This window comes from Glycine soja, chromosome 19 (assembly GCF_004193775.1).
Source record: "Glycine soja cultivar W05 chromosome 19, ASM419377v2, whole genome shotgun sequence".
Classification (NCBI taxonomy): domain Eukaryota; kingdom Viridiplantae; phylum Streptophyta; class Magnoliopsida; order Fabales; family Fabaceae; genus Glycine; species Glycine soja.
In genome coordinates, this window is record NC_041020.1 from 36659524 (window position 1) to 36803702 (window position 144179).

Consider the following 144179-nt stretch of genomic DNA (forward strand, 5'->3'; position numbering starts at 1 on the left):
CTTTTCAAATTTGGAAAGTCATGGGTTTCCTCTAATTTCTCCACTTCTAATAGTCTAAGGATTGGATTTTTATCATACCTCTGGAAATGTGTTGTTTTGTTATCAACCATATGACCAGGAGCTCTCATGTTATTGCTAATCAATGATTCCAACACGTTCTAATATATTCAAAAGTATATATTGTCCAGTTCTAGAGAGTCTTTGGTTCTGCTGGATAAAAAACATTTAAAAAAAGGTAAAATACATTGAATTTTTCTCTAAATTAAAATTAACTCATTATTGTTTTTAGTTTTTGAAAAAATTAAATGAAAAGAAGTGCATGAATTGATTTTATCTTATGTAAGAACTTTTATAAATACTTTTTTATTTTAAAAAAAAAAGATTTATTCAAAGAAAACTTTGTCTTGTTGAATCCTGTGGATGTTAACAATAATGAGAACGGGAGATGGGTTGGTTATAATCATCTATGGCTAATAATTATATTTGTCTAATGTCAATATGGAAGCTGGCTTTGTTGGTCTAATGCGAGAATAGTGTTTGTGTGGGGGTCTTGTGATAACATAGTAATTTTAGATAGTATTAATATTCACGGTGAAATTCTAGCAATTCTAAATGGTTTGACTTTGGCTTTGAGTGAATATAGAAATATTCTGCGTGTTCTGATTGTTAAGAGGTGTTGAATTTTTGTAAGAAATGACACAATATATATATATATATATATATATATATATATATATATATATATATATATATATATATATATATATATACTTTCATAAATATGGGACAAATTATAAAGAACTTTCAGAACCTCACGAGATTACCACGTATCTTTGGAGCATAGAAATTTTTATGGTGATGTATTGACAAAGATGGGAGCATCACACCACAACTAGACAAGTTTTGTGTTCTGAGATCCCCTATTAATTTGCATCAATGATTGCTGGGTAATATTGTAGGAGTGGCTTTTTTTAAAGTGTAGTTTTTATTGCCTTTTCCTCACGTAACCAAAAGAAACATGTTTGTAAATGCTTTTATATTACTTAAATAAATAAAACAAATAAAAAAGAACACTTCTTGGGCACTGCATACAAAAATAGAAAAGTTAATATTTAAATTTTATTTTTTATTAGAAACAAAAGGAAAAAAGCCAATGATATTCTTACTAAGATTTTTTTTAAAATGAGAGAATACTTTGGAGGTAAAAAAAGAAGAAGAAGAAAGGGTAAAAATTTTATTTTTAAATTAAAATGGAAGATAATTTGCCTAATTAATCAAGATTTTGAGTCCGCTAGCAAATTAATGTCCTAACAAAATATTTAAAAATGTATATGCAATATAAAAAATTAAATTTAAAAAATATTGTTCAAAATATAGAATAAAAAAAAAATGTAAGTATTTGAAGTTTCATGGATAAGTTATATTATATTTTTCTTATAATTTCATACCTTTTCTAACTTATTTCCTATCCTTTTTATATCATTATACTCTCACGAAGTTTAAGTTAAAATGAAAATTTTATAATTACAATTAAAAACCAGATTAAAAAACAAAAAACAGAACTAAATTAAGCATGAATGAGAGAATTTAACAATTTTTTATTTTATGAATTTTTATTTATCAAAAAGTATATCAATATTATTTTTATGACCTCATTGAGGATAATAGTAGGAATTGGGTGTACGGATTAAGATTTAGTGGCAAAAATATGCTGGAGGCATCCTCCTTTTAATGCTTGTTGCCTTGCCATTGAATGAAACAGAGCTCTGAAGAAATAAAATCGTGTACAAGACTGACTCTATGGAAACCTATAGGTTAGCTTCTGGCAACCTTTCTATAAGCATGGAACTACTGTTAATGACTTTTATAGCTAAATAAGGGGTTGCCAGTTCTAAAAGTCTGACAATTCTTGATCCCCTGCTACTAGCATAGAAATTCTTATGCTTGATGACTGGTTTAGTTAGTAGTATGTTGTTTGAGAAATTATTTTTCTACAACATAATTTTATAACCTGTTTTTTCCATTACTATAGAAATGAAAATATAAAAGAGTAGTGATAACTGTTTATCAAGACTAGTAATGAAATGAAGAAAATAGGGAAAAAATATGTTATGGGAAATTATTATATGAGTAACATAACTCTTTTCAGTTTGTTTTCTTATTCTCTCTGTTTTTTATTAGTTAGTTATTAAATTTTTTAAAAATCATTTTAATCAATGTTTGATTTTTCCAACTAAACATCGTAAATGAATATTAATTGATTAATAGAATTTAAATATTAATTAAAATAATTTAAAGAAATTAAAAGTTTCTCCTAATTGAATAGTTGATTAAAAATAATTTAGTTTGATAAAAAATTATAAAGTATGTGTTAAAAATAAATCTACTCTATTATTATTACACAGTTGATTTTAATCATGCATATCAATATTATTTTATTTCCAACATGATGATAAAATACTTAAAATTTAATTAATAAAACTTAACGAACTTGCATGATAAAATGTGCAAGAATCAAAACTTTAAGTGGTAAAATTTAAGAGAAAAAAATTGAATAATAAAGTTCGTGAAATGATAATAATTGAATGGTAAAAGGTACAATTAAGCTAAGATAAAATTAAAATAACTGTGTTTCTGGCCGTAGCAAATGAAAACCGAGGGACACTCCCAAACAATCCGCAACAACAAGAATCTATGTTGGGCTTAAAATGTTTATATCATCACTGCGTTTTGGGACTCAAAATCTCTCATATTTCCAAAAATACTTAAACATACCATGTTCTGGATTTGTCTTACTTCATTTTTATTTCAATTTAGTTATATATGTCGACTCAAACTTAAAAAAAAAAGTACAAATTTTGACTTTACCTTCCAAAAACAATCTACTATTAAAAGAAATTCAAGATATAACATTTTTTTAAAGATTAAAGAGACTCCAAATTATTTTTTGATTTTTTATTGGTTCGTAAATTTAGAGAAGTTTCTTTTAGCATTACACAAAATTTGGATACTATTTTTGTTTTAAAAATTTCACAAAAAGAAAACAAGATTTCTATTCTCAAGATTTCTCTTGAGAGTATGTACCTTTTTTTATAATAAAACTTTCATAAAAATATTTTTTTCTTTCTATTTGATGATAGCAACTAAGGTTAAGAGAATATTTTTATGCCGTGAAGAGAATATTTTTATGCCAGTAAGAAAATCTTGTTTCATGTTAATTGATATTAATTCTTTGAAAATCACTACTCTCTAGTTGTTATATCTAAAAATTGTTCCAATTAAGTCTACGACTCATTTATCATTTGATTCATAATTATTAATTATTTATTTATTAGTCCTTAATAAGTCACATGTCTCTTAGATGAGACATTAAATCCTACGTTCTTCCACTTAGGCCATGTGAACTACCTAATATCATGGACGAATAAATAAATAAATTACGTAATGTGTATTGAAATGACTAAATCGTTCCAAACATTGAACACATCATAATTTCATAATTAAAAATAGAAACTAATCTAGATCATGACGGTTGTACATCACTTGATTGATATAGTACCTTCCATTCCCAAGGTCTTAAGCCTTGCTGACAATGTTTATCATCTTAATGTCATGTTCATGCATAATACGTGAACTATCAAACTTTATGAGGGTCAACATACTCATTAATGCCTCAGCAAGAGTATGATAAATTGTTTAGGAGAGCTCTCCCATTAATCCCATACATTCTTAGCACTTTCGATCTTGGAAAGAGTTGTCTTAATGTTGTCTATAGCAGTCATTCTCATGAACATTAGACTAAGTCCGTTGGATCTTTTCCAAGCTTTATAATAAGTTTTCTCTTCATTGCTATCAACATCAATAATAGCAACAAACTTCTCTTCCATATAGCAAGATCAAAATCCAAGACACCGAGGTGAAATTGGACTTGCTCATTTCAGTCAGAAAAATTAAACCCATTAAATTGACACAAACATACATGAAAATTTAGTAAATTGGGAACTATAAAATTTCACATAAGCGTTTTGAGACATAAAGCACATGCTACATATATAATATAAACAACATTTAATTGATATCGATGCTCTCTTTTGGGTGATACACCAACACACAACATACAACATAATGATGTTGATAAAATTTTAACATTATTTGGCAATTAAATATGCACCAATTAGAATACTTACTACCTTTGAATATATAAATAAAACTAATGACTAACAAATATATCATATATTTAATTATAAGAACAACTATATCATATACATAAGTTGTCTACAATTATATTCATTAATTATAAGAACAACTGATCAATCTTTGAGCGATTCATAAATGCTTTAAAGATTTAATCAGGTTAATGACTAACAAATATATCATATATTTAATTCCAAATAGATACATGACCTACACATACTTATTGCTACCAACATTTGTAGCATTCTTGCGAGTTAGGTTCCAAGCCAAAACCAATCGATCATATACATTTGCCTTAACAATTAAAAAATCTATCCCTTTAATCGCGTTCAATAATAATAAAAGGAATCATAAACAATTAAATCACCAATCATATTCCATATAAGTACTTTAGAATTCAATACTAAAATAATAAAATTTCATGAATAGAATTATGAATAAATTCTTGTATTGGGTGTTTCAAAACAATTTAAAAGTAAAGCTTTGGCTTAAAGCTTCTTCATTTGGAATACTTAAACCTTCACGTGCATGATCTATTCTCAAAAGGCAAAATCCTAATTGCCATATTTATTATTATAATAACATTATTCATGACAAAAAATGATTGATTATTTCTTCATCATCTTGTGCGAGATGAAATATGGGAAAACAATTTCAACAATCATAAATACTTCGGCATGCACAATCTATACTAATCAATAGCAGAAAGCATACTATCGATAATAAACAATGTAGAAAAATCCCTAAATTTCATAATTAGGATTTATAAAATTTAGGGAAAAAAACATCTTTAATCATATAATTTCACAACACATGTTCTAATATCACATGTAAGATTTATAGTGTTTTAAGATCACAATAATATAAAATCAAATAGGATTTTGAAATCAATAATTCTCACAATTAATAGCAGAGAGTATGAACCTTCCTTCACAACGAAACTTTCACGAAATCTCTATCATGCTTTGATTTCCATGAGAGAGGAAGAAAACAAGATTTCTCCCCCATAACTTTTCTTTCTATTTTCTCTCTTTCATGATGGTGACGGCTAGGGTTGAGAAAATACTCTTATGTTAGAAAGGGGAGCTTGTTTCACGTTAGTTGATATTAACCCTTTTAAAACTATTACTCCCATTAGATAGTAGTTATCTCTAGAAACTGCTTCACTTACGCCCACAACCCACTTACTATTTAGTCAATACTTATTAATAATTTTTTTGATAGTCCTAAATGAGTCACATGCCACTTACATGAAATATTAAATCTTACAACTTCATTTGCAACGTAAACTAGATGTGGTGCAATTGAGGACGTTGTTCCAAACAAGATGTGAGACTTCAAAAATTATATATGGAAATGTTACTCTCTTCGAGGGGATCAAACTTGCAACCTTATTCCTTTTCCCTTTTTCCTTAACCATCCAATCCACCTTATATCTCAAAGTGGTTAGATTGATTAACTTCTCATAAATTTTAGTTTTATTCCAAGACTACCCATGACATAAAATGGTTTAAGATGTGGTTTTTTTAAAGATAAATTTTCAAGCAATGAGTGTACCTTGTTTTATTAATAACTCAATAAATATACCCACTTTCATGGAGAAATGAGTGTATGTCATTAATAGACCTCATAATTAATTAGGGATAAAAATAAAATTTAATAATAAAGTAGTCATATGTTTCTTATAATTATAATTTGTGGAGTGACTTTGTGGGGGTCAAAACTCCTTACAAGATCTTGACGTAATTGCTTGACGCTATTATAATTATGAGTTTTATGCATCATGATAATGGAGCAACATGTATTTCATATGATTCACACACAATGAGATTTTATTAGAAGATTGCTATTAACGACATTAGAATTATGCATTAAACAACATTAAATCTTTCTTATGCAACACAATTACTAAGGATTCATCAGAAGATTGAAGTTGATAACATTCCAAGATGCATCTTAGTTTAAATTTGATATATGTACTTGAGAGAATCTGATGTGAAACATCATAATGAAGTAAAGAAGACTTTTTCAAAAGTCTGCACCAAGGACAATTTATACATAAGTAAGCTACTTCTAGAGGCAGAAGGAATTGTGTGTGTGTGTATGTGTAGGGCACCAGGGCCACACCACCCCAAGTTTCAAAAGCCCATCTATATTAGCATGTGAAAATATGATTTAGTCCTCCCCCCCCCCCTTCTCCCCATGTTTTTAGTGAAAATGTGATTTGGGCCTCCACATTTTTTTAGTCTACTTATTTAGTATTTTCTATTAAAAGATTTCTTTTAAAAATAAAAGTTTGTCTTTTGTGCCCTACCAAACTTGCTTCTCCATTATGCTTGTTTTTTTCTCTGTGACACTTCACTCCCCTTTTCACACTCTCTTTCATATTATCACCTAGACTTTTCTTATCTCTTTCTCCATACAGAGAGTTATTCTTACCATTGTTTTAATTTTGTTTATTCAGTATTTTTATTCTCATCAAATACTATATTGAGGTAAACAACTATCCTCCTAATTAAATGATTTTTTATTTATTTTTCTATTTATTATTTATGTGTGTAGGGAAGAATGAAGATTACATACTTTTTTTTAATTTATGAACATTGTTTTTTTTTCATTATTTTTAGATGAAGCCACAAGTAGGTACAAATGTAGAGTGAAGAAAACACCCACAACAACAACACATCTAATTTTTAATTGCGAGCACCTTTACTGAATTATTTTGATTTATCAGTAATTATTTATTAACTTGTTACATAGTTCCTTTACTGCCTTATATAACAATAATTTCTTAACTTATTATAATGGTAATTGGTAGTTTAAGATCCTGCATCACATTTATTATTAGTTATTATTTATTTGCATCTCACATCTTAATTTTTTTATATTGTCACATATTCAATTGTGGTAATATGTTTTGATTATAATGGAATTCAATTTTTACTATTCCCTCATTTAGGTTGAAAGATGTCTAAGAAGAATACCATTCTCTCATTTTTAAGAGAAAAGAAAGAGATAATGAAGAAGTACCACTCGAGTCTAAGTTTAATGTGCCTACTTCAAATTTGAATACTAATGTTCAAAGTATAGTTGAAGATGAACAACCAATAGTGTCAACCAAAGATCAACCACCTAGTTCTAAAGATTTCAAGATAGAACAAAAAAAAGAACTAATATTAATACTTCGATACATGATCTTGGAATACGCTCACCAATTTGAAATATTCTCTTAATCGACAAGATGAAATTCGTAGAGCATATATAAAATTTTGACCATATCAATTTTTATGGATGTATATCCACCTTTTGGTCAAGATGATCATCCTTGTCGATTTCAAGCTTGTCGGTTTAAACTTTTTCCTTGGCTAGAGTATTCACCAGAATATGCTTCCTTTTGTTTTACTTGTTATTTATTTTCCAAAAAAATCAAGTCCTTTTACTTCAAAATGATTCAAAAATTGGAAAAAGGTACATAGTGAAAAAGATTGTGCATTTTCATCTCATGTGGGAAAGAATCTGAATTCACCTCATAATATTGCTCTTAACTACTATGATGATTTTAAGAATCAATCTTTCCATATTGATAAAGTGTTATCTAAACAAAACGTCACAACAAATTTTGAACAATTGGTTGTGTCTTAAAGTCTCTATTGATGTTGTTAAATGGTTGAAATTTCAAGCTTGTGCTTTTAGGGGACATGATGAAAGTGTGGGATCTAAAAATCGAGGTAATTTTCTTGAAATGATAAAGCTTTTGGCTTCTTATAATGAGGAAATGGATGAATTTGTCTTGGAAAATGCCCCTCAAAATGCAAGATACACTTTATAGCACCCCGATTGAATCACACCAGAATGAGAGAGATCTAAAGGGTGGACATGCATGAGAATTTATAGTTGAGGATGAATTAAGGAAATTAATTGCTACTACCTATACCAATAAGATGTATCTACTTTTCGATAGCCTATCACATAAGAACTTCACAGTTAAATATGCTTGATTTGAAGTAGTTATAGGGTGAGTGACCTTTTGAAAATTTCCCAGAAAGCATGTGAGTGAGGATAAAGTATGTTGAAAAGTCTTGTGTTGGTTTGTGGGGATAATCAATGATCTTGAGAGCAGTCGAGTGATGTCAGAGCTGGTTGTCAAGGTCTCAGAAAGGGCTACCTATGGAGGATTCTAATTGATGAAGGTTCTGACCAACAAGGAAGTTGAGTGAAGTGTTATCATGTGAAGTGTCATTGAGTGTGAGCTATCGAGAATTCGACAATCAAGAATGTTACATATGGTAGCAGAACATACCTTTCTTCCAGTATGGTGTGGTTCAGGGATGAACTAGGCGGAAGCTGGTGGACATATAACTCCCCGATCAAATCACACTAGAATGAGAAGGATATAGAGGTTGTGCAAGTATGATAATGTATAATTGAAGATGAATTAAAGGAATTAATTGGTACTACCTATACCAACAAGATGCATCTACTTTTCGGTAGCTTATCATTTAAGAACTCCACAGTTAAGTGTGTTTGACTTGAAATAGTTATGGGATGAGTGATCTTTTGAGAAATTTCCTAGAAAGCGTGTGAGTGGGGAAAAAGTACGCTGAAAATTCTCGTGTTGATTTGTGGAGACAGTCAATGATCTTGAGAGCAATCGAGAGGTGTTAGAGATGGTTGTTGAGGTCTAAAAAAGGATTATCTATGGAGGATTCTAACTGGTGAAGGATTCTGATTAACAAGAAAGTTGAGTGAAGTATCATCGTGTGAAGTGTCGTAGAGTATAAGCTGCTGAGAAGTCGACAATTAGGGATATTACACACTTCACCACTATCCAAAAATAAATTCTACATGTCTTTGCTAGGAAGGTGCAAAATAAAATTCAAGAGATTGATAATGAAATTTTTTTCTTAATTGTTGATAAAGCTCATGATGAATCTGGAACAGAACAAATGGCTCTTGTTATCAAATTTGTTGATAAGAGTGGATATGTTAGAGTGTTTTTTAGATGTCTTACATGTGAGAGATACTACATCTTCTACTTTTCATTATGAAATTTGTTCAATATTATCTCATCATAATCTCAACATTCAAAATGTTAGGGACCAAGGATATGATGGAGCTAGCAATATCCATGGAGAGTGGAATGGTTTGCAAACTTTGATTCTTCATGAATGCCCTTATGCATATTATGTGCATTGTTTAGTTCATCAGTTACTATTAGCTTTTGTTGCTTCGACTAATGAAGTAGTTGATGTTCATGATTTTTTTTTCAAAATTTGAGTATGATTTTTAATGTCGTGTGTTCTTCTTGTAAACATAATGATGAGTTGCAAGTTGCTTATACAACTGAAATTGCATAATTGGTTGTAAATGATGAAGTTCAGATTGGAAGAGAGGTTAACCAAATTGGCACATTACAAAGACCTGGAGACACTAGATGGAGTTTTCATTTCAGTTCAATATGTAGTCTTTTACGCATGCATAATGCTACTTCTTCCGTTCTTGAGGATCTAGTTGTTAAAGGGTCTACTTATTCTTAACGACGAGATGCTACTCATGCTCTTAAAGCATTGATTTCATTTCATTTTGTTTTATTTTACATGTGATGAAGGAGATCATGGAAATTACTGACAAACTTTGTCAAGCTTTGTAACAAAATCATTAATTCAAAAGTTAAGAGGTTTTGGTTGGGATGCTATTTTAGACAAAGTCATATCTTTTTGCAATAAGTCATGATATTCAAATTCCTGATATGAGTGTTTCTTTCTCTATATAAAGATCCTGGCTCTGTCGTTGACTACTTCATAATGATGTTTGTTGTAAACAGTTGTTTAAACATAATGAAGTTGAGCTATCTATCCAGCCATATCTTTAAGTCAGCACACCTACTTTTCTTTTAATAATCTTTTTTTTTACTTTGTAATTATTTAAATGATGTATCAATAAACATGATTAGATATTAATATAAGGATTAGCCCAAATAATCATATTTAAACTCAAAAAACAGAAAAAGGCATTTGCCAACGCCCAACTTACTAAAAAAACGCAGTTTAAAAATTTGGAACCGAGATATTTGACAATTCTCTTATAAAACATATTCTCATACAAGAAACTAGCTAGATGTTTTAGAAATGTACTAGTGGTAGCTCTATGATTTAACAACGAGATCCGAAGACATGTTGGCAAAAAACAAAGTTGGAAAGTTGCTAAGTTCGGAAGCAAGTTAGGGGACCATTCTTTTGAACTTTCCTTTCCCTGCCTCGCGGTCCACTCATGGAAAATATGTGACGGTACATATTGTTCTCTTTTGTTATTTGTTTGTTGCTATTATTGTCCCATTGAACTTGGTCACTTGAAATTTAAAGCCAAACAAATTTGTACCCATTTTGAAATAGAGCATAAGAGAATAATAACTTGCCACAATTTCAGTGGAAGTGGGGGTGGGGTCCCATTATACCATGTTAGGTGATCAACTCACGAAACAAAATCTCTTCATTCTCATTTTCTGAAATAAAGACTTATACCGTTATGAACGCTCCTTTATGAAAAATATAAAAGTTGGGTTAGGAAAAGAGAAAGCGCTATTAAGGTTTGAATTTGGTGTTGAGTAGCAGAGAGTTTTGCACCCCCTTTAAAAAAACATTAAGAAACTTAGTGATGAAAAATTTAGATAATTTGTATGAAATTCCTAATGTAAACCTCTTTGTCACTGTTGTAAAACAAAAGCAAAAAATACTTTTGCGAAAGAAATACGAAAAGGGATAACATATATAATTTTATGGAAATCATTATGTACTCTCCCTTCTCTTGTCTAATACATATGAGCCAGGTACAGCCTACAAGTGTGAAGTTTGCGACTATTCTTTGTTGATCATACCCACAAAAAGAAAATTCTTTGTTGATGATGATAAAGCATGAGTTAGCCAAATCTTCCTAGCTGGCTATAATTAAATGGCAGGGGAGCGAGTATAAACAGAGTGACTTTTCAAAGTTTGAAAGGGAAAGAAAGATAAGTAATTAAGAATAGCATTTGAAGCACCTAATAACACAAGTTGGTTTTTTGAAACTCTTTGCATTTCTTTTTTCTAACTTTTGCTTCAAGCTCCCCCCCTTTTCTCCTCCTCTCTTGGGTTTCACATTTTTTTGGCTTTGTTGTTTTGCTACCTCAGTTCAATCTTAGTTGAGTCAGACCTATTATATCTAAGATTTGTGCATCACACGGATAAATTCTTGAGGTTAGCATGCACATCTCAAGCTTAGTGTTGGCTTGTAACTTTTGGTTTGTTTTGGTTCAAGATTTCATTGTTGTTGGTCATATTACAACAACAATAACAACATGGATGCAGTGAAGTTAGGGTCAAAATCTCTATTCAAGACATCCAGATGTAGTGAAGGTATCTACTCTGTCCCCTATCCATAATTATCATTTGACTCGAGGATCTTCAAGGTGAATACGATCATCACCACCTTTGAATTGGGGGGAGCATTCCAACCTACATGTTCATTATTGTAACAATTAGGTTTGCCCTTGGCAGTGTATTCTCAATGCATTAATCTTCCATTCGGTTGGCACATTAGGTTGTCATATGAATCAAGACATCAATTCCCAAAATATATTCTTGAATTTAAATGTGAGTCAAATGGTTTATACAGTTAGGCCTAATAATGGTTGGTTCAGTCCTATAGGATATCAGGTAAACTAATTAAAAGATGGAAAAGAATAACATATAGCTTTAAATTTCATAATGTAGAAAGATTCTAGTAATTAATAATAAGAATCATCAGTATAAGCACATATACACGATATTTGATAGAGTAACTCAACTACTTTTCACAAAAGAAGAAAACTTCAACTATACAGAGTTCATTCCAAAATGTGAAAGTTCTATAGTAAAACTAAAAGCCACGCAAAACTGAAAATGCTTCCTAAACGGTTGCCTCTAAACAAAATGAGCAACATCTTGATTTTATGAGGTTCACGCAGAGAATTGTGATGGGTATTCATTCGCACATGGATATCTGAGTATTGTTGCTCGTGAATTCAAGGGTGAGGGAGTTATGAATGTGAGGTCCTTATGCAGCTCCCAATTAGAGGTGTAAAATGCAATGACCATTAATGATACATATAAAAAATATCTTTCAATATCAATTCCCGATTTGATTTATAATTCTCTTTATTAAAATTTAATAATTATGTAATTTCATATATTAAATTATTCTAGAACATTCTTCACATTTAATAGGAAAAATCTTCCACCAAAAGAAAATCTTAATTCTCCTAATTACTAAATGATAAATTATTAAATAACTTCTATATGACGATATAAAAAATATTTAATAAACAACTTACATGTTATCATACATCTAGAAATAGAAAAAAAAAAGAGGAAAAAAAATACATATAATAAAATTTGATATGACATGAAAAAAAAGATAAAGAGAAATAATAAATATTAGTAAGATGTTTAGAATGAAGAATGATTTATGTATTATTCCTCATTCATATATATATATATATATATATATATATATTACATTTTATTATAAGTATTATAATGATTTTTTAGAAAAGAGTTAATGAGATTTACAAAGGTATAAGAAGAATATTTATGATAACGACGAACCATGTGAGATAAGAGAATAAGTTAATTACTTTGTTGATATCATAGTAATCAATGTCTAAATCACATATATACACACAACAATCGGAAGAAACGATGACTATCTATCCATCCAGGTAACAGAAGTCTCAACCAGCTCAACAATACTCATAGTGTGTTTGGATAATCCGCAAAAATCAATAATTATTTTGTTGTTTTGTCTTCATCAGAAAAAATTAGTTAATAATTTTTCACCATGATTCTAATCCAAAGAAGTCTTCACACTCCCATGATTTTGTTAAAATTAATTTTCAAATCACTGAAATCAATTAAATTAAATGACTACAAATATTTAAGTAACACCTCCAAATTGTTATGAATGGTTGCCAACCACAAGGCACATATCACCCCAACTATACAAAAAAAGTAACAATTTTTTGTATTTGAAAAAAATAAAAAGGCAACTTTTAAAAGATATAAAAAAGGTTAACCCCACAAACAGTTGGCGACAGCTGTAAGGCACCAAGAAATCCAATGAAAACACTCTGTCCAACAAACCGGGCAGCCGCACCAGCCCAGCAAGAAAGTCCGGGCAGCCTGCCCGTCTTTTTTTCTCTGCCCGCATCTATATAAGATTACCTAATGCCTCAACATGTTTTCCAACAACTGCAACTATTACTCATTGTCTAAAAAACCTTCTCTCACCAAAACTTACAACAACAAAAAAAAAAGAAGAAAATTTTAGAACAATGGAGGCATCAAAGATGAAGTTTTTCTTGGTTTTGGTGGTTTCCGTGTTGGCGATGGCAGCAACTGGGGTTTCAGCTGCTGATGCACCTGCCCCAGGTCCTTCATCCGATGCCACCACCCTCTTTGTGCCCACTGCTTTTGCTTCTCTCTTTGTTCTTGCATTTGGCCTTCTCTTCTAATTTTCCAACAACCCTTTGGTTATTTGTTACATATATAATGTGCAGAGGTGGTGGTTGTGTTTTGTGTTTCGTTCTTCACTTTTTTTCCAACTCAACTTGAGAAGTGGTTGGTTGGTCACTACTCTCTTGTGAGTAGAAGGGTTTTTTTTTTTTTTTTGAGGATGCATTGAATTGGAGATTTGGAGTGAGGAAGGATGACAGTAGATAACACAATATAGGATCATTTTGTTGGGTTTTTCTTCTTCTTCGTTTTCTATATTATTATCATCATCATTCTTATTCTTATGTAACAAATTCATTATTAATTATTCCTCATTGTACTTTTTTTATGGGTTGTGACAATGTAATCTTATTGTGATTTGTTTGGTTCCCCTCGTTTGACTTGCTTTTATGGTTAAGCTTCTTTTTTATTAGTAGTACTTTTTTTGTGAGTAATAGTCAAGGGTGCACAGTTTAGCGTTGTTCTTTCAATATTATGTCGTGTTGATTATTGGACTGACATTAATTATTACGGTCAAAATTATTAATCCAATAAAGTTAATTCTTTACTTTTTTAATAAAGATAATTCTTTACTATAAATAGTTAAACTGTACCAAAATAACATTTTTTATGTACGAAAAGAAATGGTTATTTTTCAAAAACAACTATGCTTTGAAGCTTGGTTATTATTGTCACCCAGTGACTCAGTTTTCATTATTTTTCTTGAAATAATAATAGAAGAAGAGAATGTGCACCTCTGTGAGTTTCTTTGTGAGAGCGCTATGATCTGATTATTATGTTTTTGAAGTTAATCTATCTCTTGTGTACATTTTAATATAGAATTTATGGTTAGAATTAATTTAAACTTATATTTGAATTAAATCAAAGATTTCGAATCATTTTGAGTTTTAAGAACCTTTTACTTTTGAAATGTGTCGCCAAGTTTATTACAGGAAGGAAAAAACTAAAAAAGGATGGTTGGCGGTTAGCTAATAACGGAACAAAAGTTCATTTTTTGTATCCATAGTTGATATTTAATTTTCAGTCTTCATTCATAATGGACCAGATTCTTTGCTATAGTTCGAGGTTGGTCCTGAAATTTCACTAATCATATTGAATATCACAACATGTACTTACAATTATTTTTGTTTTTAGCTTTTAAAAATTATTTTTTATGTAACTTTTGGAGAATAAAACTATAAAAGTACTTGAAGAAGATGCCCTAGAATAAAAATTAACATAAATAATAAACAATTGAAAATTGGAAATTATAATGACTAATGCTTATTAGTACGAAACGGTTTTCGTAAAATATGTACGAAACGTGTATTTGTGCCACCTATTTATCTTTTATTTTAAGATTATTTTAATTTTAAAAAAAAAAACAACACAATTGTCCTTGTATAACTAATTCGTGCAATTCGTGCATGCACAACTTTCGTACGAAATAGCATTGTTGAATTAAAATTCATTTAGAGATATTTTTCATTTTAAAGACTAAGATAATATTATTTTTAGAAATAATTTTTAAAATTACTCACTAAAATAATTTTAAATAATTATTTTTTTACTTTTTGAATTTAAAAATTAAAAATTAAGTTTAAAATTATAAAACAAAACATTCTCTAATTATATATTAATCATTGAGGAAATTGATTTTGATATTAAACATGACTGCAAAATGTGTTTAAATATTTTATTATAAGAGGCATCACAGCATCAAAAATTGCTTTTACTTTCAAACTAAATGGATACTAAAGTTTAATCTGTAAACTAACTGCAATTTACTTGTCCATTAAAAAACTTTTAAAAATAATTGTCATTTTTAAAGTTACAAAAATAAAAAAATGCACCCAAATATCATATAGTTTATTTCTTTTATAATCAAGCTAGCACATTTACCTTTTATTTCATTTGAAAAATAAAATTAATTACTATATACGATTTTTTTTAAATTTTATTAAAAAAATATTTTTTTTCACCAAATTCAACCAAATAGTTATTATAATTTTTTTTTCACTATACTTAGTTTATATAATTAGTTATTAAAATAATTGTTTATTCATGATTAATCCAACAAAGGGTTTAGTAGCCATCTCGAATCCTTCTTATCATTGCCATGGATCAGTTCATCTAACCATCTGTGGAACTAGGCACTAGCTAGTGAGACCCCACCCATAACCAATGTTGTCCCATACACCTTCATCACCCAGCCACAATAAATTCGAACTAAGAGCAAATTGACATAAAAATTAATTGATGGCCCATCTCATACACGAATAGAAGAAAATGTCATTAATTGACATAACAAGCCAACTAACTCAATAACTAACAACTATCTTAAATTAGTTTTTAACAGGCATCTTTGGGGAATAGTACTAGTATATGTCTAAAGTTCCGGACTTGCTTGATAGATTGTGAAACTTCAAAGAGGCTTTTTCAAAGGGTCAGTTGATTGGTGTTGAGATTTTACATAAATCAATTTGAGAACATTAGAATGAGCTTTCTTACAAATAAAGTGACAATCTATATATGTCAATATGTTTGGCTTTTATGTAATGTGGACTTTGAACCCAAATGGATAGTCAACTAATTATCACCAAAGATCATAGTAGATTGAATTTGTATTCTAGAAAATCAAATGTATATAGTATTTAAGACGCATGAACCAACTTGCTTACCACACTTTTCATGGATTTGTTTTTCGAATTCTGCTGGGGACTTAAAAAATAAAAACTATTGTTTGTTTTATTGGTTTTACAAGGATATTGGCAAAAATCTCTTTAAAAAAAAATGCAAAAACCTATGGCGTATCTCTAGTTTTGAGGAAACTCTACCAATTTACATCTAAATGTGTATTAATTTGCAGGGAATTAATAAAAACATATATATGAAATATTAATCCTTAATCTAGAGCTTATTTGAGGTCATTGAAGGAATGATGCATAACTTGTAGATAAAGCATTGGAAGGTACATTAAGCTTCCTTTGAAATAACACCAAATGGCTAAAAGTTCTGCATCAAGAACACACCACAAAATTAGAGAAACGTCTCCCTCGAGCCATTCTCCGTCTTCATTTGTAATGAGATCACCAAAACCAGCCCTCTCTTATTGTACCTTGAACACTTCCAAAGTGTTCCAAGTCAAATTATGGAACCCTACAGCATCACTGGGGAGGTCATGTATACTACGGATAATATAATATAGGCAGATTAGTCCTGACATTTTATGGGTTCTAGAATAAATAATAAATAAGGAAGACATTTTATGGGTTCTAGAAAAAATAATAAATAAGGAATTCTTATATGTAAGTATTTGGAATTATAAATATATCTTGCATAAAAAATATAGCCTAATTTTATTAAAATTCACACAATTACTAAATTTTAGTTTAAATTATTTTACAATTTGAGTTGTTGTTTCTGTGTTTTTAATCTTATTAAAAAAAAACACTTTGAGTTATTAAAATAGGTTTATTATATGATGTTATAGTTAGTTAAAGGATGGGTTAGAAAATATATTTCTAGTATTTCTTTGCTTAAAAATTCATTTAAAATGAATTTATGAATATAACACTTTTGGAAAAAAATTAAACCTCTCATATTTTCTAATCACATATCATATTTAATTTGATTAAGTAGACATAAAAGAAGGTAACGATTTCAATCTATTTATAAAAATACTATATAATTATAAATATATTTTTAAAAAGGTTAAAATATGTTTTTCGTCTTTATAAATATTGAAAAGTTCATAATCCTGCAAAATTTTTGTTATGTTTTTCGTCCTTATGATATTGAAATGTGTTGTTTTTTGGTTTGGAGTTAGGCTTGGACGAATCTGAGCCTAGATAACATTTTTTTAAACTTAAATTATAGGTTAAAATATGTTTTTCATCCATATAAATATCGAAATGTTTAAAATTTATTCCTATAAAATTTTGAGTCTTTTTTTTCTTCCTCGAAAAATTAAAACCTATTACTTTTTGCCTCGGACATAGGTTCGGATATCCAAACCTACGTGTCACTCTTTCATTGGTTCCATTGATGGTTATGAGGGCGGATGATTTTTGGTATTAAAAACCGCTAACAAATGCAGAAAACCCCCACAAATTTGTAAATCCCTATTTCATAACCTCTTTCTTCCTTGACTTTCTTCATCTTCTTTGAATTTAAATAAATATTTTTTTCCTTTTCTTTTTTAAATGTTTTTTTCAACTACAATGATCAGCACCACCTTATTGACCTTGCCATTTTCTTTTCCTTTGAATTTTCCTTCCTTTCGAAAACCTAACACCTTCACTTTCAAACTCAACGATACAAATACCGATTCCAATGTTCTATCGGAATTAATTGTCGCCGACAAACTCAACAACCTGGCTTCCGAATTCAACTCTCTCTCGGGTTAGCTTGATGGGTGAAGAAGATGAAGAAGAAGGTTAGGGAAGAAGGATTTGCAAATTTGTCGATTTTTTTTTCTGCATTTTGTGGGGGGTTTTTAAACCATAAAAATCACTCACTCTCATAGCCATCAATTTTACCTACGTTCCTGCAAAAAATTAACATATTTCAATTTTTGAAGGATGAAAAAAGACTCAAAATTTTACATGAATATATTCTAAACATTTCAATATTTATAGAAGCGAAAAATATATTTTAGCCTATAATTTAAGATATAAAAAATGTGATGTAGTCTCGGATTTGTACAAGTTCAGTTCCGAGCCAAAAAATAACATATTTCAATTTTATGAAGATGAAAAACATACCAAAAATTTTACAAGAATGAATTTTAAACTTAATATTTATAAAAATCAAAAACATATATTAACTTTTAAAAAACTTTTGGTCCGGCTAAGCATGGACCCTTTCTAAGGGTCTGAATTATCTCTAGTCACCGAAAAAATTTCAGTGGGAGAGATAAATATACAATAGTGGGAAAAAGAAAGACAATAAATGTGTTTTTTCTGAAAAGTTTCATTAGGAGAGAGAAAGTTGTATCCCATCCCTAAACTATACTCAGGGACGGCATTAATATACGAGTCTCAAGACCAACTATTATTCTGATTTCTGACCAATAATTAGTATCACCAGAGGCTTGCTATGAACAAAGATTCTTGCCTGTCCTAGAGATATGCACTATTGAATTTCCTTATCAATGTGATAATCATCTGCCACAGGATCAGTAACGATGATTTGCTGAAGGTGATAGTGTAAAGATAAGAGAAATGCAGAGTATGATGATATTATGATAAGAGACGTCCTGCACAATGAGGTCAGGAGTCAGGAACATTAGTAGAGGGAACTTGATTACATAAGGGTCCATTCTTAGATCAATTAATTATGAAACCATAATGAAATAATACCATTAACCACACCATATCTCTCAAGTTTCAACACATCAGCAACTTCAGGGATAGATAGATTATCATGTGATAGAATCCCGTTAACTTGTAAAAGCTAAAGCTATCAACTAGCTAGAAAATTAAAAAAAAAAAAAGTGGTTATAGACAAATAGAAGGCTTAATATATGTTACTTTGACACACACGCTACATGAATTAGTCTTCTAATTATAACAAAGTAACCTATAATATAACCATTAAATAAATACTCGATTAAAATATTAAATAGGCATAATGTTCAAAACGTGCTTTACGCAGAGCCGTGTTAACCAACCCCAGACTGCCTTATTCTCTTCCATTAGCCTTTTCAATTAGCAGGATCAATAACTTTCCAAATATAATTACAAATGTTATATCACAAATCTCCTGAGGATTCAAATTTTGGCATGGACTAAGTAGGCACTGCAGTAAGAAAACTCCCCATATCCAACACGCTGATTAGTTTGCATTTTATCAATAACATAACCAAAGTCTCCTTCAGTTTGTATTATTATAGGAAATCCCAAGTATTTCCCTATACTGATGGTGCTTCGACGAGCAGCAATGCTAGAAAGTTTGTCACGTTTAGGTTAAGATTAAAAAAGTACAAGTTCATTACACTAAAAATGAAGCAAAAAAAAAAAAAAACAAAACTTTCGGAACTAAATTCATACATAAGCCTAAATTTAAAGACATTTCTTTCAACAGACCAAACGTCATCGTTCGTTTTTTTTTTTTTTTTTACAGCTAAAAGAAAATTCATTAAACTGTGGTTATGTCACAAGTCGTGAGCAATAGCAGACCCAGATAAAAGAGTTACATGATATGAATAAACCATAATACATTGCCCTGCATGAAAGTGTTTATCGCTGCTGGTTTAATCCAAATATTGGGTCTATACACCACGCATACAAATACACATCCTCTATTCCCTTCATCTTTTTTCTAATCCACATCCAGGATCTATATTTGATACCTTTCCACTGCACACTCATCATTCTTGAAGATATTCCCATTTCTTAATGTCCAAATAGACCATATAACAGATAACCATATCAACCATGCTCCTTGTGCAGCCATTTTTCCTTTAAAGCTTCCCCTATGCTGCCAAAAATGTGGTATACATTCCCCCGGTAAGACCCTCACATCACCAAACCAAATGTAACATCTCCTCCAAATGTCATCACCTTGCAGTTGCTAAATTACGTTTGAGACAAAAGTAATTTTGTCAATGGATCAAGACTCTTGTTTTTGCGTTCATTTTATTTTTATCTGTTAGGTTTGTATTGAAATGATGCCGCATTATTTTCAATTGTAAACCAAATATTCACATAATGTTTTGCAAAACAGAGGCATCAATCCGTCAAGCCCAGGCACTAATTTATAAGAATTCATAAATAGATGATCATAGGCTTGTGGCACGAACAAAGAGGGTCTTTACTCTTTAAACCTCTTCATACAATTCAATGATATCTTATTGGTAGGTGGACCAAAAAACCAGGACAAGAAGATTCAAGGGAAAAGTTAAAAATAAAATAGAAAACAAGTGAGGAGTCAAAACAAGTCGAATTATCTTATTTATGGTAAACTATAGTCTAGCAGTATTCAGTAAGCAATTTAATTAACAAAGACTTAAGATTCCCTCATATAATGTTCAAACTTGTTTTTTTATCCATATGTTTTGAATGTTGAATTATTGGAATCCATGGATATCCCACACGTCGTCACATGACAAACAACGTCCAACTTGGGTTGAATTAGTTGCTATGGTTCCCTCCTTTAATTTCCAAGTACGTGGTATTCAACAAATGATTCCAACAAAGCCATCACATCATTAATTCAATTTCTCTTATTCATGTAATATATTCACCCCCACACTGCAGCCAATGAACAACGTGTCCCATTTGTGCTCGCCCATGGTCTCATTTTCTCCAGAGGGGTCATGTCTCTACACATCTCATTTTGTCTAGATAGTTTGGTAGTTCAATATAGGTCACTTTCTCTCTTTGCAGCCTCATTTATTTGATTCACACCAAAAATATCTTGCTTAATTAACGGAAGAAATCTCATCAGTTTACCCTTTGGATCCATTTGGTCAAGTCCCAATTTAAATTTAGGTAAAAAAAATAGTACTTTGTTTTTTAGGTAAAAAATAATCCCAACTATGCAACGCATGCATGCCTTGAGTTTTTATTTTTACAAGACTAATTTAGGTAAATATAGTACTTTGTTTTTTAAATTTGTTTTTTTATTATTTCAATTTGATTCTCTATTAATCTTTTATATGTTTTTTTGCTAATTTTTTATTATCAATTTGTGATGGTTTTTGTTAACTGTGAAAGTTGGTTATTGCCGCTAAAATTTATAACTAGACACACAGGATCAAATTGGAATTACAATTTGTTATCATTAAAAATGAAGTAAACTGAAATAGCTTAGATGAAGAATATAAACTCAAAATGTGGGACATGAGCTCAGAAGGCTGAGAACAATAGCTTAGCAAGTTGGCCCCTGAAAAAAGAAAGTTGTTCCCTCAACCGGTAGTAAATGCAACAAAGGACCTTAATTATTTTGATTTAATAAATAAGTAATCACTTTTTTTTTGTAAGTTAATAGAAGTAACACTATAGGTCCTGTTTCCGTTTGGAACAGCTTATAAACAATTTATTTAAACATATTCTATTATAAGTACTTATAAGATGTTTTGAGCTTATTTTCATAAGCTATCCAATATGGTTTATGAGAAGCAGCTTGTGCAGGATTTTTCGAGTAGCATTGGTTCAAGTTCATGTCAAAGCATACTACTCATCTACTTTCTCTTCCATCTCCCTTTCATCTTGTTTTTCTCACAATCTTTCTCTTTCCTTTTTATTATTTCACTTATCACATTCATTATTTTATCTATATCTTTCTTTTATTTTCACCCCTATCCACCCCATTTTAAGGTGTAAGAATATTGGATCATCAAAATGGATTGAAACTCACAGGTCAACCTAGCCCACCATAAATTTGGGTTAGGCCATGTCAGGTTATAATTATTATTTTTTGCTTTTTTTGATTATGTATAAAATCATATTCGATTCACCTAATTAAATATGCTAGTTTAAATACAACGTAAACTTTAGTATGACTTTTTACCCTAAGTCTATTGTTGTTTTTAGGTACTCCTTTAAAAAACCAAATTATCTAAGTCATCAAATTTTTTTAAAAATTAATTAATTTAGTTGACAGCAATAAATTTGTATTGACTTTATGACTATTTCTAAAACTACCATTTGTAATTAATATGTTTCTTTTTTTTAATGGTTTGTCAATATATTTTCTCTCATTTAAATTAAAGATATTTCTAGTAGAAATAACTAAATATTATAGGTTAGATCTTATAAAAATGAATAATAATCATTTCAAAATTGAGACTTATAAATATAAATAGAGACGGTATAATTTTTTAAGACAAAACTAACCAATGCTTAATGGATGTTCTAAAAACTAGTTAACAAAACCCATTTTTTAAACTTGTTCTTAAGTTTACATTTTTGAAAATCAAATTTTATTCGGTGAATCAAACACTCTTAAGTCTTAACTTAAAAAAAATTACATAACAAATTATTTTAATCTTAATTTTTTTTCAAAATTATATGATTAAAAATCACTCATGTCTCACCCGTCATCTCGTCTCATATGTTTCCTCTATATAAACAACTTGTGATGTTATAGGTGTCTTTAGAACCGGAAATAAATAGGATACCCTGCCACATCTCCACGTACAATCGTTTTGAAACGTATAAGCAATATGCATTAATATTGGTAATTAAGCTTCATGAAAGTAAATAATGGATCATTAGTTGAACAATGCGCTTTTCTTTATGACTTGACTTCATTTCCAAAACATTAATAATTGCTGCCACACTTAATTCTGCCAACTTATGTTGGAGCATGCCTAACAAATAAAATCAAGTTTTTATATCCATTCAAATGTTCATTTGTTTTTTTGACCGGAAATCACTCCAAGTTTAGATTGATATTCGTGATTTGACTTTTTTCTGGAAGCGTTTTCATTTCTTTGTAGCGCATTACTGACTCTTTAATTAGGGGCAGATCTACATTAGGTGTTCAAGAAAAATTTCGTTGTCGGGCTATAACAATTATAATCTACTGCATCTGCCTGTCTAGGAACAAGCTGATTTTTAAAGATTATCAATTTTCTATAATAAAGGTTATTAGCAAGATTAAGTTTCTTATGTATAGACAAGCGCACCTGCATTTATTTTAACATCTTGATATAGACCTTGTTGTATTAGGGAGACTTCTGATTTTCTCTAACGGCAGTGTATGCCTCGTTTATTGTTGTATCATTTTGGGTTTAATATAATTTACATTTTTCCCAAAAAAAAAACCCATTTTCAAGCTACCTCACTCATTCATTTTGAAAACCTTTCTTCCAACAATTGCTGCAGAACTTGGGCCAACTTCCAGAAAAACTTTTTTATCCTCCAAAACCATATCGATAAAATAATAGTACTATAAATCTATAATTCTTAAAAGAGCCCCTAATCTGTAGCTTAATTAGTTTACAAGACACCATCCTCATTATTTTGTTTACAAGAAAAGAAAAGGAAAACTATATGATAGATCTAGAATAATATAGTTGACCGATTGCACTATCCCAAACTTCCTTAATCAATGCCTCAATCAAAGGCCATCATAGTAACCACCACAGGTTATGCGAGCTCTACTCAGAGGAACACCACTCGCTGCTGCCATTGCTTCATTCAATTTGGTTGCATGAACCACTTGCTTAATCCTCTGCAGTCACAATTAAGGGTAATAATTAAATATCCAAAGATCCATATCCAAGGAACTATTCAAGAACAGTAAAATTCCACAGTTGATGCAAAAGTAAGCAAAGACAGTCTTCCCCCAAACCCCACCTTTTTTTAATGACATTATTTCATCAAACCATAGAATTGGCCCTTCCATCACAATCCTATGCTAAAATATGCATAAAACCATGCCTAAAGTTTTTTTAATTGTTTAAGTAATCACAAACCAAAATAATAAAAACAAAAACAAAACTAAGACATTTGCTGACCTTGTCATCAGTATAGATCTGGAACCGAATCTTCTGATCCTGCTGGATTTTGTTGTTCCTTTGCTGGCTTCCAAGAATTAGGACACAGATTGTGGCAGCAGCAAATCCAAAAGAACATATAGCCCCAACACCATTCAAGCTCCACTTCCAAAAGTTGAAACCACCACTAGAGTCCCCCACTTCTTTGCCACAGTCCATAATAGTAGCAATTTCTTTCTCAATCTTCATTCTTGGAGAGGCCATGATGATCTCTTGTGCCTCACCACCTTTGTCCTCAAATTTCAAAGCACCTATATCAGGTGAAGGGAACAACAATCCTCTACCAATAGACCTTGGAGACTCAATTTCCTTGATCTTGGAGAAAAGGTGTGCAACAGTGTCATAATCAGCTTCCAAAATCCCTCCTTTGATTTTCTCAATGGTAGTTGGTGATGATGGGACAAGAGGGACCTCAACATGATGATCCTTAGTGTTTTGTTCCACTAGCCCTTCATCTGGGGCCTTCCCAATTCTTGGTTCCAATTGAATTGGAATATGGATAACCTGTTTTGGTTCCCTTGGATGAAAATTCCTTGATGCTTCTGAGGCTTTCTTGAATTTTGGTGAGGTGCACAAGTCATAGTCATCCAAATCAAGAACACTTTTTGAATCTAAGGACGCATCATAAAGGCTATCATAAGAAAGGAATTCCCAGTCATTGGTGTCCATCTTCACACCAGATCAAGGAGTATTAATTCAGAAGGAAATTAAAGCTTGGTTTATATAGGAAAAAAGAAAGGGAAAACAAAATGGAATTTTGAAAACTGGGTGTTGATTTGTCGAATAAAAGAAGTTGGCTTTTGTGGAGTTTTGCATGGAATTTCATTTCATGAGTGCTAGCAGTAGCACACAAATATAACACAAGAAAAAGTGCCACCATTTCAGTGTCTTGTTGCTCTTGAAATATAAAGGCTGAGATCACATGCCATTTGCACATGAATTGAGTGTGTGTTTATCCAACTTGAAAATAACAATTTGGGGAAGGGTGCAATGGCCCCCACAAAGCAGATTAGCCTCTACGCTAGGAATTAGGATTCTTTCTCTTGTTTGTTTCTTCAGTTTTCTATTGGGAAATTGGACTAATAAACAATTAATTATGACTGTTAGGCCGTTAATTTTGGATAAAGAAGAATTTTGAACAGTAAGAAGAAAAAATTGAGTAATGACCAAGTCTTGTCATCAGCAAAAAAGATAAGAGGGTATTAGCCAAGCCAACAAAAGATCTCCTTTTTATTTTCTTATTATTGATACGATAATTTTGTTGCGAAAGGGTGGATTTATTTTTCGCTATAATAAAGAAAAGAAGAGATTGATTCTTTCTTTACCTTCTTTATTGTAGAGGGAGATTGTCGGTTGCTTGTTGGAGTGAGATGATGTTGATGCATTCTGGAAGTGAGAAGAGAGAATAGAAGAGAAGAGACCTCTCCCAAATTTATTTCATGTTTCTATTTTAAATATACATGTCAAAGTATTTTTACTTTAAAACCATCGATCAATTTTGTTGCTTCTAATCCAAACTCAGATAAATATCATACCAAATTAAATTTGGAGTTCTCAAAAGTATGTTTAAGATACTCAAATGGATATCAAAACATGCCCTAATTCCTTCTATTAGATTCAAGTGATTCAACCACTGTTAGTACACGTTACTTATCTTCATATCATGTTTACACTGCTAGTTTTAGATTATTGATACTTGACAACTGTTAAATTACCTATATTCTTCATTTTCAATTCGTCTTCAGTTATTTTATCACTTTAATATAACTAGTATACTAGTTTTTGTATTTTGGGGAATAAATATTTATTTTATATAATTAAATTTTATAACTAATCATTAATAAAAAAATTATATAGTAATTAAAATTGGTAAGAGATAAATATTTTAGAATATATACATTATATTTAAAATTTATATTAAAACTTTAAATTTTAATTTTATTAATTATTATTTTCACAAAAAACTATTAAAGTTTTTTATACATAAAAAACTATTAATGTTAAATTCAGAGATAGAGTTAAAAAAGGTCATAAATTATAAGGGACAAACAATTACAAAAAATAAAAAAAGAGTAGTTTAATATGATTGAGATGGATTTTTTTTGGCTAATGGTGGAGATAATGCATGTATAACTTTTATTATTCATAAAAAAATTCATTTTTTATTCAACTGTGATTTGCTCTCAAACTTTTTTAAGAAATATTAAAGTTGTTCTATTTCTTATTTGATTATTCGTCATACACTATTTAATAATTTTGTGTAAGATATAATTTATGAAGTTGTTATATTATTTTTTGTACAATTTTAATATTATAATTTGATTTACCACTATTTAATACAAATATAATAATGTAGATTTTTTTGTAAATAAAGCCAAAATTTATAGTTATTGTTAAGTGAAAAACCTTTTTTATGTTATTAGTTTTAAATTAATGTAATTTCAGTTATTAGAATGCGATGAAATTTATTTATGAGTATTTAAAAATTTATGAAGCATTTATTGAATATGTTGACCTTTAATTATTTTAGGAACTAATCAACGTGCTATTGCTGTTAGCAATATCTTTTGTATCATAGTTTTGTTGTTATTTGTATTAATTTAATCCTATTTTAATTATTAATATATTTTTTATTCATTAAAAGAGGAATTTATATGACACGTATTATACGGTCAATTCGCTTTCATTTATGTATTTATGCATCATGTTTTTTTTCTTGATTATCTAATTAAATATATTTAATTATTATTACTCTAACTATTTTTTAGTTTAATTATATTTTTATGTTTTATATCAACGATTTTTAATTGTTTAAAAACTAATTTTTAATATTTACTTTTTTTTTACATATTAACACTAATTTATACAATTTAATAATTTTATACTTATTATTTAAATATAACACCAAATTAAATTAAAAAAATTAAAAATATATTTATTTATTCGTTTCTACTTGGTGAATTTGAATCACTTCCAACATTATTATGATTATATACTACAAAACTAAACACATATCTTTCTTTTTTTCGAGGAACTAAACTCGTATCTTTAATGATTATAGAGTTGGGTTAATATTTTATATTTTATTTTTTCTTACCACAAATATTTTTTAATATTAATAAATATGAGATATCTTTTTATATATAAAGGATGTGAATTTCACGTTTCTAAAGTAAAAGACACTTTAGAGGATAAAATAAATGTTTAATAAATCTAAAATTTATCATTATCTCAATAGTTGAATTTCTAATAATGATTTTATCCTCTTAGATGCATTCTCCCCAGAGGAGCCAAAAATTCAAATGAACTACTTTCTCTTTCACTTACATAACATAGAGAGTGATACTTTTACTTTTCTTACTCTTTCAATTAGACATATGGATGCTGTATGTCTTCTCTCCTTTGTATTTGTATTTTACTAGTTGTTTTACCAGTGCAATGCACAAGATATTTAAGTTGTGCAAATAAAAATAATAATTTAAATATTATATTTTATTTTAAAATTATATATGATTTATTTGTTAACATAATCACATCTCATGAAAAGAATAAAAAAATTGATGATTATTTCACATTCTTTTATCATTCTTTATAATTTGAATTATTATATTTTATAATATATAATGTTTATAAACAGGGGTGGAATCAGAAATTCAACTCGAAGGGGGCAAAGAAAAAGATAATTTAATAAATAAAATTTAATTTTTTGCATGCATAAAATATAAAATATAATATTATATTTATATATCTAATATTTTTTTTATAAATAAATAGAAATATAACTACATCGTGTATAAAAACAATATTATCTTTAATTTTTATATAAAAAACAATAGATGCATTTTCTAGCTCTAATTACAGAAATATATATTTATTTTCAAATATATTAATTGTATATTATCTTTTATATCTTTAATTTATTATGGAATTTAGTAACAAGACATTCAGCTATTTCACAATTAGATATTGACCTATTAACATTTTAAGTAACGCTCACAATAATAAAAAAACAAAAAAAACTATTCTTTTAATTACGAATAATGTTAATAATCTAAATATTATAATTTATATTGAAATTGCATATGATTTATTTGTTTACATGATCACATCTCACGAAAAGAATAAAAAAATTGATGATTATTTCACATTCTTTTATCGTTCTTTATAATTTGAATTATTATATTTATAATATATAATCTATATAAACAGAGGCGGAGCAAAAAAATCAACTTGGAAGGGGCAAAGAAAAATATTATTTAATTAGGGTAAAATATGTTTTGGTCCATGTAAAATTTAAAAATATTAATTTTGTCCTCATAAAAAATTTTGAATTAATTTGGTCTCTATGAAAAAAAATATTTTTGCTGGTCCTCAATGATAATTTTATTAGATGATTCCTTAATGTGGTTAGACTTAACTATTTTCTTTCTACCTTCCTAATTACACTTAGAAGACATTAGAATCTACTATTAATTCATCTTCCCCCTAATCTCATAAAAAGTTCAAAAAAAATTACCTAAGAAGTGACAAAAAATTGTAATTTTTGAGAAGTTTTAGTTGCTAGAAATTGTTTAATTCATTTTGAGAGTTTTAATCGTCACAAATTATTTAATTTATTTGTTATCAAATTACTCGTGTTGTTAATCATGTCAGATTTCTAACGAATTTAGCATTGAAAACCAATAAAAATATGTTTTATTTTTATAGGAATCAAATTAATGCAAAAAAATTTAAGAAGATAAAATTGATACTTTTAAAATTTTATAGAGACCTCATACATATTTTACCCTTTAATAAATAAAATTTAAATTTTTGCATGCATAAAATATAAACAAATTAATATTATATTTATATATCTCATAATTTTTTATAAATAAAAAGAAATATAACTACATCAAGTATAAAAATAATATATCTTTAATTATTTATATAAAAAAATAGATGCATTTTCTAGCTCTAATTACATAAATATAGATTTATTTTCAAATATATTAATTGAATATTTTCTTTTATAATTTATTATGGAGTTTATTAACGAGAGACACTCAACTAATAGATAAGTAGATGCGTTTATTAACCTATTAACATTTTAAGTAACACTCACATTAGTAAAAACAAATTAACTATTATTTGAATTACGAATAATGTTATTAAATATAACTATTGCTCAAACTATTTAACATTATGACATTATGAATTAAAAATTACTAACTAAATTATTTTTCTTATTTTTTATAAATTAGTTATTTGTTTCTTATATTTACAATAAAGGTAATATATGAGAAAAATATTAGCAAGATAGAATATATGTGGACATCTCAAATATTCTATTAAAATCTATCATTTTTTTTATCTCTTTTTAATATATCATGTTACTTATCATATTTACAATTTTTTTCTCTTCTCTCTTTTTCTCCCTATTGTCAACTAGCATTAAGTTCATGTATTATTTTTTTTAATAATTTTAGTTTATAAATTTTAAGGGGATCTAAAATTATTTTTTACAATAATATATACACAATTTAAAAAAGTGGGAGGGGGGGGGTCATGACCCTTGCTAGTCCCCCTCCCTCCGTTTAAAAAAATAATTTATAATGATGATATTTGATAGTATATGAAATACAGTTAAAAAATATGATTGAAATTTATATATAATGATGATAATAATAATATTGTTGATTAGGGACTAATCAATTGAATAAAAAGCAGTGTTGATTTTGTTGTAACTACACACAATCTTAATAACACAAAATCCTAATTAAAAAATCTCTTAAGTTAGCCTTGAGCCGAACGCTTCACTAGTTTTTCTTCGGTATGATTTGTGACTAATAGTTGCTCTCATTCTTACTTCTTTAAAAAATATTTGATGACTTAGATTAGTAAGTTTTATGTAGGCTTTTTTTTGTTTTTTTAAATTTCAATTTAAAATCTATAAATACGAATTTTTGGAATTTTTAAATATTTGTTTATTGTTGTGTTTTTTTGTTTTTTCAGTTTCTCTTTATATATGCTGTAAAAGATAATATTATTGATCTTGTCAAAGACGAGGTACTTGGTCCTCTAAATTTCTCTGAAAAATCATTATTTACTTTAAGATTTTGTCATAGGAATTATAATAACTTTATATAAAAAATTATAATAAGTTGTATTTTGTATGAAATTGTCTTAAATTTTTTTATTTTGTTACACTCTTGTAATTAATATTAAAATTTATTTATAAAATTAATATTTAAATGATAGATTAAATATAAATAATTTGTAAACCTCTTATTTTGATTTAATCTATCATTTAAATATTTATTTAATAAATAAATTTTACTATTAATATTAATTACAATGCTAACATAAATTATTTTTATTTTTTTATGGGATATCATTCAGGAAAAATATCAATAATTAAAAATAATATTTAATTCATAGACGATGCTTACATTAGTATCGTCTTAGAATCCTTACTTTGAAAGATGGTGCTTATATATCTTTGAAAGTTAATCCCTTTCTAAGACGGTGATTTTTGACCTGTCGTTGAAAGATTTAACTTTCCACGACATCGACCTCTACGACGGTCAATGACCATCTTTGTATCCTTTTTCGACTGTCTTATAAAAACTTTTTTTTAGTAATGTAAGGGCAGAGAACAGTGAGATCTAGGACATAATAATAATAATTAAGGGTATAATAATAATAAGAGTCTTACAAATAAATATTTTTGAAATATTGATTAAAAAACTAAAAAGAAAATATATTTATGATAAGGATCATAAGAGAGCATACAAAAATTCATGGAACACAATTTTGTGCATCCTAATGTTTTTTTTTTCTTTTAGTTTTTTAACTAATGTGTTAAGAATAGTTAGTTAACAACAACAATGATTGAAAGACACAAACATGAATAGAAGGGAAGGAGAAGAAAGATAGTAACCCTGACCCCAAGCTCTGAAGCAATGTTCTTGTACATGGCAAAGCAATAGAGCTCAAAATCCAAGTAAGGATATTTGATTCTTTTTCTATTAGGTTCCGCGAAGGGAAAGTTGGGAGTGAGAAAAAAAAAAAAAGGCTCAGTCGTTGCTGTTAGAATGCTGAGTGTTGATGGCTGTTCTTTGCTTTTCAACTCTGGACTGTAGCACCAAGTAGGTTATCCATATTTCATAGAAAGTAGGGGTGCAGTGACAAAGAGGTTTGCCTAGAAGTAGCCACCCTCAAAAGAGTGCCTAATAACTCACTCATCAAGCACTCTTGCGCCGCACAGACCAACGAAGCTAAGTGATCTGTCAGACGTTGTGGAATGTAAAAATAAATAGGTACGAGAGAGCCTTCCGCCTTAGATGGAAGGACCTGTCGAACAGAACGGAAGTGATCATGAAAATGTCATAACGCAAACATTGCTAAGATAATTATTAAAAAACAACTATATTATCTGAATGATACTAATATAAAAAAATATCAACATAACATACATACATATATATATATATATATATATATATATATATATATATATATATATGTTTGTACAAAGAGAAAAAAGAATGTCATTTATAAAGACATGATTGAAACTATAAATTATAATCTTAGAAGTCTTTTCTTGATATATTAATTTTTTTTCATAAAATACTGTATGTAATTTTTTTTATAAATATTGTATGTATTTAAATAATTAAGTATTGCATAACATTACGTGAAAAATATAATTTAAGTATTATTTATTTTATATTTATATTTTTTTTTCTTCATATGATTTATGGAAAGAATAATTAGATGCGTTGGTTAAGTATGAATAAAATGGACATGCTGATTAAATCTATAACTTGACAAAAAAGCAAATGTGAATTAAATGGACAATAGGAAAAACATATAGGGTCTGATGTGGGAAAAAACTTTGGGTTTGGTGAGACTTACTTCCTTTGGATTTCACTCATCTAGAGTGAGAAGAATACACTTTAGTGGATATTAGAAGAGTCAACTCTTATTTTTAATTAATGAGCAAATTTTAGTGCTAATGATTATGAACCTTTTAAGTTCACTTATTATACATTAACATTTTAAAAAAAAAACTATTTATACGAATTTAATTTAAATACATTTTTGTAAAACTTTTGCACAATGTCGTTTAATAAAAAAATAAGATTATTGATTTTTGTAATAATAATATAAAATTTTATTAAAAAATAATTTTTAATTAGTTGATAATATAAAAATTTGGCGGATGATGAAATTAATTTTTGTTATATTTTTTATTATATTGATTTTCTTCACTTTTTTTTAAAAATGTATATGCCTTGCTTGTTTAAAGTAAAAAATCTATAATATTTTTTATAATAATAATAAAATAAACAAGCTACACAAATTGTGACAAAAATACCACCAAATACATAAATTTAATCAATTTTTCAATTCTTGATCTAGCCATCACACCACGATGTACCTTTACCTAGAAGCTTATATTTTTCACAATAGCAAAAAAAAATCTCAATTATATTGACACCTCAAATACTATCATCTGTAGCAAGCCCTAGATAACCATTAAACAAAAGAAGGAGGAGAACATATACAACTATAATGGATTTCTCCAAATAATAACTTCAAGCTATTAAAAATGTAGTATCAAATTATAATATAACAAAAAAAGTAAACACAAATTAGGATTTCTCCAAAAGAGTTTATATAGAGGTGCATTTACGCGACAATCAAGCAGTTAAAAATTAGGGTTGCATTAGTCATCTCAGTCCACGCGCCCTCTAAATCAACACAACTAAACAAAGTGTTTAACATGATCCTTTAGTGACTTTTCCAGCTACAGAATTTGATGCCTCTATCAGGACACCACACACTGAAAATTTACTCTCCTCTTCTACACTAGCATTACAACCATGCCTAAACTTCTTATCTTTGTGCTATTGTGCGCAAGCACCCAGTGCGGCTCGATGACAGAGATGCAAGCCTTGATGTCGATCAAGCTTAATCTCTTGATAATTATTGTTCATACTTACAATTTCATTCTAAATTCAAAACAATTATGTCACTTTCTTCTTAATTATTGCTATGTTTGGCCCCATTTAGTTAGGATTTACTTATTATTAGGAGTAAGTTTCTATCTAGTTAGTTCTAAGAAAATTTTATTAGATTTTTATGTGTTTTTATACAGTTTTGGTACACCTAGAAGGGGAGTTGAAGTTTTGAATTGAAGACTGCTCACTCAATGAGTAGACCAGTTGCTCATCTCCTAGCTAAGCGGACATCTACTAGTTAAGCGAGCAAACCTCACTGTCAAAGGAAGAATTGAATTTAATTGTAATTCGATCAGCGAGCAAACTGAAGAAGACTTTGGAACATATTGTAATTGACTTAGTGTGCAGTTTCTTGCTGAGCGAGTTATGCTTGTGCAAAAATCACAGAATAGAGTTTCTCACTCTATTCAAGGAACTTATCATTTGGGACACAGAGGGGGACCTTGGGTTGCTTGTGTGTGAGACTATAGCTCTCCTCCACCATTCATCCTCATTCTTTCACCATTTCTTCCATTTTTTGTGCTTTTTCTTGTAATTCTTGGTTGCTTCTTATGACAATGAGGAGCTAGTCTCTTTGTTGTTGGGGATCATCCATTTACATTGTCTATATGTTTTTATTATCATTGGAAAGTGCTTTTGTGTGCAACCGAGTGGGTAAATATTGAAGAGATTTACACCAATAAGTCATCAGCAACCATATAAGTGAAGTTGATATCACACTTTAACCCAAAAATCTCAAGGCTCAAGTTTATGGGTCTTATGATCACTTATATAGTGCTCAACCTTTTCATTCCTACAGGATGTGAGACTTCACCTCACACTTGAGGGGGAGACTATCATGTGAATGAGACTCACACTTGAGGGGGAGACTGTTGGAGTACAAGTGTGTGGTGAAGTTTCACATCGTGTAGGAATGAGAAGGTTGAACTTCATATAAGTGATGGAAAGACTCATAAACCTGGACCTTAAGGTTTTTGGTTAAGGTGTAGTGTCAAATTCACTTATATGATTGCTCATGGTCCATTGGTGTAAATCTTTTCGGTGTTTACCTCTCTTGGTTTTTCAACAGCTTTGAAAACTAATATTTGAGAATAATGTTTAATGAATGTCTCATCTTGGAGATAAAGTGATGTTTGTTAGTCTTTTAACGTTCCTTGTTCTTACACAAACCATTTAACTTCATTTGCTTAGGAATTATGAGTAGAGTTAAGTGATTTAGCTTCTTTTACTTAGGGAATCAATGTTAGAAGACTTAAGTGGGTTGATATAGCACTAGGTTTTCATTAAATGGAGAAAAATCATTTACACTACTGAGACGTTGCCTAGTATCCCCAAATACCACCAACTAATTTGTTTAATTGTTGGTTTTAGTTGTTGCTAGCCAACTGTTCGATCTATTACTTAAGTGAAATTTGTTCTATTTTGACCCATTTAGCTTAGCATTTAGTTTTAATTCTTGAACTATTTACTTTAAGACAACATATTTCTTTGCCTAATTGTTGAATTTACAATAGTCTGGTACAAATAAGTCTCTTAGGAGATAACTTTGTATTCATTTTTGAAAATATTACACTGATTTGGTATGCTTGCCAATGATGTAACACCTTTGCGACCTTCTCAGTGTAGTCAACTCCATGTGACTAGCATGGCTTTCAGTGAAAAATGGTTTTCAATAAAAAAAAAGCAACTATTTAAACTTATAGTTAAGAAACCCTAGTGTATTTCTATGAAGTAAGTTTTGTGGAGACAAAGGAAGCAAAATGAAAAAAAAAAAAAAAATCCTTGCACTATTGTGGCATAAGGGGCAATTCTATTTGCGCAAGTATTGCTTTTTCTAGTAGGGATTTTTACTTTTGCATCTAGTTCATTTCATTTTGGATGTTAGTTTTTTCTCCCTTATATTAGTTTGAAGAGATATTATATTTTTGTTTTTAGAATGATATGATATTTTAGTGTTATTTTTTTTATCTATTATCTCATTTAATGTAAACTTAAAGATTATTGTATTTGTAGCACACAGTTATATCCAAGTCAAGAAAAAATGTTCAATACATGTGTTTTCTACAAAAGAAAATAATATCAATTTTTTAAACTCAAAGTGAGGATGTTATTCAGTCATTGATTAAAAATTTAATTGTTGAAAATTGTGATAAAATCAAAGTATATATAACAAAATCTAAACCTAATCGCAATCTCAACCCTTAATTTCCTAATAAATGGATATTATTGTATTTTATCCTCTTAAGTGTACCCTTCTCACTTTAAAGGAACCAAATCCAAAAGAATAACAATATATTACTATAAGCATCGATTTTAAGGAAAATTGGTAACATAAAGATCTCGTTTTCAAACTTATTTTAGAAAAAAGCATTAGGATTGACAATACATAAATATAACTCGTTATTCAAGCAACTAGGTAGAATTGCTAAAACACCAGTAAGGCTTGTTGTAAGCCCCTTGTCCAACTTGATTAGCCACTCTTTGTTGTTTAAAATAATTTGCTTCATTTTTTGTGTATATTTATCTAATTTTTCTAAAGTCATGTAGATTGAATTAATTAAATTCAATAACGCAACTATATATATTTTGCAAGGGAACAAAAAATATTAAAAAAAAATTGCAAGCAATCAGACATGGTCATATTTATAGGGACTTTAAAATATATTTAAATCCAACTTTATATATTTTGCAGGGGAAAAATATTACAAGGACCAAAATTATTTTTGAATCAAAATTATAATTTTGGTATTTAACTGCGAAAAAAATATTACTATTTTATGGTTAAAAATTTCACTTGAATGCATATTAATAAATATAGTTTTATAATTTCACACTATTTAACAACATTTACATATTTCAATTATTAATTACCCGATTATTATTAATAAGTTCCCATTAACATTATTTTTTTTACCAAAATTACCTTTTTAAATAAAGTTCCAAACACAAATCACTACTCATAATTTTGCTTCTGACAAATTTAGAAAAAATCAAGTTCAGGTAAAATTAAGTTTGTAACCTGTAAGATCCAGTATAAACACAACTTGAAAAGTCCAGCTAGGTACAACATGTCAATGTCAGTTGATTTCTTAGCACATTGGATGTTAGCTATAAGCCACACTGATTAGCAATGTTTTTGTAGATGCGTGATTGTTAAGATTGACTATGCTATGAAGGTGTATGTGATCTTCGTGTAAGCTACGTATTTTCACCGTATGAAACTATGACCTAGAATTTGGAAATGATACTATTATTTGGTTTACTTGTTTGTACGCATTGACAGTTGTCAAGCGATCTGTAAACGAGATAACCATGTTAAAAGAGACTGGAAATTTAAAAATAAAAAATCCCATACAAACATATACCCGTGTACATGACTCTTGTTGATGTTGAAAAGGACTTTTTGAATTGTAAGCTTCGTTTCTTATAAGATGATTGATTAAGGCTGTCTAATTTTTTTACGAGGTTGCAAGTATTATGTTTATGAAAAATAATCCCGTTTGATTAGGTAAAATTATAATAATTAGTAACAAAATTCTTCTTTTAAGCACGTAAATAGTTACATATTTAAGATTAAATTCTTGTATGGGATTTAAATCTAAAATCACTCGTTAATTTAAAACAATTTCATACTAATTAATTGACGTGTTTAGTAATATTAAGGCGGTGTTTCATTGCTCATTACACACTTTATAAGGAAAAAACATGAATGGAATGTTGGGTGTGCATGTGTTAGACCAAACCTTGGTTACCGATTAGAAAAGTTGTGGACTATACTTTTTCTAGTAATAAATCAAGTAAAATTAAATTCTCAAAGATATTTAATGTCTAACCTTTATTAATAAAAATTCTACATTAAGAAGAGAAATCTTGGACGAAATCCAATAAGTACTTGACACAACACGTAAATAAAGGAATATTGTAGATTCCTGTATTTTTGCTTTCATAATAGAACCTTTTCTGTCAAATAATAAATTAAAAAAGTAGAAATTCTTATTCAAGTTTTAATTGTCTAACCTGCCTCTGGCAACAAAAAATTGTGTCTAACCAAGGTTTTTAAAACCGGATCGACGAGACATTAAATTAGGATTGAATGCTTCAACTGTAATTGAACTGAAATGTAGTTGAACCGATTTTATATTTTTTAATATTATATAATATTGTAAGTGATAAATTAATATAAAATTATAAAAAATTAGGATAAAAAAATTATAAATTAATATATGACGAAATTATATGTTTCATGAGATAAAAATTAATAATAATTGATAAAACATTTTATATTTATGTGAAATATTTAAGTAGTACTTCTATTTATTTTAAAATATTTTAAATTAAATATTTTTTTTTTTTTTGAAAAGGACAGGTTCAACACTGGTTCTTTACCGGTTTTCATCAATTCTAAAATATGCCCTAGTATTTTAGAGTGTTTGAATCGACCACCACATCAATTCTAGGTTCAACTTGAATCAGTCAAAATTTCAAAATATTGGTATAATCAGCCTAAGGTTGGCCACAAAAAAAAATAAAGAATAAAGAAAGAAAGAAAATGCTCAAGAGTAGCAAGTCTTACTATTATTTATTATTAGCACACGGCCAGCATTTGATTTTGTTGAAGTGGAATAAAAATTCTTCACTCCTGATGTTTTTGTGTGGGCTGCTTAACGAAATTCTGGTATGTCCCTTTAAAATTCACTCTCCAGACAATTAGATGTCGTGAAAGTCTCAAATACTATTATTATTATGAAATTGTTGGAATAATTCACACCTAAATGCACACTTTTGAGGAGGCAGAAAATTTACACCCTTACTTGAAGGATCACACGTTTACCATGAATCCAATATAAGGTCAGACACAGTTGTACCTGTAGTTGTAGGGATATTAAACTTGCTCCAAATTCTACATAAGCACGAGCCAACGAAAACATAAAAGGGAATTTTTTTTTAATGGAAGGTAAAAAGGAAAAGAATCAATAGAGAAGAGTTGTCATAGACAAGAGGTCTAAGTCAGTTGATGGAATAGTTGGTGTGAATTATTATAAATCCTTTAGTACTTATCTTCGATTCTTAGGAATAAAAAAAAGATTTATCACAACAAACTTAAATCCCAAGTTTCATAATTTAGACTTACCTCTGTTTGCATGGATGGTATAAGAAGTTTACATAAAAACTTATTAGCACACATGTCAACTAAAGTTTATTTATTTTTTCATTTTTTAACTTCCAAAATTAATCCAACCATACCAAAGTCAATGATAACATTAATTATAATAGCATGATTAGGACTTTTCGAATTGTTCTTAACAGTTAGAATCAATTATAATAGAAGTGACATGCTAGTCACACGTGTCTTCTACTATTCACAACATTGATTTTAAAGTAACACCAAATTCTTTTCACATGCACACATTCAAATAATAGTATAAAAGTAACTACACCCTGTAGTTTCAACATCAATTATTCTACAGGCTGCACCCTAAAACATCAATTATTCTACAGGCTGCACCCTAAAACACCAAAAAAAAAGTGTGGTTTTAGTTGTCTTAAATGGCACACTACCCAGTTTTTGACAGAAGATACCAGTGTAACATGAGACAGCTGACAATGAAATGGACCTCTCTTGCTGCCAAGTCACTTTTGCCAAGTATTAGTTGAGTATGGAATAATATACCTGAATCAGTGTCAATAGTAATCTCCTCCAAAAAAGTAAAAAAAAATAAACAAATAAAAAGAAACATTTTATTAAACTTAGAAAACGTGTGTGTATACATTCAGAATTTACAAAGAAGGAAAGATGTGCTTGAGTTTACATGCCTATTCACTTTCTCCCAAAGTCCAACTCAGACATGAACACCTTTTTAACTACTAACAAAATTAGCAAGAGAACAAGAGTTTATGTGCAAAAGATTTATCTGATAAACTCTTCACTACCCTCAAAATGACTAGAACAACATGGTTAGTTCAAACATTGAGATTTGAGACCATCACCTAGCTGATGAGCCACCAAGAGAAACAGAAGCAAGTGATGATGCCCAAACCCGGGCGCTCCTCACCCTTTCATGAAAGTTCCTGGTCTTGCATAGTCTTAGCTTGGTCCAAATCCTCTTGACATCAATTACATTAAGAACACGTTCCATCACTTGGCCAAATATTTGCAAGTTCAAATGAGAAGCATAGGAAGTCCAGAATGCTTTGAGGCGTGGCATAATCGTGGGAAATACAAAGAGAATAATCCTTAAACAGAGAAACAATATAGATAATGCCAAGTAAGGTTCCCTGTTAAATATTTCTTTGAGGGAGAAGCCCTTCATAGTTGAATGTTCATCACTCAAAAAGTTGCTCGGTTGACCAACAACAGCATTGTCCTTGGCTTCTAATCCTGAGATGAGATATGATAAGGTCATATTATCATTTATCGCTCATTGGAGTTTGAAAAACTCTATGTAAATGGCTCTTGTTTTCAACAAATTACAAACACCAAACTATCAAATTACAATAAGGTGAAAAATGGTGGTCCAGGAAATTCTGCCTGAAATTACAAACAAGGTTCAGGATATGCTTACCTGTGTTTCTCTCATAAAATTCTACAAGGGAGTTGAGATTTTTTGGACCATGATATCTCACCCTAGATGTCTGGTTCACCAGTAAGATTGCAGGTAAGCTATGGATTCCATATTTTGAATATAAGCTGCAGGAAAAAACACATGAACATTAAGACATGTATGAAGTTTGCCAAATTGATTATGGCATATTCTACCAAATCCATCTACACATTACAAAGTAGCATAACATACCACCAAAGAATCTAGTTTAACATTGTTTCATGGAATAGCCTGCCAAATGCAAGCTGAGGCACTGCTGAACAAAGAATGGACCTGAATACTAAAACTAACATACGAACCCTAAAGTATGTATGTGGCATACAGAGAAGGAAATAAAATTCTTAGTTATCTAGATACTATAGAACAGAAGGATATATTTCTTCAAAACCTGGGCAAAGCAGAAGATTGCTCAAGTGCTACATGTTGTACTTGAGGAAACATGGAACTAAGAATCTCAAATTCAGGAAGCATTCTGCGTGAAAAACGACACCAGGAAGCATAGAAGAGTATAGAAATGTATCCAACCCTCTTTCTGCCAGACAAAACCCCTTCTATGAAATTCCCATCCACCTGAACAAATCAAAACAATAAATAAAATACAAGACACCAGAATAGGCATAGTTATACAAATTAACTAAATGAATAACCAAATCGGCAAAACAAATCAATTTTCAAATTAATGAACTATCAACTTCAAAGAAAAATAAGCATTTTCAGGAAACTCTAAAACACAATGACACATTAGAATCAAAGCCAAAAACCATTACTGGCCCAGGCACAATCTGTGCTTTATCTTGCATTAATGGGGGAAATTGAGTTCCAACATCCCTTCAAAAGGAGGCTGTTAAGCCATGTAATTCTTCTTAATATTTTGCATCAACTTAATTACCAACAAAATAAACTGCAATATTTTCAGAATTGGCACACATCAAGTAATGCTACACGGGCCATTTAAACTGGTTTTGTATCCAGTTCTACTTGCACATGAACAGACAGACAGAAAAGAAAAATCTTAGCAGAAACGTAAGCTGCTGAAAGAAAACACAAACATAATAATACTGTTTTCTGACCAGTTTTTGTCTATGAAAGGGATGCTCTTCCTACTGTTTTAATACACCAAAAGATATCTTCTCCTCTCTCTTCCTGGGTTTCTCTACTCTCTTTATACATTTCCACTTGCTGGTTCTGATACCTCAATTAATTCAGGACGGGCCTGTTAAATCCTAGAAAACTTGTGCATCATGCGCATAAGTCCTTGTGTACAGTGCAACTATATTTTCAGGGTAGGTGATTAAACTCTACGAGTCGGAGAACGGGTCAAGGTTCGTGATCATACAAGTTCATGTGATTCGTGAGATTGTGGTTCGTGATTTGGCCTACCTAGATCAATTTTTTTTTCTTCATTTGGGGGGAAGGGGGTATGAGACAGTGCAAGATTCAAAACGGATGAAAGTTAGTAAGAGATTAAAAATTAACAAATAAAGTAAATTGTTGCTTGTGATTGTTAGATGCATAAAATCAAATTAATAATATAAGTCTTAAGTTCACTTCAGTCTATGAAAAGAGCCCATCCATTTAAAATCGATTTGCTTTTAAAATTAAAATTGGAAAGTGATTACCATAGTCTAAATTCCTATCAATAGGATATAGCCCAATTACTCTGTCAGAAAAATCGAGGGCAATTGGCCAATAACAAAGTTAAATCTCAGCTACCATGTAAAATTTAGAGTCCGCTTGGTATCACCCTATCATAGGAGATTATGGATGAATTTTTCATACAATGTTTTATAAGGTGAGTTGGATGATTAAAGAAGGAAAGAGGGAAAAGGTTACGAGTTCGATTCCCTCTACTAACAAAAACTAACAATTAACATTTTCCAATAAAAAAAATGTTTCATATATATTTCATCCATAAATTTTTCACCCTTTTTTAAAACTAAGAACGACCCTTAAGGCAATCTTTTCTTATTCTTTTTAACCAGTTGCAAAGATGCATTATTCTTTACAAATATACAAGGTTATAAGGTCTTTTCCTCATTCTCAATATTTTAGTTTTCAAGACCAACAAAAATATCAGCAGAGCAGGATATAAAAGCAAAATATCTGGTTTCATACAATGAAAATCTCACACCAAGGAGAAAGATTGAATGTAATTGATAGCCATTAAATGAGCTATAATCCACTAAAACTTAAAAAGGGAAATAAATTTGAAAATTCAAAGTCCACAGTGATTAAGGATTTTAGCTGAAGCATTTATTCATAAGAACAAACAGAATCACCTGGGACAAATATGAAGACTTCTAACACTCAGTTTGGTAACCTGAGCTTCACCAGGTAAACTTAACAAATAATGAGCAATGAACAAACTATAGGTTATATATATGAATGGACTTTGAATTACATCTCAGTCTAACTACAAGCTTAGAAGTTATCACTTATCACATTTTTAAACATATAGCCTATGGTAATGAAAACTATATTAAGAGACATTGACTTTATCAATAATGTCAGTTTCTTTTTTCACCCTCAAATATTAGAATCAGGAAAAAAAATTAAAATATCATCTATTTTCTTAACTGTAAACGGCATACTGTTTTTGCTGATAGATTATGAAACAAAAGGCTCAGCAACAGCAGAAAATAAATTTGAGACATTATTTGGGCATGTCTGCAGTTGCAGTGTAAATGACTTGTTTGAAATCATCAAAATGTCATCTATTTCCATGAGGAAAGTAATTATTGTCATTCAAAAGATTTCACAGGGATTACATTTTTCCTACAAGAGATTTTGATGATAAGTGTCTCATCTTGCATTCAGAAGATCCTCTAGGAGATAATATAATAGTATTTGCCAAGTTTTTTTTTTGACAGCATAGTACTTGCCAAGTTAAATAATGCATTACATGACAAATCATCTGTAAAACACTAATGTTAAAACTGAGCATTTAATGCAACCTCCCCATCAACGCTATGGCCCTGTTTGGATAAACTTCATACTTATAGGAGAAGAAAAATAAGATGATAAATGTATTGAGTTTCTCCATAAGTTAAAATCAACTTATATATGTTTTTAGAGAAGTTTAATGAAAACAATTCTATAAAACTTTTTAATAGGTAAGTTAATTTTAACTTTTTTTTGTCCTATAAAAACTTATGGAGAGCTTCACTCAAGCAATTAAAACAAGTAAACTCTATTGATAGACAGAAAGGTGATCTCCCTAGATTGTTGTGGAGGGAATCAAATGGATGCCACATGGATGCATTTCAGTACAAGTAAAATCAATCAATTAGACCTCAGTTTTCAGTCTGCTAAAAACAATAGATTTTTTTTTTTGTTTATTTAGATTCCTAGGATTGGACCACGGAATAATACCTAGGAAGGAATCAATTAGATCCCCAATCTTAAACTCACAGCAACTACTTCTCTAACTAACCCTGATACTTATATAATATCCAAAAGCAAAAAAAATACAAGACTAAATTTTGTCCAGTTGGTAATTTTCCTTCTCTATAGAGCTAATGGAAGTTTTCTAGGACCATAACATCACAATGAATTCCATCATTTGATTTGACTTCGAAAAAGCAGTTCTAACAAACATATATCAACCAAATACAGAAGGAAATTATCCCAACACACTATCCTACAATACTATACCCTCAACTTTCCTCTATAATCACAAATTTCACAAAATGATTCCCACGTAGCTTGGCAGCAGATGATAGCCAACACAACACCTAATTAATATTCCGATTCCCCATTTTCAAATTATCAAACCAGAACCTTATTCTCCAAACGAGGACACCCATGAATTGAAACAACATCAATCACAAGCGAAGCATTGGCATAAATCAAGAAGCCACGACAAAATCAAATACATCAATCATATCAAGGAATAATAACAAAATCCAATAATCAAAATCACACAAAAGATCAAAAGAACACTTTAAAAAAAATTGAAGGGACAGTGATAGAGAAAGGTACCCGAAGAGGAGGGTCAGGGGAGACGGCAAGGGAGCACTGAGATTGAAGCTCATAGAGAAAGGAAGCAGAAGGTGGAAAAGGAGAGCAATAAGAGGATGGTAGAAGAGAGAGACAAGCGATGAAGAAAAGAAGAGAAGTGGCCATTGAAGGTTGTAGAAGCTAAAAAGGGTATGTTACTTGTTATATGTAGAAGTAGAAAGAACAAAAGACTGTTGCAACACAAACCAACGGGTTTAAAGGAAATGAGAAACGTGTGATGTTGTGTTTGTTTGTGCTATGTTGTTGTCTATTATGGTGTCTGTATCTTTAGATTGAATAGTATCTGGTACTGTTGATGGTGTGGAGTGGCATATACATTATTGGTGTGGGTTAAGGTTAGGGATGGTGATCGTGTAGTGGGTAAAGAAAATGGCTAAGTTTGGTTTGGTTTGGTTTGGTACGCTGATTCTAACACAAGGAGTCCTAAGGAAGTAGGAAGAAGGAACCTACTTTTGCAATCTACTACTACTTTTCCACCTCATTTCACTGAACAATATCGCACATAAAGGGTCTACTTTTCTTTCCTTGTTTTAAAAAACAAACGAAGTTTTAAGAATGTTCTGTCGACATTAAAAAAAAAACTCTATTTATTCGAATTTAGATCTTCTCCGGTTATATTTCTCTCGAGCCCTTCTTTATTTCTCTCTCTCTCTCTTTTTTTTCTTTTGGTTAAAATATATTTTTTCCTTATAAAATTAAGAATGTTTGAATTTTATCCATTAAATTTTTTTAGTATATTATATATTCTCATAAAATTGAAATATATCGAATTTTGACTTAGAAATAAATTTAGATTAATTTAAACTTATTATCATAAATTTTTTACATCGATTATAGATTTAATTGATGCAAATATAATATCTTTTATATTGATTATATACATATAATCAATAATGTAAAAATGTTATATATCTATGTTTAGATATTTAAATATTTTTGCACGGAAAATATACTAAAGTGTTTAGCGGAACAAGATCCGAATATTTCAAATTTTAGAAGGACAAAAATAATATTTTAAATTTTTTACTTTCAATACTCTATCCTCTCTTCTCTTGTTTTTTCTGTTGGAGAGACCGAAGAGGATCCAAATACTTATTATTCTTATGGTCAAATGAAATCTTTGCTACTTTTCTTTATACTCAAATCTAATGAAAGAAGAATGTAGAAACATATTCTCAGTGTGTCTAAGAGTAAAACAATTGAACCCATAAAAAAATATCTGTGTGCTATTAATTTTTATATAAAAAAAACCATGTTGACAAAAAGATGAAATATATAACTTTTTCATTTAAAGTAAAAAAATCACTTAAAATTCACTTTCTGATTTATTAAAATATAATAAAATTATTAAACTTTTGTGAAACCCACTTCATAGTTAATAAGTCTCACTCATAATTATGTCATTTCTATTAAATTATAAATAATTATTAAGAAAACACATCAATAGTATCCCTATTTATATTGATATTCACTTTGATAATAATTTTAAGAGATATAATACACATACAAAAATTCATATAACAATTTGTACAATATTATTTTGTGTTTATCTCTCTCCATTATTATCATATGTAATAAATGAGGTGTAAGAGAAAAATAGACACAAAAAAATATTTTGTAAATTGTTATATGTAACATTTTTTCTAATTTTAATACATATAGTTAATCTTGTTAGGTACCTAAGTATTTATTACAATCATTTTTACCATGTATTTTCACCTAATTATAAAAAATTAATGAATACAAAAATATTGATAAAAAGTATAAATTTCATAAATTTATATTTTTTAATTGGAAGATACATATAATAAAAGTCAAGTTTCATAAATTTTATTTTTTAAATTTATTTTATATGTATGTATGGTTATGGGACAAGTAGATATCATGGTAGTTGTACTTAGATGCATTTTCATCTAATTATCTGAATAATTACTCATATCTATACTCATTAAATAGATAATTAGATAAGTAATTTTTTGCAATCAATTGATAAATAAATGAATAAAAAAGTATTTATTGAAGTATTTATCAAATACATTGCCCATTATGACTCTGTTTGGATAATTTTTTGATAAAATTTGTAGGAGAAGAAAATGAAAATAAAAATGAAATAAAGATTAAATTACCTTATATATAAACTAATTTGTAAAAATATTCTCGTATCAATTTAATAATTTCTACAAAATTTAATGTATAAGTTATGCATAACTAATTTTATCTTGTAAAAGAATTTATTTCATTTTTTCTTATTTTTTTCGTATTCATTTCTTTTTTCATCCATCAATCAGTGGTAATGTTTGTTTTGCAATATCCTTTTAGCCTCTCATGAACTGGGGTTAAATGCCTCTTGCGATGCGTACCATTGCGTGTTTGTATTGAAAATAACTTTAGATAAAAGCTTTACATGAAACTTTTAAAACATTGAAAATAACTATAAATAATTGCAATTGAACGTATCTAACTGGTGTTATCCTAGATCTTCCCTTAAACTTTTATAAACAAAAACTAAACAATTAATACTCTAGAAATGCAAGTAAATATGGAACTAGATTCATCAAAACCACAAACTGTTAGCTCTAGACTGGGATATTGGGATTGATCATGTTTATAGATATAAGCAAATTAATCGTACGGTGAATACTTTTGCCAACCTTCGTTTCTACTCAGACAAAAAAAAAACTGTAAAAAAACAAACAAACTGAATAACACATTAAAGATGGTAAAAAAAAGTTTACTAAAGTTTAACTTTTTTTTTCTGTAGACTATTAAAAAATGCATTAAAAATATAAAAAGTAAACAAAGGTTCTATTTGTGGACTTTCTGATCTAAGGAATTATTATAATTGTAGTAGACGGGAGAAAGGAATTACTTTATTCTTATTCTTTATTACATCATTTATAACATTTAATTTTTTTCTATTTAAGAAAGGGAAAATAATGTGTCCTCTAAAAATATAATTTGTCATTTTTTACTTTCACATCTATTATAATCCATAGGTAGTCACAAACTTAAGTGGGGAATCTATATAAAAGTATTATAGTTCTAGTTACTAGACCTCTCATCAGTGTCCTCTCATATATATGCGCAAGATGATCAACGGCCCAGGATCCTTATCTCGTGGGATCCCAAAATTTATAAAAATTTGGAATTTTTTTTTATTAATTTCATTTTGGTGAACTTTTTAATATATAAGACTTTTGTGTATTATTTTTTTATGGTGGAATTTATAAATTCATGAAATTTTTTATCGATGAATTATCTGTGAAATATGTTTCCGTTATTTAGGGGTCTCTTTTTTAATTTTTGTATCGGGCCCCAAAAATGTCTAAGATGGCATTGCCTCTCATGTTTGTTTTCTTCTACTTGTGGATGATCCATTTAAGTTTTGACAAACTAATTTTTATTCGAGAACCTATCCCTATCTTGTCTCCTCTTTAGTCTTGATTTCTCTGTAATAAGTTGTCATTATAAATATATTTATAATTATAATATATTTTGTGGATATATTTGTCAATAAGTTATATAGTTGAAGGACAAAAATGTTAATAATTTGTTAAAATAGGAACGTATTTATCATTAACTTTAGTCTTTGTGTCCACATGAGCATAAATTTCGTGATATTTTTGTCCCTGCGTGTCATATAAGCGAGTTTCCTAACATTGAAAGTTAACGATGCGACATACTTATTTTCCTATTTATACTTTAGAAGACTAAATTTTATTTTTTCATATTTTAGGAATGAATTTGTGAGTGTATTACAATACTAAATGTTCATATTACCCTTAATTAGAAAGTCGATTTTGTCCATAGTCATTTTGGGTCGCCGGTATGACGATGCTCACTGTCGCCGGAAATATTGTCCCTTTCGTTCCTCAAATCGTAGCATGCACCCAATCTCGTTTCAGAGCGGCTTTGTGACTAAAGATGGTTCAAAAGAGTTGGTCGGAGGCCATGTTGAATCTGAGACTATTGCTTGAAAGAGTTCGTCGAGGAAGGTGGAGTGATTTTTTATTCGCATAGGTCAGTGGCTTAGCGAATAGTCGTTGCCATTTCCCGTCATAGATTCCGGCATTGATGGTGCACAATGACTCATAACGCTAAACACAAAGATGAGTAGATGACTACCACAAATATTCAGTGATTTTACCATTCAAACTACATAATTCCTCCGTGGACATTGTCCTGAATAAAAAAGTGACCATTTTTCTGTTTTCATAAACAAAACTGACACCTTCAATCGTTCACGAATCTTGAAAACGATGAGCCTCACGACAGCAATGTAGTTTGATTTAGTAGCAGGCTCAGAGGACGTGTATCAAACACTTGGTGTGCAATTTTGGATGTGAGACTAAAGGCTCATTGTAGTGATTAACATGGGAACAAGTGTCTTATAATTATTCCCATGTTTATCACTTGGACTGTTCAAAAAACTATTTTGAACTGAATTAAAGAGAGAACTAAATTGAACTTAACTATTTAAAACCGAACTACTTTTGTAGAAAATTGAACCGAACTATAAGTTTAGTTTTGTAAAACTAATCTATCAAAAAATAGTTCAGTTTAGTTGTTTTGTGAATTATTTTGATTGTTTTAAAAAATGAGGATTTGTTGGACTAAGGCACATGGTAAGCAGTTCAGTCTCTCTCTGTGTAATAAAAAAGAGAGTGAGGATTCAGATTTCAGAGATGGACACAGCAAAAATGGGAGAAAAAAATTGAAGGAAGCTTAAAGCAAAGAAACAAAGATGAACGATGAATACATTTTTTAAAAAAGAAAGCAAAAATCAAAATAGGAGGGCTAAGAAGAAGCACGAAGATGGATGAAAGTGTGGAAAAATGAAATAACACAGCGACAGGGATAGAGACAGAGTGTGTTGAAAGTAGAGAAGAGAGAGGCATGGTTATGGGGTCTTGTGGATTTGTGAAGTCAGATGTGTACTCTAGATAAACATGCATATTTAAGATTTGATCTATTATGTTATCAATTTTATTAAATAATTATTTTTTATTTTATTATTATATTTATTGTTTTATTAAATTGTTAATTTAAATTTTTGATTAAAATTAAATGTTTGTTATTATGATATAAATTATGATAATGAGAGATAAGTTGTTTATAATTTTAATATAAATTATTTTTTATCGTAAGATTATCGTGAATATGACATCAATAATTCAGATAGATCAACATATATGTAATGATTTTTATTGAATAAAAATTAATAAATCTCATTTATTAAATTACAAATATAAATGATGTATACGTGCATGTCAACATCATTGCTCTATTATATTATTCTTCTATTGGTTCTTAGTAAAAGATGTTACTTCATGGATGTTAATGAGTGTTGTTAGACACTTAGTTTAATTAACTATTAATATATTACCGACTTAGTATTAAACCTACATGAACACAATTATATTGTCTGTTTTAATATAATTTAGACCTAAAATAGATCCTTTTTTATTCCGTTGTGTGTGAAGCATCAGCTTGCAGAATGAAAGCATTCCAAACATAGATTCAGCTAAATTAGAACCAAGATTATTAGAAGAAGAGCTAACCAAAAGCATGAAGGGCAATCATGTTTTTCATATCAAAGTGCATATATAAAAAATTATGTATGATTAAAAGCATGGTTCAAAGAATATATTTAGTCAATGGATAGATATCGGAAACTACACATGACTAGAGTATCATTAGAAGATGCATTGTTGAACAAAATAATGAAGACAAAGGAGTCTATGTTGTTCATAAGCATAAACCAAAAACATTCGTGTTAGAAATCATGCTCCAGTGTTCAAAAGCACTAAACCTAAAGCAACAAGCTCGAGAAAAGACCTACAAGTATTCAGAAGCACAAACTTGAAGAAGACATAAGTCCTCATCTAATCAAAGCAACCACAAAGCACTTCAACAATCTTCATAAGACAAATATAAAAAGATGTCATACGGCAACCACTAAGACACAACAACTATCACCAACGACTTCAATTCAAATTTAAATTATGCAAGCTGTCAATGGTAGAAAAAAGAAGAAGAACGTTTTCGAATTATGCAACTGTCAACAATACAAAAAAAAAAAAACATGAAATCTAAATTAGATGTAACTCTGTTAAGGTGGACCAATATAACTTTTTTGTGTTGTATCCTTTTATATTGCTTCTCATTTGCTTATTCTTGCCCCATACATATTATAAGTTTTGGAAAATCTTATTCTATAAAAGTATAACTTCAATATTTTATCAAAATATTTTTACAAAGTCGTTTTAACTTTCAAAAGTGGCATTCACTTTACACTGACCAAATCTGGTATAACAATATGTTATTTTCTGAAGCAGAATTTCATATGTCTAAACTTGAAGTCTCTTCATTAGATTATTTGTTTTATCCAAGTATCTTAGAAGGAAAGTCTTGTTCCTAACCAAACTTCTTATCACCAAGCAATAGCTTGAGAAAAATAATAAAAAATAAGTTATTTTTGCTTGTGCAAAGAAGGCCATGTGAGTTCGTTTGTCATTATTCATCTCCTTTCTAGTGACTAGATGATCACTTAAGAAAGAACCTCATCCAAATTTAAAAGATAAATGATAAAAAATAAGATAAAGAACCAAAAATATAATTTAATCCTTTTTTATATAAACAATTGAACTATAGGAAGTTGATTTTTGTTTTTGTTTATTTTCAAATATTTCAGTTAGTTCATTTTCTCTTATCTCCTACATTTTTTTTAATCTTTTTTGTTTTCTAACAATTTCTCTTGACATGCAAATAAATTATCAGAGTTTTAAAATTGTTGTGAGGTTATGTTTTGCATAAATTCCTTCTCAATTCCCGTCCATTACATTTTATAATTCTACACCTTGCTTCATCAAGAGATGTGAATAGTGTGAAACGCTAAGGAAGTCTTGCAGGATTTTGAGATCAATGCAATAAGTCCTCCAGAAATGTGATCTTATCTTTGTTGCGTTTTGATTTATTTATTTTTTGTGTGAATGAGTGTGATGTTATCTTCAACAAGCATTATTGAGTGTTTAAATTATGCGATTCCTACCGTTTGATTTAAGTCAGGTTTAGAGCTACTCTCAGTAGCTTTCACCTTTTTTTTTTTTTCATTTTGATGTGAAAAAACAACTCATACTTATGTTATAACAACGTTGAACCAAATACTCTGTTTAACTGTTGTTCTAACTTAATATAATCATTATATATTTTTATGTACTTCCTTACTTTAAATTTTCGGATAATTTCGTCAGGCTCACTTACTTGCTCTCCTAAGGTCCTAGCCATAGTAGGTGAGAAGCAATACGACTTAATCAACTCTAACATTATTACTCGGATTTGTCACAGATACGTGATTAGAGTTTAATTTCATTGTTTTTTTAACTGGCGACTGGTGAGTTATGAGGGACACAAAAGTGCTCTCACCGTTATCCCAAAAATTTTAGATGCATAAGTATGATTCATGAAAATTATCAAACAAAAATTTACTCTTTCGAGACATCACTAGCAATTTTTTTTCTTAACCATTGACAACTTATCAAACATTATTAATTATTGATTTTGACAATAGACATTAAAAACTTATTACATAGGTTAATCAACATACAAATAGTACCTAACAACTTGTCAAAAGCTATCAATGCTAGGGAAGGAATTATCTTCAAAACCTTCAATGAAAAGATCAAATGCATTTAATAGAGTGGAGGCACATCCTATCCTCCTTCTTGTCCAAGTAATTTTGAAGCCAGGAATAATCTCCTAATGAGAAACATAAATTTGTTGAACTTATATAACAAAATTAAATTCAAACACTAAATTCCCATAACTCCTCCTCCACCTAGGGACATGGAGTTTGAAAGGTTGATTGATTCAGCCTTTCATGCTTCAAAGATCTATGGCAGTGAATAGTGATGGTTGAAGTCACAACTGACCTGGCCAAATGAACCAATCATAAAGAGGTCTAGTGTGCCCAATGTTCTACACCAAGTTAGCCCACATAAAAGTACAGAATTGCATGGATAGAACCATACTAGAAAGTTTCTTTATTAGCTTTGCTGTGTCTTCTGAACATTCTCAACAGCAGGTAACTCTTATGATTGTTATTTTGTTATCACTGATTTTGGTACAAAGGCAAACTGTACTATTGAACCATCTTGTCAGATACCAAATTTAATGGACGAACATGCTATATAGAAAAAGAAAAAAAAATCACCAGTGGCTAATTATCACTAAGCATATTAAAAAGCATAGTAATCAATCAATCATTACAAAAATAAGAAGTAAAAACAGACGTTATCATTGATTAGACCCTAGTCCGCACAAATAAAATGTCTATCTTTTTAAGTTCAATTTTTCTAATCCCTGTGGAGTAATTTTTAATCCTAATCTAAGCATTGTAACTGTCACTCAATTAAAACTAGACTCTTGTTTTTGTTTTTCGTTTGCTTTGGCTTTTTTTTTCCTGACTGAAAAAAATCTATCACTCAATTAATATCATCCTACAAGTGGTGTAATAAAAAATCTGATACATTTTAAGAAAAATATCCTACTTAACAGTCTTAATTGAAGAGAAACGTGGAAGAGTAACGTCAACAGTTGTATAGCTGGTACAGCGACTGGAAAAAGATGTGTCACGAATACAAGATAAATAATGCATAATATATATAGATATTCCCGGAATATATAATAATAATAATAATAATAATAATAATAATAGATATAGATATTCCCGGAATATATATATATATATATATATATATATATATATATATATATATATGTTAACTATGAAATATTAGGACAAAACTGTATACAGTTATAGAGATTTTTTCTGACATGCAAATCTTTATTAAGTGGATTACTAAGAAGAAATTTTAATTTTCATTGAAAAACAAATAAGAACTTGTGTTTAGGCTTTGTCTTAAATAATATATATATCGAAGCCAGTGTAAAATTTTGTTAATATTATCATTTAACATTAAATTATTCCTTCGGATCTTATTTATAAAATATAGTCAATCATTTTATTTTTCTTGTGCATTAATTATTTTAAACTAAAAATATCCTTATTTATTTATTTATAATTAAATGTTACTTTCAATTATTACTTTATATCTCTTATGAAGATTAAAAAAGATGAATAGGTTCTCATTATTGTTATGAAAAAATATTACAAGACAAATTTAATGTTAATATTTAAATTAACTAATTTTCTTAATAAATATAATTTAGTCAACTATGTCTTATAAATAAGAACCGAGGAAATATTACATGTAAGAAAATTATTAATTTTCATAATAATAACTTTAAAAATTATATCAATAATTTGTAATTGATTAAAATTTTGGTTAGGTTTTGTAGTTGTTGGTTGAACGTATAAAAACTTTTATACTCATCAGTGCATGTGCATGTCATGCCTGTTTTGTGCCGAGCCATGACATGAAATAACAGCAAAGGAGACAAGGACTCTTGCCCCCACAGATAAGTTGCAAAACCGACCCAAACAATGGACCCTTTCAACCCCACCGATCTGTTATCTTAGCTCCAAATGAGGGTCCCCCACTTCATTATTGCAAAACTCTCTTCAATAATTTAAGATATTTATCAACTGTAAAAGAAGTTTGTAACCATTTGACTTTTTAGCCATCCTTCATGTGCTAATGTTTATGTCAGGTTATAACTCCAAGGAAATAAAACAAATACCAAAGAATCTTCTTTGCTTTCTCTCCTTTGCACTTTCCTCCTCTTCCTTGTGATTTTTGTTTGCATCACAGGGAGAAACTGAGACACAGAAGATGAGAGAGATAATTAGTATTCATATTGGACAAGCTGGAATTCAGGTGGGGAATTCATGCTGGGAGTTGTATTGCCTTGAGCATGGAATTAACCCTGATGGCACCATGCCTAGGTACACTGCCTTATATGATCATTGCTGTTTTATGTGTTGTTTACATGAATTCTGTATTTGGTAGGTTGTATCTTCATGTAATTTGGCTTGATTCTTTAGGTCTTTTGAGTTTGGTGTATTTTCTTTACTCAATTTTTGGCATTGGATATAAGAAAGATTAATTTGATTGATTTTCAACTTGATTGTGTTACTTGCTCAGTTAGATGTAACCTTAAACTTGGTATATTTTCCAAATTGCTTCTAGGGTCCACTGTTTAGCACTCTGCCAAACTGGAAAACTAGGAATATCACTTCAATTTGGATCAACATATTACTACTCTGCTCTGTAGTTATATGTTTAAATGTAATTCTAGAATCTTATAATTTAACTTGTTCATGTTGTTTCTATCATTGTTTCCCATTAATTGGTTGAGTTATTGTGGAGTCTTGGTGGGGTGTTAAGAGTATAAAACCATTTGGAGTCCAAATTCATATCGAATGAATTTTATCACTTTCTAGTTTCTAAGCTTCTATTTTCTCATTACTCTAAAACCAGAACTTAATTTTTGTTTTGACGAATCCATTTTTATTATTTTTCCCTTTTCTTTTATACCAATAACTTTCATTTCTATCTGCTTGCAGTGATACCTCAGTTGGTGTAGCACATGATGCTTTCAACACCTTCTTCAGCGAGACGGGATCCGGCAAGCATGTGCCAAGGGCTTTATTTGTTGATCTGGAACCTAGTGTTATTGATGAAGTAAGAACTGGTCCTTACAGACAACTCTTTCACCCTGAGCAATTAATTTCTGGCAAGGAAGATGCTGCTAATAACTTCGCAAGGGGACACTACACTGGTAATTCAATTTCTGACGTAGATCAAAATTGGCGATTCTCTTCCTTGTTTTAGCTGGAAAATGCCATTTACTGTGTATTTATGATGCAGTTGGAAGAGAAATTGTTGAACTATGCCTTGATCGTATCAGAAAATTAGCAGACAATTGCACTGGTTTGCAAGGATTCTTGGTTTTCAATGCTGTTGGTGGTGGTACTGGTTCTGGTTTGGGATCATTACTGTTGGAGCGGTTATCTGTCGATTATGGGAAGAAGTCTAAACTTGGCTTTACCATCTATCCTTCTCCACAGGTATTTTATTTAAATCATTGGAAAATAACAAAGAAAGTAAAATGATCTGTTTGTGGTGCATCAAACACTTGTTAACATCATTCTGTCTTCGGATTTTCTAGTCTTTGATTCAGGACAGTATTCCTGTAGGAAATATATTTCTTGCCTGACTAATCAAATTCAAATGGAAACAAATCCAGTGAAATATTGTAGGATGTCCCCTATTTTATTTTTGAATATTCTAAGATGCAATGTAACATTGTCACAAAGTAAACTACCCACTAGGCTTAAATTACTATAGATACAGATAACTTTTTCTCATTTGTTGCTCTACATTCTCTAGGGATTTCTTGGTTTTGTTAACTTGTGTTTTATTGTTTACTTATTAATTGTTTGTATGTGTATTTTGTTATTGATTATCCATCTGGAATGCCTTTATGATAGTACTGTTTATCATGCAGGTATCTACTGCAGTTGTTGAACCTTACAACAGTGTCCTTTCCACTCATTCTCTTCTTGAGCACACTGATGTGGTTGTGCTTTTGGACAACGAAGCTATATATGATATCTGCAGAAGATCATTAGATATAGAAAGGCCAACTTACACTAACTTGAACCGTCTGATATCTCAAATTATCTCTTCCTTGACCACTTCCCTGAGATTTGATGGCGCGATTAATGTGGACATTACCGAGTTCCAGACTAATCTCGTGCCATATCCTCGTATTCACTTCATGCTTTCATCTTATGCCCCTGTAATATCTGCTGCAAAGGCCTACCATGAGCAGCTATCAGTTCCCGAGATCACCAGCGCTGTTTTTGAGCCATCAAGTATGATGGCTAAGTGTGATCCAAGACATGGCAAGTACATGGCATGCTGCCTGATGTATCGCGGAGACGTTGTTCCCAAAGATGTAAATGCAGCTGTTTCAAATATCAAGGCAAAGAGAACAGTTCAGTTTGTTGACTGGTAAGTAAACTTCCTTGTAATATCATATTATGAGTGATAGTTTAGAATGTGTTCCTTGCCTAACGGTTTTTTTCCTTCTATTGTAATTCTAATAACATAATACTTTGTCCAATAATAGCTAGTTTGGGGACATGTTCTTTGAAGTTTTCCATTTTTTCTTGACAAAAATCTTATAGGGTGATTTTGATGGCAAATTTCAGGTGCCCTACTGGTTTCAAGTGTGGTATCAACTACCAGCCTCCAACAGTGGTACCAGCAGGTGATCTGGCCAAGGTGCAGCGAGCGGTTTGTATGATAAGCAACAACACAGCTGTTGCTGAGGTGTTCTCACGCATTGATTACAAGTTTGACCTCATGTATGCTAAGAGGGCATTTGTCCACTGGTATGTGGGTGAAGGAATGGAAGAAGGTGAATTCTCTGAAGCCCGGGAGGATCTTGCTGCCCTTGAAAAGGACTACGAAGAGGTTGGAGCAGAAGGCGAAGAAGAAGAAGAAGAACCCGATGATTACTCAAAGTAGTCAATCATTCATCACCAGCTACCTTACCTACATCTACCTTCTTTCCTCTGTCTAATGTCTATCCTTGTCCATTGAATTTTAAGCATCTTTCTGTTGTGTGCTAGCTCTGTTAGTGTTGGGTGAGACAATTGCTTTCCTCATGAGAAGCAGTGGTTTATTTGTCAGTTTGAATCACTTTTAAGTTTCAGTGAAAGAGCAAAATAAAGGATAGCGTAGGAGTGCTGCAGTTTCCATTACTTAAAAGAAATCAGATGTTTATTTTATCTTTTGCAATAATATGTTAAAAATATAGCAAAACGATGAGGGACTAAAGGCATAAATTTTGCAGATAAACTATAATAATGTATATCCAAACTTTCAAATGGTGATTGTCATCTAAACTAGCCAATGTATTTCCAATATTAAACCACAGCTCGTGTGCTGCAAATCCAAAGAAGGCACTGTTAACATAATTATATGCAACTCTCTTCTGCTGAGCTTTTTATGACTGAAAATAGGCTGGTGGAAAATGAAGAGGTGAAAAATGGTAATGTATTTGGGCACAATATGTCATTTAATATCATTTCCTAGTTCCTACATTCATACTCACTTCAACCAATTACTCCCTCCAATACTAGTACATCCAGAAACAAACTATCTTGATCAGGAGAAATTCTGTATTGCAAAACCAAGTTTTTGAGGAAAGGAAACAAGTTGAAGGTCCGTGGTTCCACTTCTACACTTCTATGCTATACAACATTAAAGGAAAATCTAGTTACATTACATGGTCTTTTTGTACATAAAAGGTCAGGTATATAATATATTAATTTCAAATTCGAAGGCCTAAGCAGAATTGGAGGATGCAAGCTTTTACCATAAACCAATCGTAGAGCTTGCCTACTTCGTATTGGATTATAACCCTTTTATTTTTTCATTTTAAAGGTAGAAGACTGAAAAATTACTAATGTCGTCATGATAAAATAAATCCTACCATTTGTATTGAACATTAGTGGAAGACTAGAAGTCCACCATGCCATGAATATTAATCATAATAGTGGTGTTACATAGCATGAAGCAAGCCTCTTTTTGTTATTGAACAAGTTACTTGTTTGGTCAAATTTTTTTGACTCCTACGCCTTTGCAGGCTCCGCCCGAGCAATTCCTTTATACTTAATCTAAGACCATACCTAAGACCAGGTTCAGACGTGATTTGTCTCCACTCATGTTCTGGAGTGTCATGTATCTATCAAATTTGACTTTCTCAACAAAATAAATGTCATTAGCTTATCCTTCACTACAAACATTTATATTCCTTTTTTTTTCTTTCTAAAAGCAAGGTATCCCTATAGTTGGAAGTCATGAGACTAATCCTCGAAAGATAAAGATCATCAAAGTGGGTTTTGTCTCTTCCAACAAAGTTTTTTCTATATGTACGACCAGGGAATTGAACCCCTGTCAACATGCTTAAGGAATCCCACCATCTACCAACTTTGCTGGAGCCTAGACCTTGTTGGTAATATTATTTTTCATTCATATTTCCTTTTCTTTTGTAAATATGGTGCTGAATTATTCCTTGAAAGCATGTCTTTAAGAATGGTTCTTTATTCTTTGGTCTAGAATTTTTCACATCATTTTTTATACCTCCCATGGGGTTTGTCTCTTCTTCCAACTCTTAAGGCCAACTTCTTAGATTCAAACAACCACTGTCTAGTTTTTGCCCTTACTTCAGAGTTTTAGCAATTGGTAATATCTAGATGGTTGTTTTGGAGTGCTATTCTCGATAGCTAAGTCTCAATGCAGTCTTCACGAGCCAAATGGAAGAGAATAAAGGATAAGAATTAAGAAAAGTACAGTATTAAAAAGAGAGATTCTGGGTCCACAAGACTGAGCAAGATGTTACCTTATCCTTGGATGTGATGGGTAATTTAATCTTAGTCCTATCACTTAATCTCCAAAGTTATTAAATAAAGATTCCAAAGTCAATCATTTCTATGATGGTTCACCCGCTAAGGTTTGGGACAAGAGAATGAGACAAGTTTATGTATCCATAATTGATTGGGTAAATAACCATATAGCCAAATCTGATTACCAAAAGGCATGAGTTATGCAAAAGCATTGGACCAAAATCTGAGAAGATACGGAACCATATTTTTCATTAATTGTTACTAACAAAGCAAGCATAGTACTTGTCCCTTTCATGTAGGAAGGAAATTAATGTGCGTGATTTCTATTGTTTATTCATGTAAATCAAGGTGAATAGTCATTTTGATTTTTGCTCTAAGATCCAAGATTCCAATTTGCTTACTTTGCCTCCGAAGTCTAGATTTTCATATCACACAGACTTATTCCTAGAAAGGAGACTTTGATACAAAAAGATTTGAAGATTTACTTTTTGACATTTAGGATGTGAAAAAAGGAACATAAATGCTTAGACTTTTTACATAATAATGATTGAAAAAGAGCTTTCACAAAATGCAACTCATGGATCTTCCTGCTGACATTAAGCAGTTAGAAAAACAAAATTATATCTCACCAAAGCTATATTGTTATTGTAATATTTCAATCAATCCTTAGATCCCACACCCCTTCCTCAAATCTTCAATAATAGTAAAATAAATAGGACATTGAGAAGGAATAATTGCAGGATCATTTAGACCTTCAAGATTAACAGAACAATGAGCATAAGGGTGGAAGATCCCAGAGAGTTTCATTGGAGTCCTGAACAGTTTCCATGTACTCTTGCACCCCATTAATTGCATAGAGTGAAGCTGATATTTGTCTTTCAACTTTCATTCTTTCAAATTCTGAAAGATCCAAATCAGCTGCATTAGTGAGGCCATCATCAATCTTTGGTATATCGAATATTTGAGCCATAGGGAAACGATCAAAGACAGGTCCAAAACACCATGAAGTATTGGACTGATGACCTGACTCAAACTCCTCCCTGCAATTGCTCAAATCTGGTTTATAGGCATCATCAAACAGATTTGAACTTTGAGTTGTTACGGTAGAAAGAGACTGGTCATTGTTGTCATTTCCATTGCTTGAATTACTACTAGTACCAGTGCTAGTAGCACTGCTAGTAGTGCTAACTCTTGGGGCAGGTGCATTATTAGCATTAGCATTAGCATCTTCCTCTTTTTTGATACCTTTTCTGTTGTTAAGAAGATTTCGAATTCGAGAAGCAAGAGGGGAATCCAAGGAGACATGAGTGATGAAGTTGGTGCGAGTGTTGGATCCGCGAAGAAGGCACGCGGCTTCATCATAGGCTCTTGCTGCTTCCTCAGCTGTCTCAAATGTGCCAAGCCACATTCTTATCTTCTGAGTTGTGTCTTTGATCTCAGCTACCCATCTCCCTGAGGGCCTTTGTCTCACCCCAACAAATTTGTTGGTGTTGTTGTTTCTGCTTCTCCCTTTGAACTTGCCACCTTTGGTGATTGCAATGCCTGATTTCTGATGCTGCAGGTTTGGTTGTTGGAATTGAATTTCCATCACAAGTTTTATTAAACAAAATGGTGTGAGTTGGAGAAATTATGATGAAGATATATCAAAAAGAGACAAGAGGAGCAGAAAGTGTTTCAGCTCTCACAATGTTGATGGAAAGCTGGATATTACTTAATTTTCATGTTGTTTGCAAGCTGTGTGAGAATATATATATATGTGTGTGTATGAAAAAGGTGCCTAACTTTTCAGCAAGCAAGTGGGATTAATATATTACATATTTACATGCACATCTTTAAATTAGTTAATTGTTTAATTTTTTGAAAGTGTATTTTAAATTTTACATGATGCAGACAGGGTGTCCTTCAAATTCAATACCCCCTTTACTTTTTCAACTGAATGACCGCGCCTATCTCTACGTGCGTCTTTTGTGGGCATTGCATTACTGAAAGAGTCAAGCCTCAGTTTGAATGTATGTGCCAAAAACATAATCAATTTTTTATTTATTTATAAGAATTGATATATAATCATTCAAATAATTAAACTGGACTCCATAGATAATCAATTTAATGTAGTTTTAGTCGTACTTCTAATCTTTTTTTTCTTATTTAATGTAGTTTTAGTCATATTCCTATTCTTCTTTTTCTCTTCTCAAAAGTATTGATTCTAAACAACCAGGAAAAATAAATAAAATTAACTAAAGACCTGCATTCTAAGTTCCAACAATGCCTCTCCCTGGCCCTAAAATGGCTCAGATTTTTTCTTTTGTTCTAGAATTTTCTCATAAGGTACGATATGGTCCATGTCTATCTATTTATTTAAATATATACCGAGTATTGTTTAAGATAAATTGTATTAAAGATCCATACATATAAAAAAAATATTTTTTAAAAAAGGTCAATCTCTTAAATGGATATTAATACTTAAAGAAATTAATCTTTAACTCCTAATCAAGAGATACTAAGTAATAAGTATTGTATCAACAAGTCATTGCTATGAAAAAAGATTGAAATTCCACAATAAGTTTCTCAGCAGGAGGATTAATTATCATGAAAGTTGGTGAATATATTTTACCAATGTCATATTTAAAAAAATAATAATAATTATTGTTTTATTACTTTCCTACATCTTGAAAAGGTCATAAAATCACGCCTTAGGTCAACATCCAATTTGGTGAAGAATCCTAAGGGCTACCTAGATAAAAACCAACAGTGTAAAAAAAGGAAATACTAAGAAAGTATGCTTTAGAGAGATAGAGAATACCAAGTCCTTGCCCTCATTCTTCCCCACATTTTTGCTAGGTCAAACAGTTGAAAGTATGGTAGTGAAGGCATGAATAGCTGCCACTTGGAGGCTCCAAAATGATCCTTCAGATGCACCCATGAACTAAGAGATCATTGAAGCCATGCTTGGCACTAAGGTGGTCACCTCACCTATGTGGCTACACATAACAATAATAATATATTAAAGATTCATGCATATATATTATATCTTATAATATCGTGCGTGCTGCGTTTGTTGTAAGTTGTACCCCTCTTCTCACGCCACCAAAGACATTTTGTTCCCCTCTATTATGTTTTATTCATAGATTCTTCTTCATCATGTTTCAACCGATTCCAAGTTTTTGATTTGTGTGACATTGTCCTTGTCTACTTTGTTGATTAAGACAATTAGCTAACATCAGCTAACCTAAAACAACTATTCTGTCTAAGTTAACCCTCGAAATGTTTTCCTTTTTTCTGCTTATTTTTTAATTATAAAATGAAATTTGAAAATAACTAGATATTGTATGCCACTAGAAGTTTTACAATGGATCTCACGTTAGACAAGAATGAAGATATGGGGAAAATGACACAAGTTTATTGTGCTACTATTAAAAGTAGCAATCCAATATGGTAATGTTATCTTGGAAAATCTTTCCGAGATTAAGTTTATGATAGCATTTATCATAATGACCATAATAATTCATTAATCATGTTAGCAATAATTGTGTCCTTTAACGTAGCTTGAAAAATTATTATTATAAAGCAAAAGGTACGTAAAGAGATTAAGCTTCGTCAATTTGAATAGTATGGTAACTTTTGGTACTAATTTGAATAGTGTGGTATGAATAATAGCTCTACAAGTTTAAATGATATGGCAAAAAAGATAAATTAAATAAATAATATCAAATAATTAATAGAAACTTAAACTGCCATGCATAATAAAATAAAATAAAAATTGCAATAGTACTAGAAAAATGTAACTTCCCTATTATATGTGAAGAATTGTTAAAGAGAGGAAAAAAGGGAGAGTCCAAGTGCCCTGTGTTCCTTTTAATGAACAATATTTTTCAATTGTTAATAAAGAGGATAACATTGAGGAACGTCTGCAAGGAGATGCCTGATGTTAGATGCTTCAACTACTGATGAGATAAAGGGGACCTTCGGATTTTGAATGAGAATCTTTCCCATAGAAAAACAAACCCAAACAAATCATTTTCTCTAATTTTCTATGCATCATTATCCTTTAGTTTCCTTGGTTGTTTATCAAATGTAGCCTTTAGATGTGTTTTAAAGTTATTAGCTCATTCAAAATAATCTAACTCTAATGTCATTTCAAAATTTTTTAAGGACAAAAATGAATTGAAATATAAGCACATACTTAAAGTCAATGATGCATGCTCAGGCTGTTTTTAATATTTCCCACCCATATACTTCCATATTTGATACCTACTACAACTACTACTAGTTCCTCTGATTGAAAATTGAAATGAGTAGTACTTGAGCGTAGTTAATTATGTACACAATGGAGAGACAAATACATGAACGTTAATTGATATAATATAACCCCTCTAATATGATAGGAGTCGAATTTTTTATCATTTTTGTCAACACATACGAGTATTCCGACAAAATAATATATGATTTGATCCATTGACAATTCTAAAATGCTAAACTGCTATCTAATCATAAATTAACATATACAATAATTGACATCCGATTTTTCTTATTGAATTAGATCTTTTAGTTTGGATCAAATTTACATAGAACAAACTTTTATACACGGAGAGGATCAATTTTCAGTTTTACTTTTGAAAAATGATGCAATTCAGACTAAATTTATTAATGAATTCTCCATCTTACTCAAACTATCTACTTTCCTATATTTTTATGAAATTAACATCCATACTTTAGTTATGTAAAAGTACATTTGAGAGCAGGAAGACGATTGTAAAAACTGATGAATCATTCTTCACTAAAATGAAGTGAGATAAACATGACATTTTATATATATATATATATATATATATATACTAAGTTTACCCTTCCCTTCTTTCACTTTGCTGCATATGAATTATCTCATGCAAGAATAAAAATGCCTCTGTACTAAAACATTTTTATTCTTCTCACACTTTATCGAACCAAACAAATGAAAAAAAGAATAAAAGATAACTTTCAAAGTAACTTTTTTTTTTCAATCCAAACAAGATGGTATCTAGCATGTTCACACTATGGATGAGTGCGTTTTTTTCTTTCCAAGTTTGTCCCTTCACGGTTTTCCAACAACGACAGCTAAGATTTTTTTTCTCCTCTCCGACCAACATTACTGTTTCAGTTCTTGGTTATAACCAAAATCGACCTTTGTTGTTGCTTTAAAACAGATCGCATCGCTTTGGTTTAAGACGTATGTGTTGGACATTTTAGTGTAATTGATCTCTTTATTATGTTAAAATAAGAGTGCACGCTTGTTTTAATGTAATAACGAGATGTTCGGTTTAGGCAAATTTTGGAAGTTACATGGAAGTTACTAAAACTTCCATCAACGGTTGGAAGTTACATGGAAGTTACTAAAACTTCCATCAACGGCAGTTTTTAAAAAGAAATAACTTCCATCAACCGCCAAAAACCACCTGTTCTTTGATCATAAACAATCATTCTGGTTCAGAAAACACAACGGGTGACAAAACATACAAGACCAAAACAAAACTCTTGAATTATAATCTTTTGATTTTATCCGATTGAACAATTTTGGTTGAACCCCGAAATTTGATTCAATCTGAAAGTGTTATACACGACTTCAGATTTATCCAGTATCATCTCGATTTTTCAAATTAACCAACAAAAGATTGAATCAAATTTTTCGAGATGACGAACGATAGTTCGAAGATAACAAGTAAGTTTGCGAAGTTGGACAAGTTTGAAGGGCAGGATTTCAGAAGATGGCAGAAGAAGATGCACTTTCTCTTGACAACATTGAAGGTGGTGTATGTGCTGAGTACACCGATGTCGGTGTTTATGGAAGACGAAACTCTGGATCAAACAAGGAAGCGTTCGAAATAGGAGAACGACGATTACATTTGTCGTGGACACATTCTGAACGGTATGTTTGACTCTCTCTTTGATATTTATCAAAATGTTGAGTCTGCTAAGGAATTATGGGACTCTCCAGAAGATGCCTCAAGTAACAAATTCTTAGTTAGTAATTTCTTTAATTACAAAATGATTGATTCGAGGCCTGTTATGGAACAATATAATGAACTGCTGCGGATTTTGGGTCAGTTTACTCAACATGATTTGAAAATGGATGAATCCATTGCAGTTTCATCTATAATTGATAAACTGCCTTCTTCTTGAAAAGACTTCAAGTATACCTTGAAACATAAGAAGGAAAAGTTGACTCTGGTTCAACTCGGTAGTCATTTCATGATTGAGGAGTCGTTGAGGGCTCAGGAAATTGACAAAGTCAATGATAAAAATGTAGCAGGTTCCTCTTCCGTTAATATGGTAGAGGAAAGTGGAACAGTTAAGCAAAATTACAATGCTAAAGGTAACAAACGAAAATTTCAAGGAAATAAGAACAAAGGTCCAAACAAACAGACAAAATTGTCATATTGAAAGTGTGGGAAACCTGGTCATTTAAAGAGGGATTGTCGGGTGTTCAAAGGAAAGAACAAGGCTGGTCCAAGTGGGTCTAATGATCCTGAAAAGCAACAAGGTCAGACTGTAGTGAATAATTTTAATTCGAATACGAATTCAAATTATGTATCACTAATATCTGATGCATTCTATATGCAGGATGATGACGTTGCTTGGTGGTTTGATTCGGGAGCAACAAGCCATGTGTGCAAAGATCGTCATTGGTTCAAGGAATTTAGACCAATCGATGATGGCTCTATTGTGAAGATGGGCAATGTTGCAACTGAACCAATCCTAGGATTAGGTTGTGTGAATTTAGTTTTTACTTCCGGAAAAAGTTTGTATTTGGATAATGTCTTATTTGTACCTGGTATTCATAAGAACTTATTGTCTGGTATGGTTTTAAATAATTGTGGTTTCAAGCAAGTACTTGAAAGTGACAAGTACATCTTGTCAAGACATGGTTCGTTTGTTGGATTTGGTTATCGTTGTAATGGAATGTTTAAATTAAACATTGATGTTCCTTTTGTTCATGAATCTGTTTGTATGGCCTCATGTAGTTCTATAACTAATATGACAAAATCAGAAATTTGGCATGCTAAATTAGGACATGTTCATTACAAAAGATTAAAAGATATGTCAAAAACAAGTATGATTCCTCCTTTTGATATGAACATTGAAAAATGCAAAACTTGCATGTTGACCAAGATCACTAGGAAACCTTTTAAGGATGTTAAAAGTGAGACTAAAGTCTTAGACCTTATTCATAGTGATTTGTGTGATTTGCATGCTACTCCATCATTAGGTCATAAAAAATATTTTGTTACTTTTATTGATGATGCATCAAGGTATTGTTATGTATATTTATTAAATACAAAAGATGAAGCTCTTGAGAAATTTAAAATTTATAAGAAAGAGGTAGAACTTTATAAAAATGGGCTAATCAAAACTCTTCGTACGGATAGGGGAGGTGAGTATTATGATCCGGTTTATTTTCAATCTACAGGAATAATACATCAAACTACAGCTCCCTATACACCACAACAGAATGGTGTAGCCGAAAGGAAGAATAGAACCTTGAAAGAAATGGTGAATTCCATGTTATCCTATTCGGGTTTAAGTGAAGGATTTTGGGGTGAGGCTATGTTGACAGCCTGTTACTTGTTGAACCGAATTCCTAACAAAAGGAATAAGGTTACCCCATATGAACTTTGGCACAAAAAGACACCAAATTTGAGTTATCTCAAAATTTGGGGATGTAGGGCTGTGAGAACTCAGCATAATTTGGCCAATCATTTAACCAAAGGGTTAAGTAGAGATCTCGTGAAAAGGTCGGCTGTGGGATTAGGATTAAAGTCCATCTGAAATCTCTTATGTTAAGATACCCAATTCCCATCTAATATGACATTAGGTGCTGAATTCAATGTGGAAAGCTTAACATGTAGAGATTGGAACACATCATCGAAAGTATCCCAAAAGGTATGTGTTCGGTTCTGCAAGTTAAGGAGGTTGAAGTATAACTTCTCAATGGTTCTTTTGAAAAATTGCATTTGCAGGTGCAAGAAAGAAAAGAACTACCTATATAAGCATGAAGTTTAGCCGCTTCAAGAAGCTGGGACTTGGCTTTGATATGCTTATGAAGGATAGGGACACAGGCTAGTAAATTAGTGTCGAGCAAGAGTAATGTTATAAGCTATTGTGCAAATTATCTTCATGTATTCATTATGAATAGAAAGGGTTCAATCCTTAGTGACACCCTGATATTCGAATATTTGAAACGTGTAATTTGCTAAGATGAAATTCAATCGTCACAATATTTCATCTATGCAGTAGTTTGTTGTATGTTATGACTTTGGTGATTTGATCGGTAATTACACTAAAATGGGGGAGGTTTGTTGGACATTTTAGTGTAATTGATCTCTTTATTATGTTAAAATAAGAGTGCACGCTTGTTTTAATGTAATAACGAGATGTTCGGTTTGGGAAAATTTTGAAAGTTACATGGAAGTTACTAAAACTTCCATCAACGGCAGTTTTTAAAAAGAAATAACTTCCATCAACCGCCAAAAACCACCTGTTCTTTGATCATAAATAATCATTCTGGTTCAGAAAGCACAACGGGTGACAAAACATACAAGACCAAAACAAAACTCTTGAATTATAATCTTCTGATTTTATCCGATTGAACAATTTTGGTTGAACCCCGAAATTTGATTCAATCTGAAAGTGTTATACATGACTTCAGATTTATCCAGTATCATCTCGATTTTTCAAATTAACCAACAGTATGTGAACGTAGCGACACTAGATCTGTTGTAGCAATGTAAGACCACTTAGTATACGACAAACAACTCACGCTTACAACAAATTTTGAAACAGAAGACAGCCAGCCAATGGGAGCTCTGCAAGGATGACTTGGTCTTCAAGCAAGAGGAGGAGGAAGTGGCAACAACGAATTTTTTTTTTGGGGGGATTTTAGACTTTAGATCTCAATTTTGTGTTGCTTGAGTTTTTTTAGATCTAGTTGTGGCTCAAAAATTTCTGTTTTCTCCCAAATTTCAACCCAAAACACCATTTCTTTTTTTTTTTTGGGAAAAATGTAAATTATATTAAACCCAAAATGATACAACAATAAACGGGGCATATTTCGCAGCTAGAGAAAATCAAAAGCCTCCCTAATACAAGAAAGTCTATATCAAGATGCTAAAACAAATGCAACAAGTGTGTTTGTCTATACATAAAAAACTTAATCTTGCTAATAACCTCTATTACAGAAAGTTGATAATCTTCAAAAATCAGCTTGTTCCTAGACAGTCAGATGCAGTAAACTGTAATTGCTATAGCCAGACAACGTAATTTTTCTTGAACACCTGATATGGATCTGCCTCTAATTAAAAAGTCAGTAATACGCTGTAAAGAAGTGAAACACCTGTGGAAAGGAGCCAAATCACGAATGTGAGGCCAAACTTGGAGAGATTTCCTGCAAGAAAAGAACAAATGAGCATTTGACTCATCCTCATTTGAACATAAAGGACAGAGGGAACCCTTGTTCAAAAAAGCAACTTTGTCAAGAGTAAGCAGCCGGTTCCTTTTAGCAAGCCACAGAATGAAAGACATCGTAGGGGGGATTGCTGGGTTCCATATAACAGAACACCAACTAACAGTTGGCTTGACACCTCTAATGTATTCATAGACTTTGCCAACAAGCAATTGTTCATTGGTGCTCCAAGATTGAATCCTCTTTTTGGCCTCTTCCGTACTTAGCTCTTTGGAGATAATAAAGTCCCTTATTTGAATGATTTTCTTTATCAAAACTGAATCTGATGAAGAAGTATTATAATTCGACACATCGCTCCCTCTGAAATAGTAATGGTGAACCCACCGAACCCATAGAGAATCTTTCTTACAATGGAAGTTCCACAGGATACGGGAAAGAAGCGCAAGGTTCCAGTCCTTGAGATTAAAAAGGCCTAAACCCCATTCTTTTTTCGGAGAACAAACTACTGACCAAGCAACCAAGGGCTTGTTTTTGCCAATATCCGCTTTGCCCCACAGAAAATTACGGCATGAAGCGTTGATCCGGTCCAGAACAAATTGCGACAAAAGAAAAATCTCCATCCAGAAATTCACAATTCCTTGAATAACTGTTCTGATCAACTCTAACTTACCTGCATAAGATAAAGACTTCTTGCTCCATCCCTGAATCAGGTCAGTCATCTTGGAAAGCAAGAGAGCATAATGACATACATTTAATCTAGATGATAAAAGGGGGAACACCCAAGTATCTAAAAGGAAAGTCACCCAAGCTAAATCCAGTAAGCTGCTGAATATGAGAAAGCTCATGAGGCCTAATACCGGCTGAGTATATGGCAGATTTATCAGAGCTGATGGAAAGCCCTGAAACCCTACAGAAGTGCTGAAGCTTGGCAAACATAGTTGACACAGAAGGGATATCTCCTCTAGATAGAAGCATAATATCATCTGCAAAAGCCAAATGAGATAGTTGAATACCTGCACAGTTGGAATGAAATTTAAAATTGGCATCATTCTTGAGGCTGCTAAAACACCATTTCTTTATTGTACCGTGACTATGGGAAATAAAAGTTGGGTAACGGTTAACGTTTGGCATGGAAGAGCATAGGAAATTTGGTGTATGAAAGAAGAAGAGCATTTTCTATTTGTTGTTGTGTTGATGATGCTTTGTTATTAGTTGTTGTTGTTACTGGTAGATATGACACAAACAAGTATGTAATTCCCCATTCTCATCCCTATTTCTTCAAAATCATTTCCATATCTATTCTCATCTCATCCTCGATAAGTATGAATTTTTTTTTTCTTCATCCTCGTCCCTCCCTGCTGGATATGAGTATACCATATATGTCTTATAATTAAAAGATTTTTTTTGCAAAAGAAAATTTTAAAAAAAATGAACAAAGCTAAAATTATTTTTATAAAAAAATGAACAAAACTAAAAAAAGTTGAATAAAATAAAAGTATTTTAATAATTATGTGTCTAATACAAGACAAGTAGGTACATATCCATTCCCATTTTAAAAAGTTGGATATTACCTATACTCTACCCAATCAAAACAAAGATCATCTATCAAAGTCTAGACGAGAGTCGTGATTCATAAATGAGTTTGTTTGTCATGTCTAATGACTTGAATAACCTTGTTTTCTAGAATTCAAAGAAAAAAAAACTTTATCTTCTAGAAAATTTATGTAAATTTGTGAGTGGGTTGATTAAATTTTATAGTCTTAATTTTTTTCTTTTTCAACTCCATAATTCATGCTTTCCCCTCACCACCACCACGGCGGTGGCATCACCATTTCCTTTGTAGAAGCAGAGGACATGAAAAGATGAGGAAGCTTTCTGGTTTTTCAATACTTGTTGCTAGGAGGATGAAGGTTCATCATCGGCAAGGTAGACAGCGTAGCCAAAGGGTGGAGAACCTTAATGAAGATAGAGAGAGAGAGAGAAGAAAACAGTGCAAGGTAAATCAAGAATAAACAAAAAATGAGAAGAAAAAAATAAAAAGGGAGAAAAATGACAGCCATGGATTCAAAATTTATAAAATTTAACGGTGAAGAAATACTTTTGCATGGTGCGAAAGGAGTTATGCTTGTGCACCCTAGACACCGTGTCTCCAAACAAACCTAAAGTTAACTTGTTTTTTTCGCCACCTACAGCTTTCTGCCCTACTCATCTCTATTTTCTCTATCCTAACATAGGATACGTGATAGGAAGGAAAAGCGCAGGGAAAGAAGCATGCAGATATACAAATTAATTTAACTATGACGATTTGCTTCCAACATCCAAAAGAAATGACCCATCAAAACTGTTACAACTCAAAAATAAACAAAAGAATGCTATGCGATTTGCCTGAGCCATGCATGACTCAGGGTCACGCCTCGTCCCCATCATCCACAGACAGGATCGAGTCACTGTTCATTTGAGAATTCCTTCTGACTATAACACAGTATACACATTTCACACCAAAACTGTTTCCCATCCAAACCAACTCAACAATGCTCTGCCTCTGTGACAAAGCCATACCTCAAGTCCTGGCTTGCATAACCAAGTATGGAATCAGCAATCATGAAACACGAACCAGACGCAGCTGCTTCTCAAAAAAAGACACTCCAATGATGCTAAGGAATGAATTTGACCTGACAAAGCAGCTTCTGAAAAGGTAACTATGACATCCCATGACAATAGACACGCATCTTCTGACCAAAACTACTAGGATGATAGGATGGACTGAAGTGCAAGCTGCTGCTGAGGCTGCAAGGATGACCAGGTTGAAGCAAGGGTAGAAGGTGGTAAAGTCTGTTGAAGCTGCCTCAATAAATTAATCATCCTACTAACAGTCTGTTCGGTTGCCAGATCATTTCCCGCACATAAAATCTACATCATAGTCGATGCAAAACAAACATTTTATAAGGGAAAAGTGGATCCAGAATCTGACAGCAGTAACTAAGAGAACTAGCATTGAAAGTACCTCGGCAAAAACTGCAACAATTTTGGAAAGATATTGATTGTTGGGACCTATAAGTTCTCTATCAGATCTGAAATTGAATGGAAGTGTGTATCAATACATATGCCGAATATTGAAGTCAACAAGCAACAGGAACAAGAGGAAGCAGATTAGGTAAATAACAATAAAAAAAAAAACATGTTCGGGATCATAACCCTACCTTTCAACCATTGAACAAAGTTGGTCATGCACAACCTTAGCTTCAATTAAATCACCTTTTATAGGCAAGCAACTTAGCCAGGCAGGAACAACCTGATATCAAGCAATAATGATTGAAGTTAGAAATCAAAAACACAGGCAGAGGATTTTTCTCTAAACTTTCATTTCCATAAGGATTTAAAAAATCAGTGTCAGAACTCAGTACCCATCTTAACCTAAAACCAAGATTTGCAGCCTGTGAATTTCAGAGAACCCAGCAAGTGATTGATAATAACAAATTATGAATAGAATTCATCCCATAATCAATTACTGGACTTGAAGAAGAGTTTTTCTGATGTGAATGACTTGGGCAAATTCTTCTCTAAGCCTCAAGAATTTATAACAGTAGAAAATTAAATACCTTAATCCTTAGGTTTAGCTGTTTAGGGATTGAATAAACTTAATATAGAAAGCATAATCTTTCCTATTCTATCAACAACTACCATGCAAAATAGAGTTCAAAGTCTTCAATTTAATTATTCACGAAAATATTAATAGTTGTCTGTGTGTGTATCCAGAAACAACAAATCCCAAGCAGCAGTTTTTCCACCGCTGGAGAAAACAGAGCCTGCCTAAGAAGCCCCAAAGTAATTTCAGCAAAGGCTGAAAGATGACAGCCCTCCAGATTATCAGGATTCCATCTGGATAAAAGTCAAAACCATACTCTAATGATAAAAAACAAAACAAAAAAAAAAACATTATGAGATGCAGTGGCATTAAAAAATACTAACCCAAGCACTTGACTACCAACCTATACTTTTTCAAATGACATTGGGATCACAAGCAAGATTAAGTAAACAAGAACAGCATTTTAAAAGACTGCGGAGACATGGAGCACCAAATTGTAAAATACCTGTGCTGCATTTATGCTATCACGATGGAATTGGCATATTTTTCCAAGAGCTGAGACGGCATTGTCATATGCCATTATGTTATCAGCATGTAGTGCATTTGGATGCCTTATCACAGCATCTAACCTTGAAAGTGCCTCTGCAATAGAACAGAAACATTTATCCAAAAAATATATATAGTAAGGCATGACAACAAAATAAGCAAATGGTATTGTGCAACTAACCTCCAACAAGGGGGCTGAAAACAGATCCACCAAACTCAGCACAAACACCAACACCATAAACAGCAGCCTGCAAAGAAATTTAATTGTTTTGTTAGATAGTGCCTCAATTACGTCCCAAAACTGAATAAGCAACATTAAAATATAATAAACCAAGAAGGGGCAATGAACCTGTCGAACATCGGGATATTCATCATTGCAAGCTTCGAGTAAGAATGGAAGAAAAGAATCATAATATCTGTAGCAACAACATAAAAAAGCATTTAGAACAATCATTCAGAGTAAAGGGAATAAAATAATTTTATGCATGAAATTGCAGACAATCAACAATAAGAACAAAAGAAAAGGGGACCCCCAAAAGGAGAGAGATCTTACTTAAGAGCGGCTTCACGACCGTGCTCAGCAACATCATCAAATATACAAATGGCAATTCTCCTTTCCTCTGAGGTTTTGTCTTTACCCTGATTATTGAATATCAATAAGGGAGAAGGGGAATTAGATCAGAAAACAGAATGGCAAATATGTCTAAGCAAATGGCCACCTGTACAAAACTTAAAAAGTGTGTGTAGTCAACATACATATTAGCAAGCAGATTGGTAATAAATTAGCAACTGTCAATAATCCAAATTATTTTACTTGTGGACCAGGGAGGGGGGAGTCAGCACATCAACAAGTTCCATTAATAAAAACACATAATTTCATACAATAACATTTCAGGAGGAAGCAGTGTCATAATAGTGCTAGTACACACAAATAGGAAACTGACTGCCTTCATAGGAAATAAAAGATAGTTTTTCCTTCAAATTAAATGCCTATAGAGGAAAAAGATTTGACAAAAAACAAAAGATGGAAAAACAATGAGAGGAAAGAGAATACAACTTTTAAGCAAGAACATAAAAAAACTTCAAGACACATTCAAGATACATTATTAAAGGAATGAAAAGAAACTTACAAACAAAGGTGTTAGGTATGAGGACAGCTCATCAAAGAAAGGCAAGAAAGATGTCCTGAATGTTTTTATCAAAGTTCCCAAGCAATCACCAACCTAGAACACATTGATTCAAAATAAGAGCTAGAACAGCACATAAAAAAAGTATTTAATGAAGTGATTCAGATCACAAAAACAGATTACTCAGCATACTTGATCAAAAAGCTCCTCTTCTTGCTCATTTTCTTCATTGAGTAGTTCTCTTTCTTCAGCATCAAAGTCCTCTTCTTTGGCCCTCTCTGCTCTTTCATGTTTTCTTGATGAACTGGCCGTAAGGACTTGTTTAATCTCATCAACAATGCTCCGAACTTGCTTTTCATCTAGATGTGATCCAGAGACCTGAGAGCAAATCCTAGCCAGCTTCAGTTTAAAACAACACCTTAAAGAGAATTGATGACTTAAGAAATACAATAAACAAAATCACTGAGATTTTAGAACAGCATAATATAGCACACACACCCAAGTCCTACCATGATGCAGATAGAGACAAATATTGACACAGATGGACAGATTATTTTCCTAATCTTCTATATACATGCAGAATTATATGGCAACATAAAAAAATCAGAATAATTTTATTGCAGTTTCCTAGTAGAAATTCATTCCATTTCCAGACTATCAACAGAATATGCCATTTCTGGATCACTATCCATATTTTCTGCTCAAACCACAAGTGATTGAAAATATCAGGATAAGAATGTCATCAGGAATTGAGGATAACTGTGACTTGTGAGTATGGAATAATGTAACAGGAATTTATTCTAAGTAAACAGGAAATTCTTAGTATTTTGGGGTTATTAGGAATTTTGCTTTTGGTCCACATTATTTGACTTTAATCCCTATAATATTTTTGTGTGCGTTGAATTAGTCTTTGTAATATGATGACTATATCCTTATTTTAAGGACTAAAATCAATATAGTAAACATATTACAGGGATTAATTCAACAAGGGCAATACTACAGGGATTAATTCAACATGGACAATACTACAGGGACAAAAGTCAAACAAGGACCAAAAGCAAAAAATCCTATTTTTCAGGGATTAAAACTGAAGAATTTTTTGTAAGGACTAAAACCGAAAATGGGGTACATAATGAGGACTGAGCCTTTAGTAAATTAGCATTATTTTGAATTTTTAGTAATTCTGGATGGCCTAGTTATCAATCTATGCCTAAATCGCATGTACCGAGTTTTGGGAAACTTAAACTTGATTTGAGAACTGAAAAATTGCTTATAGTTGTTTCTCCATCCAAACTGTACTCCCCCCCCCCCCCCTCTTTCTTCTCCAGTTCTACCCTTTTCTGTCCCTCTCTCACATGTGCTCAATTTCTTCTTCCCTTTCCTTTCTCCCTTACCGATTCCTACATGAGTGTTGCAAAAGAATAAACTGTATTTTGTGATGTTTATACTTTATAGGCACTGCATAGAATGAGCAAGAATAAGTAACCACGCCACTAATATCCTATTGCAAAAAGTCAGAAAAAAAGTTCCCTAATTATTCAATCCATGCTACATTTCACCATCTTGTAATACACAAATTCTATTCTATATAATCCAAGACACAACATTACAGAGCCAGAGCACACCTCATGGACAGAATTTTCTCCCATAAATCATTTTGGGTATCAATTTTTCCTTCACTTGCATAATTATTTGAGAGAAGGTAAATAGGATTGTATATAACGGAACTGTAACATAATTCCAATAAAAAGATGAGTGTAAAAATCTTCCATCCAGATAGATGAATGTTACAAACCTGTATGCATTCATTCAATGCATCCAACATGCTTGCACAAATTTCTACTTCTGGCTCCTGGAAGACAGCAAAAATATATATTGATACAAAGCCAAAAAAACAGCAGAATAGACACCATAGTAGATAGGCAGGACTTTAACCTTGTGTAAAGCCTCCACCAAATTTGGTATTATATAATCAGAAAGCTGTTTCACATAAGTCTCATCACGACCTTGTGATTGTCCCTTCACTACAGCTGATTTTGCCGAGGACAACAGTTCCGGCATGGCTATAAACAAAGCAGACAGGTGAATATTTAAAAAAAATCAAAAAGGGCTACTGGAAATAAACAAACTACAAGTGAGATTTTGGTTCTTACAGAGCCAAGAAAATACCTGAAACTGCTGCCTTCCTAACTTCTTCATGGAAGTAAAATTTAAGAAGAGGAACCAATGTGAAAGCAACCTAGATAATTCCAAAGTTAGCCTATATAATATTCTGGACTGGAAAATGCCAACAAAATATAAAAGTCAACCTGGTCAATCCAAGGAAAAAATCCTTCCTTCAACTCATCAGCATAGCAACATAGCATGTTACAAGCAGTGGCCTTCTCCTCCAACACACTAGTCTTAATGCCTATCCTTTTATCCCCAAGTGTAATTGTTTCAATGCTAAAAAGAAGAACAGCCAGATACAAAAGTATTTAAAAACAAAACCAAAATATCCATTAGTATAATCCATATCTATTTCTTCTTCATTTTCAGATCTAAAAATTGCAACTCCCTTTTCCTCTATGCTTATTCCCTTTTTTCTTCACATATGAGAATGAGAGGCCATATAATGCATGGAATTTCTTTTGCTTAAAATTTAAGCCCAAGATGCCATGAGAGTTGAGAGACCACACCACATGTTCTACAAATTAGGCTGAAAACAACTCCTTGAAACCTAAAAAGTATTTAACTAAAAATGCATGCCTATAGACAAGTATAAAGGATCTAATACATGGAAGTATTGACAATGATAGTCATACAAATATAAATAAATAAAAGAAGCATATGTAGCTCACATTATCTCAAATGGACAAAATAAATTTTTTTTTGAAATAAAGACAGATGTTGATTGACGCTCAAATACAGGGAAGGACAACCCAAAGAAATGAAATGAAGAAAAAATTGAATATTAAATCATGTCATGCCATGGATATCAATCAATTATGGCAATGACATCAAATTCAGTAACAATAACTGAAAGGGCACCTGTCATCATCTTCATCAAATTCAGTATCAGAATCCGCTGATGTAATGGTCACATCGGGCTTAAGTTGTGCAGACTGGAGCAAAGGAGGCATCACAAAACCCATATATGGGAGAAAATCCTGCCCAAGGCACTTGCAAAGCCGTGCCCATGCCTGAAAGCATGGCATCCAAGTGAAAATTTGAGATTCGTAAGAATTTTAACTAAACGACAAAATAAATATATATTTCCAAGTTGATGCAAAAAGCTTGTAAAAAGACCATACTTGTAACATGTAACTTGCAGTTGGATCATCAGCATCCAGTTGAGATTGTTGCAGTGACATCAAGACATCCATGACCTAGTAAAGGAAAAAATGAAAACTATACATTAGCACACTGAAAGTAAACAATGAGTAAAGGAAAGAAAATATAAAAATTACTACTTCCAGAAATACATATGAATTTAAAAAGAAACACAAGAAACAACACTCTGAACTAAATTAAAATCCACCTGTTTGGCATCATCCCTGAACTTCTCCTTTCCAACAGCCATTCCTACCAAACTAATGCACTCCATTGCTTTGGCTCGAAGCATACGATTAGATTTATCATTTGCGTTCACCAAAATAGCTTTTAAGTATGGCATCACAGCATCATAATACTTCTGAAATTGCACCTGTTAACATGGCATTTCACGTATTAAGTATAAAACTTAAAAGCATTGTCATTACTATGGAGAATATTGGCTACATAAAGCACCTCTGAAGAATCTGCAACAGATGCTAAGGCTGTCAAAGCCCCTTCTTGAACCATTTGCTTCCCATTCTAGAACATGGGCAAGAAAAGAAAATATAACTACATATTTAAACACTAATCATCGGAAATGCATAAAATAGGAAGCATGCATGTCAAAATATTTATTATTGAGTAATTATAAAGCACTTCACAACAATGGATTGAACAAAATTTATAGGAGGCTTACCATTATGAAAAAAAATTACAAACCCAAGTGCATGATTTGTTTAGCTCAAAAGATATTAAGCAATTATTCATTCAAAACAAAAAACTCCTAAACATGCTCTAAGGCTTACATTGCACTAACCAAAATACAATTAAGATTAAAAAAATTAAATATAGGGCAAATGCAGTTCCACTTGGAGAATAAAAAAAGAAGCCAAGGAGAATCCATAAAGAGCTAATTCCTTCAAACCAAGATGTCCAATCAAGGAAAACACCATATGATCTCTAGAAAGATATTATTATCCAAATATTCTACAATTTTCTTGCCAGCTAGATATCAAACAACAGTCAAATACCTGCAGGAGTACCAAAAGTTTGCTCACAATCCCATCTAAGTAAGGTGTTAGGATATCTGGGGTACAATTCTCAGTGAAATTTAGCACTGCAGAAGCAGCATGAGCCTGCAACATACAAGTAAAAAATGATGGAGCAGATTAATGAGTTTCTGAATGTAAATGAAACGAGTTATCAAAGATCAAGAAAATGAAGATTCATATTTACACAGACAGAAGTCCAAAAAATAATGGCACTAAACAGCAGATCCATCAACTGTGAAGACAGACTTTTGGGGTAGAAGAACTCTAATATCTCAAAGAAACTACTCATATAAACCATATTCAATTGATGAAAAATAATAATAACAGAATACCCAAGATGTTGAAAAATGCATAACCCAGAAAATTCACCCCAACCATTTAACTTCCTTAAATCTAAATGTCCAATAAGAATTAGAAAAACCTCTGCACAAAGCCTTGAGAAAACTGAGCATAGTAATAGCAGTAATTACTAGTTTTCCATTTACCACCAGAACCTATAAACAACACAAGATGATAACTGCATGAGATTTCTTTGATCATACGCGACCAAACTCAACCATTTCATTAGACTAAAATGTCTTATCTCCAGCAAAATGCATACATGATCAAGAACAAAAGAAAGAACACAAAATAGCATATAGTGAAGCTAATTTATAGAGCCCATCTTAGCATAATATGAATGAGAATATGCAATGTCACATAACACAAATTTTGAACATAATTAGAAAAAAAAAAAAAAAGGAGAGCATGACCAGAATTATTACAACAGGAGACAATGTACCTAATCCATATAAAAAAGCACAATACAAACCTGTACTCTTGGATTTTGAAAATCATCCATGGCTCCAGCCAAAGCCGGAAGCACTAAGTGGTGAAATTTAACCTGCAAGTCTGGCCCCAAATCCGTGGACAACTGCCCAATTGCATTTATAGCTGCCCATCGCACTCGAGGGTGAGGATCACGAAATGAATTCAAAATCATTGACAATACCTGCTCCAGATTCTTTATCATAACCTGCACCATCAAATACCACAATGTTAGAGACAAACACAAAAACACACAGAAACTAAGGGATTTTTTTCCCAGCTTAACAAGAGCATCCATCCACACAATGCATAAAAAAGTAACAAGGCAAAGTTACAGAATTCTAAGTCTTCTAATAATAACATACAAATTAAAAAGTAACGTATTGCATACCATACTTACATGAATCACATACTGGCACCCGTACACAAAGGTTTAAACACAACAGCACAACATAGAAGGACAAGAACACCAAAAACACAGTAGCAACAAACGTAATAAATAGTGTAAAAAATAAATTATGAAAGGCCAGCATCACCTGTTATCATCACCATCACCATCAAAGATCACAATACACAACAATTTAAGAGACAAGCGCGCACACAAATCAAGGGATCTTTTTTCACTGCTACCTATAAACACTCATCCGCACAATGCATAAAAAACAAAGCATGAAACAGAAAAGCAAGAAAACACCAAAAACACAGTCCCGAGAACCTAGTAAACAGCAAGCAAAGATACCTTGGAACAACCCTCGGCGATTTGCGCAAGAGCAATGAGCGCAGCATGGTGCTTTTCCCACTCAGGAGCAGCCAAGTAGGTGGGCAGCAACTCAGAGGCAACCGGCACAATGGTGTTCCCACCGAGCGAAATCGAAAGCCTATCCAGACACTCCTGTCCAAAGCCATAGTTACTCGTCTCGCCGGCGTCCTCATCCTCATCCTCATCCACTGCACCGTGCCACGCAGGATCATCCTCGATATCAAGCACCAAATTCATCAACACACCAAAAAGCTTCCTCACAAACTGTGGAAACTTCCTCATCATGCCGGGAGCACGCTCCCTTGCCTCGGCGAGAGTAACCACAAACTCAATCGCCAAGTGCCGTGTTCCTTCCTCCAAAGTCTCAGCTTCTGCGACCTGTAACATGGACCCCACGACGTCGACAATTTGTCGCCGGAGGAAGCGCGGCTCGGTGCCAGCGAGCTCGATGAGAAGCTCAAGCGCCTCCTGAGCGACGGCCTCCTGGCCGGAGTTCAGCGCCTCGGTGAGGGTCTGCATCATGAGAGGGAGGAGGTCTTGGAAGCGGTCTCTGTCGGAGGAATTCGTGAGGCATTGGATGAAGTTGATGGCGGCGGCGAGGGCGGCGATGCGGACGTCGGAGGGGGTGGAGGAGTGAAGGGAGCGGAGGAAGACGGAGTGGAGAGTGGAGATTTGAGGGAGTAGGGTTTGGCCGATGTAATGAGCCAATTGGGCGAAAATAAGGAGCGAGATTTCTTGGAGCCTGGGGTCGGGGGAGGTGACCCACTGGAAGAGGAGGGGGAGGAGGTCGGGCCAGGCGGCAGAGTCGTCGGGGAGGGTGGCGGCGGCGAGCTCGGAGACGGTGTCGCAGAGCTTCTTGGTGATGGATTTGAGGGGCTCGTTGTGGAGGGAGGAGAGGAGGAGGGAGTGGAGGGAGGAGCGGGCCGGGGGGGAGAGGAGAGGCCAGAGGAAGGAGTCGTGGTGGCGCGTGAGGTGGCGGCGGAGGAGGATGGCGGACATGGTGCGGGTCTCCGGGTTCGGGGAGGAGTGGAGGAGGTGGGCCAGGCCCAATAAGAGGGCCTCAGGGCGGGCCTGCTTGCAGAGGTTGAAGAGGGACTCCGCCTGGGAGCGCTGGTCGTTGGAGGAAGACATCAATTGGGAGATTAGGGATTCCAGGTGGGCCGAGTCCGGGCCCAGGATTAGCGCCACTTGGGCTTCGCTCTGCTGAATCGAATCGCTCGCCATCCCTCTCTCTGTGTTCTGAAGAATGCGAGGGAAGACGAAAACGCCAAGGGTTTGGGTTTGTGTTGCTGAGGGAGGGATTTTAAATGGCGGGTTTCGATATATCCGTTTCTCTCAGGTTCCTAACCTACGGTTTTTTTACAGTTCCAATGCGCTTTCCCTTGCGCCGCGATGCTTTGAACTTTCAATCATTTCTGTGTTGGATTAAAAAAATTATATTAAGATTTATTTTTAATTTGATTTAATAATAAAAATATTTAAAAATAAGTTATATTATTTTAAAATTAACTTTATTGATACTCATTTAAACACGTACTATGCATGTTTGGATATTCAATGAAAAATTTATTTTGGGGTAAAAATACTTTTACCAAATCATAAGGATTCTTACTTTTAATTATATTCAGGTAAAATTAACTAAAAAATGAATTAGTATATGAAGAATATTGAAAGTTAGTAACTGAAAAATAAGTTTATTAAATTATAAATATTTGATAAAATGAACTATTAAAATAAATAAAAAGTATAAAATAATATAATCATAATTTATTTTAAAAAGTAATTAAGAAGTTAAATAAATATATTAAGAATAAAATTAAAAGTTAAAAACTAACATTTAAAAAAATATTATTTTAAATAACATTTTTAAAATACTAAAAGTTACTAAAAAAAACTATTAAAAATATATTTATTAAACAATCAAATAAACTTTTAACTAATAAAAAAATAAAAACTAATTAAAATACTTTGTTTATAGCAACAAATTCAATTGCTGGCATGGAGTACCTCTCCTCTCAACACTTTTTGGCTCGTTGTTTTTGGTTAGTTGACGCTTGAATTAAATAATGAGCAATGGCGGTGGGTTAAATATTTTTGTACGATGATGCTTCAGTCTTGGTTGGGGATTAATTAGAGAAGTTAATTACACATGATGTCATATTTATTACTACTTCATCTGTCGCTTTTGATTTACTACATTTTAGCAAAAAAAATTAATGAAGAAGCTTGTTAAAAATTTAAAAGAAAAATATTCTAATTAAGAAATATTGTTGATGTACTTTTGTTGTAGTTTCAAATATGTAATTTTTAATAAAAAAATAATATTAATTCATTATCTAGATTTTTTAGAATACTAAAAAACATTTTGATTTCAATGGTCATTTTATACTACATGCATAGATTCGTTCAAAAAAAATTAATACGTGCATAGTCAGCATAGATAGTATAAAGATTTTATTTTATTGTTCAATTACTTGCTATTATATTAAGTTTTCTAACTTTTATAATTTATTTACAATACAAACAAAAAGATTTCCATATCACATATCAACTGTACAAAGAAAATTTCTTCGCTCAAAGCATTTTGAATTTTTGATCATTCTATAGTATCCATCCCTTTGGCCATCCATAATTACAAAATGTGTTCACAGTTATATTCAAAAATTTTATAGTTTTGTCTGGTATACATCAAAATTTATAATCGATAATTTATAAATATAATGATAAAATTTGACAAGTATCATCTGGCCATATTTAAATTTTAATATATTAATAGACACTAGAGTTGCTAAAATAGATAGGTCCGACCCATTGGCTCGTTGGAGTGGACTGAGCTATAATGAAAAAATATTAATTCAAATAAAATTGAGTTTAAACTCAATAAATATTCGTTTGAATTCAATTAGATCTATTTTGGTTTAATATTTTTTTTTCTTTTAAATTTGTATAAATTTAGACAATAAAAAGAATAAAACAGACCAATATGGCTCGGCTCAACGGATTATTTTTTAAAAGTCAATAAATTTATTATATAAGATAGATTGTGATTGAATGATTATATAAAATATTTTATATTGTCAATGCATAATCTTTTTTCTCTTATTAGAGTAATGATTAAGGTTATTTAGTATAAAATTAGTTGTGTTTGTTATCATTATTGTAATAGTTAAGGTAATAACTAAAATAAAATGTTATAAAACTAATTGTCTCTTTGTTGTTTTTATGATAAAAATTAATATTATTATCATTTAAAATAAAAAATAGTTTCAATTGTATGTGTAAAAATAGTAAATATTTTTAAAAAATTATTACCTATTAAATGTTAGACATATAAAAACAATTTTAATGGAAGAAAAAAAATATTACTTATTAAAATTTCTTTACTTTTAGTTACTTTGGGGTGCCCAAATGATGTTTTACTCAAAATAATAATAAGGGTTAATTAAGTTTTTAGTCCTTTGTTAATTTTTTGTTAGCAATTTTAGTCTTTCTAATTTTTTTTGCCCATTTTTAGTGTCTTGTTTATGTTTTTTTGCTCAAAATTTGTTTTGCCAATTTTTAGTCTTTTGTTTATTTTACATTTGGGATTAGTTTTGAACAATAAAAATAAATGAGAGACTAAAAATAGGCCAAAAGTTTTAGAGAGACTAAAAATGATAACAAAAAATTAATGAAAGACTAAAAGTTGTTAAAAATATTTTGAAGGACCGAAAATTATAATATAAAAAAGTTGAGAGATTAAAAATTTAATTAACCCTAATAATAATAAGCATCAAAGAGTAAAAAACCGGTGTGAATATAACGGGCCTAAAAATGAGGGAAATTGCTTTCTGCACTTCCTTTTTACCTTCACGTGCCCACAAATAACAAAAATACTCTTCTTGTTACCTAGCACCCCATTCCCCATTCTGTAACTCTAACTTCACTCTCTCACTAACATTTGTCACCCTCTTCACTACCGCCACACTCACCCCTATCTCTAATGTTCCAAACTCACCTTTTCGTTGTTGCCCTCAACAACTCATCCAAACTAAACTCACCTCTTCATCGTAGCCGCTCATGCATCAATGGATGACGTGTCCACCATTTCAACTAGAAATGTAAATGAGTCAAGTTACTCGAGGTGACTTATTAAATGTTCGATTAAGCTTATTCTTTTAATTAAATAAACAAACTCAAACTTAACATTAAGCTCGATTATATAAATGAACTAAGCTCAAAGCTTTACAATTTCAACATTAATAGCTTGTGAATAGTTTATTTATATATAAAGAAAAAATATTAAAATTACATAAATTCTACAAAATATATATATATATATATATATATATATATATATATATATATATTGAAATCACATAGATTCAATAATATCATACCACATGTTTAACACATATTTTTATCTGTAGATTATTATATATTATTAAAATATATTTTTTACAGAGTTATTGATAAAATAATTTATTAAATACTAAATTGATAAAGTTAAAAAATAATTTAAGATTTTTTTTTTTGCAAATTAAAAAATAATCAAGTTTTAAATGATCTAAACAAGCCATGTCCAAAACTTTTAATTAGGCTCCTTTAAATAAATGAGTTAAGCTTGAGCCACCTATTTTCTTTCACAAGCCAAACTTAAATTTCAAATATTCGGCTTAACTTGGTTCATTTGTACCCTTAACCTCAACAACCACCTACTAGTTGTGAAACTTGGGCTTTGGCGGCACATGCGAAGCGTGTGAGGTGTTGTTCACATGTTGAGGAATTCGCGACAGAGTGTGTCGACGACTAGGTGAGGAGGGCGACGATGATTGTGTTGGAGAAAGGATTGGGTGAGGAACTCACGAGACAATTAACCTTCCACAACATGCTTCTTAAATAAAGAGTTGAAATTGTTGTTACCTAAACTCAACCTCACCAAATCGTCATCCAAATTGGTGCGAGGAGGATGAAAACAGAGAGAAGAGAATTGTTAGGAGTGGGTGAATGAATGAGATGCAAATCTACACAGTTTTAAACAAATGACTATTCAATAATACCTATGCCGATGCAAATCTAATAGAAAAAACATAAATTATTTCAAAATATGAAAAAATCATATACCGGAATAGCTATTCTAAAATAAGATTCTAGAATACCTTTTCGGAATGTGAGTATTCTGGAATACCATTTTTATATTATGGACTTCTAGAATAGATCTTCTAGAATAGGTATTCCATGATGGGTGCAGGAAGTAACTTTTTAAAATGTACACTCTTGACCGGCCCAAAGTTTCTGCGTGGATGTCACGGTGTGTCTGTGTCAGGTTTGGTTTCAATTACCTCTTCTTTGCTTTTTGTAGCTTAGTACCGGTATATCCAACGTTTGTGTTCGTTTTATTCTTTGTAATTGTCTCTGTCTATTTCTTCCATTCTCATTTCTCTCTCTTTCTCTGTTTCCACATGCCATGGTTCGTTCTTCCTTGCTCTACTACTACTCTCAACGCCGTCTTGCAGGCTCTTTCAGGGGCTTCTTCTTCATTCCCACAACCTTAGCTCTCTTCACCTCTTTCTTCATTCTCTTCTACATTTACTCCACTTCAAACATCTTCACCCATCACAACCACCACCCTTCCACTTCACATTTCAAACCACACCCTCCCTTTTCCACTACCCCTTTTATTGCTACCACTCCTCACTTCGTCCCTGTCTTCAACCACAATGCTTCCGAGTCCACAAAATCTCCTCCGACTTTCCAATTGGGGTATGGCCTCGGACCGCAAAGTCAACGGGGTCTGCCTCTGCCACCGCAATTCAGCTCAAAGGGTACGCGAAAGTTTCGTTTTTTTTTTTTTTTACTTTTGTTTTCTGTTAATATGCTTCTGGGTATAATTTCTCATGTGGCTTTCGCGTTGTTTAACGAATAGGCCTTGTTTGGATAAGTTTCTCAATTAGTACTTATAGGAAAAGAAATTAAGGTAAAATGAATTAAAGTAATTTTAAGTTAAAAGTAGCTTTTGGGAAAGCTAAATGAGAACTTCTATAAATTTGCTTATACTTAAGCTAATTTTAACTTACGAGAGTAGCTAAATGATTCATTTGTTCATTTTTGTTCAAGGAGAATTTGAGAATGTTAGTAGGACCAGCAGATACCTGCACTATGCTGTACTTGGAACCTGGATTTTGTTTGACTTCTGCATGGTATTGTGTATTCTATGGTGTAGATGAAGGTTACATAATTGATACTTGAACATGTATAGTTCTAATATAGAAAGATTCAATTGTATATTACTAATTTGCTAAAGGTAACTGAATCCAGAATTTCAGAAAATAAATGTTATTTATATCAGCATGTTCAGTGTCTTAGTATGAAGAATTTTATTGTAAAATATAGAACTTATAGACTCAAATAAACCTTGTGAGATGATATCCTCTTCCACTTTCACCTGTTCTGTTGTGGATTATACTCACTTTCTGCGTTCTGTTTTACACTTTAGTTAGGATTTAATGAATAGTAGCTTATCTTAACATTTCCATTATTCTTTCATATAATGATGCTGCTAAGCTTAGCTACATTAAGAGATTTAAGCAAGATAATTTGAAGGGTTAAAGTTGTATCCTCTTTTTCCAATAAGGAGCTACCACATTGATTAACTTTAGGTGCTTCATCATAAAACATACTGTGGTGTTAGTGGGCTCAGTAGGTTGGGCTGATGAAGCTACTGTCAATGTGTATAAACTTTACTGTCTTAACTCCAGTGTGCAGGGAATGTTGTGTTTTTTATGGTTCAGGAAAATTTGAGAATAACGACGTGTTCCATGATAGAGATGTCTTTCTGGAAGACTATAAAGAAATGAATAGGAGCTTAAAGATATATGTTTATCCTCACAGGGAAGACGATCCTTTTGCAAATGTGCTTTTGCCTGTGGAATCTGAACCCGGTGGCAATTATACCAGTGAAAGTTACTTCAAAAAGGTACTTATGAAGAGCCATTTCATTACAAAAGACCCACCAGAAGCAGATCTTTTCTTTCTTCCCTTTTCCATGGCAAGATTGTGGCACGATCGAAGAGTTGGTGTGGGAGGTATACAAGACTTCATTAGAGACTACATTCAGAATATCAGTCACAGGTATCCATATTGGAACAACACAGGTGGTGCCGATCACTTTTATGTTGCTTGTCATTCAATTGGAAGGTCTGCCATGGACAAAGCACCTGATGTGAAATTCAATGCCATTCAAGTTGTATGCTCATCTAGTTATTTTCTAACCGGGTACTTTGCTCATAAGGATGCATGTCTACCACAAATTTGGCCAAGAAAAGGAAATCCCCCTAACCTTGTTTCATCAAAGAGGTAATTGCACTTCTTCCTCTAGGTAGTAAATATTCTGAATCATGCATGCTCTAGAATGCACGTTCTAAACCTATCATGCCCTTTGTGAACTATTTGCTCTTTTATAGAGCAGTTTTTGAAAGTGTTAGCTTAACCATTGATATTAAAGGGACCAACCAATAAGCTAAAAATTAATTGGGTTCATGTACTGCTGAATGACCTGCAAGCATATGATTTCAACTCTACGCCAACAATCAATTAGTTTTGCTGAATATTTCACTCTAAAATTAGAATCTTCAAGAGTAGATCCTTGTAAAATATTTAATCTCAGTTAATGTAACTTTTTGACAGAATACAATTGACTTTGTCTTGTTCCTGCAGTCCACCCCGCTTAGTGGGAAAAGGTTTTGGTTGTTGTGTCTGATAGTGTAACTGAAGCCAATAAGAGGATAATTTCTCAAACATTCATTACATTTTTTAATTAAAGGAATCTTATTTCTTCGGTGCAGTAGGAGGCATGGAGAGGAAAAAGGAAAACAAAGTCTTATCAATCTATAAATGAAGCTTCATCACAACAATGATTTTTTTTTTCAGTATATCAAGTAAAACTCATTTTGCTGTTTTTTGTTTTCGAATCACAGGAAAAGGCTAGCTTTCTTTGCTGGAGGAGTAAATTCCCCAGTACGTGTAAAACTTCTTGAGACATGGAAAAATGATTCAGAAATCTTTGTGCACCATGGAAGACTTAAAACACCATATGCAGATGAATTGCTAGGTAGCAAGTTCTGCCTTCATGTTAAGGGCTTTGAAGTGAACACAGCTCGCATTGGAGATTCTCTATATTATGGTTGCGTTCCAGTGATCATTGCCAACTACTATGACCTTCCATTTGCTGATGTGCTAAACTGGAAGAGCTTTTCAGTTGTTGTCACTACCTTAGATATTCCCTTGCTGAAAAAGATCCTCAAGGATATCATCAGTTCCAATAAATATTTGATGTTACAAAGCAATGTTTTGAAGGTGAGGAAACACTTCCAATGGCATTCACCCCCGCAAGACTTCGATGCATTTTATATGGTTATGTATGAATTATGGCTTAGACGAAGTTCTATAAAAAATTCGTGGGTAGATTCTTTCAGAGTTTAATTTATATGTATGCCACTGTAAAATATTTTCACACAAGCATTTAATAAGAATTTACTTTATCATGGTTATATCTTATTGGAAGTTTGTATAAAAATACTTTACACTAATGGTGCATATAAAACTATACTCATGTAGTAAGTTATTGTGAAGGTAACTTTGTATGATAGCATCATTCAAGAACCAGTGATTTTACATTATTTGTATTCTTACTACCAAAGTGGTTCTCGAGGCAATAGAGCAAAGTATCACTTTTTATTGGACAAAGTACAATTTGTTTGGTTTGTTATGAACACTTGAATCATAAAGTAACATCAAATTATGAAGGACGTTATATCTATCATCAATTAATGTCGTGTCCTTTGCTTGGTAAAAGAGTTAAGACGAGCTAGAGGAATACATATCCAATTCTCTCACTCTCTTATTGGCTATTGCCGTATCCGTTCCTTGTGTTTTAAGAATCTGACAACAGTTGCGGCCACACGGACAATCTTATGAGTTACAAGGGTTTTCCCACACACACAAATACTTTTTTTTCCCTTCAATTTAACCCTTTTTCAATTTTCGTCCTTATTTTTAGTTTCTTATAAAGTATGTTTGTTTTATTTTTTCATCTTTAAATTTCTTTAGATAATACTTTGAGTGATGAAAAAAATGTTATTTAAAATATTTTAAAAACAAAAAATAAAACAAAGGATAAAAACAAAAAAAATTATAAGGACAAAAATAAAAACATACTAAACAAAATTAATATGTTTTGTTTTTATTTAAATGCTAACGATGCTCTTTCAAAAACTCTCTTCTTGAAACTTTCTCTATGATTAGTTATCATTTATTAGAAATCAATAATTTTATTATTTCTTATCTAATGCTTTTTTTTCTCCTATATTATTAAATGAGAAGTGAAACATCTCAGTTATATTGTACAAGGAGGAAATGCAAGAGGGAAAATTACGGAAGATTATGTCAATTTCGATAACAACAAAACATATCAATAAAATATTACGAGAAGAATATTACTAAAATAATTGATTTAATTTCAGTATTGGAATCATTTATTAGAAAAGCAATAAGTTGAAGGAAGACTTTACACAATAGAAATTGAATAAATAGTGTAAATAGTTTTCATACTATTATTTAATTTGAAATTATCATAATAAATTTATTGATTTTAATAATAGTTATCTTAAAATTCATATTTCTTATAATTCATAATTCATAATTCATAATTCATAATTAACTAATAGTATATTTTATTTACACTGACAAATCACAGTTACATAAAATATAAACTCGGAGAAATATAAACTCGAAGTGGTTATTCCACGGATAGAACACGCGAAGAGAAAAAACGCACCGTGAAATTTGGTGAATGACGCCCTCACTTGAGACCCCGACAAAACTTTTCGTAGAAATAGAAATGAAAACCGCTTCATCGACATTTCCTTGCGTACGCGTCAATGCGTGTGTAACCGACACCTCATTAAATGTCGCACTCAATGGATCTGGAAAATGCTATAAATACCTCAGACACAAGCCACTGGTAAGTCACCAAACGTTCCAGAAGCTGCTTCTTAGTTTCTCCAAACCCAAACTTTCACCACAGGTACGTTTTACTTTAAACTATTCAATATTCATCTAATCCTCTAGCTTCATCCATTCATTAAATTTATCTTCGTTCAGACCATGATCTGTGCCTTAAACCATGGAAAATTCTGTTAGCTGAATCTGAATTTATGCATGATTAACGGGAATCTAATGTTGATTGATTTTGTTGATTCTTTTTTATGGCCAGATTTTGTTTGAAATTTTGTTTTTTTAATTCTTGTGGTTATGGTTTGTTGGATTGGCTTTCATTTAATGAGATGTAAAAACTGAAAAGTGTTCACAAGGAAGAGGCAATTCAACTACGTGTAAGGAGGAATTAATTTGGATTTGGAATCTGGATGCTTCTGTTTAAAAGAAAAAAAAATGTTGGATTTTTTACTGCTATGACAGAGATTTGCATGTTTAAGCAAATTAGGATGTGTAGCATTGATGTGTCCCCTGTTTGGTATCTTTTGTGCTTGGATAGGAATAGGTTATTACTGTTTGTTCGCTAATTAATTGGTTGAATCTATTGTTGGAAATTGTTGTTTATCATCTCAGATCTTGTACAAAATTTTAGTGATACAGCTTCATTTTTTTTTAAATGCAGTTTGTTTTGGGTGATATGTTATTGTTGTATGCTTTTTTTTTTTTTGGTCTTAACCCCCATGTTCATCCGGAAAAAGAGACTCTAACTAATTCAGAGTTTGGCCGGGAGGTAACTAAAACTTGACCAAGAATTCTTTCTACCAAAGATTGAACTAAGGTTCGACCTTAATTTTAACACATTAACCACGTGTACCCAATCATTTGGTTATTTTATGCTTTTGTTTACTTGCCCAAATTGAAGAAAAACAAAATGTAGAGTCAAACTGATTGGGAATTATTTTGTTAGATATTGCAGTTTTAATCAATTTAGTTCAACTTGATTAATGGTTAAACTGAGTTTGGTTTTGGTGTTTTCTAATTCCCTGTCTAAGAATAGTGAAAGTTGTTTGTAGCTGGTGATTGGGAATTATTTTGTTTGATATTGCAGTTTTAATAAATTTAGTTCAACTTGATTAATGGTTTAACTGAGTTTGGTTCTGGTGTTTTCTAATTCCCTGTCTAAGAATAGTGAGAGTTGTTTGTAGCTGCTCGTATTTTTATATATCAATTTGTCATCCTTATATTTGATGCTTGGATAGGTTAGCCTAGAGTATTCTGTATGAACTTGGTTGATTTCCATTTGCCTAGCTTGGGCTGTGTGTTATGTCATTGCTTTTGAGGAAGGTATATTTATTAAACTGTTGATTTACTCAGTATGTTGGAGTTTAACTAATAATGTCTTGCAAGTAATTGTTTCAAGCAATTTATTTAAATAATGGCTTGACTTTACTGTCACCTGTGCATGTTTCAGGGACCTGTCAGATTTAGTTAACGTTTTTACATCATCACTGTGTGAAGATAATATAGATATGGAAATCTCCCATGACATCAAGATCAAGGATGACAAGCTAGGTGGTGTGAAGGAAGAGAAGATTAAGGTAGAAGTTGAACTGAAGAATAAATCAGTTGAGAAAGAGCATACAAAAAGTAAAGAAGAGAAGAAACATAAAGATGAAGATAAATCAAAGAAAAAAAAGAAAGAGAAGGGGGAAGAGGAAGATGAAGAGGGAGAGAAGAAAGAAAAAGATGTAAAAGATAAAGGGGAGGATGGTGAAGAGAAAGAGAAAAAGGAGAAGGATAAGAAGGAGAGGAAAAAGGAAAAGAAAGACAAGGATGACAAAACTGATGTAGAGAAGGTTAAGGGGAAAGAACATGATGGGGAGGATGCTGAAGAGAAGAAAGAAAAGAAGAAAAAGGAAAAGAAAGACAAGGATGACAAAACTGATGTAGAGAAGGTCAAGGGGAAAGAAGACAAAGAGGAGAAGAAGAAAAAGGAAAAGAAAGTCAAGGATGACAAAACTGATGCTGAGAAGGTCAAGGGGAAAGAAGATGATGGGGAGGACAATGAAGAGAAGGAGGAAAAGAAAAAAAAGAAAAAGAAGGAAAAGGATGACAAAATTGATGTAGAGAAGGTCAAGGGGAAAGAAGATGATGGGGAAGATGAAGGGAAGAAGGAGAAGAAGGACAAGGAGAAGAAGAAAAAGGAAAAGAAGGACAAAGATGAAGAAACAGACACATTAAAGGGAAAGGGAAAAAATGGTGATGGTGAAGAGAAGAAGGAAAAGAAAGAGAAGGAGAAGAAAAAGGAAAAGAAGGACAAAGATGAAGAAACAGACACATTAAAGGAAAAGGGAAAAAATGGCGAAGGCGAGGATGATGAAGAAAATAAGAAAAATAAGAAAAAGGATAAGAAGGAGAAAGAGAAGGATCACAAAAAAGAAAAGGAGGATGGAAAAGAAGAGGGTGAGAAAGAGAAAAGCAAGGTTGAAGTTTCTGTAAGGGATATTGATATAGAAGAAACCACAAAGGAAGGTGAAAAAGAAGATAAAGAAAAGGATGATGTGAAGGAAGTGAAAGAGAAGAAGAAAAAAGAAGACAAAGACAAGAAGGAGAAGAAGAAAGTTACTGGAAAGGACAAGACCAAGGATCTTAGTGCGCTGAAGCAGAAGCTTGAAAAAATTAACGGAAAAATACAACCACTCCTTGAAAAGAAGGCTGATATAGAAAGGCAGATAAAAGAAGCTGAAGCTGAGGGTCATGTAGTCAATGGGAAGGACAAGGATGAGGTACAGTAGCTGTTTAGGATACACTTATACTATCTTGCGTAATATGCAAACTATGTTTGCTCTTTTTAAGTTGTTTTGTGTAATAAAGTTGCCTTTTTATTTGAGTGAGGAGTGATACATTTGTATTCTTATGCTTCACATGGGATCGATTTCATTCCCAACTAACTCCCTTTGTCTGTGAAGGGCTGTGCTACTTCTAGAGCGTGCCTAACATGTAAACTCCTATTCAATGGAGGCATTACTTAATATTCAAACATCCGACAATCTATTTCTTTAACACCAGATTCAACTAATAACTAAGATTTTATGTTCAAGGTCAAGAAAGCAAATAATGAAAGGTCAATAGCGAATAGCCATCTAGAGAATCAATGACCAGTTACTAAGTATTAAGGTATGTGGCTTTTGCAGTATATGACAAAAAATCTCCACAAAATCAAGCGGGTCTATTTCTTAGTATTTGTTTTTACTCAGCATTTATGCTCCTCAATGAACGAAATCACTGGACTAACCTTTGCTCTCTAAAAGTTAATGAAAGATTGGTATGTGTTATCTGCATAATTCTGCTTTCTCTATTGACCAAAGATAAAAACAACTCATTCTCACATATACCATACCAGTTACCGTTTTTTTTTTTTTTTTTGCATTATGTATATCATGTCACATGCTATAATCTGAAAAGAGAAAGAGTACCCATGTCTTTGTTTTGACAATATGTCACTTACAGGGTTGTGGTTAGAGAGGCAAGCTAAATGAAGTTCTCTTCTTTGTCTGTAACCTATAAGTCATGTTATGAATAAACACAACTTCACCCTGAATTATGCAAAAGAACAAATGATTCAGAATTTAATGGCCCTTGATCTTCAAATGTATTTTCATTGTTATCGGAAGAATAACTTGATGCCAGGTATGCATCGTGTACTAATAGAAAAAACCGTATGAAAGTTACCAACAAAATATGAACCTAACTTTTTTACAACAGAATCCAACTAAATTGTGTAGCCTTGAATGGTTTTGCTTTGGCACGCTAGAAGCCGTCTAGTTTCATTAACTATCATACGAAGGCTAGAGACAAAGTATGGATGATGAAAACCTATACAATTATGGAAGAAACAAAGTGCCGGCATCAGTTCATAAATTTCATTCCAGCTTGGCTAATAACTAATAAGGCTTGAAACTATCTTTCACATCCAATATTTTATTGGCAACAGTTTGAATAAGGCTTTCTAAGTTCTGAAATTTTTTGCCTTACATCGTCAGCCAAGACATGCACTGATTAATTGACTAACTTCAACCTAACCAATACGACAAATTCTTGCCGAAAACCAATCTCTATTGGATATTTATTTATTTATTTCAAATTCTGGTTCAAAATTATCTTTTGATTCTTTTTATTATTGGGAGACATCACAAAACAATCTCATGGGAATAGTGACCAACCTACGAGGTTGTCCACTATAGTTAATTCTAGGAACCGAATGAGGCCACCCCTTCCTCGTGGGTATGGAGGAAGTGCAGTATTTCCTATGGTGACACCTGTTGGAATTTAGGTAATCTTTATTTTTTATGTTGAAGCTAAAAAGAAAAAGTAGGTCTTATCCTAAAATAATTATCAAAGGTCCTAAGATTTACAATATGTTTGATTATTAATGATAGAGAAATACTCATAGGTGATTTTTTATCTACGCGCTTTTTTGAGGATTTGTTACGGAATATTGTAGAAACAATGGATAACTGACTAACAATATAACCGGTGACTTCATGATTTCTTCTCATCTGGAACCTCTTTATTCCTTTGTAGAACCTTCATAACTTTTCAAATGAGCTTATAATGAAATGATAAACTTCAACTTTATTTCTATTGAAAATTCAAACAACAAAATATTTGTAAATCATAAGATATAGAACATAAGTAAGACTCTCACTAAACTAAGGTACTATCAGGAATTACATCCATGTGAGCATTATGCTCATGAAAACTTTAATTTTTAGACCTTCAGTAAGTGGATCAGCTAACATGAAATGAGTCCCTATATGTTCTATGCAAATTTATATTTTTTGAATTCTTTATTTAACAACGAAATATTTTATGTCAACAAACTTTTACTTGGTTAAATTCTTAATAATACTGCTAAGATATTATTCCAATAAACACCCAATGACTTCTTAATGTTGGCAACAATAGACAAGCTAGTTACAATAATTTAGTAGTTATAAATTCTAGTATGATGTCTCATAGCAAAAAATATTAACTCCACCAATATGATTAAATGTGGATCTTATGTGGAGTGATTGCTATTAAGATATTCAATAAAAATCGAAGTCAGAATACCTAATGATCTACTTTTAGACTTTCGACATGAAAACATGTAGTTTTTTTTTCCTTCAATTAACGCATTATGCGCTTTACTACTTTCTAGTGTTGCATACCAAGATTACTCATATATTACCTTATGACTCCCACTAAAAATTAATTTAGGACAATAATAAAAACAATAAAAAAATAAACTTAAACCTACATGATAAATTGCAATATATCTATTTTGCAATAATAAATCGTATGATGATAATAGGATGTCATCAACATATAATACCAAAATAATAAATTTATTCCTACTAAACTTTTAGTACACGCAATCATCAATCAAATTTACCTCAACACCATAATAGAGATAATCTTGATGAATTTTGTAATATCATAGACGAGAGACTTATTTAAAAGTATAAATGGATTTCTTTATTTTTCATACCATAGACTTTGGATCATCTTAAACAAGATTTTCTGGTTGCATCATATAAATTGTTTCATCAATGTTTCCATTTAGAAATGTAATCTTTACATCCATCTATGCAAAACAATCGTCAAAATGATCTACAATATCATTATAGTCTTAAGAGAGTCTTTCTAAGAAATAAAAAAGAAAGTCTCTTTGTGATCAATGTCTTCCTTCTTGTAAAACTTTTGGCGATAAGACAAATTTTATATATCTCAATATTATCCATTGAATCCGTTTCAACTATAGATATTTATCTTCAACTTATAGGTTTCACACTTTCAGACAATTTGAGGATATCCTAAATGTCATATTCAACCATCGGTTTTATTACATCCTTTATGGCATCAATCCACTTGAGAGTTTGAGCACAACATGACTTGACTAAAGTCAATTAGACCTTATCAGTCAACCTAATGTCATATTTATGTTCTTAAAGAAATATAACCAAATCATTCAAATTACATTTTTTTTTCCTTTCGCTCGAGGGTCTTCTTAATGACACTTCTTGAGACTATTGAGTTTGAACTTTAGGTGGTGCTTGAGAGAAAATCTTAGTGTTGTCTTGTCTTTTAATAATGTTAGGAGTAACATTATTATTTAATTACCATATCCGTTTCTTGAACAATGGTAAGTACAAAGACTTATCTATTGTCAATAACATGTTATTCTTTAAAGACAACATTTTTTATGTTTCCTTCCCCTCCAAACTCAATTTCCTCAAGGAATCTTGCATTCCTGTCTCAAACATGATTTTAAAGTGGGATTGTAAAACTTATACATGCGAGAGTTTTAAATGTAACAAAAAAAATTATAACTAATTATCTTTAACTCTAGCTTACCTTCATGCAGCCTATAAGGCATTGTTTCGGCTAGACATCCCCAAATTACATATGCCTAATGTTGGGATTTTCCTGCCTCACACCTATACGGGTTAAAAGTGACTACTTTAATTGGTACCCTAAAAAGATATAAATTGCATTCTTTAATGTCTTTCCCCAAAGTGACTCTGGTAGAGAAGAATCAAACTTCTTACCATATCTGCATAAGTCTAGTTCCATCATTCTGCAACTTTGGTCATGCTAGGTTTGCCTAACATTATATGTTGTAGAATAATTTCACAATTATTGAAGAAAACACATGGGGGACTCCAAACGTTGCACCTGAATTTCATTTTGTTTGTTTATTTTTCCTTTATATACTCAATATAGACTATAAGGCCCAATCAATATAAATGATTCAAAATTTCCTATAACACAAGCATCCAAATTCTCTATTAAGAGATATGACTTATGCGCTTATGTTATAAAGTAACAAAGTTCTCATTTAATTTTTAGTTTTGTACCACCTAAAATTGTTTGCTATAGGAACACTCAAATATCCATAAAAGAACTCATAACTTACAACATTTGAATCACAAGAGAGACTAACTTTATTATTTCTAATTGAACAAGAATAACTGAATTTGTCCAAATCAAAAATGAAATTTGGTTTAATAAACAGATCGATATATGTCTCAACCAAATTCAAATGAAATTGAGTCTTTTAAAGCAACATAAAAGTTCCTATAGCTTCAACTGCAACTTTATGTCATCACCCACATAGATGAATCTTTCATTATCATTTGGCGGATGACTCCATAGGTATCATTGTATAGACATGCTTATGTGAGTAGTAGAACCAAAATCTACCCACTAGCGTCCTTTGAAACAAAACTAAATTAACTTTAAAACAAACAAAAAATGAGAAGTTTATCATTCTTCGCACACTAAATAGTGTAATTAGGACACTTTTTTTTGTCTCGTCTTACAAAAAACAATAAAGAAATTCCTTATCTTGTTCTCTTGTTTCTTCTCTAGAAAAAAAAATAAAAAACTATGCAATATCCTCAACTCTTAACTGACTCTTTTCAAACTCTAAATTTTATACATGAAGCTTTGGGATTTAAATAATATGAGTATTTTAAACCGTAGTAGTAGCAACAACAACAATTGAAGAAAAGAAAATAAACATACAAAGCACAAATAATCTTTATGGTAAATTTCAAGACCCAAACATGATACCTAGCGCACCATTAATCCTCAATCTTTGGATTGAAAAAGACTAACTACAAGTGACACTCTCAACGCATTGATCAAACTTTGATAATAAGTCTTGTCAAACAAATGTTGTCTTTGGACACTCCATTGCTCACATGGAAAAATATATGATAATTACTTCGGTCAAATAATGATTATCTTTGAAAATTTCATTATTCACATGGAAGATCACATTATTTATAATCACCACATGTTTACTATCACAAACATGTAATTATTTTTCCAAATTGTGTCTTCCTTTGGGTCAAGCACAATTCGCATGAATAATTTCATGCAACATCTATGTAAATTCAATTAAATCAACTTACGCAACAGAGGTTACCTTGACAACATGTTGTTTCAATCCATTTAACCAAAAATACAAGAAAATTTAATATAATAAATGAGAGGTCTTAAAATTATGCAACTTTCACATATAATTAAATTATATAAAAATATATATAACAGAACATGCAAATATTTTATAGAACAGACCAATCACAGGATACCTAGCACAACATTAATTCTCAGTCTTTGGACAGAGAAATTAATTTGTAATTAGTACTCTCAACGCAATGGTCAAACATTGACAATAAATTCTATCAAATAATAGATTTCCTTTCTTTGGACTGATTATTATTCACATGAAAACACCTTATAATTATCACACATTTATCATCACACGTGCAATATTATTTAGCCAAATTGCGTCTTCCTTTTGGCAAAACACAATTTGCATAAATAATCCCATGCAAAATTCTATGTAATTTTAATCAAATCAATTTTCACAATATGGATTACATTGACAATATATCGTGCCAATCAATTTAGTTAATAAAAAAATACTAGACATGACTCGTTGACAAGTGTAGCAATTCGTTTTAAGTAGTACAAGACTTGGAAGTCTGAGTGTTAAATCCACAGAGACTTTGGTTGTACTTAAAGTGATGCAAACCCAATTATTGAGCAATTAGAAGAAGTAGAAGAGATAGAGAATTTCAAGTGTGAAATTTGGAGTAAAGCAAAGAAGAAAAAGGATAACAAGAAAATAAACAATAATTTAAATGCAGAAAGATGAATTCAGAATGTGATAATGTTGGGACCTAATATGCCAAAACTACTTGTAATGCAATGCTAATAATTTCTCTATCTCATGAAATCCCTATTTCCACCCACATCTACTAAGACATTGTATATTTGGTTTCCCACACGAATAGCCTAATTTATTTATTCCTTTCTCCCAAATTTCTTTGTAGAGATAAAAATAATAAACCGCATTAAGATTAAAGATGCAAAAATTGGCAAAACAAATATCAATCTATTTCTACCAATGAATTTATTTAGATACCTTTCCCTAATTTTTTTAGAAAATAACCATTTTTCAATGCATTACCCTCTAAACATTATATGGATGATCAAAAACAAAATTGCATTAAATAGATAATGGAAAAAAATTACATTAAAAAGTTCGGCCTGCCAGGCTCCCAACAAAAGGGGTTTAGCCTCTCATAGCCTTGAGAAGCTTAACACTTCAAAGACTAATGTGGATGAAAGACGGGGTTGGATGACTATAAGAAAGAAATAGGGGAATGACTAAGAAGGAAGGTTTCCCCTAAGGGATAGACTCAGGCTTTAGATTTCTTCATTAGAGAGCTTTGAGACTCGGTGTGTTTTTTCCTTCAGCTTCCTATTCCTTTTATAGGCCTAAGGTAGCTTACTTTTCACGCTGACAACGCGCACTTCTGGTAGCAAGAATGGCGGTTTAATCACGCGCTTAGCGCAATGTTTGCACTAAGCGCGACCCTAGGCCTTCTTTGCACTAAGCGCGAGCTGGCCGCTGAGCGAGCATGCACGCTGGGCTTGTCTCGTGTGCTAAGCAAGCTGTCCACTTCTTCCAACTTTTTCTTCCAATTTTTGCATCAATTTTCCTCTAAAACACTTGAAATTTTCTTTTGACTTTTGCTCATAAAAAATTGCAAAGATATTAATTTCTTTATTATTTCATTAAAAACAAAAGTAAAGTGAAGAAATTACAATCATTATTAGTCAAAATTGACTATTAAATTAGCTCAGATTTCACAGTTATCACATACAAATAAATGGGAAGGATCTGTTACTATTAAATTTACACTCAATCACGATAGTAGAAAAATATAAAACATTGATTACGACAAGTGAATATCTATCCTTAAATTATATTTAACACTATCACTAATTTATACTTAAAATAAGTTGTATCACATCCGTAAATAAAACTATCACAAATTCATGAAAGAAATAAAAAAAACACCAAACACAAACAATACAATAAACCGATACATTTCAAAAATCTCGTGTCAGTGCTTCTAATCTTTATAGTTTGTTCCATCGTACCAATACAAACAAAAGAATGAAAATTAATGTCATGTACACAACGTGATGATGGCATCCAAAGTATTCACAAATTGCACAAAATAACTTTATTAAAGCCATAACCAATGTGGCTTTGAATTCAACGTAAAAAGGTTTTTGGAAACCCAAAAAAAATGTGGAGAGCCTCCTCAAATATATATCACAAGCCACGTGAACAAAAGTTATGCATAAATCCAAAAAGTATGCCGAAAAATAATAGAATCGAATTCAAACCAAACATGGAACATTGCAATATTTGAATTTATCGACAATTAATATGTATTGTTTTAAAAAAAATAGGGTCCATATAACCAAAGCAATTCAGGTATAATTAGAATCAAATAACTTTAAATCACAATAATCTAACAATAATGATGGCTCTGATACCCCTTGTTGGAATTTTAGGGGATCCTTATAAAATACCAATAACCACTAGTAACACATTACGTTAGATTATCAAGAAGAGTTTTAGGAATGTCTGGATCCATAATGATTGATCAAACAAACGCAGCGGAATCTGAATCTGTAGGTGATTTATGATCAATGCGCTCTTCTTAGGATCTGTTACGAAATGTTGTAGAGACAATGGATAATCAACTAACAACATAACTGGTGACTTCATGGTTCTTCCTCAACCGGAACCTCTTTATTCCTCAGTAGGACTTTTGTAACTCTTCGGATGGGGAGATGAGAAACTATGTGTGACAGCTCGGTATATTGGGGACCATAATCTTCTTATAGTCTGTTAACTTAATAAGGTTCTCATTATCCCTTAATGAGCTAACACTGATATCTGCTCATTTAAGTTTACATCATCTAATTTAGTTGTCTAACAGACTCACTTAATTTGATCACATAAAATAAAACCCACAAATGATAAATAACTAATATAATTGTCTTATAATATTAGTCCACATTAATTATATGAATAAAAAATTCCAACAGACGTGACACCTGACGATTGTCACGTGTTAAAAAAATGACTTTTCAATTTAATCTTTGAACTTAACAACTTGTTGTCATTTATGACTTTGAATTTAATCACTTACTAATATTTTTGTTCCTAAACTTAGTTACATAAAGTTATTTTGGTCCCTAAAAATACTCTTGAATTTTTAATTGAGTCTCGTGTATATTGTATACTCTAACATGACAGGTGACAAGTACCTTCTCTATTGAGAATATAATGGGTGAACTATATTTTTAACTTATAATGGGTTAGGTCTTCTAATACTTAACAATTAAACAACAATATGAAAACTGCAAAGACCGAAAAAAATAGGGATGAGATGTACTACATTTGTCCTATCGAAAGGGTATGTAAGAAAATGATTGTCACTTTTATTTTCCTTCCTTTTGTGTTGTTCAGTTTTTTTAATTGTGTTTTCATCATTAACATTATTCCATAAAATAGATTAATTAACTAATTAATTAATTAATCTAATATTCCACACATATTAATAACTTGATTTGGATAGAAGATTGATTTGGAACTTATAGAATATTGTTAATAATGTTTTGGATTTAATATTTACTATTGTGATATAATCACTTATAAATTAATTTCATATTTATAGTATATTTAAATGGCAAAATTGTAGAAAATAGAAGTGACAAAATATGATAATGTCTATACTAATAATTTCATGTAATATGAGACTTAATTGAAAATTTGAAAAAGTGCTTTCAGGGACCAAAATGATAATATGTGTTAAGTTCAAAAACCAAAATGTCAGTAAGTGATTAAGTTCATAGATTAAAATGATAGTAAGTTGTTAAGTTCATAAACTAAATTGAAAAGTCAAAATTTTGACATGTGACAACTGTTAGTTGCCATATCATCACTAAAGATGTCATGTAGGCACAACTATTTGAGTTAATGAAGGAGACTTAAATGGTAGGACAAATTTTGTCACACTTTTTGCACATTTAAAATAAAATTTTAATTTTTCATTTTTCAAAGACCTCACTGTCTATGCCTAACAAATTCAAGGACGAAAATTGGTATTTACCCAATGAATGTACCTTAAAACGCAGTGTCACGTGAAGAAAAACATACAATGTTACCATTTTTAAAAAAAATTCTACCAGATTTACCCTTATCTTACTCTTTCGTGTTTGTTAGTCTTATTTTCATCCCATCATTATTGTTATTTAAACCTTATCTAAAAACTTATTTTCATTCTATTTTTATTATTCTTTAAACTCTAATTTTGAACCTCATCTTCATCCTATTTTCATTGTATAATACTTTCTATATCACATGTAACATTGTGTGTGCTTTCCTTCACGTGAAACTACGTTTCAAGGTACATTCGTCACTAATTTCATCTATTATATACCTTAATTGCAAAGCAAAACTTTTGACAATGGCTTCCCTTCTTTAAGTGCGTTCAAATAAGCATTCATTTTCTAATCCAGGTTTACTCCATCAATTATTGCAGGTTGCAGTGTCATATAGAGGGTAATCAAAATATAAAAAAGGAGAATGGGGGTATACTTAACAAAAATAGCCTATAAATAGCACTTACCTAAAAGAATTGCGACACACCCATTCAAGAAAAGAGCCCAAACAAAGTCCAACATGAATCCCTTGCAATAATAACTGAAGGCTAAAAAATTGCAAATGATAATTTTGGTACTTTAATTTTTAACTTGTGATTTTTATTTTTTATTTTTTTCCACTATTTTAGTCTCTACATTTTAATAAATTTATAATTTTAGTTCACTTCCTAATTTTACATATATTTATTTATCTTATTCTTTATATTTTAATTAATTAAATTGTTTTATTATGGTACCTTAAATTAATTTATTAGGTTTATGGTTCAATTAAACCAAATAAAAAATGAAACGTATGCAGAATTGATAATTAGACTAAAATTATAAAAAAATTAGAATGTAAGAACTAAGTTCATAATAGTTCTTCAAAAAAAAGAAAAGATCCGTGAATAAAAATTACAAGAACCATAAAATTATGGATCAAGAATTAAACTGTACCAATATTGTAATTTAACTTAAACTAAAATATCTTCTTACTTTGTTGGAGCGTGTCTAAATGTCCAACTTTGGTGTTCAACCGAAGGGTTATCTATTAGGTAACGTGCTAGAAGTGAGTTATAACTTATAAGAGAGTGAGATGCAAGTTCATTTTATATATAGGTTGAGTATTTTATTCATACAACTTTGAAAACACCAAATGTTCTTTCTTTTTTACAGTAGAGAAAATAAGAGCAAGAAACAGACAGGATTACACTATATAGTCCTGATAGAGAGCGTCCAATACAAAGTCTGGAGCCAAGCTCCACCTAATAAAATCATGATCATACGAGCTTCTTGGCTCGCAAATCGCAGCATCCATCTTCTAGCAGTCTCGAAGTACTTTGAAAACATACACTACTAATTAAGCTGTGTTTGATTGTATGTTTGTTATTTAGAAAATATAGGCACAAGACTAACTGTTTGAAGTTGCAAATAGTAAATCAACAACAGTTTCTTCCTATAGTCAACAGAAAAAAGAAAAAATAGATGAGCATATAACCAAATAATATACACGGACATGTTTTATTTGCTTGTTATACCTACCTACAATGGAACTTTTATGAAAGAAGCTAATATGCTAGCACTCACCATATGCAACACAAAAGGACTGATACGTTATTTTATACCTCTTTGTTTTTATGTCTCAAAATGTTAGAAATGATGGGAGAATATGAGACAAACACAATTGAAAATAAAAAGGCTAAATTATCAAATGTTTTTCTTTGGCAGATAAGAATTGTGGACAGATATTTTGGTGTTGTTTTTTCAGTAAAACATGACACCTAGTACACGATATATTTTCATTGTCCTTAACAAATTGAAAAAAAAAAATCCAAAACATTACACTAGTGTTTTAATTGAAAAAAAATATTCCAAAAACATCTCTAGAATAGCACCTAAGTCTTGTCCTTAACAAATTATCAAACACAAAGTGTTTTCCTCCCATCCCGCAGGACTTCTTTCCACCACTCACAGGCTTGATAATCATTAATCAAGAAGCTGAAATAAGTTAGATACATTTACAACAAAATATATGTCTCCATGTATGAAAATATTAAATTAAAAATAGGAGACTTATCAACAAGTCTGAATGCATGAACGCGACTTTCCTCAGATCGTGTGCAATGTATAACATAAATAACTACTTCTGCCCATGCCTTTCCCCATTTCCTTGTCTTTATACTTTCTTTGCTTTTACAATTGCCAGAGAACTGAGAAGCATACATTAGTAATCACCAAAACAAATGCAATGCTATCTAAATTCTTGGAAAAATCTCAGTAGTAAAAATTGTTGATGCTAATGTGCTCCATTTAATCACATCTATTAGGTCAAGATTCTATCTCTACATACCCTCTTGGTGGAACAGTAACCTAAATTTCTTCTGCACTGCATGCCCCTCATTGAGGATCTAACCTTACACAATTGTAAAAGCGTTAGATTGTTAAAACTATAATTTGATCACCCTCTGGATCTCGATATAAATGAAAGAGGAAGTATCAATATTTAAATTACACAAAATAAACATATTTTGAACAGCTAACAGTAACTGTGGCTCTAAAAGTAATCGCGCCTTCGTCAAACTCAAATTTCTTTGCAAGAAAAAGAAAAATAAAAGAGACATCACCATACTAGTCTGCATTATTAGTGTTTTGATAGGAGATGCAAGTGACTCCAAGTTGATGTGAGTCATGTGAGCACACATCATAGATTTCAAAGAACATAAGGGAAGTTCCACAGAAGTAAGACATTGTATTGATTCAATATGAAGAAGATACAAAGGAAATGAGAGGGTTTGAGCTGTATTTATAGAGCTCATTAGAGAGCCTAACAATCTAACTAACAAACTAATTTTCAACTAACCAGTTTTCAAATAATATCCTGTAACATACATCAAACAAACATCCATAGTGCAGTCTGTAGTGAACTGGCATAATCATCAAGGACATAAATCAAAAACAAATTGAGAAAGTGCTCAAGAACAACAACATGCATTATGGAAACCCAAAAACAGAAAGGCCTTCAACATTTATCAGGGTTATGAAAGCTCTCCACTTTCTCTTCCACTAACTCTTCTTCCAGATATTCTGTTCACCAATCCTAATCTGTTTGATGTGTGATATTTGGTTCCAATTCTCTCCAACTTGTGGCTTGTATTTGTTACATAATTCAGGACAATCTTCAATTTTCAAATGTTCAAGGGCAGTGAGGCAATGGATGCCATCTGGAAGAGACCGCAACTTTGGACAATCTTTGATAAAAAGTAATTTCAGAGAAGTTAGTGCTGGCAGCCAATCCGGAAGCACCTCAAGATTGCAAGATTGTAGCACTCTGTTAGTACCAAGGATATTAAAGTGTTTAGATCCTTGAAGCCAATGAGACAAAGTCACAAGCTGTGGCAAAGAATAAAAAAATATTGTTTTTAGCCTCAAGTTGAAATTTTGATCTTCTTGGTCATTGGACAATTCCAACTTCTCACAGTTCCTTACTGCCAAAATCTCCAATGCAGGAAAATGTTTACTTTCAAGTCGCATAGACTTTAATCTGTTACCGCTACTAACATACAATGCTTTAAGAAAAGGGAGTTTTATCCCTGAGAATAAAGACTCCACATTATTGCAAAATTCAATACTCAAATGTTCAAGAGAACTCAAGTTTGAAATTGCGTTCTCTGGCAAAACAGATTGCTTTGTGGTCATGTCAAAATCTCGAAGACTAATCAAGTTTCCTAATCTTTTGGGCAAAGTTTCAAGATTTGTACACCCACCAAGAAACAACATTTGCAAATTTTGGAGCTTACATATGGAACCAGGGAGTCTCTTAATTTTCATATTACCACTAAGGTTGAGATATCTTAAATGCTTTACCTTCCCAATGGATGTAGGCAAAGTTTCAAATGTACAACAACAACAACAACAACGCCTTATCCCACTAGGTGGGGTCGGCTACATGGATCAACTTCCGCCATAATGTTCTATCAAGTACCATACTTCTATCCAAATCATTAAGTTCGAGATCCTTTTTTATAACCTCTCTTATAGTCTTTTTGGGTCTTCCTCTGCCTCGAATTGTTTGTCTTCTTTCCATCTGGTCCACTCTCCTCACTACAGAGTCTACCGGTCTTCTCTCTACATGCCCAAACCACCTAAGTCTATGTTCCACCATCTTCTCTACAAATAGGCGCTACTCCAACCCTCTCTCTAATAGCTTCGTTTCTAATTTTATCCTGTCGAGTCTTACCACACATCCACCGCAACATCCTCATCTCCGTTACACCTACTTTATTCTCATGTTGGCTCTTGACCGCCCAACATTCTGTTCCGTACAAAATCGCCAGTCTTACCGCAGTCCGATAAAACTTTCCCTTTAGCTTGATCGGTACCTTTGCATCACATAACACCCCCGATGCTTTTCTCCATTTCATCCATCCTGCTTGAATGCGATGATTCACATCCCCTTCAATTTCCCCATCATCCTGTATTACAGACCCAAGATATTTAAACCGTGTGACTTGAGGGATAATATGGTCTCCTATTTTCACCTAAATCCAAAATCTTCAAGTATTTATACACTGAAACCAATGTAAAGAAAGCTTCAACAGTGGCTCCCACACCTACTGATTTTGCGGTGAGTGATCGTGGCAAATCATTTTCAACAAAAGATAGATGCCGAACATTCTCAGGTATACTTCAAATGTGGGAATTTACAAGTAGACACTCACCTTTTGCAACAAGCAGGGCAAGATCATGCACCAAATGATGTATTCGAAATGAATTAAAGGGGCCATAGTTACAAAATCTTGAATAAAAGATCTCGACAGTAGTTCATACAAATACTGATTGGCAATATCATCCAGTGTCCTGCTCTTTTTTGGTGATGCAAGAAGTCCCAGTGCACTCCAAAGCGAAGCTACAGACAAACTGTTGAATTGGTAATCCTTTGGGTAAAGGGAAAACAAAGCAAAACATTGCTTCAAATAGGACAGCATGAATCATAACTTAATTTGAGTGCAGGTAAAATGTCATAACTTTTCTGTGGTAAATTCCATATTTCATTGTCTCTCACATATTCCCACTCATTTGACTCCAATTTTGAAAACAGTAAACTCCCTAATGTTCTCAATACCAATGGAACCTCTACATTTTTTCATAATTTCTCAGCCAATATTTACCAAACGAGGACACTTTTCCTCTTCTCCTACTTTAAATGCCCATCTGATAAATAAAGACGATGAATCCTCCAGGGAGAGACCTTCTAAAATGTGAGGGGGAACTGTGCTCATCATGGAAGCTATGGAGTGACTACGCGTAGTCACTAGAATTTTACTTCCTGCAGAACCTACTTGTATTAAACAGTGCAACTCAACCCATTTAACATAGTCTTCATTCCATACTTTGTCCAAGAAAAGTAAGAATTTTTTACCGTCAAGTTTGTTTTTCAATTGATTTTGTAGTTGCTCCAGATCAAATATGTTTAAATTCTGTTGGCAATGAGGAGCACGAGCATCAAAAGCAGAATCATTAGCAGAGTTGATGATTTTAATAATCAATTGCTTGACATAAAACCATCCCCGTAATGGGGATAACAGAGAGACCTTTATGATCATCCATGGGATTCTGCTGCATCAAATGCCGTATGATCTCGCCTTTGTCTTGTTCCCTTCCTATTACATCTGAATCAGTCACATGGGAGTGTGCCATTTCTCTCCTATGCACAACACCTCTCCCAACATCAATTGTTTGAAGACCAAACTTATGCCTATCAGCTGTAACCTTGTACAGTCTCTTGCTGATATATTTAATTTGTTGAGCCATCATATAATGAAAAACAAGTGGATTAGAAGTTGAGAATAAGCCACCTACCTTGGTTTTGGTGGTGCCATGAGCATTGACCACTTGCTTTCGCAGTGTTTTGCACTCAAATTCATCGAGCGCGTCTTCGGTGTCAGAGAAGACATGTTTGAGCTGCCTCAGCCATTCCCGCAGCTCATGGTTCTGCTCCTGCTTTTGCTCTGCATCCAACAGCACAGCCTTGACTGATGAGAGTGTCTCTGAACAATACTGCACCTCTCACTCTAACAGAGTAACAGTATTTTAAAATTTTCCTTCACTAAGGTTGCAATAGTACATAGCGGACTCATTTTGCATTTAATGATAATGAGAACGATATTAGGTGTTGAAATAGGCCAATAGATATCGCAATCTGTATTGAAGGATAGTAAAATAGCTAATTGATAAAAATTTATCGTTGAAATGTTGCAAAGATAATATAATTAAGGTAAATTTGTAATATTTTATCACATGTTAGTAAATAAATCCTACCCTCTTTTATTGTTTATAGTTTTACATAAAAAAATATACATCAAGAGGAATAAAGGGCCTTAGAAGGTTTGGTAGAAAGGCCAAACCCAAATGGGAAGAGGGGATCATAGTGAGGATCTCCAACATTCATTGGCAGTTGATCAACAGTTTTGAACCATGTCCTTGGAAGCTTTCCAGTGAAACCATAGCCGCCATATAAAACATCAGCCACACCTTGGCCTTCGCTACCTGGGAGCCATGCAGCAACAAGTGCATCTATTAAACCAACATATGGTTCAATAACTACAGGACGACCAGAAATAATGATAACCACGCATTTTATTGCTCCACAGACATTTGTTATGATCTTAGGACCAGGTTCTGGGATTGTCAAGTTCATGCTGTCACCATACATTTCAGCATAAGGGTGCTCCCCTACTATAACTATGGCATAGGAAAATCCATTGGATTTGACAAACTCTACATCAGGGTTCTCCTTGTAGACCACTGTGGTTTCAGGATCAACAGTGTTTTTCACAGCAGTGAGAATTGTAGTCCCTGGTCATACAAAGGTTCACAAGAACAATAAGAAACAACAGTAGACAATATATAGTTGTTAATGACAGAGATATAAATTATAATATATATATATATATATATATATATATATATATATATATATATATATATATATATATATATATATATATCTTTACCTTTGAGAAGATTGTTTCCACTAACTCCTTGCCATTCTATGGTCCAGCCACCACACTGATATCCTAGATTATCAGCATGGCTTCCCGCAACAAGTATTTTTGGCGACTTTTTAGGAAGAGGCAATAAAGGCTTGTCAGCAGATTCACCATTTTTCAGAAGGACCATTGATTTCCTTACTGCTTCCCTAGCCAAATTTCTGTGTTCCTGTTGAGAATTTTGGTAAACATTTAAGAGTTACAAGGTGATCACTATATCTAATTGTGAACTTGGGGAAGCTAAAGGAAATACTTGAGGAAAACAAAATAGTTAACCTGGATTCCTAAATATTTGACCAAACTGTAGTCAGCAAAAGGGTTCTCAAAAATACCCATCATCAACTTAACCCACAAAATTCTTCCCACTGCATCATCAATTCGACTCATGGGAATGTGCTTATTTTTCACCAACATGGTTAGAACATCTATGAATTCTGTGTAATGCTTTGGAACCATGAACTGCAAAACCAAGCAAAGTGTGTGATAAATGATAATATTAAACGTGTCCTCTTTGGATATACATCAATTCAAGCTATATCACGTACTTTTGGCCTAAACTAACCATGTCAATGCCAGCAGAAACTCCTGCTTCAATTGAATAAGTGATATTTGCACGAGGTGGAGAGGTGATCCTATCAAGACCCTCAAAATCTGAAATGACAAAGCCCTGACGTAATCCAAGAAAAGGCAAGGGGTTATTTAAAAGTGTGCAAATATAATGATAACAGGTTTCAATGCAATAATCAACAAACAAATTATTTTACCTTGAAATGGAGAGTATTCTTGAGGAAGCCAGTAATAAGATCATGGTGAGCATGCATTTTTACTCCATTCCAACTGGAGTAAGAGGCCATAATGGTTGCCACACCCTTGCTGATTGAGCTGAAGTAGCCTGGCATGTGAATTTTCATCAATCCATCTCTATCTATAACAGTGTTGTGCTCATCAATCCCATTGATTGTTCCACCATCACCCACGTAGTGCTTAGCACAACCTATAACTTTTTCTCTGTCCAGCAATACATAAGTATTTCAGAAACTAAATACTAACTACAAAATCAACAGCATAATTTAACATAGGAATTCTATCCTGTTCTGATGCCTAGTAACTTTCTTTCTAAAGGTTAAAGTTAGATGTTAGAATTAGAACAGGTAAGTATAACTCGTGTTCTATGGACCGTTTAACAATTCAATAGAATTAAGCGCAAGAATATCAACTACCAAGGTTCAAAACTAACTGATACTGGAACAATCATATCAAAATAAAGTTATTTTGTTTTCAAAATTCTTACTTTCCAGTGATAAAAGGGACACCCTTTGGTGAATCATTAGGGATGTCCCCTTGCAATCCTGGTATAATTTCAGTCATAGCTTGAACTAGTTCAGGATCTTCACTGAAGCTTTCATAACACCGACCCCATCTTGGATCTCTACAGACCTACAATGATTATAAGTCTGTGCTAAAAGATCTGTATAAGTTAAGATTAAAAAAGTTGGTCGTAATTACTTACTGCTATACAAGGTGAATAAACATATTGAATTCCTGTTGCTCTAACTTCAAGGGCAGTTGCAGCTCCAATTCTCTTAACTAGTTCAGGGTCCCTAACCAGCAAAATGAAAATATCCAATATTACCTTTTGTAACAGTAAGTGTATTTAGAATAACAATAGATAATTTGTGCGAAAGGAAACCAGGCAAAACATATATTAAGTTTAGGACAATAACATACCAGAGTAAAGCATTTATTGGATACAAACCAGATAAAATAATTAAATTCAGTTTCCAGACTAGAATGTGCAAGTCTGACACAAACCTATCCTATGCATGTCTGAGTTGCTTTAGAATCTGTTGTAATTAATGCCTGAATTGGTTCATGATCAATTGATCATGGTTCAAACTTCAAATATTAGAATCAAGTATAGGTCTACAGAATATAATTTTTAAAAACAAAAGGCTAAGACATATGGAATGCTGCTAAAGTCAATGGACTTTTATTTGTTCACTCACTTTCTTTTATATTCATTGTGCATCCCTTCTCTCTTACCATCTCTTCCATTTTTTATTTTTTATTTATCATTTCTCACTCTTTCTCTCTTCAACATTTTTCTTCTCTTCCTATCACTCTTCCTTTTCACCCATCGCGTCTCACACCCTTATGAGACAAACATTACTGATATCAAATTATCAATATACCTGGTAGCTCCAAGGCCAATATTGTGAGGAAAAATAGTTGCGTTGTGAACCGTGTTGTGGCCATGAACGGCATCAATCCCATAAAACATTGGAATTCCGAGCCGGGTTGATAAGGCACCCTTCTGAAATTCATTCACCATGTCAATCCAGGTTTCAGCAGAAGCCTGTGGAGCTGGAATACTCCCTCCCTCACTCAATACAGCCCCTACTCAAAAGACAAATAAGTTCCATTTTTAGCCAATTGAGTGAACATACCACAAACAAAAGGGGAAAGAAAAAAACTAAGAAAAGGGTCTGGTGATTACCAATAAAATACTTCTTAAGTAAATCAGCAGATACATACTTGCGCTCAACCTGCAACATTTGGCCAATTTTCTCCTCAAGAGTCATCCTGCTAACAAGATCCTCAACCCGAGTATCAGTTGAGTGTTTAGGGTTCTTGTACTTCATGTTTTTTGCATCCAACAACCCTGACCAGTTAACTAGTAGCCAAAGCCCCACCAACAAGATGGAGATTTTAGCCATTCCCTCCAGATCCATTGAAGGTACTGAAACAAATTCAACAGAATATGTAAAATTCAATGTCCATAAAAACTTAATTCCACTTTGCACATAACTCAAATGCACCAAATTAATCCTTCAATAATGAAAAACACACAATCTCTAGCACAGAAAGTCAGAAACTAATTGGTACACAGAACACACTGCTCATTAAGGCTAACAGAAAGCCAGCAATTCATTACTTTGAGACTCAGACTCATAGGCTTATAGAACGAGCATTCAAACACATTTTTTTAAAATTAAAATATCCTATGTCTAAACTTGTTCAAGTTGTATCATAGTATCATACCTTGGGTTTATGTAGAAACTAGAAAGGGGAGTTTGCCTCAGGTATCACTGCAGAAAATGAAGCATCGCCCATCACTGATAATGCTGATATTTATTATTATTAAAGTATGGAAAGATGAGTCAGATGAAATTAAGAGTAGCATATATATATATATATATATAAAAAAAAATCTTTCGCTGTGTTTGGATCTACTATACTACTATAGTCTATAGTAATTCATAATCATGTTAACATATAAGTAACCTAGATTTTTATTATCGGTTTAGAATTGATTTTTGAATAAACAATTTAAGTAATTTTTACATTAGATAAAAAAAAATAATGAATTTCATTTCTAACTTATTTTTAAAATAAAAATATTTAAGTAGATATTAAATCACTTTAAAATTAATTTAAACCAAAACTTATTACTATAAAATGTATTTTATTCAAAAATCAATTTTAACACATTTTATAAATGAAGAAATCTTTGAACAGATACTGCACAAGTCCACGTCCAATGGGAAATTGGGGGGAATCTTAAGAGACCAGTGTCAGTATCTGTCACCTGAAAGCAGTCTCTAATTATTAACACACAAGTGTCAAAGACCGAACACTTGTAAAAATATTAACGCAAAAGGCCGGCCAACAGAAATTATATTTATATGGAAATGTTATCGTTTTCTTTTACCTAAAAAATGCTACATTTGTTAAGAAATTACAAGTTGCTTTTATTCGTTAAAAAATTGGGTACCCAACATGATAAATATTTTTGTTTCTAATTTAATTTAAAAAATGATTAAACAAATGAAAACATGATAAAACACCATTTTGTTACTATCATGGGACAATTTCTTCTCCTAGTAATATTTAAAAGGCATACATACCTTCATTCCTTTCTAATTGATTGGAATTTATTTAGTTAAATTTATTAAAAATGATAAAATTTGTCATATTTAATGATTTTCTCTCATAATCTCTAATAAATTTTAACAAATTAAAAAAATGTTTTTGAAGGAACATCTTAAAAAATGTGTTGCTGCACTCCTTGTTAATTAATAATAGAAGTAACTAGGTTTTTTTTTAGGAAAACGTACTGAAATTTTTTATTCTAACTTTTATCTTTTTTATTTCAAAACACACGTTAAATTAACAATAATTATAATATATTAAAATATATAGAATAGTATATTATATATTTTAATATACCATAAAACTTATTTAATGTATAAATATTAGTGTTATAACAGTTTTAATATTATTAATAGTATTTATGATATATTAAAACATGTAATAATATAAATAATTAATATTAAAAATTTTATTTTAGTAAACTTTATATTATTTTATTTTGTGTTGTCCATTATCTACCAAACGATGTACATGACAAAAATTTATTTTGTAACTTTGTCTTGATCATGTATTGTTCTTCTTGTTTTGTACCTTTTGCGTATCAAATGTACCCTTAAAATATATATTTTCAATTAGAGAGTGACAATATTTTCTCATAATTTCTAATGCAATTTTTTAAATATTTGTTTTATTTTAATTTTTTAACTAATGTCTTAAAGATTTTGATCAACAACCAACAAATTGTTGGTTTGGGTGATGTTGAACTTGATTTCTTTAAGTAAGGTCTTAAGTTCAAGTCTAGTGGATAAAAAAATAAATGTAGTTGAGAGGGGAGATTTCACTAAAGGCGATCAACTAGGCTTTCCAGCAAAGATTAATGATAAACTAAACTAACAAATATTTCGTATCAATGTCATGAATAAAAACAAGACTTTGGTCAACAAAACTTGTCTTTTTTCATAGTTATGGTAATAAGATTTAAATTTTAAATCATATATATTTTTTCTAAATTTCTCTATCGACAAACTAACTTTAGTGGGTTAGGAAAGTGTACTAAGTAGAGCCTAATAGCTTAGGAAAGTATTACTATTGTTGCATATTTTATATAGGTAAAACTATATTTATATGACAGATTGATAAATTATTTTCTTGATGTGCAAAATACTATCAAATAACTTTTTACTGTAATTATCAAAAGAAGACCACTTTCCGGTTCCAAAATTGGTTAAAACTTGTTAGTATTGTTATTTTGTGAGTTTGTTGGATATGTATAGAAGGTCAGATCACCTAAAAGTGTTTGGTTACTTAAATTTAGACTATGTTGGATGTATGGACTCATGGAAATCCACATTTGGATATATTTTTTCTTTTAGCTAGAGGAGTGATCTCATGAAAGAGTGCAAATCAAGCTGTGATTGTTACCTTCACCATGGAAGCTGAATTTGTGGCGTGATTTGAGGCAACAATTCAAGCATGGTGGTTGCAAAATTTTACCTATGGGTTTGGAATTGTAGATAGTATGGTCAGGCTGCTAACTGCTGAGGATTTAATACCTTTAGTTGTAATGCTTGTACTTGCATAACACTTGAAAATTCAATTAAAGTTGTGGTTTTGCTGTTTCTTGTCATTCACATTATATAATGTAATGGCATGATGTATCTTTGAAGGGATATTAAAGACTCAAATTACAGGAACAAGAAAGACTCATTTTTCTTTCTGAAATGAAATCACAAAAAAACTGCATCAGAGAAAGAAAGTTAAAGACACACTTCGCGTAAGGTTTCAGAAGAAGTGAAAAAGCCACATTAAGAGAACATATCTACATCATCATAAATACAAAGAAGAAAATCCAACAGGGGAAAAAGCTTTCAAGTAAGGACATAATTAGAGATCAAAGTGTCTGCATCAAGGATTCGGATAAGTTCTTGAAACCCTCTTGATGATAATGAGGAACAACGAGAATGATGATATCTAAGATCCCAAGTTCTTTAGTGTAATTTTCTTTATTGTTGAACCTGAAGAAATCTATGCTCAAGTTTTGTCAGGACAGGAAAATAAGAAGAAAATATAAATGAACTAAAACAATTTTACCTGAAGCAAGAAAAAGAAATCTCTAATATAAAAAATATGTTTAGAGATGTTGGAGTACAAGTATAAGATTAAGTTTTACATCGTGTGGAAATAAGAAGGTTGAACACCATATAAGTGAAGACAAGACGTATAAACTTGAGTCTTAAGATTTTGGATTAAAGTGTGATTTCAAGTTCACTTATGTGATTGCTTATAACTCACTGATATAAATCTTCTCAGTGTTTATCCCCCTCAAACGCACAACAACAAATGAAGATGATATACAGACACACAAATAAAGATGATAACTACTCAGAGTAAAAGCCCTTAGTAGGTTTGGTAGAAAGACCAAACCCAAATGGGAAGAGGGGATCATAGTGAAGATCTCCAACATTCATTGGGAGTTGATCAACAGTTTTGAACCATGTTCTTGGAAGCTTTCCGGTAAAACCATAGTCACCAAATAAAACATCAGCCACACCTTGGCCTTCACTACCTGGGAGCCATGCAGCAACAAGTGCATCTACTGAATCAACATATGGTTCAATAACTACAGGACGGCCAGAAATAACGATAACCACGCATTTTATTGCTCCACAGACATTTGCTATGGTCTCAGGACCATGGTCTGGGATTGTCAAGTTCATGTTGTCACCATGCATTTCAGCATAAGGATTCTCTCCTACTACAACTATGCCATAGGAAAATTCATTGGATTTAACAAATTCTGCATCGGGGTTCTCCTTGTAGACTACTGTGGTTTCAGGATCAACAGTGTTTTTTACAGCAGTGAGAATTGTAGTCCCTGGCAATACAAAGGTTCACAAGAATAATAAGAAATTAGAGTTGCAATATATAATTGATAATGATATAGAGATATATTTAAAAAAAGAAAAAATATATGGTCTCTTTACCTTTGAGAAGATTGTTTCCACTAACTCCTTGCCATTCTATGGTCCAACCACCACATTGATATCCTAGATTATCAGCATGGCTTCCAGCCAAAAGTATTTTTGGCACCTTTTTAGGAAGAGGCAATAAAGGCTTGTCAGCGGATTCACCATTTTTCAGAAGGACCATTGATTTCCTTACAGCTTCCCTTGCCAATTGTCTATGCTTCTGTTAAGAATTTTGGGAAACATTGAAGAGTCACAGGGTGATAATTATATCTGATTGTTAAATTAGGGAAGTTAAAGGAAATACTAAAGGAAAACAAAATAGCTAACCTGGATTCCCAAATATCCGACCAAACTGTAATCAGCAAAAGGGGTCTCAAAAATGCCCATCATGAACTTAACCCATAAAATTCTTCTCACCGCATCGTCAATCCGACTCATAGGAATGAACTTGTTCTTCACCAGCATGATTAGATCTTCTATGAATTCTATGTAAAGCTTTGGATTCATGAACTGCAAAACCAAGCAAAGTGTGTAACAATATTAAGTGTGTCCTTATTGGAACTATATGCATCAATTCAGGTACTTTTGGCCTAAATTACCATGTCAATGCCAGCAGAAACTCCTGCTTCAATTGAATAAGTGAAGTTTGCATGAGGTGGTAAGGTGATCCTATCAATACCCTCAAAATCTGAAATAACAAAGCCCTGGTGTAATCAAGGAAAAGGTAAGGGGTTATTTAAAATTGTGTCCATAGGATGATAAACAGATTCAATGCTATATTCGACAAAGTATTTTACCTTGAAATGGAGAGTATTCTTGAGGTAGCCAGTAATAAGGTCATTGTTAGCATGCATTTTTACTCCATTCCAACTGGAGTAAGAGACCATAATGGATGCCACACCCTTGCTGATTGAGTTGAAGTAGCCTGGCATGTGAATTCTCATCAATCCATCTCTATCTATAACAGTGTTGTTCTCATCAATCCCATTGACTGTTCCACCATCACCCACGTAGTGCTTAGCACAAGCAAGAACTTTTTCTCTGTCCAGTAACATGAGTATTTCAGAAACAAAATACTAACAGAACCAAAATCAATAGGATGACTTCAAATAAGAATTCAATAGCATGGCACAGCCAAACCTAAGCAGCATATTGATTTAGGTACAAAGTCTTTCATAATTTGCTTTAGGGAACAAACTATCTATTCCCTTTTAATCATTTGACCTATTTTGTCCTAGCAGCTCATGTAAAAAAAAAAGGAATGAAACAAAAAATGAATAAAAGGAGCGAGAAAAGACAATCAACTTTACATATATTGTTCTGAAGCATAGTAACATTGTTTCTAAAGGTTGAACTTCCATGTTAGAACAGATACAGCATTAGGATATGGAGAAGATTTGTGAAGCTACTCAAGATCAAGGTTTTAAATTGTAGTCACAGTGGTGTTAGTTTTGTCCCAATTTTTAATATTGAGGGGAAATTGCAAATAAATGAAGCCATTGCAGCTACAATTGCGGTCATGAAGAATAACACTTTTTCTATGGACTGTTAAACGATTTAACAGAATTAAGAGCAAGAATATCAACTACCAAGGTTCAAAACTAACTGATACGGAAACAATCATCTCAAAATTAAGTTATTATGTTTTCAAAATACTTACTTTCCAGTCATAAAAGGGACACCCTTTGGTAAATTGTCAGGGATGTCCCCTTGCAATCCTGGTATAATTTCAGTCATAGCTTGAACTAGTTTAGGATCTTCGCTGTAGCTTTCGTAACAGCGACCCCATCTTGGATCTCTACAGACCTACAACGAGTATAAGCCAGCGCATAATGATCTCTATTAGTTGAGATCATAAAAAGTTAGTTGTAATTACTTACTGCTATGCAAGGTGCATAAGTATATTGAATTCCTGTTGCTCTAAGTTCAAGGGCAGTTGCAGCTCCAATCCTCTTAACTAGTTCAGGGTCCCTAACCAGCAAAATAAGAATATCCATTATTATCTTTGTAACATGAAATGTGTCGATTACAATAAGAATAGAATAATTTGTGCTAAGGGAAAATCCTGAATGACTTACATACCCAAACTCTCCATCAATTAAAAAAATTATGACAATAACATACTAGAGGAAAGCAGCTTTTTGGGTATAAACCAGATAAAATAATTATATTCAGTTTCTACATTAGGACGAATTAGGCCGTGCAAGTCCGATACAAACTTATGCATGTCCGAGTTACTTTACAATCTCTGATGACTAATGTCAGAATTGTTTCAACATCATGGCTTAAATAACAGAATCAGGTATAGGTCTACATTTTGTTGTAAGAAAAGCTAAGACATATGAGTGCTGCTAATATCAATGGGGTTTTGATTCTTTCACCCTCACTTTCCCTTATATCTCTTCTATCATTCTATCTTTATTCTTCCTTTTTTTAATCACATCTCTCACATTTTCTCTTCCTTTGACCTATTTCAAACCCCTTTAAGGGGTGAGACTAACATGATCGATATCAATATACCTGGTGGCTCCAAGACCAATATTGTGAGGAAAAATGGTTGCGTTGTTAATAGTGTTATGGCCATGAACAGCATCAATCCCATAAAACATTGGAATTCCGAGCCGGGTTGATAAAGCACCCTTCTGAAATTCATTCACCATGTCAATCCAGGTTTCAGCAGAAGCCTGAGGAGCTGGAACACTCCCTCCCTCACTCATTACACTCCCTATTCAAAATACAAACAACTTTCATTATTGGCCAATTTAATGAATACACAATAGAACAAAAAAGGGGAAAGGAAAAAAAAGTCTGGTCTAGTATGGTGGTTACCGATAAAATACTTCTTAACCAAATCAGCAGATGCATACTTGCGCTCAATCTGCAACATTTGGCCAATTTTCTCCTCAAGAGTCATCCTGCTAACAAGATCCTCAACTCGAGTATCGATTGACTCTTTAGTGTCTTTGTATTTCATGTATTCTGCATCCAACAACCCTGTCCAGCTACCTAGTAGCCAAAGCCCCACCAACAAGATGGAGATTTTAGCCATTTCCTTCACACCCCCACTAGGCACTGAAAAAGCAAATTCAACACAATATGCAAAACTCAATGTCTATAGAAAAACTTGGTCCATTTTGCACATAATTCAAATGCCCCACATTAACCCTTCAATGATGAAGAACACAATCTCCAGCACAGAAACTACATTGGACACACACTGTTCATTATTGCTGAATGCTGACAGAACCCCAGCAATGCATTACTTTGAGACTCAGAGTCAGAGACTTACAGAGAAACATTATAAAACTTATCTAAGCTGTATCATACTAGTAGTCATTATTCATACCTTGAGTCTATGTGGAAAGGGAAGCTTGCCTAAGATGTCACTGCATAAAATGAAGCAACAACCATCACTGAAAACACTGACATTTATTGTGAAAGCATGGAAAGAAGAATTGGTGGCAGTGGCAGAGGTATAGAAATCGGATCATTACTATTAGCGTATTGATAAAGAAATCTTTGAACAAATACTCCATATGGGAATCTAACAAATAAAAAAAAAAAACAGAAAAAGAGGAGGGTGAATGTTACCTTGAAGCAACCACTTTATCAAAGGCACTAATGTCAGCAAACACTTCTATTATAATAATCACACAAATACACAATAGGCCAGCCAACAGAAAACATATTTATAGGGAAGTGTTAATGTTGTTGCGTGTTTTATTGGTAAACTATATATATACGAAAGATAACAAAATTATTCGGATCCAGACCCAGTTTTTAGGACCTCCAACGGGAACTTAAATAGGCACATATGGTTATGCAAAAATACTAAATAATTAATATTTATCGTATTTAGCAGTTTAGAAAAGAAGACGACTTTCCTGTTACGGAATCGGTTAAAACTTATTAGGTAGGAGAACTCACGTGGTGAATTCATGAATATAAGTTGAAATTTTTAAAGAAAATTTACACATGTATAAAGAATAGTACTTTTGCGTAAAATATCATACAATTATACAACTCCACTTAGTGGCGGATCCAACTTAGCAGGTGAGATAATTGTCCCCACAAATATCATACAATTAATTACTCATTTCATCTCTATAGTTTCATTATTTGTATCTTTTAGTTCTTATAATTTTAAAGTGATTTTTTTAGTCTCTTTTTAATTCTTTTTTAGTCTGTAGTTTGAAAATGATTTTTAATTATTATAATTTATATTTTAATTTCATTTTAGTCTTTATAGTTTGAAAGTGATCTTTTTAGTTCCTATACTTTTTATTTTAATTTTTTTAGTCCTTATCATCAAAATATGAGTAATATTATCAATTACAATTAATTACAAAAATATTAACTAGTAATTCGTAACTAATTTATCACAAGATAATTTGTAATAAAAAAATAGTCTATACTTTATAACTAATTTGTAGCTAATTATTTTTATTTTTTTTTGTAATAAGGACTAAAAGTTAATTAAAATATAAATTATAGGGACTAAAAAGATCACTTTCAAATTATAGAGAATAAAAGAAAATTAAAATATAAATTATAAGGACTAAAAAGACCACTTTTAAACTATAAGGACTAGAGAATTAAAACGTAAACTATAAGGACTAAAAAAAACAACTTTTAAACTATAGGGACTAAAAGGTACGAATCGTGAAACTATAAGGATCAAATGAGTAATTTAACCTTTTTTCTATTTTTGTTCCAAAAAAATGGTATTGCTCTCATGATTCACGAGATAATCTTCATAAATGAATATAATAAATTATAAAAAAAATCAAACAGAAAATAAATTAATATTAAACTTACCACTTCACCTTTCTAATTTTTAATAGTATTATCAATAAAAAAAATCATATATCTAATGGCGGATCTTGATAAAAAAAATTTGGGAATTAAATAGTTAAACAAATACACTTAAGATCTTGTACCGCTTCATTTATAAAATAATTTTTATACTTACTAAAAGAACATAAAAAAAGTTGTGGGGCCATGGTGGCCCCCGCTCCTATGAAACTTAATCACTATATATAGGAATACAAGTGGTTCGAGTTGAATTGAGTTTTGTCTATTTTTCAATCCTTAATTGGGTTGAGTTTATTCATTTTTTTGTTAATCCAATCCAAGGAGATGAAATGTCTCTTTTCCCACTAGTAGTGCTATTGGCACTACCAAATGAGATGAAATGTCTCTTTTCCCCTACAACTTCCCACTCCCCTAACCCCAAGCAGTGTCTCCTTCCTCCAGTCGTGTCATCACACCACATCACCTTTCCCTAGTCGCGACACGTTCAAGATCTAGTGGCATCACATCGTGCGCGACCCCTTTATTGTGCCACCACCCAATCACACCATCTTCACCCTAGATCTGAACATAAGAGGCTCCGCGCACGTGACCCCCTCCACCATCATGTCATCCGTGCACCTCACCGCCACGATCCACCATTTTTGTATTTTGCTGTTGGTTTTGTTGAGGGGTTTATGGGTTTGGGGGTGAGGTGCTTTGAATTTGTGTTGCTGAGGGGTCAATGTATTTTGGTTGGTGGGTTTTGGAGGGGGAAGGAGGGCTATGGGAAGGGGGAGGAAGGGTTGTAGAGAGGGGGATATAGAGATAACAACGAAAATATGATTATGTTGTTGTACAATGTACAATAGAATCATATTTTTTTTCAGTTGAGATGTTTTGAATATGTGTTGTTGAGGGATTAATAGACTTGGGATGGCGGGTTTTGGAGGGGGAGGAGGGGCTGGAAGGAGCAAGGAGGAAGGGTTGCAAAGAGGGGGAAGTTGAGACAACAAAGGAAATACAATTATGTTGTTGTACATCGTACAACAGAATAGTATTTCCATTGTTTTATTTTTTTCACCCCTCACTCAACAACGAAGGCAAGGTTTTGTTGTATTAGTGTGCAATCGAAACATGTTTTTGTGGAAAGGACAATTTTGAAAAAATATAAAAAAGCTATCCATTTGGGTAGTGACATTAACAAAGTTGGTAGTGTCAATAGTTGTTCCTCCCATCCAAATTTAGTTGGATTAGATTGAATTTGTTATTGGGTTGATTCATTAAAAAAAAACTATCATATCTTTAAGTCTTGAAAAAGAAATCTTCAAACTAAAAAATAATAAGGATATTTTTTTTGTTGCTAGAATAGTAAGGATATTTTTAAAAATTATTATTCACTTTTTTTTATAAAAAGCTGGCTTATATTATTTGACGATAAATATGAGCAACAATACAATCTGGCATAACATCAAAATAATAAGCACTAGCAAAGAAATTTTCCACCTTAGCCAAGCTATGAGCAACATAATTCATTTGTCGCCTAATAAAACAAACAAAAACATTTGATAATTCTAGAAGGAGCTTGCGACATTTGGTGATAATGCTTCCAAAGTCTGAATTAATATTCATAAAATATTATATTATTCATATGATAAACAAAAAAGTATCATAAATATATATTTAAAGTACCACACATAAACAATGTATTATCTTAAAATAAATATGAAAAGATAAACTTCAAAACAATGTATCACCTTAAGATAAATAATGTATTATCATGAGAAATAGGTGTTCTTAGTTTAGAATTTCTATATTGATAATTTAATTGTATGCAGGTTGAGTTAGGTTTTAGTTGAGTTGAAAACTCCAAACCCTTCACCGAGTCCAATTTAATTGGATTCATTAAAATAAAATCAATAAAATTCAATGATTCAGTCTAACTCACAAAAATCTAATTAGGTTGGGTTGAATTGGGCTAATTAGTGGATTGGATACCTATCCGCTTAACTTGAATTCAAAGATGAGCTCGTTAAATAAATAAAAATGAAACTTGAGTTTATTCAATTGGTTCATGAACCAACTCGATATATAAAACTCTATTTATATTTAGATCTATCTATCAATCAATCTATGGTTATATGAAATATTTTATATTATTAAGTTCTTATAATTATTTTTAGTTAATTTAATATTTTTTTATAAAATGAATAAATAAAAGCATGTACAATCAAAGTTAACATGTACATATATATATATATATATATATATATATATATATATATATGTATATTATTAAATTGATATAAATAAATTTTTGATTAATTCCATATTGATTTTATTTTTACATAAAATAAACAAATAAAATATGTAAAATAATTATAATTTTAAATCTAGTTGAGTTGACGAGCTAAACCAAGTTGTTTGTGAGTTAGAGTCAAGTCAAGTTCGAGTTAAAAATAAAGATTCATAGCAAACTTGAGCCTAGCTTCAAGTTGAACCATTTCTTATTGAGTCGAGTCGAGCGAAACCGAGCACGACTCAACTCAATTCATTTCCATCCCTGCTGGCATCAAGCTATTTTACCTCCCCTACAATATCATCATCGTAGTAGAGTTTAACCACCAAGTTCGGAATGGATTGGTGAGGTATCTCTACGCCTAGGACACTAAAATATGAAATCATGAACAAAGAAAGGCATGAGATAAAAGCAAATATATTGGTTATTCATTGTGAGGCCCTAATTTTCGATTTGGAAGGGACACCAAATGCCTATGCCCTTCCATTCCTTGGATAGACAAAGAGGACGGACAGTGTTTTTGTTTTTTCATGTAGGATTCCATTTTTTCCTTTTTTTCAGAGGATGACAAATATTTCTCAAAACATGGAGTGTGAATCAAAACCATGTTTGAATTGAAATTGAGATAAAAATGCACACTTTTTCCTTCTAATTTCTTTCTGAATCAAGTGTATTCATATCTGAAAGAGGTTGACAATAAGTTTCTTCAAAGTGGACTATTTATCCTTCTATTAGAGATGTTTCAAAAATGTTTGCAATGGAGTAAATAACTTCATGAAGGAATAGATAGTATCGAATTGGAAAATGAAATTTTTTATACCATAAGAATAGAAAAACTAATGTAGTATGAAATACAAGATCATTTTTATACTATTCTAAGCATGTAGAAAATGTCATAATTATTATTTTAGGCTTAAATATATATTTTTGGTCCTTGTAAGTTAATTTTTTTTTCATTTTCGATCCTATAAGTTCATTTTTTTAATTTTAGTTTATATTTTTTTCAATTTTGATGCTTGTAAGTGTGAATTTATGAGGATTATAAATAAAAAATTTAAAATCTTACAAGGACCAAAATTAGATAAACACAAAACTAAAATGAATAAAATATTTTACAGAAACCAAAATAAAAAAAAAATATCATCTTACAAAAACTAAAATAAAAAAAATAAAAAATAGTAACTAACAACGAACACAAATATATTTAATTCTTTTTTAGCATTCGGCTAAATTAAAAGCTACTTTATTCAGGATAAGAAAAGCATACAATCTTCGATATCAGAGCAAGATGTGACATGAATAGCAAACTGATTTGATGCACTACTTTATTTGGGATTGATTACCCTCCTTGAATATGTTTCATTTAAGATAATTGTATGATTTTGATTAGCCAATGTAGATATAAAGTTAGTAGTTTATTTTTTTTTTTTGTTATAAATTTAAATAGTAATTTTTATATGTATATGTTGTTAAATTTTAATATTACTTTTTTCTTATATTTATGTATAAATTATTTTTATAATCAAAGAAAGAGAAAATAGGATTAAATTATTGTTATATAAGTTACAAATTATCTTGAAAAACTTATTGAAATAAGCTGAAGACAATTATAAGTTATAAATTATCATAAAATCTTCTAAACACAAATAAGTGTTTAATTATATCACAAGATGAATACAAATCTAAATTACTTATATTTCAACTTATTATAATTTGTTTGAATTAAATATTTGTATATTCTTTTATGTTTTTAAAATATTTTAAATTTTACTTAAACTAAAAACACTGCTTTAATACATTAAATACTTATTAATTTGTAATATAATGACCTTTCTTTATCTTAACATTTTGAGAGAAAAAAGTCTTATTAAAACGTATTTTTTTATTGGCAAAATATAATATGTATTAATAAACAACATGGTACCAGGGGTACCAAACAAAAGGAACATATATACAAGAAGTTACTACATAGAATGCAGCTCACAATTGATGTCATTCTCACAAATTCTTATTAAGACGTATTATTTGAGAAAATAGGCACGTATACAAAAAGTATAGACCAATTGAATTTTATAGTATTTGTATGATAATGTTTTGTTTTTCATCATGATATATTAATACTGATGTAAGTATTTAATTATGAGAGTTAATGATTAATTTTTATCAAAAAATTTAACTAACAACTTGACTGATAATTTGATTACATTTTTTCTATCAATAAAACTCGAGTTTGAGGCGTTGTTCGAGGAGACTAAGCTCGATTCTATAATGACCTAAAAGCCGCTACATGATACTACTTCTCTTTAATATAATTTATCTATGAAAATGATAGTGAATTTTTTCACTTTAAATCAACAGTTAAATAACTCAACCTCAAAATAATGCACCTTGCATTGTATAATCCACTAAATGAAACCATGTGATGTGCCTAGTGACGCTACAACATACTATTGACAAAACCTTAGACGTTCAACACTTATACACACACATGTACACAATTCTGTCATAAAGGTAAATATCATAAACACCTAAGGTGGTTAACATAAATCAAGAGAAAGACGAAACATGTCTTCGTGCCCATGTATGCCCTCCACGGCCACAATGTTCTCAAGATAAAAATTCATATCATCTAACCATTTATTTTCACGAATTAGATGTATGATATCATCATAATCATAATCACATGTGTCATAATGCAAGAGTAACTTTCTCAATATAAATTTGCATTAATATAATTTAAAACTCGATTGATAACAATCATCTAAACTTTTTTATCTTTAAAATGTGGCATTTAAAAATCAAGCAATAACAACATTCAACCCACATAAGAGAATATCATATGTATAATCATCATAAATCACAATTAGGTATCACCATTATGATTCAACCATCAAATATCACATTCGAAATCCAACAATCAAGTATCACCATGCAATGATAATGCAATGAAATCTAGACATTTTCTACACAATTCACAAGTCATATGCAAACATTTCTTACAATCATAGAATTCAAAAGCAATATAATGTTAAGCTTCCCTTACCGATAAGATCTTCAAGCTTAGTTGCCAAGGAAAAACCAACAGAATGACATTCATGCCTATATACCTATTATGGGTTAACTCATAAAAAGGAGAAAAACGAGGGGAAAAGGACTTACCATCCAACAGTGGGTCACAAACTCAAGAAAAGAAAGGAGAACAACTTGTCACAAAGGGAAATCAAGCCCTATTCTTAAGAGTGAGAGATGAAGCTCCTTGTAGGTAGAGGAGAAATTAGAGAATAAGAGAGCTTTGAGAGAAGAGAAGGAAATTTGCATATCGTGGTTTTATGAGCTTGAAGAGAACATATATATATATGTGTGTGTGTGTGTGTGTGTGTGTGTGTGTGTGTGTGTGTGTGTGTGTGTGTATGTGTGTAGAGAGAGAGGGAAAGAAAGAGAGAGAGAGAGATAGAGAGAAAGAGAGAGAAGGGAGAGAAGAGAAAGTTCACACACACTGCTATGTTAATGGCGATTAGGGTTGTGAGTGTATGAATATAGGGTTTTGATGATGTCAAATTAGAATTAATACAAGGTTTCTTCAACAAACATTCAAAGGTTAAGCATTGCTTCAAGATTAATTCAAGGTCAAGCAAACAAGATCAAGAAAAAGATAAGGCCTCAAACAATCTCATTGGTTGATTGATTTTTTCCTTAAAACAAATTGTTTCCAAGAGAGAAAAGGCTCTAGTAATCGATTACTAGGAGTTGTAATCGATTGCGAGAAGAAATTTTGCAAATCAGCTTTTCAGAAGGTTTTTGAAATTTGAATTTAAAAGCTATAATCGATTTACCATTGGTGTGTAATTGATTACCAATAATAGAACTCCTGAAATTCAATTTGAAAAGTCATAACCCTTCAAAATACAACTGTGTGATCAATTATCAGAAACTTGTCATCGATTACCAATGAAGAATTTCAAAATTTTTTTTTTGAAAAGACACATCTCTTCAAACCATTTTGAAAAGGCACGATGGGCCTATATACATGTGTGTTTGACTTCAAAAAGTAAGAGAGTGATATTCTTAGAGAACTTAATTGTCAAATGTTCTCTCAATAACTCTCAGAAAAACACTTGCTAATCTATTGAGAATTCATCTAAGAACTTCAAATTATATTATCATCTCTAAAAGAGAGAAATTCCTCTAGGATCTTCAATTTTTATCATCCACTCTAAAGGAGAGAAACCTCAGAAAGTCAGTTGTAATTAAGAGACGGGTTGTCTCTTGGAGAATCTTGAACACAAGGGTGAGGGATCTCAAGGTGTGTTTAAAGTCTGTAAAGGATTTATAGAGATAGTGGAAAATCTCAAGTGGGTTGCTTGAGGACTGGACGTAGGCACGGGAAGTGGCCAAACCAGTATAAATCGAGTTTGCAATTCACTCTTTCCTTATCTTATTTATTTTATTGCAATCAATTTCGTCTTGCATGTTTAAAGAACACTATTAAATTGATTGTTGCTTCTGTCTGAGCCTATCTTTTAAAAGGGGGTTAAAAGCTTGTTAGTGGGAAATTTTGTAAGACTTAATTCACTCCCTATGTTATTGAGGTCACTTGTCCAGGTTTCCTATGGATCCCGCGAAACTTACTTCCTTTGCTGAAATTGTTTTTTCTCTCTCATTCTACGTTTCCTGAAAACCCTAGTTCGAAGCCCCCAAGATTGAGTGTGCCTGTTGTTGCTTCAATTTCGAGGAGTTGCGATGGGAGCGCTGGAGAAATCACAACCTAACACTAATTTGATGTAGGCAAGTCTTCTTTATTGTAATTGGAAACCTTGTGCCTTGCCCTAGAATCTAGTCTTTGAAGTTTTTTTTTTTTTTTTTGCTTTTTGATGTTGTTTGGAGTTCACATTTCAATTTAATTTATTGGAGGTCTTTGATAGACTCATGCGTTAGCTTCGTAAATTCATTTGGATTGATTTTTGTTTAGTATCGCTCATGTCCTGTTATGTTGTGGTTTCTTAAAAAACTTGTTTTAGTAGTTTCTATATTTAAAGTAATCCATTTGTTGCAGTTACGGACCCATTGATTTTTTCAATGGAGGCAAAGCCTTCCATAATATCCCCACGGAGAAATTTGTATGTATTAAGTTGTGATTAAACTGTACTTTTAAATGTGGTTATGTGGTGTGTGTGTGTGGCATGTATGATAAGAAGTTCATCTCATAAGAAATTGATCTTTGAATAGTCTAGGACTGGTTATGCAATGACATATGGTTCCATGCTTTATGTTCATGTGAAGAATTGGGCTTGTTAGGTGCCAATTAGATTATCCAAGCAAAATAGACTTGAATCTAGATATATATGCTTCTTACTATAATAATAATAATAATAATAATAATAATAATAATAATAATAATAATAATAATAATAATAATAATAATAATAATAATTGGATATGATTTCACGGATATTATCCCTTGGAAGTTTTAAGAAGTTAGAAATTAAATTGAAGGGTAAGAATTTAGTTTTTACCCTCAGACCTTGTTGGGCACATATACTCTTTTGATCTCTCTCTTTGATTTTCTCACCCGAGTATTCATATCTTGGTTTTATGAGCTTGATTTTATTTTGGCCATAGTGCATTGGTAAGTGATATATTTATGTTGCTTTGTAGGATCTTTCCATAACAATTCTTAGAAAATTGCTTAGGAAGGTTGAAATCATAAAAAAAAATGCTTTATAAGTTTGAAATGTTTTTATTTTTGTGTGTATTTCTATTTATGATTCACTATATTCTAAACAAACTGTAGAATGATTGGAATATGTTGAAATGAAGGTGGGATGCTCAAGTTCTTGGTGAAGCCCCCTTATAAGTTTACAAATGTTCTTGAAGCTTGATCGAGGTCGTACCCGAATCAAATAAACATTAAAAATGCAGTATCTAGGAAGTGATCCTAGGTCGTCTCCCAACGAGCAATGGTCAACCAAACGTTCATAACAGATAGTAATAAAACAGAAACGAATTGGGGGGGTGTTTGTTTTTTGTAAGTTAAACAAGAAGCAAATTTGAATTAGAAAATAACATAATTAAAACATGTTGTTTCTCCTTGATTTACAAGCAAGTCTCTTATCCTAGGTTACGAGAATTTATCCTTAATCAGTTCAACCACTTAATCCAACCCTAAATTAAATTATTAAGCGAAAATTAACATAAGGCTATCATTATGTGATTAAGCAACATATACACCAATTAATCATGAACGAAACTGATCGTTAAGCATGAACATAAATTAAGCACAGAGACAATTAATCAAGCACTAAGAATGCATGGATTAATAGAAACAAATACAGAGTAATCGGTGAAGAGGAAAAACTTATCAGAATTCAATAGTAATAACAAAACCTCAAAGAGAGTTGTGCTTGATCCTCAAGAGAAAACAACGCTGGAGACTTAGCCTTCCATTAATCAGTAGAAAACGAAATTGTGGATTGAAGCAGAAACGAAATTGCAGAAAATGAATTTTATTCTACGTGAACAGTGTGCATGAACAGTAAAAACTAGAATTCTAAAACCCTAGAATTATTCTCCTCTCCAAAAAAACTCCTAAAACTAAAACCTTGGTGCTGTTATATAGGTTCTCAGCCCCAAAGCTTATTTATCTGTTTTAAGTCCAAGCCCATAAATAAAATAAAATCTGGACAAGATAAGATAAGATTTGATAAAATAAAATCTAGATGATATAAAATCTAGATAAGATAAGATAAGATTGGATGAAATAATATCTAGATGAGATAAAATCTGGATAAGATAAGATTTGATAAAATAAAATTGTCTGCTCTCTTCAAGTCCAAGCCCAATTCCGGATTCAAGCCCAATTGCTTATAATTATCCTGAAATTAAATTAAAAACACAAAATTAGTCCAGTAAGCCCAAATGATAAAACTGCATAATTAATTTGACAATTAAGGCTAATCAGTAATTAAAATGGTGACAAAAATGGTTAAGAAATAGGAAAAAATAATGACACATCAAATCCCCCCACACTTAGCCTTTTGCACTCTTGGGCAAAATCAAAAAGCAAAGCAAGAAAAAAAATCTAGAGACATTAAAGAAAAACAATCAGACACAAAAACAATTACATATTTCTCAATGAATCTCAAGGAATGAAAAGAATGAGTAACATCCAACACGTAAAGAGTTAAAGAATCAAGGCCGTCATGAAAATCATCCAAGCATCTCAAACATGGAAAGATAGTCAATCAACTCAAGAATGAAAAGTGATAAAGCCTCACAAGATATGCACTCTATCTCTCAAGTGTCTAGGCCACTATTTACTCTCAGAGCACCCATGAAAACAAATGCCACATAGACTTGGAAAGACTCTAAAATTGACAACCACATCACAAACACATGCACATGAGGATCAAAAGGTCTTTTAAGGTTGTAATGGGGCCAAGGACAAGGTAAAGGAAAGTATGGGATAGTAGATAAAACCCAAAGGAATAGAGGAGCAATGGGGAATAAGTGGGAAGTAAGAAAAAGTAGTAAACCCCAAAACCAAAATTATAAATTAAGCTTTAAAAAGTAAACCCAAAACAAAATCAACCAAGTCCTCAAACCAATCCAAGTCTTCAAACCAAGACTTCATTTATTCAACTTCATTCTTTTTCTGTTTTTATTTTTTCGTTTTTTTGTTGTATTTTTTTTTTGAACGTGAACAGTAGCAATTGAAAGCATTTGAGAAATAAAGCAACAATTAGGCAATATATGTATATACATCAAGCATGGCCAAAATACATCATCAAGCATGGCCAACAAAAACATATCATCCAATGAAATATACCCCCCTCACACTTATTTCCAAAACAATTCCAAAGCTCCAAGGGTAGGGTGAAATCATGGTTTTTCACTTAAGGCTTGTAATGAGCTTCAAAACAAAGAAAGGGGAACGTAGGCTCAAATGGGCCATCAAAGGAATTAATTCAAGGTAGGCTCATTTGGCTAGAGGCTTATAAGAACAAAATGCCTAAATCATCTACCAACATGCATGTGAAGCAAGAAGTATCAACAAGAGTCAAGCCAAGGCTATTGTGCAAGCAATCAATGGGGCAAAACACACCGAATAAAATTGATGATGATGGCTCAAATTCTCACCAAGGGTAAATCTATCACTTCCAATTTGAACTTTCAAAACTAACTTGACATGTACAGAAAAACAAGGATTTCAATTCACAAAATGCCAAGAAACTCCTATTTCAAAAACAATTACCCATTACTTGTACATAACCTAAAATTCAAAGAGAAACATGCAATGTTGTACACAAAATATAAAACCAAAATAACAAAATTAACCTAGAAAACCTAAAAAAAATTAAACTAGAAAACCCAACAAAATTAAAGAAATTAAAGAACAATCTCTCCCCCCCTCCCCCACACTTAAACGACACATTGTCCTCAATGTAGCACAATCATAAGATCAAGAACAATCAAAACAATCAATAAATTTGGACAAGTGCAATGAAAGTAAAGAAGGAGACAGAAAAAGAAAACTCCCTAAGTCAGGGCGGAAGAGAAGTAGGGTGAAGTATGGAGGTCTCCTCCACCACTACATCCACTAAGCAGGGATTTGTGAGTAATGGTTTCAGCCGGTGTCCATTAACCTTGAAGCTCTTATCTATGGATTCACTTTTGATCTCAACTGTACCATAAGGAAAAACATTAGTCACCACAAAAGGACCAATCCACTTTGACCTAACCTACCACTCATGAGTCCGAGCCTAGAGTTATACAATAAAACTTTCTGTCCAACCACGAAGTCCTTCTTAGCTATCAAGCTGTCATGGAACTTCTTGGTCTTCTCCTTATAGAATTTGGAATTCTCATAGGCTTCTAACCGGATCTCATCTAGCTCACTTAGTTGCAACTTCCTTTCCTCTCCAGCCTGATCAATAGAGAAGTTGCAGGTCTTTACATCCCAGTAGACTTTGTGCTCTATCTCTACAGGAAGATGACATGCCTTGCCAAAGACAACCCGATAAGGAGACATTCCTATAGGTGCTTTGTTGGCAGTCCTATGCGCCCAAAGAACATCATCTAGCCTGGTGCTCCAATCCTTTTTGTTCGGCTGCACAATATTCTCCATGATCCTTTTTATCTCCCTGTTTGAAATCTCAGCCTGCCCATTAGTTTGGGGGTGGTATGGTGTGGAAATTCTGTGCATGACCCCATACTTTTTGAGCAAGGCATACATGGATCTGTTACAAAAATGGGTGCCTTGATCACTAACGATGGCTCTAGGGACTCCAAACCTGCAAAACAGATTAGATCTAACAAAATCCACAATGACCTTAGCATCGTTAGTTCTGGTGGGTTTGGCTTCCACCCATTTTGAAACATAATCAACAGCAAGGAGAATATAAACAAAACCAAAAAAGACATGGAAAGGCCCCATAAAATCTATACCCCAGACATCAAACACCTCACAGAATAACATGGGTTGTTGAGGCAATTGCTGTCTCCATGAAGGTGAGCCGCCTGCTCTCTGATAGGGCTCACAAGTGCTACAGATTCTCCATGCATCCTTGAAGATGGTGGACCAATAGAAACCGCAGTCAAGCACCTTGCGAGCTGTCCTCTGTATGCCAAGATGGACACCTGGTGCGGAAGAATGACAAAATTGCGGACCGAGTCAATCTCGTGGTCTGGAATGCATCTCCTAATAACCTAGTCACTACACATCTTCCACAAATAGGGGTCATCCCAAATACAATGCTTAACATCGCTCTTAATTTTATCATTTTGAGCTTTAGATGCTAAGGGAGGAAAAACAGAAGCAACCAAATAATTCATAATATTAGCAAACCAGGGAGTGAGGAAGGAATCATAAATACTATACAGAATGTACAAATGGTCATCCGAAAAATCATCCCGAATGGGTGAGTCCTCAGACACACGCTCAATCCTACTTAGATGGTCAACCACGAGGTTTTGTGCACCACTCCGATCACGGATCTCCAAATCAAACTCTTGGAGCTAAAGCATCCACCTGATCAATCTAGGCTTTGATTCAACCTTCTTCAATAGGTACTTTAGAGCTGCATGGTTAGTATAAACAATAACAGGAGTACCAAGCAAATATGAACGAAATTTTTCAAGAGCAAAAACTATCGCTAATAGTTCCTTCTCTGTGGTAGTGTAATTTGCTTGAGCAGCATCCAAAGTTCTGGAAGTGTAGTAGATCACCCAAGGCTGCTTATCAATCTTTTGAGCAAGGACAGCCCCCAATGCGTAATTGGATGCATCACACATTAGCTCAAATGGGGCTGTCCAATCAGGTGCCTGAATGATAAGGGTGGTAGTCACCGCACGCTTGAGGCAATCAAAAGCCTCTTTGCATTGGTCATCAAAATCAAACTCCACCTCCTTTTACAGCAGATTGGATAGTGGAAGGGTCACTTTGCTAAAATCCTTGATAAAGTGTCTATAAAACCCTGCATGACCAAGAAAAGAACGAACCTCTCGCACGCAAGAGGGGTAAGGAAATTGTGAAATAACATATATTTTTGCAGGGTTTACCTCTATGCCTCTATTCGAAATGATATGCCCTAAAACTATACCTTGTTCTACCACGAAGTGACATTTTTCAAAATTTAGCACAAGGTTAGTTTCAATGCATATACTAAGAACTCTATCCAGACTATCTAAACATGTATAAAAGAGGATCCATAAACAATAAAACCGTCGGTTAGTTATTGACTAAAGAAACATCTTCTATGTATCAAAATCAATCTCAGCACAAGGTTAGTTATTGACTAAAGAAACATATATTATCCTTTTAATTATTAACACTATTAGAAAATACGCTTTTAACGTCGGTTATTAAGGACTTTCAATATCGATTATTGATCGATGTTGAAACTAACGACGTTAAAAGTATTAACGTTAACATCGGTTTTTGAAAACCGAAACCGATGTTAAACTGAACTACACAACATCTATTTTCTAAAAGAAACTGACATCGTATAGTAAGAAATAAAAGAAATGTAAAATATGTATAAACCAACATTAGTTTTTTTTTAAATCGATGTTATTTTTTGTATTTTTTTAATATCTTGTCTGATTTTTTAATTACCCCAAATTAACTTGCAAATTGAAAAACCAAACCAAACCAGACAATTTTTAGATATTTTTTTATCAAGCAATTCAAATTTTGTCCATAATAATTGAATATTTACTATTAATTAAAAGAAATATTTAAAGTAATGAAAGTCAATACATAAAATCATTTGTAACCTAATCTAAATTAACATAACTCTATAATTCTAAAATTACTTAAACATCTAGTGTTCCATTTTTAACTTTTTAGATAATATGTTGTCCACTGAATGCAAATTGTCTTTATTCTCTCTGGTTCCAATGGTCTTGGATCAGTAAAATACTACATGATATAATAAAACATAAGTTAATAAGTCTAAATAATAACAATTATAACAAATTGAGTTAGTTAACAAGTAAACAATTACCATTTTTCAATTATCCTCGAAAGCTTCTTAGACTATCATTGACATCCAATGCATTACGTAATAGCCGCACTCGATGCTTCCTTTTTGCTTATTACATTAAATTGAATAGGATATTCAGATATTCAAAGTTAACCAAAAATTACTGTGCAGAGTAATAAAATATAATTTTTATGGCATCAAACAATGTTTAAATGACTTACTTTAACTAGAATCAATCTAGCCGCAGCCTTGGATTTACTTCGTTGACTATCGTTACATCCCTTCAAAACACTTATTAAGAGAAACATGCATGTGTATTGTACAATTAAAATATTGATGTCAAATACTAATCATAAAGTAAATGTATTACAAAGTACAATTGACTTGTTAATAACTAGTAAAAGCTTTTTTCAATTGTCGGTAAGGGTCATAAGCTTTCAGAAAATGTCGACGTTGAGTGTATACTATTTTTCTTCCATGTTTCAGTTGTATGTAACTTGTATCTTCTTCACATATAAGATGACCCTTAACACTGTGTCCACTCAAATTACCGTATGCTGAAAAGTCATTAATGGTACAAAATAGCATTGCACACAACTTGAATGTCTCATTTCGGTACCCATCAAACACAACAACCCCTCGTCCCATAACTTTATCAATTCTTCAATCAAGGGACTAAGATAAACATCGATGTCATTTCCTAGTTGTCTTAGGCCTGATATCATTATAGACAACATCATGTATTTTCACTTCATGCATAACCAAGGAGGCAAGTTGTAAATAACTAGCAAATCCAAGCCTAAGATTTCTTGCCTCTTTCCCAGACAATTAATCTTCTTCCATTATGAGGAATCAGCTGGATAACGAAGCATTTCATCACAATTTCTCCCATCTACATGCCATGTAAGGTTTTTTGCGTCATCTACATTAGCAAACAGACGCTTGAACCTTGAAATGATTGAAAGATACCATAACACCTTCACTAGGGGGCCTTTGTTTGTCCTTTCATCAATACTACACTTATCATCATCCTTCACTCTTTACCGTGATACCCCATATCTGGGACATTTATGAATTTCTTCATACTCATGTATGTACAGTATACAATCATTAGGGCATGCATGAATTTTCTGATACTTCATACCCATCGGACATAATATCTTCTTCGCTTAATAATAACTTTTGGGCAACATGTTTTCCTCTGGAAGCATATCATGCACTACTTGAAGCAGCGAAGTAAAGCTTTTATCACTCTACCCATATCTAGCCTTGACATTAACCAGACTTAACACTATTGACAAAAGCGTCAATGACTTCTTGCTCCCCAAATACAAAGGTTTCTTCAAATCACTTTGTAATGTATCATACATAGGGACATGTGCTTGCTGAAAAGACTCTTGTCCAAGATCACGAATCTTATCCTCTAACCGATCTCCCATTTCTACATCAAACGGTTCAGATTGGGACCCCTTCTGCATTTCTGTCAATTCACCATGTCATATCCACGTCGTATAATTCTTCTTAATCCCATCACATAGAAGATGTTCCCGTATGTCGTCTAGTACTTGTCGTCTCCCATTCAAACAGTTTATACAAGGACAAAAATATTTTCCGTCCTCATCCGGTGAACTTCTTTTGGAAGCAAATTGCAAGAACTGTTCCACGCCTTCCTCATATGCAGGGCTCATGCGACTTGTGCCCATCCAACTTCGATCCATCTAATTAATAACTCTGTGATACTCATAAAGTTATTCGATGCATAAAAACCTCACTTTTTTCATTAAAGGTGTGACCCTATCTCATTTAGGAAGACATCTTTTTATAGTAGATTCATACGTAAAGATTAAGTCTCTTTTCTTAAATTTGATGAAATTTCGACAGTATTTCATATTGATCTCCAAGTACGCGACATGAAAGCAGTGAGATTAATTCCACGGCAATCAAGTATCAATTGTACCGAAATTTCATCAAATTTAATAAAAGAGACTTAACCTATACATATGAATCTATTATAAAAAAATGAGTCTTCCTAAACTGTCCAAACAGACAATTCAAGATTCAATACAACGATTAATCCAAACTGCCCAGAAGAATCATTGTATTAAATCTCAAATGGGAATCTAAGGTTCACTTATGATAAACATTAATCCTATATAAAACAATAGCCATTAATCACAGTCCACAAGTTATAAAAGTATTCGTAACAAAAAAGAACATCAAAATTTTATGAAAAACATTTGTATCTGTGATGATGATGACCATTGTAATGTCCAACAACAAATTTCGAGATCATAATGCAAACAGAAAAATGAAAAGTGCTTACAAATTACATTGAGCATTATTAGAGCTACATAATGAATTCCAAACATTAATTAAGTATTAACAAGTAGTTATAATATTGAATAAAATTAAATAAAAGGTACATGTATTAAATTTTTAACATGTTATAATATGTGGGTTACAATTACTTTCTTTCCAATATTGGACCAAAGAAAAATGAAAATATCTGTAACATGGTGTTTAAGATGTCAAATAATAATTCTATAAAAAAAGATGTCAAATAATTTGTTAACTTAAATAATTTAATTAGAAGTTCAGTATCAAGCTACCTATATATAAATTCAGCAAACGAAAAAAAAACCTGCATATATATATTCCCTTTCATTCATCTCCTTGTCTATAAATGTTGGTCTATACACATGAATTTGGAGATTGCAACCCATAATTTTAATTGAAAAGAATTAGTATATAATATTTATAAAAAAAATGAAAAAATAAAAGTTAAATTTATATTAATTTATCATATTACAAAGTTGTCTAATTAGAAATCATTTATTAACAATGTAAAATTTCTTCCTCTTTCTTTTCTCTTTAAAATCTAAGTGCCTTTAAGCATACCTAAATCTTGTCCTTTGGAGTTATAATATAAATGAAATAACTTCTACTATAGGGTACGGTATATATATATATATATATATATATATATATATATATATATATATATATATATATATATATACTAGATTATAGGGCTGTTGCAGGTTAATTGGACATCACTGACCTGTATTAGTTTCCTTGCTGCCACGGATATAACGTATTCATGCATGCATTCAGTCAAATGAAGATTGAATTACTTATATTAATTGTATCTTAAGTTCTTAACAAATTAATCTTAAAACACATATTTGACATTTAAACTATTCAATCACCATCTAATGGCAACTAGCTATTCATAGTTTCGGGACTACAAGAAGCATAGGCTTCCTTTCACTTCGTAGCAACGCCCATGAAATCAAATTACATTTTAGACACTAAAAAATACTAATAACCAGAAAACAATGATCACGTTGTGACCAAAAAAGAAAGCAATAATCTCATTACTCCAAAGTCCAAAAAACTAATAACCAGAAAACAATGATCATGTTGTAACACCAAATACAAATTCTAAAAAACTAATAATCTCTCAACACTTGAATCCCACTAACAAGCAAGTAATAGTTCTCCAATCTACCCCTATTGAGGTTCCTATCAGACAACCAATTCCTCTCCTTGCTACCACTATACTTATGCATAAGTGTCACAACAACCGTACCAGCATAGCTCCCAATTGCTATCATTATACAATACAAACCTGTAACACTGCTTCTCATGCTTCTCATTACTCCAAAGTCCAAAATTACCTACCTTAATCAACAAAATTTCCAAAAATCACCCAATACTAGTACAACAAACCAAATCCACAAAAATATTAACTAAATCATCGAAAAATTAATTTCAATATCACCTGATACAAGTACAACAACAAACCAAATCAACAGAAAAACAATTACGATTTGAACCCACAAAAATATTAACTAAATTGTCAAAAAATGCATACAGCGTTAAGGAATTCATTCATTTAAATTTTCAAAGGTAAGAAAAATACATACCTCGTCAGTTGCAGGTCTCTTTTCATAAACTTGTCATCGCCACAAAGACAACTGACAGCGAGTGCGAGTAGTGTGAGAGCTTCAGATGAGCGAGTTGACGGCGAGAAGAGGAAGGAGTTGGAGTGTCGCAAAAGTGAGAGTGTGGGCCTCAAGAGGAAGGAGGTAGAGCACCATAGAAGTGAGAGTGTGTTAGGCTTCGAGAGTGGGGGAGAGGAGGACGCGAGAGAGAGTAAAAGAGAGAGATGATTGCCTTAGTTTCGAGGATAAGGCACCTCCTAGGGACTGGTTACGGGAGTAAGATTTTTCCTTCTTGTATTATTCGTACTCAAGTAGGCTTATATACACAGAGTTATTACATGTATAACGGTCGTAATCGTGCTAACTGTTTCTTAATAGAATAACTACTCCCTAACAACACTAATATCTTGCATGTGCGTTTTATTCTGCTAACTACTAACTACAAGTGTTATGTGGTTACGTAATCGTGCAAGTACTTTGGTGTGATGATTTCTCTTCTGGGTCTGGGTGCTTCGAATTCGTGCACGATGCTGCTATCAATACTCCCATCCCCGAACACCACCTTGTCCTCAAGGTGGTAGGCGCCACGTAACTCCGGCCAGGGTTCCCAAGTAGTATCCTCTGGTGGTTGTCCCACCCATTGAGTAAGGACCAAATGAGTTAGAGGGGAGGTAGAGTTATCAAGTTTAGAGTCCAGAAAGCAAAAGGGTCGTGGTACTGGCTTGTGATCGACAACCTGTAAAGGCCAGGTATCCAATGACAAAGGTGGAGGGCCGTGGTGAGCACGTAAAAGCGAACAATGGAAGACTGGATGGATACGTGCATTGTCTGGTAGCTGAAGGCGATACGCGACTTGGTCTATGCAAGCCGTGATTTAGAAAGGTTCGAAGAAACACTTCGAAAGCTTTGGATGGGTGGTTCCTGTTATTGATTGTTGACAGAAGGGCTTGAGTTTGACATAAACCCATTGTCCCACTGCATAGGTTATATCATCGTGCTTAGTGTCTGCTTGTTGTTTCATGGCAGCCTGGGCTTTCATCAATCTTTGCTGAAGCTTGGTTTGGATCTCCTGGCGGGAGCTTACCAGAGTTTCAACCGCCTCGTTGTTGGTCATCCCAGGGATATAGTGGGGTAGCGCCAACGGTGGTTTGCCGTAAATCACTTCAAAATGAGTGAATCCTGAATTGGTGTGGAGCGACATGTTATATGACCATTCTGTTAGGGCTAGGTATCGGAACCAATTTGTCAGTTGAGAATGAACGAAAGAACGTAGGTATTGTTCTAGAACACGGTTCATAACCTCAGTTTGGCCGTCGATCTGCGGATGGTAGGCCGTACTCATGCGGAGGAAGGTGCCACTGAGTTGAAAAAGCTCTCGCCAGAATGAGCTTAAGAATACGGGGTCCCTATCGGAGACGATGCTGTGAGGGAAGCCATGATGTTTGCAGACCAAGTCCAGAAATAGAGTTACGACCTTGAAAGCGGAGAAGTGTGTGGGTAGTGTGCCCAAGTGAACACCTTTTGAGTAACGATCAACAATAACGAGAATGACGGTGAACCCGTGAGATGGTGGCAAATGGATGACAAAATCCATGGATATATCTTCCCATATCCCTGCCAGAATTGGTAACGGCTGCAGAAGACCTGTTGGCCAGCGAGTGCTTGATTTTTTTTGTTGACAAATCTTGCATTCTCGAATGAAGCATTTAACATCATCCTTGAGGCCGTGCTAGAAGAAGCTCGACTCAAGTCGATGAGTAGTCTTCGCAACGCCCATGTGGCCGTCCAACGGTGTAGCAGGATTCTCGAGCAAGATAGTGGAAATGTAGGGATTAGTCTTATGTATCCAGATGTGCCCTTGAAAGAATAATAACCCATTGTGGATTTGATAGTCAATGTGGGATGCAGGGTTGGCTCAAACCTTGGACAGTAGAGCCTGGAATTCGGGTTCAGCATGTAACGTTCGTCGGAGATCCTCGATGAAATCCAAGTGGGGAACTGAAAGTAAGAGCAGCTGGCCTGAGGTAGAAGGCAATCGAGATAGTGCGTCTGCGACGATATTAGACGCATCGGCCTTGTAACGAATAGTGTAATCGAACCCAAGTAACTTAAAGAGGTAATAGTGTTGCTCGAGGGTTTGAATCACTTGCGTCATGAGTTCCTGGAGGCTCTTGTGATCTGTCAGTATGGTGAAAGATCGCCCTAGGAGATATTGACGCCATTTTCGCACTGCGGTCACGATGGCATGGAGTTTCCTTATGTATGTTGAAGCATGAGTCAACCGAGGGCCAAAGACTTTGTTGAAGAATGCTATTGGATGATCCTTCTGCATCGAAACAGCTCCCATGGCGGTTCGCGATGCGTCTGTCTCGATGACAAATGGTTCTGAGAAGTTGGGAAGAGCAAGAACGGGTGCGCGAGTCATTGCCATTTTTAGTTGGTCGAAAGCTGCCTGAGAATCTCCAGTCCATTCGAACGCATCTTTACACAATAGTGTAGTAAGAGGTGTTGTTATGGAGGCATAATTTCTTATAAACTTGGGATAGAATCCAGTAAGGCCCAAAAAACCCCTGAGTTCCTTAACTGAGGTTGGTGTAGGCCATTGTACCATGGCCTGAACCTTGGAGGGTTCTGGTTCGACTCCTCTGCCGGAAACCACGTGTCCCAAATATTCTACCTGATTTCGTGCGAAGATACACTTTGTGTGCTTTGGGTAAAACTGCCCTTGTAACAGTGCTTGAAAGATCATTTCTAGATGCTGAATGTGGGATGATAAGGACTTGCTATATACCAAAATATCATCGAAAAATACTGTGGCAAAGCATTTCAGGAATGGTGTGAGCAAGTTGTTCATGGCGGCTTGAAAGGTGGAGGGTGCGTTGCTCAAGCCGAAGGGCATAACGCCATACTCATAGTGCCCTTGATGCGTTCTAAAGGCTATTTTCTCGATATCGGGCTCATGCATAAGGATCTGATGGAATCCTTTCCTTAGGTCGAGCTTGGAAAACCATGACGCCTGACTGAGTTCATCCAGCAACTCGTCAATGGTAGGTATCAAAAAATGGTCACGTATGATAACTACATTTAGTGCGTGATAGTCAACGCACATCTGCCAAGTGTCGTCCTTCTTCTTTACCAGAAGAACTGGGGAGGAGTACGAGCTCGTGCTTGGTCGTATCAGGTCGGCGGAAAGGAGATCGGAGACCTGCCTTTCTATCTCAGTTTTTTGGAAGTACGGGTACCTGTAGGGTCGTACGTTTACCAGGGAAGTCGAAGGAAGGAGATTAATGCGATGGGTTACTTCTCTCGGGGGGGGGGGGAGAGTGGGTGGTGTCTGGAATATATGTTGGTAATGGTGGAGTAAGGATTCTATAGCGGGAACTGGGTGAGGAAGATGATGATGTGGTGGGTCGAGGCGGCTTGTGGGTAAAAGGCTTAAGTGGAATAACGCTGATGTAGACCCGGTCCGAATGAGATGTTTAACTTGAGGCGCTGAAACTGGTTCTGGCCCGTTCTTGACGTCCGCGCGAAGCTCTATTGCTTGGCCCAAATGATTAAACTTCATAATAAATGAGGTGTAATCAGTTATCACTGGCCCAAATTGTTTTAGCCATTCAATACCCAAAACGGCATCAGCTCCACTTATCGGAAGCAGATGGAAGGTGACATTGAAATGATGACCTTAGAGTGATAGCGAGGTATCTGGGCAAAGTTGGTTGCAGTCAAGTACGGAGCCATTACCAACTAGTACATGTAGTGGTGGGGTGGACTGTACCGGAAGGTGGAGGAATTGGGCTATGCGGGGCTGGAGGAAATTGTGTGTGCTGCCACTATCAATGAGTATGGTGAGGCGTGCGTGGTTGATTACTCCAAAGAGACGAAATGTTTCAGATGAAGGAAAACCTGATAGAGCGTGTAAACTGATGTGAGGATATGTATTATCAGTTATGGGCTCCGAGACGTCGTTGGGCTCTGCTTCCTGGGTTGTGGATGTTTTTGGGCTTAGGTCGTCAATCTCGAATGAGGGGCTATCCGCGATGAACAGAAGTACTCGACCCTTACAACGATGAGTAGCACTCCATTTCTCGTCGCAGTTATAACAAAGTCCTTTTTCTTTGCGAAAAGCGATTTCTTCTGTGGTTCGTTGAACAAATGGAGGTTTTGATTTTAAGCTGGGATGATTAGTGTGGTTTGGCGGACGGGGAAAATTGTTAGGGCAATTGGAAGACTGGCGTCGATCTTTCAGCTTGTCTTCTTGAAGTTTTGCAAGCGTAGTTTCCTGGGGAAGAGAGATGGGTTGAATTGCTAAAACTTCTCGACGTATCTCCGGTGACAATCCAGAGATGAAACAACTTAACATGAACGGCGGAGGCAACCCTATTACTCGATTGGCTAATCGTTCAAACTCAGTTAGATATTCGTTAACTGTTCCACGTTGTGACAATTTGAAAAGTGCTCCTTTTGGATCTTCATAAAATGATGGTGCTAACCTGGATTCGAGAGCCTGTAGGAACCCGGACCAAGAAGTGATGAATCCATTGCAGAACATCCATTGATACCAGCTTAGGGCTGCACCGTCAAGATAAAAAGAAGCCACCATGATCCTTTCTTCTTCCGACGTGTTCTAGTAGTCAAACAATTGAGTGATTTTGAAGATCCATCCTAGCGGGTCGCGTCCATCGAACCTAGGAATATCGAGCTTGACATGATTCCTTTGGCTGAACTGAGCATTTGGACTGGAGTGGCTAGGGTTTGCGTCTCGAAGACGAAGATGATCCAAGATCGAATCAACTTTCCCTGAGAACTCATTGTACTTGTCGATGAGGGAGGCTTGGCTATTGGACAGACGAGCAATGGCGTCTTCCAGTCTATCCGTCGTCGTCTTCCTGGTCGCGTGGTCAGCCATGGCAATGGCAGCGACAGGTCAGACCAAATGTTAGGCTTCGAGAGTGGGGGAGAGGAGGACGCGAGAGAGAGAGAAAGAAAGAGAGAGAGAGTAAAAGAGAGGGATGATTGCCTTAGCTTCAAGGATAAAGCACCTCCTAGGGACTGGTTACGGGAGTAAGCTTTTTCCTTCTTGTATTATTCGTACTCAAGTAGGCTTATATACACAGAGTTATTACATGTATAACGGCCGTAATCGTGCTAACTGTTTCTTAACAGAATAACTACTCCCTAACAGCACTAATATCCTGCACGTGCGTTTTATCCTGCTAACTACTAATTACACGTGTTATGTGGTTACGTAATCGTGCAAGTACTTTGGTGTGATGATTTCTCTTCTGGGTCTAGGTGCTTCAGATTCGTGCACAGTGCTGCTATCAGAGTGTGGCTGAGAAGATAGAGGAGTTGCAGTGCCGTGTAAGTGAGAGGCTTAAACTGAGAGTAGGAGTGAGAGTGAGTGCGAGAAGAGGGCATTTATATATAAAAAATGTTAAGATCTCCATGTTAATGTTAGTTTTACAAAAATCGATGTTAATATGACTTTCGTTAATATCGGTGTTAATAAATTCATTTTATTTACAATTATATCACCGTCCTTTGTTAACATCGGTTTTTATCAAAAATCAATGTTAACATATCGATATTAAATGTCTTTTTTCTAGTAGTGTAAACATATTGCTAGACATAGAGAACAAATTTATTTACTCATTTATGAGAAAGAAAAACATGAATTTTATTGTGGAGACTCATTCGACTTAATTTCCTATTCACCCTGTCTATTAAAATACTTATTCTATTAAATATTGTTAGGTATATATTTTTTTCGAAAGTTACTTTAATATTTATGCTACTTTTTCTAACAGAAATTAACATGTACTATTTTTAATTTATTTTTCTAAACGTTAATTATTTTTTTAATATATATATATATATATATATATATATATATAATATAATTCTGTTTAATTTTTAATATTTTCTTCTTTAATTTTGTATTTTTAATTTTAGTTGAAGCTTAAAAAACCGTAGATTATACTAAATATACACTAGTTCTTTATATAAAATTAAGTTATGTAGTTTAGTGCCCTTTCTTGTTAGTAAATAAAATAAAATTCATATTCAGGAAGAATAACCTCAGACATAAAATATACTACTATATTATATTACAACTTATTAGTTTCATATCCAAATTCATGTATCAACCTAAGCCAATAATTTACATGACAAAAACGATTATATACTTAATTTTCATATAATAGTATACGTACGGCGATAGATAGATTTATCCTTACATCGTTTTCTTCCTGGCATGCAAAATCTCCAAGAGTTTGATATGTGAAAAAAGAAAAGAAAAATATGTTTCCATACGTACACCAAGAAAAGAAGAGAAAAGACAGGTAGATAAAAGTAGAAAACGAAGAATACGTTAAGTTCTACCAAGCTATTCAATTTAATTGTGTAATACATCAAATAAAGCTTAATGCCGCTTCCATGTGGTCTATCTTAAAAGTGACTTGCGCGTGTTTTTAACTCACTCCAGCCATAACTTTGCGATGTAGTTCTTTGTCTATGTAGCTTTTGCCACGCACTTAAAAGTACAAGTTTTGGTGACGTAATGTTATATTCATATATACCAGTCAAGAAAGAAACGCATAGAATTCGGTAAAATATTAATATTAATTTATCCATATCAAGCATGCATCTAAGTTGCTAACATTTGTCATAAAACAAATGTAATAGTATATTGTATATTATATATAAAAAAACGAATATTATATAATATATTCCAAGGAATCAGAATATTGCTCACAAACATAGAGCGTGAAGACAGTGAGATTTCGTGTACCCTATATACCCCTATGCGATAATAAAATGAGTCCAGCATATATATACTAGAATGCTTCTAAGTAACACTTCGGATCAATTGTTATTTGTTAACATAGAGTAATGTATGA

The 144179-nt window shown here is 32.3% G+C and overlaps 10 protein-coding genes and 1 pseudogene across 14 annotated transcripts; 4 read left to right on the forward strand and 7 right to left on the reverse strand.

Annotated features, from left to right (window-relative positions):
• Window positions 1-13437: 13437 nt before the first annotated feature.
• LOC114399229 (arabinogalactan protein 14-like) lies at window positions 13438-14091 on the forward strand. Its single transcript, XM_028361367.1, has one exon. The coding sequence runs from the start codon at window positions 13541-13543 to the stop codon at window positions 13718-13720; it is 180 nt and encodes a 59-aa protein (XP_028217168.1). The 5' UTR covers window positions 13438-13540; the 3' UTR covers window positions 13721-14091.
• Window positions 14092-23549: 9458 nt separating this feature from the next.
• Window positions 23550-25249, reverse strand: LOC114400864. Its single transcript, XM_028363522.1, has 2 exons — window positions 24172-25249; window positions 23550-23885 (listed from the first exon to the last, which is right to left on the reverse strand). Exons 1-2 carry the CDS (start codon window positions 24877-24879, stop codon window positions 23772-23774), a joined length of 822 nt encoding a protein of 273 aa, XP_028219323.1. The 5' UTR covers window positions 24880-25249; the 3' UTR covers window positions 23550-23771.
• A 13686-nt stretch (window positions 25250-38935) lies between these two features.
• On the reverse strand, window positions 38936-44339 carry LOC114398130 (5'-adenylylsulfate reductase-like 5). The gene is made up of 4 exons (XM_028360286.1): window positions 43802-44339; window positions 40209-40390; window positions 39782-39906; window positions 38936-39597 (listed from the first exon to the last, which is right to left on the reverse strand). The coding sequence occupies exons 1-4, from the start codon at window positions 43943-43945 to the stop codon at window positions 39203-39205; spliced, it is 846 nt and encodes a 281-aa protein (XP_028216087.1). The 5' UTR covers window positions 43946-44339; the 3' UTR covers window positions 38936-39202.
• A 9161-nt stretch (window positions 44340-53500) lies between these two features.
• Window positions 53501-56613, forward strand: LOC114399765 (tubulin alpha-6 chain-like). Its single transcript, XM_028361983.1, has 5 exons — window positions 53501-53747; window positions 54369-54583; window positions 54673-54872; window positions 55313-55821; window positions 56022-56613. Exons 1-5 carry the CDS (start codon window positions 53635-53637, stop codon window positions 56338-56340), a joined length of 1356 nt encoding a protein of 451 aa, XP_028217784.1. The 5' UTR covers window positions 53501-53634; the 3' UTR covers window positions 56341-56613.
• Window positions 56614-58827: 2214 nt separating this feature from the next.
• Window positions 58828-59929, reverse strand: LOC114399767 (ethylene-responsive transcription factor ERN1-like). Its single transcript, XM_028361984.1, has one exon. It carries the CDS (start codon window positions 59809-59811, stop codon window positions 58984-58986), a length of 828 nt encoding a protein of 275 aa, XP_028217785.1. The 5' UTR covers window positions 59812-59929; the 3' UTR covers window positions 58828-58983.
• A 9788-nt stretch (window positions 59930-69717) lies between these two features.
• On the reverse strand, window positions 69718-80175 carry LOC114399345 (importin-5-like). Its single transcript, XM_028361527.1, has 20 exons — window positions 78808-80175; window positions 78073-78276; window positions 77241-77345; window positions 76684-76749; window positions 76436-76600; window positions 76209-76283; window positions 75946-76097; window positions 75225-75360; window positions 75085-75154; window positions 74851-74978; window positions 74711-74767; window positions 73108-73293; window positions 72919-73011; window positions 72342-72427; window positions 72138-72204; window positions 71970-72036; window positions 71748-71884; window positions 70857-70948; window positions 70661-70727; window positions 69718-70566 (listed from the first exon to the last, which is right to left on the reverse strand). Exons 1-20 carry the CDS (start codon window positions 80050-80052, stop codon window positions 70402-70404), a joined length of 3363 nt encoding a protein of 1120 aa, XP_028217328.1. The 5' UTR covers window positions 80053-80175; the 3' UTR covers window positions 69718-70401.
• Window positions 80176-84174: 3999 nt separating this feature from the next.
• On the forward strand, window positions 84175-87363 carry LOC114398445 (probable glycosyltransferase At5g03795). 2 transcript variants are annotated; one of them, XM_028360641.1, is made up of 3 exons: window positions 84175-84632; window positions 85566-86163; window positions 86784-87363. In XM_028360641.1, exons 1-3 carry the CDS (start codon window positions 84275-84277, stop codon window positions 87286-87288), a joined length of 1461 nt encoding a protein of 486 aa, XP_028216442.1. In that variant the 5' UTR covers window positions 84175-84274; the 3' UTR covers window positions 87289-87363. The 2 variants fall into 2 exon arrangements, with proteins under 2 accessions (XP_028216442.1, XP_028216443.1); XM_028360642.1 differs by having other exon boundaries at window positions 84176-84632; window positions 85599-86163.
• Window positions 87364-88735: 1372 nt separating this feature from the next.
• Window positions 88736-91863, forward strand: LOC114400149 (DNA ligase 1). Of its 2 annotated transcripts, XM_028362450.1 has the most exons (3): window positions 88736-88891; window positions 90272-90656; window positions 90756-91863. In XM_028362450.1, exons 2-3 carry the CDS (start codon window positions 90330-90332, stop codon window positions 91593-91595), a joined length of 1167 nt encoding a protein of 388 aa, XP_028218251.1. In that variant the 5' UTR covers window positions 88736-88891; window positions 90272-90329; the 3' UTR covers window positions 91596-91863. The 2 variants fall into 2 exon arrangements, with proteins under 2 accessions (XP_028218251.1, XP_028218250.1); XM_028362449.1 differs by having other exon boundaries at window positions 88739-88891; window positions 90272-91863.
• Window positions 91864-103581: 11718 nt separating this feature from the next.
• On the reverse strand, window positions 103582-107006 carry LOC114398802 (annotated as a pseudogene).
• A 100-nt stretch (window positions 107007-107106) lies between these two features.
• Window positions 107107-111087, reverse strand: LOC114400567 (beta-glucosidase BoGH3B-like). Of its 2 annotated transcripts, none has more exons than XM_028363067.1 (10): window positions 110961-111087; window positions 110416-110658; window positions 110111-110315; window positions 109429-109519; window positions 109210-109355; window positions 108683-108926; window positions 108481-108585; window positions 108195-108377; window positions 107883-108087; window positions 107107-107724 (listed from the first exon to the last, which is right to left on the reverse strand). In XM_028363067.1, the coding sequence occupies exons 2-10, from the start codon at window positions 110648-110650 to the stop codon at window positions 107228-107230; spliced, it is 1911 nt and encodes a 636-aa protein (XP_028218868.1). In that variant the 5' UTR covers window positions 110651-110658; window positions 110961-111087; the 3' UTR covers window positions 107107-107227. The 2 variants fall into 2 exon arrangements, with proteins under 2 accessions (XP_028218868.1, XP_028218869.1); XM_028363068.1 differs by lacking the exon at window positions 110961-111087 and adding an exon at window positions 110854-110938.
• Window positions 111088-113997: 2910 nt separating this feature from the next.
• On the reverse strand, window positions 113998-118504 carry LOC114398238 (beta-glucosidase BoGH3B-like). Of its 2 annotated transcripts, XM_028360417.1 has the most exons (11): window positions 118352-118504; window positions 118107-118146; window positions 117590-117832; window positions 117281-117485; window positions 116641-116731; window positions 116421-116566; window positions 115558-115801; window positions 115360-115464; window positions 115088-115270; window positions 114776-114980; window positions 113998-114666 (listed from the first exon to the last, which is right to left on the reverse strand). In XM_028360417.1, exons 3-11 carry the CDS (start codon window positions 117807-117809, stop codon window positions 114170-114172), a joined length of 1896 nt encoding a protein of 631 aa, XP_028216218.1. In that variant the 5' UTR covers window positions 117810-117832; window positions 118107-118146; window positions 118352-118504; the 3' UTR covers window positions 113998-114169. The 2 variants fall into 2 exon arrangements, with proteins under 2 accessions (XP_028216218.1, XP_028216217.1); XM_028360416.1 differs by lacking the exon at window positions 118352-118504 and having other exon boundaries at window positions 118107-118270.
• Between the last annotated feature and the right edge of the window lie 25675 nt (window positions 118505-144179).

What these genes read in the sequence shown, in the direction of transcription:
- LOC114399765 (XM_028361983.1), top strand. Translation starts at nt 53,635, where the DNA reads ATGAGAGAGATAATTAGTATTCATATTGGACAAGCTGGAATTCAGGTG. An exon ending in CGCAAGGGGACACTACACTG is followed by an intron (nt 54,584 to 54,672) that starts GTAATTCAATTT and finishes TTTATGATGCAG; the next exon opens with TTGGAAGAGAAATTGTTGAA. An exon ending in CCATCTATCCTTCTCCACAG is followed by an intron (nt 54,873 to 55,312) that starts GTATTTTATTTA and finishes TTTATCATGCAG; the next exon opens with GTATCTACTGCAGTTGTTGA.
- LOC114400567 (XM_028363067.1), bottom strand. Translation starts at nt 110,650, where the DNA reads ATGGATCTGGAGGGAATGGCTAAAATCTCCATCTTGTTGGTGGGGCTT. An exon ending in AGAATACTCTCCATTTCAAG is followed by an intron (nt 108,586 to 108,682) that starts GTAAAATAATTT and finishes GGATTACGTCAG; the next exon opens with GGCTTTGTCATTTCAGATTT. An exon ending in TCAAATATTTAGGAATCCAG is followed by an intron (nt 108,088 to 108,194) that starts GTTAACTATTTT and finishes AATTCTCAACAG; the next exon opens with GAACACAGAAATTTGGCTAG.
- LOC114398445 (XM_028360641.1), top strand. Translation starts at nt 84,275, where the DNA reads ATGGTTCGTTCTTCCTTGCTCTACTACTACTCTCAACGCCGTCTTGCA. An exon ending in ACCGCAATTCAGCTCAAAGG is followed by an intron (nt 84,633 to 85,565) that starts GTACGCGAAAGT and finishes TCTTAACTCCAG; the next exon opens with TGTGCAGGGAATGTTGTGTT. An exon ending in AACCTTGTTTCATCAAAGAG is followed by an intron (nt 86,164 to 86,783) that starts GTAATTGCACTT and finishes TTCGAATCACAG; the next exon opens with GAAAAGGCTAGCTTTCTTTG.
- LOC114398238 (XM_028360417.1), bottom strand. Translation starts at nt 117,809, where the DNA reads ATGGCTAAAATCTCCATCTTGTTGGTGGGGCTTTGGCTACTAGGTAGC. An exon ending in ATTGGTCTTGGAGCCACCAG is followed by an intron (nt 116,732 to 117,280) that starts GTATATTGATAT and finishes TTTGCTGGTTAG; the next exon opens with GGACCCTGAACTAGTTAAGA. An exon ending in TGGAAACAATCTTCTCAAAG is followed by an intron (nt 114,667 to 114,775) that starts GTAAAGAGACCA and finishes TTGTATTGCCAG; the next exon opens with GGACTACAATTCTCACTGCT.
- LOC114400149 (XM_028362449.1), top strand. Translation starts at nt 90,330, where the DNA reads ATGGAAATCTCCCATGACATCAAGATCAAGGATGACAAGCTAGGTGGT.
- LOC114399767 (XM_028361984.1), bottom strand. Translation starts at nt 59,811, where the DNA reads ATGGAAATTCAATTCCAACAACCAAACCTGCAGCATCAGAAATCAGGC.
- LOC114398130 (XM_028360286.1), bottom strand. Translation starts at nt 43,945, where the DNA reads ATGGCCACTTCTCTTCTTTTCTTCATCGCTTGTCTCTCTCTTCTACCA. An exon ending in CCCCTGACCCTCCTCTTCGG is followed by an intron (nt 40,391 to 43,801) that starts GTACCTTTCTCT and finishes TGATTTGTTCAG; the next exon opens with GTGGATGGGAATTTCATAGA. An exon ending in ATTTTATGAGAGAAACACAG is followed by an intron (nt 39,598 to 39,781) that starts GTAAGCATATCC and finishes ATCTCATCTCAG; the next exon opens with GATTAGAAGCCAAGGACAAT.
- LOC114399229 (XM_028361367.1), top strand. Translation starts at nt 13,541, where the DNA reads ATGGAGGCATCAAAGATGAAGTTTTTCTTGGTTTTGGTGGTTTCCGTG.
- LOC114400864 (XM_028363522.1), bottom strand. Translation starts at nt 24,879, where the DNA reads ATGGACACCAATGACTGGGAATTCCTTTCTTATGATAGCCTTTATGAT. An exon ending in AGATCTATACTGATGACAAG is followed by an intron (nt 23,886 to 24,171) that starts GTCAGCAAATGT and finishes TTGTGACTGCAG; the next exon opens with AGGATTAAGCAAGTGGTTCA.
- LOC114399345 (XM_028361527.1), bottom strand. Translation starts at nt 80,052, where the DNA reads ATGGCGAGCGATTCGATTCAGCAGAGCGAAGCCCAAGTGGCGCTAATC. An exon ending in TTTGATGAAGATGATGACAG is followed by an intron (nt 75,361 to 75,945) that starts GTGCCCTTTCAG and finishes TCTTCTTTTTAG; the next exon opens with CATTGAAACAATTACACTTG. An exon ending in TTGTTGCAGTTTTTGCCGAG is followed by an intron (nt 70,567 to 70,660) that starts GTACTTTCAATG and finishes ACTATGATGTAG; the next exon opens with ATTTTATGTGCGGGAAATGA.